Here is a 115355-nt window from a genome sequence, read left to right as displayed (position 1 = left end):
ACCACCTAGTTATCATTGTATCCGCTGACCGCCTTGGTCTCACTTATCAGCGCGTTGCTCATTAGCTTCTAAAGCATCTAAATGAGATTCCAAAGGGGTCTCCCCGGCCCAACATCATGCCAAAAAACATGACATATATACTCTTTAGTCTCAGACCTGTCCGATAGACGGGTAGTCTCAATATATATCAACAAAAATCAAAATGATAACATGTATTAGATTCAAATCTTCAACATGAACCAACGTGTTTTCTTTTCATCTAACAAAAAATAATGAAATATATGTCATATTCTAAACTTTTAAAAAAATGTAAATAGCGAGCAAAAAAAATTAATGAGCAAAAAAAATTTTAAAAAATAAAACCTTTTGTAAAAGAAGAAACCATGATCAACCTACAATTGACAACAAAATAAATTAAAAGAGTTAAAAAATAACAATAACATAACAATTTAGTATCAAATAATGAACAAAGATGAACAAAATGGCAAAAATTAAATTAAAGTGATATAAAAAACGTATATATATTTTGTAGAGAAGTTATGACTTATGACCATGATTTTTTAAAAGATAGAATGAAGAGGGGAATTATGAAAAATGATTAATAAAATACTATTTAGGCTGTATATATAATAACTTTTTGTGAGAGTTTAAAAGATAATATATATTTTGTAAATTTAAAAAATTTATTTTGATAGAAAAGATTTATGATAGATTTTAACTATACTATCTATCTATTTAATAAAAAAAAAAAAAAGGAAAAAAAAAACCTTGAAAAAAGGAGAGAGCTAGATTAATTAGGAGGAAGAATTAGACCTAAGAAGGGAGATTAGGAATACCAATATACCCTCAACTTTCTCTTTTAGTTTTAGACTTTAGTAGTATAGATAGATAGACACAGTCACCATTATGCAATCTCGACCCAACCCGAAACCCAACCCGAACCCAACCAAAAAAAGTCAGGTTAGGGTTGGGGATTTTCGACCACCACCTGCCAACCCACGAACCCGCCAACCTGAATTTTTTCAAGTTGAGTTCAAGTTGGGTTGTTGGGTGTCAGGTCGACCCGCCAACCAACATCTTAAAAATATTTGATTTGAACGATTTTGAATCAACAACCAGATAAACAATTAATTCACCAGAAATTATATGATGAGATTTATTATTATAGATGAGAAATAAGAATTAGTTTATTATTACAATTATCCAATCATATAGGTTATGATTAGATATTACATATATGAGAAAATAGATCAATGATATATATTGATCTATATATACAGAAGTATGAATATGGAAAAGAAAATATGAGCAGCAGAAAAAATTGATCGATCAATATGTGAAGTATCTCTATATGGAGTTATGGCTGATATATATTACCAACTTTCCAAATACACCTTCTTCTTCTAGACTTGAACACTAAACACATCTTCTTCCTTCTATTGTCCAGAATAGTCCCTCAACTTCTCTTGTACCTGCATAACTCAACCAACAAACATAAATAACTAAATAATAAACATGTTTAAATGATCTTGTATTATTTCAACAGATTTATATATAATATTTTATACTTACTATCTATTTATCCATACGCCATATTCCCATTTTGTATATATCTAATCTAAAGTAACTTCACATCTAAAATAAAAGAATGTCAAAATTTTGTGAGATGCTAACTCATGTTGGGTGAGATGGTAAGTTTATTAACTTTGTGCCAAGTTCTAACAATACCATCGTATTTCTTTCTTATTTTTGATACTTTTTGTTTCAACTTACGCATCAATGATAGAGCTTTATATGGTTGATTTATTCCGTTTTATATTTATATAATTTGCTTATCAGGTCATATGGGTTGGGTGATGGGTTGACAGGTTGTGAGTCAGGGTTGCAATTTCTGACCTGAAATTTTTAGTGGGTTGGGTTAGGGTCAGAGTTTTCCAACCCACAAACCCGCCAACCCGAACCTGCCAACCCGAACTCATTGACAGCCCTAGGTATATATGTATAATATTCTCCTCAGCCAACAAATTAACAGTCTTAGCAAGATCAGCGCAAATCCCAAATTAAATAACTAAATTTCAAATTCGAGCTATTAATTACAAACTTAAATTTGCAAAACCAAGCTCTATTGATTTGAAATTAATAACTGTCAGGTCTAAAGAGACTCAATACCTTAAGACCTAAGTCCTTAACCTTGTTTAAGTCATATAGATGTTATTAATTTGTTTGAATCAATATACCAGCTGCGCAAAAATAAGTTAGATGTTAGCTTGTATGGGGATTAAAAACAAAATTTTGAAAGAGAAGTTAAATGACTAGTAAAAGGTTTTATCTTTCGCTGTTAAAAAAAAAAAAAAAAAAGGTTTATCTTTCTATGTTAAATTAACCCCTATCTAAATTAGGAAGTTTGGGCAAACCAAAATCTGTCATAAAATTCAGATTACGAAAAACACAGATCAATAAATATGAAAATATAGAGAAAATATGATAAACTCATCATGATCCCACCAAATTTGATCCCAGTATTTCTAACTTTGAATATTTCTAGCTTGGCTGCCAACCAAAATTCGGTAGTTACTGTTAGCAAGTAGCTAGATTGTAGACTTATTATAGTCAACAGCTACAAATGGTAAAAGTACACAATATCAATGCGCCTATTAAACAAAAAAGAAAAAACATGTTAAAAAGTCGCCCAATATAATCAATCTATCCAATTGAAACTGGTTCATTAAAAAAAGATGGTCCTTGTTAAACATTTCATCTGTGATCTGATGGACCGATGGTGTTATCTTATGCTCACTGTTCTGTTTCTATTCGAATTATTACTATTAATATTCTTTTACAAATTTAGGAGAAGTTCCGCAGACGTAACGCGTTATTAAATACATTTGAGTTGTCGGTCATAAGTTGGGAGAGCAATTCATGTGGGCTGAAACGTAATTTGAAAATTACGGTGAAGAAAAACTCGTCAATAAAGTTAAGTGTCCACCTGGGTGAAAACCTTGGTATGTCAAGGATTTTGAAAACTTTGCTATTGGAAGTTCGTCCAAATAAAAATTGTGGTCAATGTATTATGCTTTTCATTTTAGGAAATATACTTTTATTTTTGTGTGTTTTATATAGATACTAGATGGATACCCGCACGATGTAGCGGCGGTATACTGCGGCGGTGGGCGGAAGTGACAGTGTTGATGGTAGTAATTTCCATATCAGCGTCAACAAAAATGCGGGTTACAAAAGAGGGACAGTAGCGTGACTGATTTTAGGGTGCAGAGAGTATTATGAGAATAAAAATATACAATAACAAATAAGGTATTTCAAAGACAGAAAATAATTAATAGGGGGATTTGTTTAATAAGGAGTATAGATATAGATTATATTATTACTCATATTACGTAATCAAAATGATCATGAAGACTAACTAAAAAGTAAAAAGTAAATTGTAAAACAATATTATATTCTAAATATTTTGTACGTAGGCGTAGGAATGAAGGAATGAATTAATGGCCAATTTGTTGTGGCATGTGAGGATGTTGACCATTAGTCACTGTTGTAAAACTCACCGAGTAGAGCCGAGTACTCTCCGAGTACTCGCTACAAAGTATGGTGTCAAGTCGACCCGAGTTGGCTGATTACTCCGAGTACTCCCCGATTTGGCCACTTTGAACCCCGAGTACTCACCGCATACACCCGAGTACTCCCAACTCGCTTGTCGACCGACCTGGGAACGATTAGCGACTTCCGCAACCTTGCATTAGTAATGTCTTCTCATAGATAGTGAAATATTTAAAAAAGGAAAAAAAAACCAAAAAAGATAAGTCCAAGGGTAAATAAGTAATTTTAAAGACAGAAAAAATTTATTAGGGGAGGGGGTGATTTCTTTTATTAGGTAGTAGAGATGTAATGTGTTTTTTAAGCAATGTATTGTTTTTTTTCTTAGTAAAAGGGTAGGATTTTTATTATTTTTGTGTATTTTATAAAAAAAAAAGGTAAATGTTTAAAATTTTAAAAGGTTTGAAAAAAGAAAAAAAAAACATTCCTAACGTTCACTAGCATTGGCTCCATGACCAATGTTGCTCGCTGATAGCCCTTCCCAATTTAAGACGATGAAGATGGTATAAGGAACCGATTAGCCGATGGAAAGTACCAATTTTTTTGTACCGATTGCACTTGTGCCCCTAAGTTTTTTATGGTCTGCCATGAGATTATTTTGCTAATGTAGTTAAACCCAAAAGTAGTTAAGTTCCCTCAATCCAAAATCATAACAATTAAAATATCCAATCCTTTTCCCTTGCTGCTCGATCATCCCATTCTCCAACATCCTTATTTTATAACAATTTTATATAGAGAAAATTCTCTCAAGTTATCCTAACATGATTACTTTGATTGAAAATCAAGGAACAAGATTCAATAATCATCTTTGATACTTGGTCATTGATTTTCATTCAAAAGTCATGATTTTCCTACTTGACTCAAAGTAGAGAAAATAACTTGAAGAAATCCCTTCCCTTCTATATAAGGTAATTCGATGACATAAACTTTCATGATTGCATGAATTCGAGTCAGTCATCCGATGATCCAAACGTATGTGTAAACTAATAAATAATAATCATTACTCATATTCATTGTTCTTGCATAAAATTAGATAGTAAGGCATGTCGTTATAAGACGTCTAGGCTACATCTGACGCCACCAAGATTTTGGATACTATTAGCACTAGTGCGTCCTATGTTGCGTCCTTTTCGTTTGTTTCATTTTTAGACACGCATTTTGTGAAGGAAAGTGGGGCCCGAAAAGATGATGTGAGGGGAAGAAGTGAGAGTTATAAGGAAGGGGTGTTCTTGATGCGTTTAGAAGAAAGAGAAACTGATAATAGTGAGTTAAAAATAGGTTCCTATAAGGAGACCTAATATGGGTGTGTTCCAAATGCTCCTAACTTGATAAATGTGACATTAAGTTTTATTGTTTGTTTAGCCGTTCATCCAAGGATCTAAACACATTTGTCTACCAATTATCATTAGTTCATTACCCATTTTACAAGTATATAAGTTAAAAGCTTGTTTTTACATAAACTTCAGTATTTGTTAGTATTTGTTTTCGATTGAACATTTATTGGTTTTGTTAGTGACAGCCTTTAGGATTATCAGTAAAAATTAATTGGGTGTAATAAAATTTGTATCTTGTTGTTAAAAAAATCGAAAGAATAATAAATTGTCAATGAATTTATCATTTTCCAACATTTATTATGTGTCAATGATAAGAACAAGTAGTCAAATACTGCACCTATAAAATTGCAAAATGAGAAAATATCTCACCCAACTCAACCCCATCACTACACACACTACTACTACATACTCCAATTCTCTCTCTCTCATTCCACACACTACCACACACACACACACTCATTTTTGATTTTTAACCCCTCCCCCACACACAAACACACACACACATTTTTGACAATCTTTCACACTCCACCTTTCCCAAAAATGGAAGAAACTACAATCTCTGTTCCATCTTCAATTTGGACTTCCCTCAATGGTTGGTTTACCTCAACTGTCTTCTTCATCCTCCTCAATGTCATGATAGCCACTATTGTTTTTACCTCAAATTTGCCCACAAACAACAATAACCAACAAGAAGAACAACAAGAAGAAGAACAACAACAAGAACAAAAGCAAAAACAAGATTCTAATAATAATAACAAAACACAAGTATCTAGATCTCCATCTATCATTAACCGTATCAAATCTTTCAACTTTTCACAAATATCCCCACCCGGATCCGACCCGGATATCCATTATCAAGAAAACCCATTAGAATAGCTGCTACACAGTTTGTCTTCAATCAACCACTTCAATATCAACATTTCGATTTCGATACGGTTGATCCGGGTGAAGAAATAGAAATGGATGGGACCCGTTTCGAATTTGACCCGACCCATCAAGAAACTGAAATGACCCGTTTTGATTATGATCTGTTAAATTCAGGCCAAGAAACGGAAAGGGGTTGACAAATTTCGATTTTGAGACGACCCATGAAGAAAGAGAGATGACCCATTTCGATTTTGACCCGACCCACGAAGTGAACCGTCAAGATTCGGATTTTGAAGAAGAAACCGATGAGTTCGAGAGTTTGGATGACGTCTATAGTAAATTAAAAAGCGGCGGGGGACACGTGGACAGATCAAAGTCCGATGGCGACTTTGCGGCGAAGGTTCCGGCAAAGCCAGCGGCGGCGAAGATGAGGAAATCGGCGAGTATGAAAGTTGGTTTTTCTAATACTGAAAGTGTAGAGAAGGTTGAGGCTCGCCGGCCGGCGACTTCAAGAAAGGCAGCGGCGGCGGCGATGGACGAGGAAGACGTACACGGGGATGACGTGGAGGTTGATGCAAAGGCTGATGATTTTATTAACAAGTTTAAGAATGATTTGAAATTGCAAAGGATTGAGTCCATAATGAAGAAGAATAGTGGGAAAAAGTAGAGGGACTGGAAGGTAAATATTGTATTTCGCTGGGTTGGTTTTGTATTGTGTTGGAGGTTAGTTTTGGAAAAAAGGAAGGTTTTTTAGGATATGTGCATAACTGCATATTGATGTATGAAGTAATGAAATGGAAGTCCTTTTTTTGTTCTAAGTTGTGGGGAATTGTTGGTAATTTGGTGGAAGTTGGTTACTCGTATTTAGTATTAAGAAATTTGGTGGTCGTAACTTTGCATTTATAGTTACTGGCCGGTTGGACATATGATGAGGGTCTGGAATTGCAGCCTTGCAGGTGGTCATATTGGGTTCTGATTACTCATTTTTGGCCACTAGCCCACTAGTACTTTTTTTTTTGTAATCTATGAGTAAAATAGTGGTACCATATGTTACATTTTGAATTTAAGCTAAATAGAAAAATGTAACGAACAGGTGTTGCATTTACTATCATTTCTTGTTCGAATCTTTGAATATGAATATACTCTCAAGCATGTCAATAGATTCAACTATATGATCTACTATATTAGTGTGTTATAAAAGTAAAGAAATAAACGGCCCATCCATATAGGACGGAGTCAGAAACTTTTTTATTATGGGGTAAATTTAAAAGTCGTTTTTCATATTTATAAGAGATATACGATAATATTAAAGGAATTGGGTCCTAGCTAGAGAATAGAAAATAAGCGCCTAAAATAAATGATGTTACTAGCTACTCTCATTAACATTAATTAAAAAAAAAAAACCCAAATATTTAAGTATGTATGAAACAATTATCTTTTTCTTACATGACTATTACGATTATTATTAGTAGTTGGTTGTAGTAAACATATATAATAATAATTTGAAAGAAAATAACTCTTTCACATACAGCTACATTATAAATGTATTACATATTTATATACTCAAATAAATAAATTTCTTTCTTCAGCCAATTTTTTTCTTCCTGTCAGAAAAAAAACTCAAGCTATACTATCTCAATAGAGAGATTTATCTCAAAACTAATGCTTCAAAGACCAATAACTTCCAAATAATAGACTTATGACAACGAATGTAACATTTGTATGTATTTCCCTTTTATTTTTTTATTTTTTTTGAAGACAAATTATAAATATACCATTTAAATTAAAAAAATTTACATTGTACCAGGACTGGAGTGGGGACAACTGCCCACACCTTAGCTCTGTCCATGCATCCATACTATATGGCTTTTGGACTCCAGTATCTCAATGGACTATTCGAGCACATTGCAGTGGTATTGGTTCCTATTTGAGAAGGTAGAATGTCTAGTCAAAGGTCTAATACCTCAACGGTTTAAGAGAAAGGTTAAGATGACCTTATTCTTATTTAGGTAAAGTTACTTTTAGTTATAAAAACCTAAATAGTAAAAATAAATAAATAAAAAAAACCCTAGGTTTCTAGATAATGCAATTTATTTAAAAACTAAAAAAATTGTTGAGCTCTAATCAAGTTTGGTGTATTGAGTTCGGGTTTGAACTCATTTATTAATCTAGCTTCCTGTTAAGATTGGAGTCACCCGAAGCTTATTTATGCTCGACTTGATTCGAAATTGCTTGTTAGGTTCAACTTGAGTCAGAGTTTTAGTGAGTCGAGCTCACAAGCAAATCAACTTATGAAAGATAGAAATGATTTTACGTTGATTGAAAAGTAAATCAAAGTAAGGCCCCATTTTTATTTATTTTTTTTGCATAATATATTTTATAATTAAGAACTTAATGTATTTAGTCAAATTTTGTGTTTTTTAATTAATATCAAAAAAAAATAACCGTCAATTATCTATTTACTTAATAAATATGAATATTATTTATACATTCAGTTACTTGATACATTTAACACAAATAACTAAAAAAAAAGGATCTTGAGATTGAAAATGGAAAATAAATCAAAGTAAGATTAAACATGAAAAGTAAATCAAAGTAGAAAAATTCAAATGGAAATATAGCTACTATATAAGATGATAGTAAGGGAAATATTAAAAGTTTAGCACTACTAAAGTTTTATTACTCTTGCCTTCCAGAAAGGAAAAATAAAAAAATCTTACAATTAGTTTTAATGAAATCTGTAGTTAAGTTACTTGTTTTTTACTCCATATATTTTGATAAATAATATTTGACTAACTTTATATAAGAAAAATATGTTATATTTGATTTGATGCAGAGATGGAGAAGGTGCCAAACATATTATGGTGATGGCCGGTGGTGGAAATAAAAATGGACAGCTAAGGAATCTTCGATTAATTTCTAGTGCATACGGCGGGAAAATGGACACTAATAAAAGCCTAATTTCAAGTCTCACTTTACTTACCATCGAAGACTTGAAAATCCAAAAAGAATATGCAAAAATTAATAGATTCCCTAACTATAAAGTTATTCCAATATAAACGTAATTTCTTTCCAGAAATTTAAGGTGGTATGTGAATGACTGATTGATAACATTATATATATTTTTTAACATTTTGATAACATTATATGGATATTGATAACATATATGGATATGGCATTTAAAAGAAAATAAATATAAAATTGGTCCCCGAAAATGTAGGTATTTCAACCTGATCATACTCTCTTACGTTTGGTCGTTTGGACCTTATATAAAGTCCGCAATGATTGCATCTTCTCAAGCATAAGCCCATCCATCCGTTTAGCAGCAAAAGAGCTCAAAGTCACTGAGTTTGCAAAATTAGTAGTTACACATACATTGTTGACCGAGTTTGCAAAAATACATTGCGAAGACTAAAACATTTGATATTAGAACGATAATGTATAGTTTGTGATGAGTAAAAATTATTTGATAAAACAAAATAAAAGACCAATTATAAAATGATTCACTCTTTTTTACAATCACAAATTGTTTAACTTGATATGTGAAGTTAAAAGTTAATTTTAGAGGTACAGTAGAACCTTTATAATTTAATACTCGATAAATTAATAACCTCGATATAACTAATAATTTGTCCGGTCCCAACTTGGGACCAGTATAAAATCGGACCCCAATCAATAAAATAATAAGATAATAACTTTTTTGAAACCCTAATGTAAATATATTAGTCCCAATAAAACTATAAATTAATAATTTTTTAAATATTTCAAAGTTTTAACATTGTCTAGTAAAATAATGAAGCTATAGTCACTAGTTGTTTTTGAAACTTGGAATCTAAATTGAGTTCATCTTTAAACTTTCTCATCGCATGTAAGAGTTGACGCATTATATCTCGTATTGTAACAAAAAGTTGCGAAGTGTTCAATGATCTTTTGAGAGTGTTTTATATTGTAGTTTGACTAACTTTCAGATCAAAAGTTTTGTCAACCCACTGCACCAAATTTTGTTTGGTACACCCTTGATAATCTATCTTATACTTGTATAACAATTTTTGTTGTTGATTCGTCATGGACTCATGGTTGTTTTTTTAACACCTTTTAGTTTAGAAGTCATAGTTGATGTGATTTTAAAACTTATCCTTGGGCATTTTATAGTGAGAAATCTAAAATCATGTATATTGAACAATCTTTAATTCAAAACAATGCACTTGACAAGTTTATTTAGTTTAATGTGTCAACATCAATTAAAAATGGATTTTAAAACGAAAATTTAGAAAGTAATATATGAATATCTTTAAATTAATAATTTATTAATTTATCAATATAATAATGCACTCTCTGAATGTTTCCACATACTTAAATTGTTGAACCCTTGCCAAGGAGAAATCAGAGCTTCTTAATGATTGTGTGTACGGCTGCATTTCCACAAAATTCTTGTCCTCAATCTTTGGTTTATCTTGGAATCCATGTTGTATTCAAATAATTGATCATTTACCCAAAAAGTTCCGGTCTACCAAGATAACCTTCATAAATTTACATTAAAGTGACATGATATGGACAAGCTTTTCAAACACCAAAAAACATTAAACAACATGTTAATTAACTGGGGTAGGTCTTTAGAGCAGGCCAAACTCAAGAGATTTAAGAGGAGAAGACCTGGGGTAATGTTTTGAATATCATTCAATGCAAATGACAAAGAAAATGAATATGCATAACAATGGAGAAAAACAAAAACATTATTATAAGAGATAATAACTAGAATACCTAAATTTTTATAGATGTATTGTTTTTAATTTAGTGTAATTGAGGGATATGTTATGAACTTGATAATGGGTTAGGAGGTACGAAGTGTACACCCATTAAGTAAATAACATCCCAGACCCAAAAGGGTTTTTCCTTGATCCATAGTTATTATAAATATTCTAAAGATTCTATAAATCTTAAATAGATTTTGTAAAAATATCAATCTTGAAAAGATTTTAAAAAGATTCTCTAAATCTTAAATAGATTTTATAAAGATTCTCTAAATCTTGATTAGATTTTATAAATATTCTCCAAATTTTGAAAAGATTCTATAAATCTTGAAAAAATTTTGTAAAGATTCTTAAAAGATTTAGTAAAAATATCGAATTAGAAAAAATTCTGTAAAGATACACTAAATCTTGAAAAGATTCTGTAAAGATTTTCTAAATCTTGAATCGTCTATATATAGTTGAGAATTCATTTACAGAATTGATTCACAGAAAAAAATCACACAAAAAGAAAACAAGTATCTAATTTTCTTTGTTTACATATTAGTATTCATAAAAGATCAAGGAAATAACCTTTTGAATTAATGCATTAATAAGATGCATTAATAGGGTGTCTCTATAAGAGAAAATTATACATAAGGAAACACACAAAACGCGAAATACTATATAGCGAACGGGTTCTTGATTTCTGCCAAAATCAAGAACATTGCTCTTTGTATTATCCCAAAACAAAATTCGTGTAACCCAGACATATAGGGTCGAATTGTTGTTTTTGGAAAGTGATATCACGATATAAAAAGATATCCGGTCATTGATTTCTTGTTATACGGATTCTCCTCTCCTCCTCCTCGCAACTATATATATTATCTCTAACAATAAAAAACAACAATTGGTGAAATCAATGGCGGCTACAATGAAGCATATGACAGCTAATTTCTCCAAACTTGATAAGTTTGAAGGAATGGATTTTCGGAGATGGCAAAAGATGATGCACTTCTTCCTCACCACCATGAACGTGGTTTATGCGTTGAGCACTCCTTGTCCTGAAGATACTGGTGATGATGTTACTATTGATGACATTCGAAAAAGGAGCAAATGGGATAATGATGACTACATAGCTCGAGGTTTAATCCTCAATTGTATGACTGATTCTCTCTTTGATATTTACGAAAACCATGCATTTGCTAAAGAACTATGGGACTCTTTAGAGACCAAGTATATGTCTGAGGATGCCTCTAGTAAAAGTTCCTAGCGAATAATTTTAATAATTACAAGATGGTCGATACTAGACCGGTCATGGAATAATACAATTAGCTCATTCGCATACTTGGTCAATTCACACAGTATAAAATGAACATGGACCAGACTATTCAAGTCTGTATTGTCATTGATAAACTCCTTCCCTTTTGGAAAGAATTTAAACATTCTTTGAAACACAAAAATGAGTTAACTCTTGTTGAGTTGGGCAGTCATTTGCGTAGTGAGAAATCCCTCAGAGCGCAAGATCAAGCCAAATAGCAACAATGTTGCTAGCAACAATGTTGCTGATACGTCTTCTATCAATAAGGTGGAACATGAAAGTCCATCGGATATTATGATAGAAAGTAAACATCAAGGAATTAACAAATATGATCCCATTAAATAAGACTAAATTGACTTGTTAGAAGTGTGGTAAAACTGGACACTTGAAACGGGAATTCAGAGTTAATATTGGTGATAAAAATACTAATGGATTTGGTACAAGTGGTTCAATAAATGGTTTTAATAACCAAGACTTGAAAAGTCAGTGTATATATAATGATTTGGTTTAGAATTATTATGTTTCGTAAATATATGAGGTTTATTTTGTGCTAGATGATGATGTTACGTGATGTGTGTAAGGATAGTGTTGGTTAAGGACTTACGAGTCGATGACTAATTGATCAGTTCTTCGCATGGGAAATGAGTCAACTATCATGTTCATAGACGTGGAAGTGTGGATTTGAATTTTAGTTCTGAAAAGTTGCTTATTTATTTGATGCTTTGAATGCACAACTAATTCGTGGAACTTGATTTCAATTAGTATTTTAAACAATAGTGGTTATAAACAAGTTATTGATTTTTGATAAGTTTGATTTTAGTCAAAATATGGCATGCTTGTTGGTTTTGGTTAACAGACTGTTTAGACTCAAAATTGTTCACATGAATGTTAACTTTGATTTTATGTCAACTTCTAGCATAAATGAATGTGCATATACATTTACTTTGTCAAGCATACTTCTTCACAACCCTTTTCAGGCACCTGTCGACAATTGGATCAACACTAAGCCGGGCGTATCATTAACAAGAATGAAATGAATGTATATGTGCAAATACATTTACTTTTTCAACTTACATATATACTCAACCGGCCGAAATTCAATTCCTTCAAGAACATAGTCAATGCTCGAGGAAGTGATCGTGAAGAGTGGCAAGAACTCAAACACAAAATCATATTCTCTTTTGCAGCTCGTAAATTGGCACAGTTCTATCATTTGCCATCCATCTTCTCTTGCAAGTGAAATACATAGATTTGAATAGTGACTCTCGGCACCCACTTTGAATTTAAAGGGTATATGCACCCCAGGATCCGCAACATTATGATTAAAGACAAGGTTTACAGCATATGTGACCTTTGGTGTCAAGAATCGAGTTCTTGCATTCACTTTGAAACCATTGTGCATTACTCCCTTCAAGACATGCATTCACTTTGAAACCATTGTGCATTACTCCCTTCAAGACATTTGTGAACCTACGTATATCACATTTCACTGATTTTTATTGAATTCGTAACTAAGAAGAAAATTTTGAAGATATTTATTGGGATATATATTAACTAATTAACCTTGAAATTTCTGTGTTGTCAGGTCTTAGTGAGTCTCCAGAGATGCATGATATTGCGGATATTACTTCACAGAGGAAGGGTTATTTGAGAACTCACAAATAAAAAAGAACGCGAGAACAATTATGGACCACTCATTTTCTTATATTTTCTCTCTCTTTCATTAAATAAGAAAATTCACCCAAATCATTTAAAATGTTCTATTTCACAAACCGTAAATCGTTAGACGAAACAAAAAGCATGGGTAGTCTTAAAATTTCGTCCTCTTTCATTAGAGATCCAATTCGATATAATTTTGACGACTTTTTAATTTTTGTTTTTTTTCCCCATCGCGTTCATCCTATACATGTGTAGGTTCATCCTACACATGTGTAAGATCATTGTTTCCACATGTAAATTAGTAAATGAACATATGTACACAACAATGAAGGTCAAGGGCGGAGCCCGTCAATCCATGGCAGAGCCATGGTAGCCAAGGACAGAGCCCGTCAGTCCATGGCGGAGGAATAGCGGCTAAGGGCGGAGCCCGTTAGGTAGATCACCCCTCACTGGTCACCCCCTATGACCTATCACCCTCTATGACCTATCACCCTATGACCTATCACCTTCTATGACCTATCCCCCCCCCCCCCCACTAGCTTTTGTTTATGAATATCCTTAAGGGCGAAACCCGTTCCGAATAATAATTTTTGTTCAACCTACACATGTGTAAGTTCAACCTACACATGTGTAATTTATGTGTAACTACCAAAAAGAAAATGAAAATTAAAAAGTTGTCAAAAGTATATCGAATTAGATCTCTAATGAAAGAGGACGAATTTTTAAGACTACCCATGCTTTTTGTTTTGTCTAACGATTTACGGTTTGTGAGTTAGAACATTTTGAATAATTCGGGTGAATTTTATTATTTAATTAAAGAGAGAAAAAAGAAAAAAATGTGTGGTCCAGAATGGTTCTTGAGTCCTTTTTTTTAAAAGTTCTCAAAATAACTCACCTCTTCCTTCACAAACTTTTCCATTCTTATGCTTCGAAAGCCACTGTCAAGTGAAATACAAAGTACTGTAATACCTACACCATGCACGGAAACATAGTTTATTAGTTAAACATCCATTAATCTTTTGTATTTTAATGGTTTTTAACTTTAATATCAGCTAAGAAATCAATCTTATCCCTTATATTAGCTACAGTGTTTACCGTATTGCCATCTCCAACAAGAGCTCCTTCAGGAAATTGCATGAGAGGTTGGTTATTGGATGTGCTTGATATTGGAGATTTAGATACCACAAGCTTCTCTATACTCATCATATCTTCAAAATGCTCCTGTAAAATTGTTGTGTCGACTCTTTCAGTTTGAAAAAATTACATCGACAACTGTAACATGAGATACTGTAAAAAGGCATATAGACAGAACCGGCCTAATAGCAGTCTAGGGGTAAGCAGCCAATTTGAACCCCACTTTTCTAGGGTCTCCATATCTTGTAGAGTGGACTTAGTATTATGGATATTTAGGCTAATACTATTATAAAAACAGAAAAAATTAAATGACAACTGCTAATAAAAAAATCAATAACCCTTTGCCTTCAAAAGAAAAGGGTGTGGGTGTGAATGGAGGGGGCACGACATACCACAAGGAAAGCCAGTTGTCTTTTTTTGGCTTCAGGTACCTTTTTTTGGCTTTCTTTGTTTTGTATGCTAATGAGCTAGGCCTTCAAAATAGATCTCATTTTTTAAGGCCCCCAAAAATCTTAAGCCGCCACTACATATAGAAATACTTACTTGTTGTTGAAGTGCTATCTCGAGTTCTTTCATGACCTTGGCTATGGTTGGTCGCGCTTGAGGATCTTTCCTCACGCATTGATAAGCAATGGATGAAAATGTATCCAAAGAACCCGAGTACATTTGTCCCTTTAGATCAGGAAATATAATATCATCAAATCTCTGCTCATCATAGCTTTTTCTCCATGTAGGCACTAAGATTTTCATTTGCCCATTAACATATTCCCAGCAACTTCTTCCACATAGCACTTCAAACAACACCACTCCAAGAGAGTACACATCAGACTCTTTTGATAGGATGCCGGTCTCAATATATGCAGGATCACGATACCCAGGAGTACCAACAATATCATCAGAGATGGGATGAACTTGTAGTTCGTTACCCGTGACAACTTTTGACATTCCAAAGCCAGAAAGTTTAACAATCCATTTATCATTCAAAAGTATACTTGAGCTTTTAATGTCTTGGTGTACAACTCCTACTTTTGTCTCTGAAGGACCATGAAGGTAGTCCACTGCACGAGCTACCCCAACACATAGCTTCATGCGTTGGATCCATGTGAGATCAGAGCTATCTAGATGGTAATCAAGGCTCCTAAGAGATGCATACTCAAATACTAAGATCGACTCACCATGTTCGTTGCAAACTTTTAGAAGAGAAATGAGATTTTCATGTTTGTATCTGGAAAGCATTATGACCTCTTTCCAAAACTCAGCTTCCCCTTGCCCATATCTAGGATCTAATCTCTTAATAGCGACTTCTCTGTTTCCCACTGCAGATAGATTGAGTCCTGTGTATACTTGTCCAAACCCACTAAACCCGATAGCAAACTCCTCAGAAAAGTTGTCGGCGGCACGCTTTACCTCTTCTAAAGGGATTGTGAGGTGATGAAACTCATCCATGAATTTGTAGGAAATCGGTGTCTTGGCTACAATGGCTTGATGTTGAGAAGTATCCTGCAAATATATATATTTCGGGTCAACTATCAAACACTCAACTTCTATTGTTAAGAAGTTAGATCTCTGACTCTGATATTGCTTGATATAATATAGAACTTACTTGTTGATGAAGTGCAGTCTCAAGTTCTTTCATGATCTCTACCATTTTTGGTCTCTTTTTGAGATCTCTATCTAAACATTGATATGCGATGGCTGAAAATGTCAACAAAGACTCCTGGCCAATTTGTTCCTTTAGATCAGGAAAAATAATATCGCCTAGTCTATTTTCAACGTAACATTTTCTCCACTGATACACCAAAACTTTGCGCTGATCATTCTTATCATATACACAGCATAATCTGCCACACAATACTTCGAACAACACCACTCCGAAAGAGTACACATCACACTTTTTTGGATAGGACTCCTGGTGTACCTACAGCATTAGACACAACATACGAATGTGGTTGGTTCTCGGAACCACTTTTTGATAGACCAAAATCAGAAACTATTGCGATCCAATTATCATCCAAAAGGATATTTGAGCTTTTGACATCTCGATGAAGAACCGTGTGTTGCATCTCCCTTGGATCATGAAGATAGGCAATTCCACTTGCAGCCCCAATACATATCTCGAGGCATTGGGTCCAAGTGAGCTTGGGGTCACCTAGATGGCGATCAAGACTCCCATGAGATGCATGCTTGTATGCAAGGATTCTCTCTTTATCTTCACTGCAAAAACGTAAGAGAGTGGCCAAATTTTTATGTTGTAACTCAGAAAGCATTGTGATTTCCTTCCAAAACTCTGCATCCCCGTGTCCATGTTTACGATCTAAGCGTTCAATGGCTACCATTGTTGGTCCCTCCTTGAGTAAGAGTTCACCTTTGTACAATGTACACCTCTCCAAACCCACCAGTTCCGATGGGCTTATTACGGAAATAGTTTGTGGCCTCCTGTATAACTTTTAGTTCAATTTTGAGGTGTTTATGATCATCCAGGTAAGAAGACATATAAATTTAATAACTTTTAGTTTATTAAATTTTTCAGTTTCTTTCTCATAATTCCTACTATAAATTGAGATATAAGTCTTATTATTCAAAAGTTTTGATCAATATATGAGTTTTGTTTTTCCTCCCTATACACAAGCGTGTGTGAAATTTCCTAATTTTCAGTATTCTCTTGTGAATCAACGAATTTTAGAAGAGTTGTTCCTGGCATTCCTTTGAATCAACAGGTTCGACAATCTATCCAAATAATTGTTTCTGGGTATACTTAGAATCAACAAGATCAATTAGTTTATCCTTTTTTCTCGCTGCATCAGTTGGTAACAGAGCCAAATATCCTGATCAAGATGTTTTCTAATGACGATATCATTTATGATCATCCACCCGTGTTTGATGAATACGATGATGATGACTGGTACTTTGTTTTTACCCGTGGTGATCCGACGTTATCAGGTGAAAAACTCGAAGGTGGTGGTGGAATGGATGGAGGCGATATAGTGATTTGTGGCCTTGAGGTGATTACGAGTGGTGATTTTCAGAATATGGAAGTATTCATATTTCAGCCGCTAATTATGGAAAATGTGAATGTTGAATTACACAAGTTTTTTGAAGTTGAAAGGGCTGAAGCAACTCAATTTGTGATATCTGCCTTTCAACGTTCAGAGAAGTTCGTATCCATGAGTTTCAAGAATAAGGTGATAAAAGGAGACAAGTCTACATTTATTACTATTGAGAAACATGACAGTAAACCAATTTCAAAAAAACGATCTGACATCCCATTCAACCCGGGTGGTTTGATCCGAAGGAAAACTCGAGGGCGAGTTTTTTTTTCAAGAAGGGGAGAATGTTGACGGTCAAGTTTAAGAATTATATGGGGTTTTGCTCATAAATATTTTTGGGTGTTTTGAATAATTAGTAGGTGAAGAGTTTATGATATTAATTACTTTTGCCTATATAATGGGATGTAAGTCTTCTTAGTAATCAGTTTTGATGATGATATGAAAATATAATTTTTATCTCTATTCACAAGTGTGTTTAGTGTGTGAAAACCCCTAATTTTCGGTATTCTCTTGAATCAATGAATTTTAGAAGAATTATTTCCGGGTATTTTTAGAATCATGATCAATTAGTTTATCCTTTTTTCTTGCTGCATCAGAATCCATGTTGAATTCGAATAATTTCGATCATTTACCCCAAAACGTTCCGGCCTACCAAATAACCACTAGAAGTTTACAACTTATAAATTTAAGTAATATGGACAAGTTTTTCATACACTAAAAAACATTATAGTAACATGTTGATTAACTGGTAGGCCTTTAGAGCAGGCCAAACTCAAGAGATTCAAGAGAGAAGACCTGGGGTAATTTTTTCTAATATCATTCAATGCAAATTACAAGAATATGAATATGCAAGCTAGCCTATAACAATGGAGAAAAACAAAAACATTATTATAATCCTTGATGCAGTATATTCGGACTACTATTCCTAAAATGAGTAGCCAAGCAGGCTTCTTCATAACCCTTTTCAAGCGCCTGTCAATTGGATCAACAAGATTGAAATGAATGTATATGTGCAAATACATTTATTTTATCAATTTACATACTCAACAGGCCGAAATTCAATTCCTTCAAGAACATACTCAATGTTTGAGGAAGTGATTTTGAAGAGTGGCAAGAACTCAAACCCAAAATCATTTTCTCTTTTGTAGCTTGTAAATTGGTACAGTTCTATCATTTGCCATCCATCTTTTCTTGCATGTGTAATACATGGATTTGAATAATGACTCTCTGTATCCATTCTAAATTTAAAGGGTATATGTGTCCCAGGATCTGCAGCATTATGATTAAAGACAAGGCTTACGGTGTATGTGACCTTTGGCGACAAGAATTGAGTTCTTGCCTTCACTTTAAAACCATTATTGTGCATACCTCCCCTCAAGACATTTGCAAACCTATATATATCATATCACATTTCATTGATTTATATAAAGTTTGTCATTAAGAAGCAATTTGTTAAGATATTTATTAAGAGTTATATTAACTAACCTTGAAATTTCCGTGCTGTCAGGTATAAGTGAGTCACCAGAGATGCATGATAATGCAGATAATGTTTCACTAACTTTTCCATTCTTATGCTTTGAAAGCCACTGTCAAGTGAGCATATTGATGATCAGTTCACTACGAAACAAGGGATACAAAGTAATACGCATGCCGTGCACGGAATAGCATCAGTTAATCTTTTGTATTTGAATGGTTCTTAACTTTTAAAAATTAGTTAAGAAATCAATCTTAGCCCTTAGATCACGGGGGGGAAAAATAAATAAAATAAAAAATAATAACCTTAGATTCAATAATCATATATATATGTCAAAATATGCATACTTTTGTGCTTGTTTGTATTACAAACCATTTTGAACATCCATCTTTTGATAAAATGTAAATTGGTTTCAAACAAATCCATCCGTATGGGCTATGGCAATAAATGAAATAAATGAATAAAGTAAACTACTATACAATGATCATACTATTAACAACAGTGTTTACCGTATTGCCATCTTTTACAAGAATTCCTTCAGGAAATTGCTTGAGAGGTATCCGCATAATTTCTTCAAAATGCTCCTGTAAAATTGTTGTGCAACTCTTTCAGTCTATTACTAATTGTTTAAGATGAGAGACTGTAATTCAACATATAGAAATGCTTACTTGTTGTTGAAGTGCTATCTCGAGTTCTTTCATGACCTCGGCCATGGTTGGTCGTTGTTGAGGATCTTTCCTCACGCATTGATAAGCAATGGATGAAAACCTATCTAAAGAACCTGAGTACATATGTCTCAGTAGAGCAGGAAATATAATATCTTCTAATCTTTGCTCTTCATAGCTTTTTCTCCATGTAGGCACTAAAATTTTCATTTGCCCATTAATATATTCGTAGCAAATTCTCCCACACATCACTTCAAACAACACCACGCCAAATGAGTACACATCAGACGCTTTTGATAGGATGCCTGTCTCAAAATATGCCGGATCACAATACCCAGGAGTACCAACAATATCATCAGAGTTGGGATGATTTTGTAGTTCTTTACCCGTGACAACTTTTGACATTTCAAAACCAGAAAGTTTAACATTCCATATATCTTTTAAAAGTATGTTTAAGCTATTAATATGTTGGTGTACAACTCCTGCTTGTGTCTCTGAAGGACCGTGAAGGTAGTTCAGCGCGCGAGCAACCCCGAGACATATCATCACTCTTTTGATCCATGTGAGGTGAGGGTTACCTAGATTGCGATCGAGGCTCCCAAGAGATGCAAACTCAAATACTATGATGAACTCACCATGTTCGTGGCAAACTTTTAAGAGAGAGACAATATTTTCATGTTTGTATCTGGAAAGCATTATGACCTCTTTCCAAAACTCAGCTTCCCCTTGCCCGAATTCACGATCAAATCTCTTAATGGTGACTTTTTCTTTTCCCACTGCTAGATTGAGTTTTCCTTTGTATACTTTTCCAAAACCACCACCCCAAATCATATGAAGTTTTGAAAAGTAGTCGGTGGCACTATTTAGCTCATTCAAACTGATTTTAAGGTAATTAAACTCTTCTATGAATTTGGAGGACATGGGTGTCTTGGCCACAATGGCTTGATGTTGAGAAGTATCCTACAAAATATATTTCGTGTCAATTGTACTACTCAACTTCTATTGTTTAGAAATTAGATCAGACTCTGTAATATTGATCGACATGATATAGAACTTACTTGGTGATGAAGTGCAATCACAAGTTTTTTCAGGATCTCTACCATATTTGGTCTCTTTTTGTGATCTCTATCTAAACATTGATATGCAATGGCTGAAATGTCAACAAAGATTCCTGACCGATTTGTTCCATCAGATCAGGAAAAATAATATCGCCTAGTCTATTTTCAATGTAACATTTTCTCCACCAATTCACCAAAATTCTTTTGAGCTGATTGTTATCATATACGCAGCATAATCTGCCGCACAATACTTCGAACAACACCACTCCAAAAGAGTACACATCACACTCTTTTGAAAGGATACCTGTCTCAAAATATTCTGGATCACAATATCCTGGTGTACCTACAACATTAGACACAAGATATGAACGTGGTTGGTTAGCGGGACCAACTTTTGATAGACCAAAATCAGAAACTATTGCGGCCCATTTATCATCCAGAAGGATATTTGAGCTTTTGATATCTCGATGAAGAATTCTGTGTTGCGTCTTCCTTGGATCATGAAGATAGGCAATTCCACTTGCAGCCTCAATACATATCTTGAGGCGTTGAGTCCAAGTGAGCTTAGGGTCACCTAGATGGTGATCAAGACTCCCATTTGATGCATACTTGTATACAAGGATTCTCTCTTTATCCTCACTGCAAAAATGTAAGAGAGTGGCCAAATTCTCATGTTGTAACTCAGAAAGCATAATGATTTCCTTCCAAAACTCCGCATCCCCCTGTCCGTGTTTACGATCTAAGCGTTTAATGGCATCCATTGTTGGTCCCTCCTTGAGTAAGAGTTCACCTTTGTACACATCCCCAAACCCACCAATTCCGATGGGCTTATCACGGAAATAGTCTGTGGCCTCCTGTATAACTTTTAGTTCAATTTTGAGGTGTTTATGATCATCCAGGTAAGAAGACATTGTTATATCTATAATAGAAATAAAACCACAAAATAAGAAATGAAAGCACTACAAGCAACTCAATAGACAGCCTGACCCCTAACTTTATATTTTTGTAATTTTGTATGAAAGTATTCAAGCCTTATTGCAACCCTAACAAAGAAAAATTTAATCTTTTTGGTCCAGGATAATACTAGATCTGGTTGTGAAAGGCGAACACCTTTTTGTCCTACACCCACAAACATTATTATTATTATCATATGTTAGTTCTGTACAATCATTTGAAGTAGTAACTATATATGGATAGAATTGTAGCAAGTATAATTGATGCACAACAACTTCAAACTACTATCTCCATCAAAATTTATTAACTGATGCACATTCGAATAGTTTGTGATTAATGCTTAATATTGTATCTAGTTATACCCTGAAATATGTCATATATACAGTGGCAGATTCAGGACACATATTGACCCATTGATGTAGGCTCAAGCCCAACTATTGAAAATCAGGCCTTTTTGTTTTTAGAAAATCAAGACAAAAGAGGCCTCCACAAAAATGGGCATAACTTTTGCTAGAGGGCTCCGTTTTGGGCGTATGACCAGTCAAAACGACCGCAGAAACGAGACGCATCAAGTTGCAAACCACCAGCGGTTTGGTTGACCTTCGAGCCCCAAAACGGCATTTTTCTATGAGTTTTGGACCATTTTATATGTTTTTTCGGGTTTTTAGATTTTCTTTTTGTTATAACTTTCGGCGCACTTATGTTTTGAGGCCCATTCGAAATTTGCAGCACTATTTATATGTATCAGAACATGGGAAAGTGATCAGTTTATGTTGAATCAAAAATTCATTTTTTTCCTCTTACACATGAGCGTGTTTGTGTGAAAAACCCTAAATTTCGGTATTCTTTTTAGAATCAACGAATTTTAGAAGAATTGTTTCTGGGTATTCGTAAAATCAACAGTTGCAATTGTTTATCTTTATTCCGTCTACGTCACCCATATTACATGTAGCCTAATTTGCTAAGACCCATAACACAATTTAGCAAAGAATTACACTCTTTTGGTATATAAATTACACTTAGTGAGCCGAGTGGATCCACAGCCCGGGCCAGGAAGATCTGCCATTGTATATGTACACACCTTTATATATTGCTATATCGTGTATACCCAACTTTCAGATATTGCTATTATACGCGGTTAAGTTCATATTTTTGTTGGATGTGACAACTTATACATGACAACTTATATGTGAATAAAACATGAGCAAAAAGTACCTGAAAATGCGCACTTATAATAACAAAGTTTAGATATACAGTAAAACCCTTTCACGTGTGCAAGTGCAACAACCAACAAGGAGATCGTGCAGCAGGCCAGAGATAATGGTTTTGTATTAGATTGATCACTAAATTCTGAAGAGATCTAACTGGAGAGCTTGAGTCAACGCGGGTAAGAAACATACAGAAAGTTATGTAATATAAATGAGGGTTATAATATTAGGACAATTGTGTCGAATAACTGCATGTTAGAACTGGTTTTTATACCGTAGTAAACTTGATGTGTTGGCTATTAAGTACATTATGTTAAGTCGCCTTTGTATTGTATTTTATATTGATTTTTGATGGTGGTAGGTGATCCACCATTTTTATATAACAATTTAATCCACCAAATAAAAATGTTGACTATTTTCTCCTTACTTAAGTCAACCTAACAACTTGGTATTAAGAAAAGTGAAATAAATGCATACAAGTAAATAGTATATATTTGGTCAATTTACATGTTTCTAAGAGATCGGTAGGACGCATAATTGATACTTGTTCGACCCGCATAGTAGCCGGACACAGCAGACAGGTATTTCTTCTTTTCAGATTCTCGGCAGACAGATATGATTTTCTAAACATTTCTCATTTTTCGTCTTGCAATCCTTTGTAGCCGGAGGTCCCTATGGAAGCAGTCTCTCTACCTTTGTGTAGAGGTAAGACTGTCTACAACTTACCTCCCTCATACCCCGCGTAGGGACTAGGTCCTGTTGTTGTTGTTGGTCAATTTACATACTCAACGGGTAGAAATTCAACCCTTCAAGAAAATACTCGACCCTTGAGGAAGTTTTGTTTAGGAACAGTGGTAAGAACTCAATTCCGAAATCATGTTCTTTTCTGCAACTTGTAAATTGACATAGTTCTATCATTAACCATCCATCTTCTCTCACGTATGCTCTGCCTGAATTGGAATAATGCGTCTCTACATCGAATTTAAATTTAAAGGGTAGATATACTGATCCATACTCAACCGGCCGAAATTCATTTATTTTGTCAACAAGACTGAAATGAATGTATATGTGCAAATACATCTATTTTGTCAACTTACATACTCAACGGGCCGAAATTCAATTCCTTCAACAACATACTCAATGCTTGAGGAAGTGATTGTGAAGAGTGGCAAGAACTCAAACCCAATATCATTTTCTCTTTTGTCGCTTGTAAATTGGCATAGTTCTATCATTTGCCATCCATCTTCTCTTGCATGTGTAATACATAGATTTGAATAATGACTCTCTGTATCCATTTTGAACTTAAAGGGTATATGTCGTGTCCCAAGATCCGCAGCATTATGATTAAAGACAAGACTTACGGCGTATGTGACCTTTGGCGACAAGAATTGAGTTCTTGCCTTCACTTTGAAACCATTTTGTATACCTCCCCTCAAGACATTTGCGAACCTACATATATCATAGTCACACAGATACATATAACATATCACATTTCATTGATTTATATAAAGTTTGTAATTAAGAAGCAATTTGTGAAGATATTTATTAAGAGTTATATTAACTAACCTTGAATTTTCGGTGCTATCAGGTATGAGTGAGTCCCCAGAGATGCATAATAATGCAGATATTATTTCACAAACTTTTCCATTCTTATGCTTTGAAAGCCACTGTCAAGTGAACATATTGATGACCAGTTAACTAAAAAACAGGGAATACAAAGTAATCCTTATGCCGTGCATAGAAACATAGTTTATCAGTTAAACATTAATTAATCTTTTGTATTTAAATGGTTCTTAACTTTAATATTAGCTAAGAAATCAATCTTAACTCTTGTATCAGAAAAATGAAAAATTAGTTCAAGAATTAAATGTCAAAACATTCAAGCTCTTGTGCTATTTTGTATTATAACATGTGATTACAAAACATTTGAACACCCATCTTTTAATCATTTGCAAATTGGTTTCAAATGAACATCCATGTGTGATATGTGATTTTTGATAATGTAATCCTTTAAATGAATGAACTCTGCATAGGTTCGCTTCTTCATAAAATTTAGATATAAATGTTACCTTTTAATGGAGTTTGCCCATAAAACTAAAAATAACTAAACTAAACTACAATTATTCTATTAACAACAGTGTACCGTATTGCCATCTCCAACAAGAACTCCTTCAGGAAACTGCATGAGAGGTTGGTTATTGGATGCGCTTGATATCAGAGATCTAGATACCACAAGATTTTCTATACTCATCATTTCTTCAAAATGCTCCTGTAAAATTGTTGTATCGACTCTTTCAGTCTATTACTAATTACTAATTGTTATGAAAACGACTTCTACACCTGTAACAAACAGCATATAGATATACTTGTTGTTGAAGTGCTACCTCGAGTTCTTTCATGACCTTGGCGATGGTTGGTCGTTCTTGTGGATCTTTCCTCACGCATTGATAAGCAATGGATGAAAACGTATCTAAAGAACCCGAGTACATTTGTCCCTTTAGATCAGAAAATATAATATCATCTAATCTCTGCTCTTCATAGCTTTTTCTCCATGTAGGAACTAAAATTTTCATTTGCCCATTAATATATTCGTAGCAAATTTTCCCACACAGCACTTCAAACAACACCACGCCAAATGAGTACACATCAGACGCTTTTGATAGGATGCCTGTCTCAAAATATGCCGGATCACAATACCCAGGAGTACCAACAATATCATCAGAGATGGGATGATTTTGTAGTTCGTTACCCGTGACAACTTTTGACATTCCAAAACCAGAAAGTTTAACATTCAATCTATCTATCAAAAGTATTTTTGAGCTTTTAATGTCTTGATGCACAACTCCTACTTGTTTCTCTGAAGGACCATGAAGATAGTTCAACGCACACGCAACCCCAAGACATAGCATCACGCGTTGGATCCATGTGAGATGAGTGCTGTTAAGATGGCAATCGAGGCTCATAAGAGATGCATACTCATATACTAAGATCGACTCTTCATGTTCGTTGCAAACTTTTATAAGAGAGAGAAGATTTTCATGTTTGTATCTGGAAAGCATCATGACGTCTTTCCAAAACTCAGCTTCCCCTTGCCCGTATCTACGATCTAATCTCTTAATAGCGACTATTCGGTTTCCAACTGCAGCTAGATTGAGTGCTCCTTTGTATACTTTCCCAAACCCACCAAAACCAATAACATTCTTGTCATTAAAGTTATTGGTGGCCCATTTTACCTCTTCCAAACAGATTTTGAGGTGCTGAAACTCTTCCATGAATCTGTAGGACATCGGTGTCTTGGCCACAATGGCTTGATGTTGAGAAGTATCCTGCAAAATATATTTCATGTTAATTGTCAACTAATCAACTCCGAAAAATTAGATCTCACTCTGTAATCTTGATTAATAATTATATATAACTTACTTGTTGAAGAAGTGCAATCCCAAGTTTATTCTGTATCTCTACCATATTTGGTCTTTTTGTGTGATCTCTATCTAAACATTGATATGCGATGGCTGAAAACGTCAACAAAGACTCCTGGCCAATTTGTTCCTTCAGATCAGGAAAGATAATGTCGCCCAATCTATTTTCAACATAACATTTTCTCCACTGCTGCACCAAAATGCTTTTGATCTGATTCTTATCATATACGCAGCATAATCTGCCACATAATACTTCAAACAACACCACCCCGAAAGAGTACACATCACACTCTTTTGATAGGATACCTGTCTCAAAATACACTGGATCACAATATCCCGGTGTACCTACAGCATTAGACACGACATATGAACGTGGTTGATTAGCGGGACCAATTTTTGATAGGCCAAAATCAGATACTATTGCAGTCCATTTATCATCCAAAAGGATATTTGAGCTTTTGATATCTCGATGAAGAACCCTGTGTTGCGTCTTCCTCGGATCATGAAGATAGGCAATTCCCTTTGCAGCCCCAATACATATCTTGAGACGTTGGGTCCAAGTGAGCCTAGTATCACTTAGATATTTATCAAGACTCCCAAGAGATGCATACTTGTATACAAGGATTCTCTCTTTATCCTCACTGCAAAACTGTAAGAGAGTGGCCAAATTTTCATGTTGCAACTCAGAAAGCATTGTGATTTCCTTCCAAAATTCCACATCTCCCTGTCCATTTTTACGATCTAAGCGTTTGATGGCAACCACTGTTGGTCCCTCCCGCAGAAAGAGTTCAGCTTTGTACACAACTCCAAACCCACCAATTCCGATTGGGCTATTACGGAAACAGTCTGTGGCCTCCTGTATAACTTTTAATTCAATTTTGAGGTGTTTATGATCATCCAAGTAAGACATTGTTAAACCTATAAAGGAAATGAAACCATAGAATAAGAAATGAAATCACTACAAGCAACTCGATACATGGCTTGAACCTAACTTTGTATGGAAGTTTTAGTTCTTTGGGACCAGGATAGAACTGGATCTGCAGCTTGTGCATGGCCAACACCTTTTGGTCCTACACTCACAAAGATTAGGAAATATTATCACATATATATGTTAGTTTTGTACAATCATACTAATCAGTAACTTATAAGCTACTATGAATAGAATATTAGCAAGTAATTGATGCTCAACTTTTTCAGCCAATCTCACTGGATACACATTAGATTAGTTTGTGAATGTTTATAAATGTATCTAATCGTAGCCTGAAATATGTCATATGTATTCACCTTTGTATCTAACTTCAAACATTGCTATTATATGTGTGTTCAGTTCGTATTCTTGTTAGATGTGGCAACTTATACATGACAACTTGTTGCATCTCAGTAAAACAAAAATGTACTGGAGGGCTGGTGGCCCGCCATGAAATCCCTCAATGGAGTAAGAGCAACCTAAAACGCCTCCAAATTAGTTCGATACAATTTGGGTGATTGTCGACGGATTGAGTAAAAGTGCCTTGTTTCGTCCAATTAGAGACATGAAGTTCCAATCTCAATCATTTTAAATAGAGGTGGGCACTAAACCAACCTTGAGCACTGCATACCATACCCAAAACGATGATTAGAGCGAGCGAACCATTAAAACTCTCAAAAATACTTCACGGTCTTCCATAATAGATTTTAGAGGTAGGTGTGATTTATATTTGCCATTGACAGAAGTCTCCTACAACAACAGCTATGGTCCTAGACTCCTAGTATTCAGATTTCGCTTTATGAAATGTTGTATGGAAGGAAATATCGAATATCTTTACTGGTGTAAAGTTGAACAACGAGAGCTAGGGGGCACGGAAGAAGATTGAGAAAATAAAATGGGATAGAGAACATCTCAAAACGCCTCAAGAAGACGAAGGCGAATGGAGTTTGATATTGGAGAGAAAGTCAGGCATCTTTGGAGGCGTTAAATAGGAGCAGCATAAAAGAGAAAAAGTATAATGGGGAGAGCGTGTTGTCTGTAAAGTGGGGAGACTATGTTAAAAAGGCGTCCAAAAAATTTTTTAATAAATAATGTCCTGAAGGCAGTGTAGAGCGTCCTTTTCTAAGGCATTCTTGGGGTGAGAAATGCCTCACTTGATATAAGTATTATTACATATTGTACAAGTATCAATTGCACAAATATGGTAAAATAATCAAAAAGACATGATACTAACATCAATTCCTCATAAATATATATGGCACGAAAATAAAATGACATAGAGAATGAATTTGATGACTAAATTTTACTTCCATTCTAAAAGATATTTTATGAAATAAGACCTATATGATCATATATTTGTTCATGGCTTAATAGTCTAGTGATATTTTGGTGGTGATATAAGGCCTAAAGACTATAAGGTTATGGGTTCCAATCTCACATGGGAGTTTTCTCATATTTAATGAGTCATGAATTGGTATATTGGCATTATTGCCTAGTGGGGATATGATCGGGTGGTACCTTGGTCGCACGATGATACTCCAATGGTCCGTCAGTGATCCAAATTTGTCGTTCAAAATATATATATATGTATGTACGTATGTATGTATATATATAGTGAAAAGTTATTTTGAGAACCTTTTATTTTGCGAGAACCTTTGAAAACTTTTCAAATCAAGCCCTACCGATGATTATTCTTTACATGAAAATTATTTTTTGATTGGTTTCTGAATAACTTATGTGTAATTTTGAAGTTTATAATTGTGTGGAGGCATGGATTATCATCCGTTATACAATTATGTGGAGATTTGGATTCTTGATCACATGTGCACGAATATTGCTATGATTACATGTGATCGACTTGCATACATAATATTGCTATGGATTATCATCCGTAATACAAGTATATTTGCTTCTTAAAAGCATGAAATCATGTTACATCATGCAAGGAAGCTTACCATTCATAACCTCTTATAATTTTGAGTTGTTCATGATGGTAATACATGATGGTGAAAAGATGTACACGCGTACAATAATATATAGGGTTATTTACTGAAATGGTACCCGGACTATTCATCATATTACTGATTTCATACCTATAACTTTAAAATTACTCTCATCATACCCCAACTTATCAATTTTCCACTCGGACGATACCTGACTTGACGGGTGTCTGTTTGGCCGTTAAATTGGGGTATGACTACCGTAAATTTTAAAGTTTTAGGTATGAAACCAGTAATATGGTGGATAGTCCAGATATCATTTATGTAATTAACCATTATTATTATTATTATTATTATTATTATTATTATTATTATTATTATTATTATTATTATTATTATTATGGTTGTTGTTGTTGTTTTTTTAATTACACAAAGTACATTGGTATATTTTTGTAAATATTTATATTTATTTTATAAAAAAAAACTTTATTTTTATAAAAAAAATTATTGTAAATATTTATTTATTTTTATTAAAAACTATTAATATATCAAATACTATTATTTATAAAAAAAATTTTAATAAAATAATATTTTATTTTATAAAGATCATTTTTAGTACAAAGTTTTTATTTTTATAAAAAAAAAATTTCAATTTTTTTTTAAAGGGGTAAACCGGAAAAAATATCATAATTTCTTGTATTGCATTAGTACTTGTACAACTACTATGTAAGGTTTGAATCAGCTCAAAACAGATTTAATCAACTCCATGTGATGGTATCTATTCAAGACTTAAAAGTACATTTATCAATGTTTTACATGAAATTAATGTACTGCTTCCAATTTACTTTTTTTTTATATATAAAAAATAAATAAATATGAAATAAATAAAATCATCATGGATCTATAATTTGATAGATTAATAGTTTTTAATAAAAAATAAATATTTACAATAGTTTTTTTTATAAAAATAAAGTATTCTTTTATAAGATAAAAGTAAATATTTACAAAAAAATATCAATGTACTTTTTAAAATTATTTATTTCTAAATAATACTTTGTGTAATTAAAAAAAAAAAACAACAACAACCATGATAATAGTAATAACAATAATAATAATAGTAATAATAATAATAATAATAGTAAAAACATCACTTCCATTAGAAATTAATAGGATTTACAAGAAATTGTGGTAATAATAATAATAATAATAATAACAACATAAATGACACATGGACTATCCACTATGTTACTGGTTTCATACCTAAAACTTTAAAATTTACGGTAGTCATACTCCAACTTAACGGTCAAACTGACGCCCGTCAGGTCAGGTATCGTCTGTGTGGAGAATTGATAAGTTGGGGTATGATGAGAGTAATTTTAAAGTTATAGGTATGAAATCAGTAATATGGTGGATAGTCCAGATACCATTTCAGTAAATAACCCAATATATATATATATGTATATGTATACTGTATAATAAATAGATAATAAATAGCTAAAGAGACAGAACAAAACTATTGTTAATATCATTTTAAAAAATTAACAAATAGATGTACAATTATATATGCTATATTGCTATTTAATTTGCTATTGATGGTCTTATTATATATAGTTTTAACTTTAATATATAGCTGGACAACTTTAACATATCAGCAAATGGTGTTTCGCTTTGACGTTAATCTATATTAGTAGTTATTAACAGTAGCAATAGTAGTATAGCATATGTAAAACCTAATGCGACCTACGATGTCTACTGGGTAGTATATGCATTAAAGAAATCGGTATTCATTTTCGGTTTTCCCGTACCGAACCGGTATCGAACCGAATAATACCGAAACCGAACACGTCCAAAACCAAGAACTCATACCGATACCGAATCCCTATCGGTACTGATTTTCGGTACCGGTTCGGTTTCGGTTTTTGGTTTTTTTTCTCATCCCTAATACATACTATTCACCTTGATAAATTTCTTAACCTACGAAAATGACAACGAAAACGGTACCCAATCCCGGCATAACCAGGGGTACGAGGGAGGTATGATGTAGACAGATCTTACCCCTGCATAAAGTAGAAAGGCTGCTTCTAGATCCACCGAAGTGGAAGGGACCTCTGGCCCAAAGAGAGTAAAATATTGGGTTAGATCCACCGGAGATGAGGCTTTAACTCTCAATCTTAAATACACGATCTAAATCTTGAAATCATAGGCACAATCTCCTATCCAAGATCCAGGAGAAAGAGCTGTTAGAAGTGAGAGAGCAGAGGGTGGAGAGAGAGAAACCGTTTTGCTCAATTTCTTAACCTCATCTTCTTAAATAAATCGTTTGCTCAATTAACTTTGTACGATACTCTAAATTACCTTTAAGGCCAAGGCGATTAAAATTTAGGTTTGTTTTTTTTTTATTATTAATTGACTGAATTGATAAAGTTATTGAATGGATAAATAATGTTTATATTGATTAACTCTAACGCATTTGTTTTTTTTGTTTATTAAGTAAAAAAAATAACTATTTTTTTAACTAAATCACGACTTTTTAATTAAAAAACTAAACAAACGCTACCTTATAGTATTTTATTTTTTTTAAAGGCAGTAACGGATAAATGACTAACACCCCCACGCGGATGCGCCAACGCCGATTCGACTCCTAGCAATGCCCTAAAGGGTTTGCTCCCCATGTGTTAGATTAGTATAGCATTGTTAAGGCTCCCTCACCACATTTGCATGTAGCAGGATTCGAACCTGAGACCCAAGAGGAAACCACTGGAAAACCCACTGACCATTGGACTAACACCCCAATGGCTATATTAGTATTTTATTATGCTTAATTTTTCTTGAGGCCCATCTCAGTAATTTACCAGTACCACTTACGGTTAGGGCCTTCAGCAGCCATCATTACGGCTTCTTAAAGCCCATCAAGTTAATAGTTACACCAATACTCCATCAATTATGGGCCCAGTTTTTTTAATCCAATTATGAGCCTATTTAATCCCATGGACTTGTTTTGTAATTCATTGTGAAGATTTGAAACTTTTTCTAACAAAACAAGTTTTTCCGACTGACTCTTTTAAATTTCATCAGTGATTTTTGAGTGAGCTTCTCTAAGATGATCACATAACTGAACAATCTTTGTTGGCACAAGATCATTTTCTTCTTGGGTGTTTTCAATGTTTTTTAAAATGAGATTATTTAGAGATTTGGGTTTTTTGTTTTCGAATTTAAGTTTGTGATTTTCAAGTTTAGTATTTTCATTTTCTTGTTGTAGCTTATACATTGGATTCATTTGAGGATTTGAACGCTGACTATCACGTATTCGGCGCAATGCTTTCAACAATTTCCTATCCCTTTCATCCATACCCAAATTATAATCAGAATTACTCGACATTTTAAGCGGTCCAAATTTTCCACACTTTGACCCCAACAACTTAAGAAGTCAAAATGCAGCGCAATAAAGCTCCAAATGAAATCTAAGACCAATATCTCTACAATTGTAAGCACTAGAGACCACATTAACTGGACAACTATACATGAATTATCATGACTTAAAAAAATGTAAAACAAACTAAAACAAAATTTCCTAGGTATTTGAAATAGTCACTTCTACTTCAAGAGAGCTTTCTAGTGTGGAACCAGTTAAGACAACGTATGCTAGACCTCTCATTGTCGAATCACGCCACGAAGTTTTAAGCAAAATTCATCTTTTAAAAACAAAAAATGTAAAACAAAGCCAGTAAATTCAAATTAAAATTCGAACACCACGTGACATTTTCTGCAAAAGAAAATATTTTACCCTTTTTACAGCACGAGCGACACTTTCACAAGGTTTTTTCAAATTTTGACAACTCACTTTGAATGAGAGGACAAAAGCAGCGGGATCGGTAGTAAATACTATGGCCTCTAAAGTCAGAAGTCATGGGTTTGATCTTTATTCCATGCAAATGTTGGAAAACTTTTTCTACTATTTAGGTAGAAACTGGAAGCCGTACATCTTAACTTCCTCATGTACCGTCGAGATGTTGAGGCTCAAAATCCGAAGAAGGGAGCATTTTCTTTACTTTGAATGAGAGGACAAGCTAGAAAACAACGCACTATTAGGAGTGGAGGCATTCCCATGCTTTTGAGAATGCCCTTCCACCACTCAGAGCATGACATGTGGCACTTTACAATGATTGGAGGCATTCATTTGCTTTTGGGACATTCCCTTGGAGTGGAGGCATTCCCTCCAAGGGCATTCCTTTTTTTTTAATTTTTTTTTTTTTTTGACTTTTTTGAAAAACTGAATTTAAATATAAAAATAAATACAGAATTTGAATATTAACGGATATATTAAACAGTAACGGCTACTTTTCAAATTCTTAATTTTCATCTATAAATACCCCATCATCCTCTCATTCTCAAAACACAACTAAAAATTTCAAAAAATTCAAAAACACACACAGAGGAGATGAACTTTGGGCGAAGAAGAGCACGAGCAGAAGCAACCCGTCCTATCGGACAACCGCAACCCACACGAGGCAGAGGACGAGGAGGAGCACGAGGCGGAGCAACTCGTTCCCTTGTTCAGTCACCCATTCCACCACCTGTTCAACGCCGAGGTGAACCTGAAGGACTGCATCCTCGTCGTCTGGAGTTCAGGATGACGGCGCAGTTTTCAACCCGCGTAAACCTGCAATCAACAGACGACTTCACTGATGAAGAATTGAACGCGGTATGGGATTCTACCATGGCTCAAATCGAAAGCGGACAACTTAGGCCATGCATTCCAGGGCAGAACCACATTCACAATGACGAAAGGCCCGAAGGATACGAGACTGATCCTGGTGAAGAGTACGTGAACGATTTCCAATCGGAAGAGGAATATCACTACGAGTACCAGCGCCGTAATGACGGTGACAGTGACATTTCCTCGACCGATTCCCTTTATGGCTGGCATTACCCGCTACTCTCTCCTGATGTTTAATTTTTATTTAATGTATTTGTGTTAAGTAATGTTTTAATTTCGTGTGTTGTGTTTTTAAAATAAATGTAATGTTTGGATTTTAAAATAAATGTAATGTTTTAATTTTTTTGGTGTTTAATTGGTGACATACTTAATCAAATAAAAACGAATAAACATAAAACATTAAACATACATTAAACACACATTTATTTTATTTTAAACATTAAACATACATTAAACACACATTTATTTTATTTTAAACATTAAACATAGATTAAACACACATAAAACATACATTTATTTTAAAGACACATAAAACGTAAAACCGAATAACATAGATAGATATGAAACTAAGACATATTCGATAAAATCACATCATAAATCTTGCACTAGCTCGTAGCAAGTGCCACTCCGGGAGGTAGAGAAAATCAGGATGCGTCATACGATACTCCTCTAAAGCAAGTTCGGCATGCCTCGGATTTTCTTCATTGTGCAAACGAGCATAGATGTGCTCAAACTTGTGAATAGAGTGGCGCATCTTTCGCCATTTTCCTTGCACACTCTCAAGGCTCCTTTGCTCGCCTTGATGATTTTGGAGATTAATAAATACCTCCCTTACACGGCTCCAAAAAGTTCTTTGTTGTTGGAAAGCCTCTACATTTGGATCTTCGGCTACGTCAAGCCAAGCTCTCGCTAAATTCATAGTCTCATCTGCTGTTCAAGGTCTAGCCATTTGTTGTATGAGTGTATAAATATTAGAAGAAGAATGAAAGAAATAAGAAGTTTTTGGAGATAAAATGAGAATTGGTTTGATAGTGGTATGTGTATGTATATATATTGTTTATATTAGAGTTTAAAAAAAAAAAAAAAACCTTAATGGTGGCATTGGGAAGGTGAAAAGGAGGAAAAAAACAAATAAAAGAGCTCGTTCAAAATCCGAAGGCTTCAATTTCTAACGTTTGGAACGCCTAGGGAACGCCCCCCCGGGACCGATGTCAGGCGTTCAGGGCGTTCCAGATGGTAATTTCGAAAAATAATGGGCTACTCCGGACGGTCTTACTGACACAGTTTCTCTCTCTTCACGTGATGCCTCCCTTTATTACTATACCATTTTACACACAATAGAAGACTAAACAAAAAAAAAATCACTTCTCCTTTACTTACTCTATCTATATATTTCTGCCTCTCACAAATACACAAAGCATTTGTTTTCCTTTTTCTAACGCTCATGAACAAACAGAAGAAGATACCCAAGATGGGTTCTTGAAGTATTGATGCAACGAAACTAGCCTGGTACAAAGAAGAAAGTGGCCGGTTGAAAGATTCGAGTGCAACAGGTAAGTTTTCCAAAATGAAGAAAATGAAAAAATTAAATGGAGTTTGGGTAAAATTATTTGTTTAATTTGTGTTTACAAGTCGGAATAAAATTGATTGGTATTTTGTTTGGTAAATGCGAAACTAAAAATATTTGGCTAAGTATGCTTTACCCGGTTGCTCACCGAGTTGCTTATACAAACTCGGTAAATGGGTAAACTGGTACGAACTTAACCTTTGGGCTTTGGCTAAGTATTGTCTACCGAGTTTCTTGTACCGAATTGCTCGTACAAGGGAAGTTAACGAGCTTGTAGTCTTACAAGTATATGTTTTAACTTGAAATTTGGCTAAAGAAATATACCGAGTACGTAACAAACTCCGTAAAAATACTTAGTAAGACTTTAAATCGGAGCTTGTGTCGGTAATCTGATACATAGCGAATTGTTTTCTTTTCCCCTTAGCGTTCGATGGATAATTTACAAGAAATGATGGAGCGCCTATGTGCATATTATGCTGCACATAACGTTCAAACTGTACCAGTGCATCCAGAAGCTCCTAAAGCTCCGATCGGACAGACCATAGCACCACCCCCTTTTCAGGATACTGATTTAGATGAAAAAATCAGAATGTACCATAGCGAGACTGTTAGCTTTACCATTGATCCAAAATTTGCTGATCTTCCTGACATCACAACAAATATGAAACCCGTATCTTACACCTTTGATGACAACAAGTACATTCATGAACCAACTATAGCAATGTTTCATTATGAGAAAATTGAAGATATTTGAAGGATAGGAAGAGTAGTTATTCCTATGATGGCATATGGATTCTCTCGGTACGGTGTAGGTGCAATACTCGTATTAGCTTATCATCTTCAAGACCCTTCACGTCCTAATCATTATCTGTTTCCTAAGGTTTATGCAAATGTTGATGACATAGTCCTTAGTGAACTAAGCAACTCTGTCACTCCAATATCCGCAATCGAAACTCTAATTGGGATAAATGACTTAGTATTAGAGGCTAAGGCATACTCATATTTAGCTGCATCAATGTTAAGGCTCTTTACCAAATCCGAAGAAAGTTATCTAAATGCATTCAATCACATTCTGAATGGTTTCAAGACTTTTTATGGGGTTCCTTTTCCGTTAACCATTACTCCTCCAAACGTGAGAGCTTTGAAGACGTTCACCCGTATGATCAATCATGGAAAAGTTTTTAAGATGTCACTTTACAAAATCTTGTATGCCGTAGGAGGAGCAAGCACAAATGGAGAAGGAATGAGGTGGTTTTTGTATGAGAATTATCTTGCTAACACCGGACTTCATATTGTTAGCATATTTGTGAGGCTTTGTAACACATTAGACTGCAAACCCGAAATCTTGATCTCTATCATCGATGCAAAGGAATATGAAAGACAGATAAATGCGTTAACGCACATGATAAAACTCATGACAGATCCATCAGAGAATACTCAAAGGAAAATGTGGAGGTTTGGAAGAATATTTGATGAATGTTTTATGGCACCATTACAAACCAAAAACACCCCGTTCTTGGTTTACGTGTTGGCTGCCGCACTGAAGCTAAAGGGAGCAAAATCTGATGAAGGATTCATGAACATCGTGCATTTTAATGAGATCAACCCAGAAAGGAAGAAGATAGGAGATGCCATTGCAAAGCTGTTGGTCGAACAGGTAGAGCAATCACAACCCAAGAAGTAATAAGTACTTGGTCGTAGACTTGGAAATTAACCCCGCTCTCATACCAATTGTAGTCAATTAATTTGAGCTTTCGTTGTGTTTTAATTGTGGATTAGGTTTAATATGTGTGTTTGTGTGTATGATGGAAGATGAGAGAAACAATGTGAATAAAACGATGTGTTTAAGAGTATTTATATATTAGCTAATACCTCTTCCATTATAATTAGAAAGTTACCATTCAACAACATAAATTATATTCCCAACATGTATGATTGTTAGATTACATTTTCTTTTCATTTTTAAACTATAAAAACTTTATTGTAAACAAGTAAAACAAATTAGGTGGATAAAATATTGACAATTGAATTATAAGAGCATCAGGTATGGTTCCAGGACGCAGAACCATCCAGAACGTCATCTCAGCACCACTTCAGTTTTTATCATTTCATTATTTTATTGTAGTTATGGATGCAAAACGACGCAGAATGCAAGACAAACAACTTTTTTTTTTTATATTTACTTTTATAAATTATATAAATTTAAACTTTTCTTTATTCAATAATAAAATAAAAACACATTGATTACTAATAATAGTAAAGTTAACTGTAAATTAATAACAAACTCTTAAAAAAGTATTCCATATTTATTTTTTATTAAAATATGAATTGTTAACTTATAAAAAATGAGCCATAAACTTCTTAATGCAAAAATAGAAGCTAAGATATAGTTTGTTTGACTTGTTTTAGGGAATTCTAGTAGTTTACAAATGAGATGAATCCTCTTACATATATAAAAGCAATCCAACGGCCTAAAACAAAAGCTTCAAGATTGAAATAAGGCCATACCTATGTAAATTCAATCCAACGGATTGAAGTTGGCGATACCTAACATGATAAAATCATACAAATTCAGAAGCAAAGCATGTATATCTCACTTGTTTCATTCACGGCGTCCACCTTGTTTTTTATCCCGACCATTATTTTGTTACCACCATATCCATTGCTTACAAGCTACTCAATTCCTAAACTCAACAAACAATTAAACAACGCCACTCTTCATATATGCATACGCTTGCATCTAACATCAAATCTCTAAAAGAAAAACAAAAAATCATGGGTTTCAACCAAAAACCCAAAGAGATTTTTGGGTTTTATCCAAACTTCCCATAAATATTGGCTATAAGATATTTGGCAAGTGGGTAAAGGCAAAAACCCAAAAAGAATAGTGTGTTTTTTGTTTGCAACGTTGAAATAGAAAAAATATATATTATATTATATATGTGTACGATGCCGAGCTCGGCATTCAATTGCCTCACGCCGAACGCAGAACCAATCAGACGGTATAGAGAAGGATTCAGCGCAGAATGTTCAGCTAGGATTCGGGGTCGGTATAAACCCCCCATACCCCATGCTCTAATAAAATTGATTCCCGATAACTTATAAAACAAAATATATACACATACACTGGGAATGATACAAAATGATTTTCAATTTTAAAAAATAAAAACTTTAATATTTATTTTATTTGAACAAAAATGATATATTATATATAAAATATAAAATGATACTTTACATTTGATTGTAATTTTTAGTTTTTTTTAGGTTCATGGTTTATTGGTTTTTGCGCATTTTCCTAAGATTTTTTTTAGCATATTTGAAAACGTTTATTATAAAAATCTTTCAAAAAATTATAGATGACTCCACTTGATAGCATCAACAACAAAAAGAAGACATCTACGAGTATTTATTTTACACTTAATAAACCAGCCTTACCTGTTTGTTTTTCAGCGAGTATCTCTGAATTTAAGCTAAAAATCATAATTTAAAACTGAGAGATAACATAATAAGCAAGCGCATATATATAATCTCAAGAACAATGAAAATCAAATACCACGTAGTTGTAGATAAATATAGATAGATACAATATTAGAGCAACCAATGCAACAGAGTCATGTAAAAATAAGTTACCTGCGAAACAATTAATGGTCAGCTAGCTGCAAAAGTGGGAGGTGATCAATAAAGAGTCGACGTACCACACACTACTCACAATTATTTCTTCGCATTTTTAAAAAATATGAGAAAAAAAATGTTAATTTGTTCACATTTAAAATTGTATAAAAAAAATTCACACTTAAAATTGTGAAAAAATTAATAAAGTCATACTTTTTTCACATGTATAAATGTATAAACAAAATGTTCACACTTAAAAATGTGAAAAAATGTCAAGCATTTTTACACTTAAAAGTGTGAGAGCTAATATGTCACACTAAAATTCCTCGCACTTCCTCTTGTGTGAGGAAATTTGGTGTCACAAATTACTTCCACACTTTGAAGTGTGAACAATTATATATTTTTACATACTTGAAAATGTGAACTTTTTGTTTCTTGTTTCTACATATATAATTGTGAGAATTTTTTGATCCTTTAACTTTATTCACACTTTTAAATGTGAGTTTTTTTTCACACATTTATAAGTGTGAACAAATTAACAACTTTTTTAATATTTTTAAAAAGTGCGAAGAAATGGGTGTTAAAAAATAACATATTTGTTGTAGTGACTCGGACAGGTCACGACTCACACGAAATTGTGAGCTTAAAATCACAAGAAGCTTAGCGGTGAATGTTTGAAAAATGGGTAGAACAAAGCAGTTGACTGCAAGTGATTATTATGGCAGATATAGTACTTGCAAAATTGCATAACTTCCGTCTTCCGGATGTTGAGAGTTTTTTTTCCTGAGCTTTACCTCAATCTTATACGCGTTTCTCAAACATCAATAAAACGTGTTGGCCCATTCTGGTTTTTTAATAAATTCTTTTACCCCTTCTTTTTTCCATTTTTTATTAAATACGAGTATACGGAGTATATGTTTTTATACATTTTCCAGTACTTTTTAATCAAACACAAAATCACACGTCGTACAAAACTGAAGAAACATTGAATTCATTAAGTGGACGTTATCTCTTAAACTACAAAGTTTCTACTCCTAAAAGATGCATGATTGTATTGGTCGTTCTTCCTTCTTAATTCAGTGTAACCACTAAACATTTTGAACATATTTCATTGTTTCTAACATATGCGAATTTGACGTGATGTTTTTTCCCCTCTTTGAACGGACAACGAACAATTTTATTTAGTTGCTACATTTAGACATGCCTCATTTAGCTTCCCAATACATTTTTAAGAATAATCTACTTAGGGCCTTCAGCAGCCATCAGCCCATCATTACGGCTTCTTAAAGCCCATCCAAACACACCAATTGTCTTCCCGCAATGCAAGTCCAATATTTGCTTGTTTGAAATAGGAAAAAATCACCCCTTATAGATTCAACCTTTTTATTTTTTTTACCACTTTAGTCACCCACCTTTTATTTTTGTTAGAATGAAATGCAACTTTTTACCTTTTTTCTACTTGTCACTCAACTTTTATTTTGTTAAAATGGGATGTAACCCATGGATAAGTTTTTACATTAATTACTCACATTGTAAAAATATGTTGAAAAATGGTATTAAAGTATAATTGAACACCAACATTTAATTAGGTAACCTATAAAGAGTTCATCTTAGCTTTCACGTAGCTTGTCATGTCACTTAAAACAATTATTTTTGTCATCAAAACTTAAGATGACACATCAAAACCTTATTAAATCCATTCATACCCATTTACCGTTTCTATTTTTAACCTAAAACTTCTTTGTAACTAAAGGAATCGAAAATCTTTTAAATATCTTTGTATATAAAATCATTGTTGTTGTTGTTTATATAATATTTTTTTTAACTTTAATTAATGAATAAATAATCTAAGATGAATATTACTTTGATATCATATATGTATCTTATGTTATGCATCATTATATTTTTATTATTATTTTTATGAATCTAATGGTTAAAGCTAAAATTAAAATAGGTATTGATTTTATGTCCGAGAGAATAGACAATGGGTAAATATTAATTATCATTTAAATAAAAATAAAATTTAGGTAACTAAAATGTTAAAAAGGTGAAAAGTTACACCTATTTTAACAAAAATAAAAAATGAGTTCTTATAGTGGTAAAAAAAAAAAAGTTTATATTCTATTTTAATAAAAATAAAAAATGAGTGACTAAACTGACAACAAGGTAAAAGGTGAGTGTATATGAGTTATTTTTCTCTTTGAAATAATATATATCCAAATTGATTCAAGTCATGACTCTCCTAAATCCTAATGAAATCAAGTACATCATTCTATAGTAACTTTTATTTAAGATATGATGACATTAAAAAGGCTATCACATAGTATGACAATTTTGATGTTGAGATTTTCTTCATCAATATATTACTCCGTATTTCTGTAGACCTTTTGTCTTCAAATGTTGTTTTTTCATTGAAAACGTACATAACCTATAATGTGTCTGAGAAAGATATCAAGTCGTTGGATGAAAGGAATGATTTGAAAAGAATAATAATAGAATCCATGAATCAGTTGTTATTTTGATGAAGACATAATCAAACTGATGTAATTGTCACATAAAATATAAGATTCCTATCTGCCAACTAAATTTACTTACAAATATAACTTTATATATCTTTGTGTTTATTTGTTATGAAACATGAAGTCCTAGAAAACCATAAGTAAAAGTGTTAATGCACTTATTGTACCCCATATTTTCTTCAAAGCTAAGATTAATAGAGACAAATCCATAGAAATCTTTACTTTACGTTAAGGTTGTCTTTCTTTTTGTCAACTACAAAAGACAATTGATCTTGCAAATTATTACATGAGAAAATTGTCATATTTGGTATTCTACTCTTCTTCAATTAATGCAAGAGGTTTAAGGAGCGGGGTTTAAAATTCTACTTCAAAATAAACCAAACTAGCAGTCATCCTTTATATGTATTTGAATTTTGAACAAATACTATACAAGGACTATATTCGGATTCTCAATTCTACAATTGTGTAAGGTTGAAACACAAAGTTACTAACTAGCTAAAAATCACAATAATTGTATCAAGTGTGGGTTAACCCAATCCAATTTGTTTTGCACTAATACTCGAAAAATTAATAATAAAAAAAAAACTTACATTAACACCGTGTTATTATCCAACTACCTTATACATCAATTTACCATTGATTTCCCCCAATCATGTGATCATTCATCATTCTTCATATCCAACCATTATCATACTCAATTGGATTGTAGCTAAACAAAAAGTTACTGTAATAGCTAAGATAATATAATTGGTAACATGTATGCTTGACCAAATGGTATATAATCAATAAAGAACCTGGTCTAGTGGTTCATTGGACCCGATTGAATCCTTTTCCAAGTATCTAACTCCAGAAAATGATTGTACCATCATGTAAAGTTAAAATAAAAAATAAAAACACAAGGCAAAAGAAATAAAAAGGAAAAAAGAAGAAAATATGTGAATGAAATTTGCCCTTGATTATTATTTTTTATAATTTTCATTTGATTATAACCTTATACTAGATTTTAGACATGTGTCCAACACTAGACACGAGACTTACGACATTATTAATATTAGATATTAATACATGTAACTCGTAAAAGTTTATAAGTTCAAAATTTACCAAGTGTTTAACTTAAATGTCAAGAATGTTAAGCTAATAGAAAGAAAAATTAATGTAATAAAAGAACATTCGAAGCATATACTCCCCTTCATCATTTGAAAGACTTCTTTATAAACAAAATTTGTTGTAGTGTTTTTTGTCTTCTCATCTTTGTCACATATAAACAACTTAAAGCCCCTTCTCGACTTAACTTGAGATCCTGCAATGTATAATTGTTCGTGTTTGAAAACCGGACTTTGTAGATAGAAACCATATTTAATAACATTGTAAAAATAGTTATCTTAGATATTTGTTTTTTATTTATATATATTTATGCAAGAAAGTAAATGATGACATCATCGAGAGTCAATTTGATGAAATCGGGCGATATGATTGGTTAATAAATCATTAGGTCAACTGTCTATTAGTATATGTTAAAATTAAAATAGTACAATTACTATTAAAATCTTAATATATTTACATTAAATTTTATTTATTTTTAATTAATTATATATATATATATAATAAAATTATTGGATATATATTAGTTATTATTTTATTAAATAAATATTAATTAGCTATTGTTTTATTAGATGTATATTAGCTATTATTATTTGTTTATTATATTACTGTAATATATTGGGTAAAAAATATAAATTTGTGATGGAAAACAAAAAAATATAAATTAAAATCAAAATTGAAAACAGAAGTCAACATTAAGAAATTGAGAATTATAATTGGTCGATAAGTTATTAGAGCAGCTATGTTTAAGTATAATAAAAAATATTAATTTCAATTTAGGTTGCAACTCTAGAGATCTAGTTAAAAATAATTGGACTTTAAATTAAATCAAGATGTGAATGATGAATTGATGATCCAAGAGATACTAGATAGTGGTTTGGTTCTATTTCAATGAAATCGACGCCACATATACACAACATGATATTTCTTTGGTCACATAATGATTTGCCACTTCAATATCATATTTTGTGTGTGGGTGTGTTTTTTTTAATTCGAAGAGATAGTGATTTGGTCCTTTATAAAGTTTTCTCTTCATTGGCACATTATAAATTGGTTAGTAAAATATACGATATACGTAACAATATGTTTATTTAAAATTACACATGAATTATTTCAATATGTATAATTATTTTATTGTTTTTATGCATATTTATTATTTATTATGAAAAAGTTTTATCACTCATACAACCACACGGATACTACTAGTAAGCCTAGTTTCAAATAATATATCAGCACATCTAAATGACTAAATATACAAGTCACATTTTATTAAACTAGAGTGGTGCCCGCGCGTTGTAGCGGCGACGGTTTATAACGCTTTAGACATTATAACAGTTTATATCGTTCAGTTTACTTTCATTAGATGCGTCAATGCAAGATCCAACCGTATAAATCATTCTAAAAATAAGTCGCGGATTAGGTTCCAAAAATAATGAAGTGCAAACACTAACCATGAAAAATAACCACTTACAATTGTAGGGGAGGAGACCAAGGCAAACTAAAAAAAAAAGCAAAGATTAAAATTTAATACGAATATACAAAGGACATAATTGGTTCGTAATTTTGTGAGTTATAAAGTTTTTCTTATCCGTAGCAATACCTTCAGCAATAATTTTAGAGTTAATGAGAATTTTATAACAATAGGGGTTTTAGATAATTGTAGAGTTTTTTTTATTAAAGGTAATCTCAAAATTTTAGAGATAAGGCGTGTGAAGGTAGTTTGTAGAGAGTATATTAAGTAATTTAAAGATAGAGAGTTGAATGGAAATGACGTAGTTTGTTTATATAAATAGTATAGATATAGATATAGATAGAAATAGAAATCACCACGACCATTAAATTTGAAAGAAAAAAAAAATATATTCACCCAACTTGAACTTTAGCAACTTTCATTAAACAAGTAACATCTGTCACCTTTAGATTTCCACTTTTTATAATAACCAATTATCACTTTTTTCAAAACATCGTCACTTGGAATCTTAAATACTACTTAATCCCACTCTCTTTCCCTTGATTTCACAACCCCCATTAAATTTCCAGTTACCCACTTCCATTTATCAAACTAGTCAACAATGGGAGACACAGCTTACCCTCAATCCAAACCACCATCTACCACCACTCCAACCACCATAAAACCACCACCACCACAACCACCACCACAAACCAAAAACCCGAACCTAAACCGACACCCATACCGTCCCAACCCAAACATTTACCACCGTAACCGTCGCAAAAGCTACTTTTGCTTAATCTGCTTCTGGTCAATTTTAATCTTAATCTTAATCTTATTACTCGCGACTATCGCGGGCTGCATTGTATACCTACTTTACCGCCCACACCGACCCACATTCGCAATAAGTTCACTTAAAATCTCACACTTTAATTTAACAAACAATGCAGATGACACGACTCATCTGACAACGAACATGAACATAACTTTGTCGACAAAAAACCCAAATAAAAAAGCCGTGTTTTATTATGATCCGTTTGCGATCACCTGTCTTACTAAAGACACACATATCGCAAACGGATCGTTTATTAATTCTTTTACAAGTGACCCGAATAATATTACTATAATTCGGGCCTCATTGTTTAGTACATCGTTACTACTAGAAACTAGTACTAGTAGACAAATCTCATCAGATCTTAAAAAGAAAAGTGGGTTGTCATTAAAAATAACACTTGACACGGAAGCTAGAGTTAAGATTGAATCCTTAAGAACCAAAAAAGTCGGGATTCGGATCGAATGTGATGGTATTCATAGCCAGATTCCGAAAGTTAGCGGTGGTGGCAACGGTGGTGGTAAGAATAAGACGGCATTGGTACCGCCGACCGCGGTGGCAGCTAATGTTGGTGAAGCTAAATGTGATGTTGAGCTAAGGATTAAGATCTGGAAATGGACTTTTTCGAGCTAGCTATATATTTACAAGGTTTGATTTGTTTTTTTTTTTTAAATATATATATATATATATTGTTTTATTGTCATATGAGTATTAATTTGATGAAAATTGATTTAGATGAGATGAAAAATATAGTAGAAGAAAATATAGGATTTTTTCTCTGATTTTTCATTGAAATTTGGTGATGATACTAAAATTATTGTAATTGTTTTGAGTATGTTTCTTTTTATCTTGATTTAAGTGTGTTTAATGACTTAAGAAATGTTAATTCATTGTAAATTGTCATTAACGTGTTTTTTTTTGCCTTTACTTGCCACTTGTGACAACTGAAAAGTGTCATTTCCTACTGTAGTAAGTTGTAGTTAACAAAATTTGCATCAAGTTAATTAATTATTGCCAACATTCGGATTTAGGTACACTAATTGTAAGATAGTGTTGGTGTTGATGTGACTATCTATACTTCTAAGGGGTGTTTGGTAGGGTGGAAATGGAATGAGAATCACTTCCCTTTTTGGTTACACAAGATAATGAAAATGAAGAGGTAGAAGGGGAATCATTTTCATTCTCATGATTCCTTCCAAAATGGTGAAGAATGGTGAGAATGAAATCAAATTACCTTTTTTTTTCTTTTTTTCTCATGTATTTAATTATTAATTTTAATTATTTATATTATGATATTATAATTAGTTTTTGTTAAAAAAAATTTCATATTAATTTGTTTATTTTTTATATTTCTCTTATTATGATTCTCTGTTGTTACTAAACAATGTAATTATTCTCTTTCCTACTATTTTCATTCTTTATTACATTTCCATTCTCAATGATTCCCTCCTACCAAACGCCCCCTATAGTCTGTACTAGAAAATGGGTGATCATGTTTACCAATGTCCCTTTCCCCAAATCAATTTGATTATGGGTGGGCTAATGATAAATCCGTTATAAAGGTGTTTTAGAAAAGATTTTGGTTTGAACCACCATATACATAGCTTGGAAATGCTCGGGGGAAAAAAAGAGAAATCTTGAAAACGGCCACATAAATACTAGATTACCAGCTAGTTCGTGTACTCATGTACATGTCAAAGTCAAATATTTGACTTTTTTTGGATCACCTATACATTGATCACTCTCCGTATATCATTTACCGTCTAGGCGTCTACCATTTACCGTTTACCCAAAGACTACTTAAATACTTTAAATTTGGTAAGTAGACTCTTTTAAATTGCGTCTCTCGTAATGGCATATCTTGCTTGTAAAAAATACTACTCCGTTCTGACTAAACAAAAACATTTAACTAATGATTAGGAGCTAAAGTATTACGGGGTACTTACTAAGATGAAAAGCCAAGTAAAAATGTAATTAACAAGTTTATTACATTTGTAAATGACTTTTTTTTTAACAAGAAAGAAGAAATGACAGTTTAGGATGTTAAATATCATAATCAAAACTAGCTAGTACTATCTACAGACTACAAAGTCAGTGTATGTGTAATTGTGTATGAGATATCTATTTATCAAGTTATAGTAGATAAACACTTATAGTCGACGTTCCCAATTATTCTCACTGAATCAAACACGCTTTTTCCATTAACAGTTTTTCAAGCAATAAAAGATATCCATAATGCAATTTTTTGTAACAGAATTTCTATATATAAAACAATAAATAGTGTACTTAGCTATTTAATGTAGCCACCAACTAGAGTATGGGAAAAGTTGCATTAATTTTAAACTAAAATAGTTACCATTTATAATTACTTTAAGCATTGGTCACTTATAATTAAAATACTTGTCGATTATTTATGATTAAAGTGGTGAGACACTTAGATTTTACCTACGGCTCATGGTAACAGGATTCAGTTTAGACAACATATTATCCACTGTCGAGTTAGGATCTCACCATTTAATGGTGAGAGAGTTTAATTTTATTCGAAAGCCACCTCTTTAAGAAGAAATCATTAAAATACTCACATAGGATTGCAAAATTGCAAAATTACTAGCCGTGTATATGGTTGACTTAAAAAATGTTTATACACCGGTTGTTACCGCCCATTATCACAAGATTACCAACTACTTACAAAATTTACAAATTGATTGGGCAAACAGATCAACAAAAATAGTTTTTTAAAGTTGTATATGAAAAAATAACTTCATCTTTGAAGAATTAACCCTTTCAAGGGACTATAGGTATTAAATTTCCACTTAATGATGGTTTTTAGTGTCAGCTTAACCTTTTTATGGTTCTAACTGAGGCTAATTTGAGGTCTTTGTCCTAATGACTTACAATCCTAATAAAAGAACATCAGTAGTAAAAGTTTGATCTTAACGATCCTATTTTATTATGTACTTTAATAAATGAATTGATCTTTAATAAATGAATTGAATGTGAACAGTAATATTTTTGTTCATGTATAAATAAAATAAGTACCATTTCTTAACATAAATATGGTTTAGAAGAAATGGCTTAGGCCTCTTAAAATTTAGTAGGAGATCTAGGTTCAAAATTAGGCTGTTTTTTTTTTCTTTCATTTTTAAAATTACATTTTGCCCCCTCCTATGTTTTTTTTGTTGTCTCTTACCCCTTTCTGTTCTATTATTTTACCTTTTTAGCCCCTGAAGTTATATATTTTACAAATACTTATAATATATATTTTTTTATTTTTTTAATAACTTTTGTTGTATTTTTTTTTGGTTTATTTTGTATTTTACCGTTTTTGAGATTTATACTTTGTAATATTTTATTTTATGTACATTTTAATTTTATTTTTTAACACAAGTTTTTTAATACTTTTTTTTTCTTTTTTGGTATTTTTTAAAACATTTCCTCTTTGTTATTTTTAAACATTAACCAGTGTTAGCTTATTTTTGGTCTTTTTGGAATATTTTGTTCATTTCTTTTAGTTTTCTATTTTTTTTATTTCAATAATAATTCTTTATAAGCTAAGAGCAAGTTTTAGACTATATTTAAATGTTCTTTCTTCTATATTTCTTTAGATTTCTAACGTTTTATTCTATATAATGCTTTTACGCTTTGATAATGTGTTTGGGGTCTTGCCCTTACATAAACGTTTTATTCTTAAACATTTTGTTTCACAGAATTGTTAATACAAGAATAAACACATTTACGTTGTCGTTATTGTGGTATTTTCTTAAAGAAAACGCAAATGCGATAATTGTATCCCCGCAGCTCGAGGATTCGAACTATCTAGTTAAAAATTGGTTAAAAATTAATATATTTTAGAGTGTTAGGTCTCTCCTCATACGAAAGTAAATCACACCTTAATGTATAAAGAAGAAAGGAAAACTACTTCAATTCATATACCCACTGGGCCTCATTCCGCCTCACAATTCCTCCAAAACAAGACGGCATTAGTTATTCTTCTTTTACATGAACTTCAAGCCAGGTTTATCTTTACTCATGCTTACTATCTCAAGTGTCGTTGTCAAAAGGATACTTAAAATATAGACAATGTAGGCCGAAGTTAATTACGTAAAAGGTAAGAGAACACAAAATGACAAAAACACAAAAAAGTTGTAACTGAAGAAGGATTCATGAGGAAAGTTGTTCTTGCAACTAGGAAGACGGGATCTGCCTTTCTACATTCCCCACATAATTACTTCATAGTTCACAAATGGTACAAACTAATTAAATGTAAAACATGTGAAGAAAAAACCAAACGTGATCTGCTTAATTAGTAGCGATTACTCATTATTCTTGAATGCAAAACATATTTTGACGATAATAAAATAATTAAAATGATGTGATACTTGATTGTATTTAACTTTAAAAGAAGTCGATTACTAAATATTCTGGTCCTGCAAATCAATAATTACATTAATTATTAAATAATTGTAAGTATGTGTTAATGATATATATGTATGTTGTAGCTTGCTTGCAGGATGTCTTGGCAAGTGTTCCTTAAGCATGATACAATTATATCATCCACATGTAAAAAAATTTATTTTATTGTATTCTGAGATCTAAGTTGAGTTTTATTCATTTCATATTCGCATTACACAGAACATATTGTCGGTGTATATGACTGACCGTATGCACATATATTCGCGTAGTTTACTCTTCCTTTTTTTTTTAACTTCATAAAATGAAAAGTGTTTTTTAACTAAACTTCAATCTTTTAAGGCTATCTTTAATGGGGTGCCTTTAGGTGCTTTTGGATATCTTTTGCCGTTAAAGTTTGTCCAAAACTAAGGATTTTTTGAAGGACTCCCTTACCTAAGGGCATGCCCTTACTTGTCCTTACCTAATATATTTTTGTTTTTAGTGTAAGTAAAATGATATGTAAGGATATGTAAAGATGTTTGTATGGTTGGAGATAAAATTATAAGATTTGAAGGATTTGTAAAGATGTATAAGAATTTGTAAGGATATGATGTGGCAGCTCAAGAACATCTAAGGACGTCCTTAATATTGGAGATAGCTTAACCAAAATTATGCTTGTATTGCATCGTCACACTCACAGCAATCATTGACTAACATTGTTTGACACTGATGAAATACTAGAAACTTGCCTAATATTGTTTGACACATAAACACCATATAAACAAAACATAAACAGATAACACTGATTTTAAACTGCCAACAAACATAAATGGATATCGTTGGATAAAAGAGTAATTAACTCAAATGTTTTCACTAAATAGTATCGCTTCTATCCAAGTTTCCATTAAAGGGCCGTTCAAATTGTCAAATCATTGAACCACAACCCATTGATTTTTGGGCTATTATTCCAAGATTCGATATCAACCCAATTACGTAGTTGGATGGTCCATGACGACATTCTGCACGTCCCATTTTTTTAACAGTATAATTGGGTTCAGCGACATGGCTCTTTATATACAGATATACCTAACTTTGATTATAGAAGAAACCGATGCTGAAAAAACCACTGTCTCTATTTCTGTGAGTAGTTTACTCACACTAAAATTTGAACTCAAGACCTATCGGTCTCAGTCTCTACCATATACCAATTCATCTATATGATTAGTTGTACGTTTAACGTTATGCCATGTTTAATCTTTGAATATCTCAATGAAAGCAAGGTTTTTTTTGTATATGGTGTGTATAATTATGAACTACATTTCCAGTGACAAGTTTATTAAGGTTGCCAACAAAATTTTTTGGAGCAAACTACACATGTGCTTAGGATAAATCTATAAGGTCGTAAAAGACAAAGAGAAGTGTATGAAACATAACGAGACAACCCACAATATCATTCACCAAATCACCGGTCACCATTACCTCCTATGTTTTTTTTTTTTTTTTTTAATCCAATCTCAATTTCATCCATTCAACTTCAACCCATTCTTGATTCAATGTCTTTCATATGTTTGACCATTTCACAGAGTCAACTTTAAGATAAACGAGTGATTTAATTCATTTTACATAATTATATTAACATACTTTAAGCTATTTCTTTTGATATATAAGAATACTAGGTCTTTTACCCGCACGATGTGCGGATTTTTTTTAAAGCAGTATAATAATAAACTATATTATGAAACATGAAAAATATGTGACCTCTAATCCTTGGATGATAAATTATGTAATGTGAACTCCATGCATAATGTTTTAACATACAAATAAACCTAAATTCAGGTTGAAATTTGGCATTGAGGACTTTGGCTATACTTTAAAGAATTGTTATAGTTGGTCGAATACCCGCAACATACAATTAGGTCAACAAAACAAAACAATGAAGTGTAGTGTAAACCTACATGTAAAGTTGAAACACGTGAATTCGATTTATTGGAGTGCCCAGAATATATGATCAAGAATTAGGTGAAGATGTCTGGACTCTGAACCAACCTATTTTGATACATCTATTATCGTCTATTAGTTCATATAGAGTATATTATTTCCACATCATGATGATTGAATCTTTTGACTACATAGAGCTTGATGAATGTTTAATTATTTGTTAAATAAAGCTTAAAAAAAAAACTATTCTAACAATTAGGTTATATTACATACACAAAATAAAGCTTAAAAAAACCATTTTTATAAAATTACTAATGTGATTAGATTATATTACCATTCATCCTAAATACATACAAATGGAATCAATAACAAATGAATTTGTAATCGTACATACAATTCTAACAAATATAAGGATTTAGTAATATAGAATTTGTAATCCTACGTACTAAGTGACGATTTTATTAAAAATAAAAATAAAAATAAATAATAACAACAACAACAACAACAACAACAAGGGTATGTAAGAATTTGTGGATTTGTAATATTCTTGTCAAATTAATATTGATCAATCCCATAAATATATTGTTTTTCATATACGATATATCCAATTTTATAGTTTTTATATTCTAATTTATACTATATTTTCTATAAAAAAGATTGATAATTTAAAAACAACATGGAGATGCCACATAGGATAAATCTTATGTGGCAACATTTAAGCATAACTTTGATTTAGAGAGGATGGCTTAAAAGACTAGGATTCCTACTGTTTTAATATTTATATAGATATGATACATGAAAGGATTTTCAGAACCAGTAAGACTGGAATCTGGATATAGTTGAAGTTTAGAAAGCATATATAGTTTAGAAAATGTTTAATATTTTCGATAAACATCAGGCATCACTACATATTTTTATCAAATTATCGTGCATTGTACAGGTGTAGAGTGTTTCAAAGGTGTAGAGTGTTTCAAAGTACTAATTTTCTATCGAGTAACCAAATATACGAGTATCTCTTAATTAACTAGACGAAAATAAAAACCCAAGAGAACAAATGAGAAACCCCTCACCTCACAAAATTCTATCAATACCGTTATATCTATTTATTGAAGTAATAAAAATCGTTTAATAACATAGTTAATTTATAAAGTAAATTACTCAGATGTTCGGTCCTTGTGGTCAAATACTATTTCATCGCATTGTTTATCAATCAGCTCCCTTTCAAGTGTTGGGTATTCAAGAGTGTCAGGCGTAAGCAGATCAATATTGTCAAAAATATATATTTTGCTCCTTTCAAAATAAGAGTTCATTTAATACAAGTTGCCTGTGTTCACATAGACTTTATAAATTAAAATACAAATAAATAAATAAAAGCATAGCTTTTACATATTATAAAAAGTAATTTGATATATAAGTTTCCTCGTTCATTACCTACTCTTGAAAAAGACCGACCCTCACCAAACATATAGATGTCGTATTAGAGTCACCACCGACAGATCAAAGCTTAGCCAAGGGAGACTAACTAATAATACAGTTTTCTTAAATTTTTTGTAAAACTTTTTTCTGTCTTTTAATAACTGTTATTAACATGGAAAAATTGCCTATTTTAGTCAAAGAGTCCTCTTCACATAACTTAAAATTTTTTTTTAAAAAGTTGAATTTCGCTTGAAACTTCGTGTCGCGATTCGACAGCGAGAGGTCTAACATACGTTGTCTTAACCGGGTCCGTGCTAGAGAGCTCTTTCGAAGTAGAAATGCATATTTCAAATACCCAATGGGGGAAAAACTCATACTAATCAGCCCAAAGGCACGATGATTAATAGGGGTAAACCCTGCCTTCTCAGACTTGAACTTGGGTATACCTAAGGCAAACCTTCATAGAAAGACTACCTATATCTCAAAGTTGATGGAATGGAGAATCAAACCTGAGACCTATAGGTCAGCAATAAAACTCCAAACTACTACATCAACTCATCATTGATACATAACTTAACATGAAACGACGAAGAGGCCAAAGGTTGCGCTTGCCACCATCTAAGGCCCTTTCCAACCCGAGATTTTCTCAAAGTTTATTCATATATTAATTTATGAGAGCACCATTAAAGTGTTTTCTCAAAGAAAATGTGTGATGTTTTCTGGTAAGAAAATGCAAAAAAGAGATAGGAAGGAATTGAGGTGGAGGCATCCATACTTTTGAAACCAATTAAATTTTTTTTTTGTTAATTTGTTTGTTTTTGTTTTATTTAATAATAAAAAAATTGAAGAAAGAGATAGAAAAATATATGATTAGTAGTGATATTTTCTAAAATATAAAATGAGAAACATATGATACGATGGACAGTGAAAAAAAATGAGACATGTAAAGCTATTTGTTACGAAATTCTTTTGTACAAATTTAAAAAAAGTAGATTTTAAATGGTTCGATTTTAGCCAACCCGAATTAGTTAAAAGGAATGTGACATGTAACTTGATCCTAATTGATTTTATCATTCAAAAATCATGAACGCTAAAGATAAACCCAATTGGAGTAGCAGCACTGCAGCAGCTATTGTTGTGGTTAATTTAAGTGTCAAAGTTATTTTAGATACGAGCAAAGTGATTGGCTTTGGCTAAACGTGAAACACCATATTCAAAAAACTGTATATAGACACTACACTACCACAGACAAAAAAATTCGTATCATTGCACGTCTCATAAACTATGCCATATTATTTTTATTATAAAAGTTGATGGTGCCCAATCTATATCATAAAATAATAAGCACTCACCAACCAACACCCCCATTGTTTTCACCAAATACTTGTACATCCATTGGTATATTCAGCATTTCAGCCCTTCAATCGTGGATTCTGTCAACATTAGTCCCACCAATCCTTTGGTCTTTGAGAAGTGATATTTGTTGACTTGTTGTACGTATCACTTACTTTTTTCTTTAGATCTTCGGTTACTAGTGTAAGAGAGGAGGGAGTGGAGTCGGGGAAGAGGTTTGCCGGTAGCGGCCCTGCGTGGGTACACCACTGCCGGCAGTTTGCCGAGGGAGAGAAGGAAAGAATCGGGGTGGTTTACTGTTATGGGGGAAAAGAAGAGATGAGAGAGTATGGTTTTGAATTTTGATCGTTCAAATGAAAAAAAAAAGAAAAATTATTTATGATTTTTTTACCTTTTATTTTGTAAAACCAACACCATTTTTAAACCACAAAACACAATTCTTCTCCATTTCTTCCCATCTTTCTTTCAAATTATATACCAAATATCTATTCATTTTATATAAAAAAACATGTCGCGGCTCAAGACGGCAACCTCAATGTAATTTTTTTTTCTAAGTATATATATCGTAATTTTTTTTTTATGTATGTCATAATTTTTTTTTAAGTATGTTTATTGCTTTTTTAATATTTTTAATAAAATGTCATGTTTTAATAAATTTAATGCTTTAGTCTATATAGTTTTTGAAATTATATAATATTAAAAACAAATGAAAAAGAAATAAATTTGGTATTGAAAATAAATAAAAGAAATAATGAGGTGGAGATTGGGGGAAGTAGAGGGAAAGTGACTCCAGTGAGTTGGGAAGATTGAGAAAAATTGAGGTAGAAGATTTTGATTGGCAGTAAAGTTTGAGGGAGGGAGCACTCCCTCCCATTAATAGAATAGATGAATAAAATAAATATTTTATGAATAAATATGTTAGTATCTGGCTGTCTTCGATAAGAAGAATAGAATAAATAAAATAAAAAATAAGAGTTTAAAATTATGAGTAGAAAACTGAAACAACTTTTTTAACAATTCTTTTATACAAATGAGCAATTCCATATTAAAGAGATACAAATCTTTGAATATTATCTTTAAAGATTTTAACTATTTTCTTTATTAAAAATCCATTTTTACATAAAAAAAAATGTGTGAACCAAAACAACATTCACTGAAATGAGTTACGTACCTCTTGATGAAAAGCATTTCAATATTGGTAAGGAAAGACTTACATTAGAAACATTTTGACTTATATGGAGTTGATTTTACAATATATTTAAGGCCTTAGTTTTTTGTTATGTTCAATAAACTAAAAACATATTTTAAAAATATATCAGATTACTCACTGAGTGTGAAAAATAATTTCAACATAATATTCAATAAACGTTCTCAAACTTTTGTTGATTTAAAGAATGTTTAAATTGATAGAAAAATCGTCCATGTTAATTTTCCTAACTTAGCTTTGCTTTAGTCCTATTTTTTTGCTTACACTAATGGTACACATATTTTAGGATGGAAGATTGTCTAAAATACCTTTAGTATTTAAATTATATTATTATTTCTTTATCTTTTAAAATATTTTCATTAATTTTTAACTTCAATTACTTTTATATCAGTTATATATCCTATTCGCCACCCCTTCCATCACCAACAGTCTCCCTCATCACCATACCGTCACAACCATCGTCGTATTGTGCAGATATTCTGCTAGTTTAAATTTAACTAATGCTAAATAAATAACAAGAACAGTATTTGTCAACATCTATATAGTTCAAGGACGAATAATACAACTTCCTTTACCTAGTCAGTAGTCACACATATAAATAAGTGATGTCATTCTACTACTCCAACAACCCCAATCACCAACCCACTAACCCCATATAAAAACACTAAAAAAACACATAAAAACAGAGCATCCAACCTTTTTCCGCTTTCTTTCACCCAACCCACTTTCATCAAAGTGGGCATACATACATACATACATACATTCTTTCAATCATTCATCATTTTTGAGCTTATTGATCCATTCAAGATCAACCCACAATGGACCGTGCAAGAAGATTAGCAAACAAAGCCATAATCAATCGTTTAATCTCACAAACCAAACACAACCCAAAATCCCCTGTTTTTGGTTCATCATTTTCAAGGTATATTTCTTCTTCATTACTTACCCCTTGTACAAAAAATGTTAAATCATATGAAAAAATTAATGGGTTTGTTTCAAAAACCCAAATTCGGTCGATTTCGATCGAATCTTTGAAGCCAAGTGACACATTCCCACGTAGACATAACTCTGCTTCCCCTGCAGAACAAACCAAAATGGCCCAACTTGTTGGTTTTTCAAATCTTGATGCTTTAATTGATGCAACTGTACCAAAATCGATACGTATAGATGCAATGAAGTTTGATAAGTTTGATAAAGGATTAAGTGAAAGTGAAATGATTAAACATATGCAAGATTTAGCTTCTAAAAACAGAGTATTTAAGTCTTTTATAGGAATGGGCTATTATAATACTCATGTCCCTAGTGTTATTTTGAGAAATATAATGGAAAACCCAGGTTGGTATACTCAGTATACTCCGTATCAGGCGGAAATTGCGCAAGGAAGGCTCGAGTCCTTGCTCAATTTTCAGACCATGATCACGGATCTTACTGGGTTGCCAATGTCGAATGCTTCGTTGTTAGATGAAGGGACTGCAGCTGCAGAAGCAATGGCTATGTGTAATAATATACAAAAGGGTAAAAAGAAGACTTTTTTGATTGCTAATAATTGTCATCCGCAAACTATTGATATTTGTAAGACTAGAGCAGATGGGTTTGATTTGAAAGTAGTGACGTCGGATTTGAAAGATTTTGATTACTCGTCGGGTGATGTCTGTGGGGTTTTGGTTCAGTATCCTGGTACAGAAGGAGAGGTATTGGATTATGGTGAGTTTGTTAAGAATGCACACGCGAATGGTGTGAAAGTTGTGATGGCTAGTGATTTGTTGGCTTTGACTATTTTGAAGCCTCCTGGTGAATTTGGAGTTGATATTGTGATTGGTTCGGCTCAAAGATTTGGTGTTCCAATGGGGTATGGTGGTCCTCATGCCGCGTTTCTTGCAACCTCTCAAGAGTATAAGAGGATGATGCCTGGAAGAATTATTGGTGTTAGTGTTGATTCTGCCGGTAAGCCTGCTTTACGTATGGCTATGCAGACGAGGGAGCAACATATTAGGAGGGATAAAGCTACTAGCAATATTTGCACAGCTCAGGTATCATTCTTCTTAATTTCGATTTATTTGGGCATTTATGACCTACTAGCAATGTTTTTACAGCTCAGGTATCATTTTTGTTGACTTTGATTATTATAAACATTTAAGAATATTTGTATAAGAAAGATATGTTATATTAGTAGAGTTTATCATGTCAACAAGCGGTTTTTATCCTGATGGTATGAATGGATCCCTATAATCCACAGGTATTGACAGTGAGTTACGGTATTTTAAAAATTCAGAAGCAGATAAGTTCATGTTATATAAGTTGTACTAAGAATATGTAATAAGCTGTTATATCATTGTTATGTTTGATAAATTCTACTTATTCAAGAAACCGAGACATAAAATGCCAAAAAGGACATTGCTGAATGCTGGTGCTTGTATTGAACTGATTATGAAGCCCTTATATATTGATACTATGTTTTATTCCTGGATCTATTAGAAGCACTTAATAACCTACAAATGTTGTTTACCTATTTGTAGTCAACTATTTTGTTACTATGTAGGCATTGCTTGCAAACATGGCTGCTATGTTTGGTGTTTACCATGGACCTGAAGGCCTAAAGACCATTGCTCAACGAACACATGGACTTGCTGCAACTTTTTCTGCTGGACTGAAAAAACTTGGAACAGTAGACGTCCAGGGTCTACCCTTCTTTGACACTGTAAAGATAAATTGTATCGATTCAAGTGTGATAGCTGAAGAAGCTTACAAGAACAAGATTAACCTTCGTATTGTCGACAAAAACACTGTATGTTCAACTGGGTATGGATAAATGGGCGGGTGGCAGGTTGGATAAGGGGTCAAAACAAGTAACTTCAGTACAGTCAAAATGCAAATATTCCCTTTTATCTATAACTTATTTACGAACCAATGTTTTAAATACCTTCACCAAACTTATCATCACAATAATAAACTGATATTATTGTAATATAGTAAATCATGATTTTTTAAAAATGGGAAGGCTAACTTCTTTGACCTGCTTGAACCGTTTGACCCTTCTCCTATTAAGTTAGATCTTTTAGCTTAACCTATCTGTCCCCTTAGCTGTTGGTGAAATCTTCTCACCTGTATGCTAATGGGTTGAAGTTGCCATTTCCAGTGTTTATTATCTTTAAAAATCGTCAGTTGATCAATGAAGGTAATTGAATTTTATTCTCTCAGATCACAGTCTCATTTGACGAGACAACCACCATTGAGGATGTTGATACATTGTTCAAAGTTTTCTCCTTGGGGAGCCCGGTGAGTATTATGCTCCTTTGGATACTATGATTGTTTGCAAACATATCTAGAGGAAAGCATCTTAAAGTTTCTTTTCTATTGTAGGTGACATTTACTACAGCATCTCTTGCACCGGAGGTTCAGGATGTTATCCCTTCAGGGCTTATAAGGGAGACTCCATACATGACACACCCAATATTTAACTCGTACGTTTCTTTCTCACTTATATCGTAAGCATCTATTTAGCTTAACTACTCTACAAGTTCAAGCTAAGTTTCCCCTCCATATGTTCCGATCAAATTTCAAGCCTCTCAAGATATGTTATTTTAGGCATAGAGGCAAAACAGATCACAGAGGGTAGTTTTCGTTTTGCTACATGACAGAAAATGCTTGATTGACCCCAAATACTTCCCCTCATAAGTTCATATACACTGAATGGATTGAGGGTGATCTTTGGTCAGCTTTCCTGATTCTCTTTTGTTTTCGTTAGTTTCCATACAGAGCATGAGCTACTAAGATATATCAGCAAGTTGCAGTCAAAGGATCTCTCATTGTGCCACAGTATGATTCCTCTGGGGTCATGTACAATGAAGCTTAACGCAACTACAGAGATGATGCCTGTGACATGGCCAGCATTCGCAGATATGCATCCATTTGCACCTACTGAACAGGCAGAAGGATATCAAGTAATCATAATACTTCTTCCATTTTGACATTGATGTTAGATTATGCTCTAATCAAGGATCAAACACATTACAATTGCATGTGGCATTAATTTTCAGGAAATGTTCAATAATTTGGGTGATATGTTGTGTACCGTTACTGGATTTGATTCGTTCTCTTTGCAACCAAATGCTGGTGCTGCTGGAGAGTATGCTGGATTGATGGTTATCCGAGCATATCATATGGTATTTTGCATAAAATTTTTGCACATTAGTTTATACATTTATAGCGTTCTAGTCCAATTTAGAAATTATCAAATGGGGCATTTTTTGCTCAAATGGACAAAATTGTCAGTTTGGGCTATTGTTCCTAATGAACTAAAACTATGAAACGAGTTAACTGCTCAAAACACATCAGATCGGGTTGGCTTGACCCACTAACTCCTTTTTGTCATTTTTCTTTGAATTATATGTCTGAAAGTATTTAGCCTGATTGCAAAAGCTACTATCATAATGATAATTGATTTTTTCAGAAAGAGACTGTTTGGTACTCCATAATTAGTTTAATACTTTGATACAACCTCTATGTTTTACCTTCTAGTCCAACAGATTAACAGTAAATAATAAAGTTAAAAATTTGCGTTTAATGTCATCTTATAATGAGATTAACAAGAAAATGAAAGATTATTGGGTCAACCCAGCCTGAGCCAACTACTTTGATTTGTTCAAAATTGGCCTTTTTTTTTGTCCCAAACCTGCTTTTACCAAATATCCACCCACCCAAGCATTTTTCCACTTTGAGTTAGTTACGGAAATATTTCTTTGATTAACTATAGGCAAGAGGAGACCATCATAGAAATGTATGCATCATTCCGGTCTCAGCTCATGGAACAAACCCTGCTAGTGCTGCTATGTGTGGAATGAAAATCATAACTGTTGGAACCGATGCTAAAGGTAACATTAATATTGAAGAGGTACGCAAGGCTGCAGAGGCGAACAAGGACAACCTATCGGCTTTAATGGTACACAGATTTTCATCAAAGTAACACTTGTTTTAATTCTATCAAATGTATCAATGCATAAATTTTAGCATCTATAATTTCTCCAAATTTCAGGTTACGTATCCTTCAACTCATGGAGTATATGAAGAGGGTATCGATGAGATCTGCAAAATTATTCATGACAATGGAGGGCAGGTTTACATGGATGGAGCCAATATGAATGCACAGGTATATATAATTTGTTTTAACATTGTATTCGGAGGTGAAAATTGTAAATTTATGATTTCATAATGTAGTTTTTCAATTACTCTATTAAATCGCTTTTCCTTTTGTATAATAACCTTTGATATAAATGATTTTGATTCTTGCATTGGACGTGAATTACTTGTATGCTTACAGGTTGGTCTGACGAGTCCTGGCTGGATTGGTGCCGACGTTTGTCATCTGAACCTTCACAAGACATTTTGCATTCCTCATGGTGGAGGTGGTCCTGGAATGGGTCCGATTGGTGTGAAGAAACACTTAGCACCCTACTTGCCTTCTCACCCTGTGGTAAGCATCAAAGTTTAGATGTGATTCACAGAAATCAGATGAAAGTTTCTTTTTTTGGTCATTTAAAGTAGTTAATAGTCAGTTTTTGTATATTACATCAAATCTTTCTTAGATCTAACTTGATTTATATAAATGATTTAAAGGTGGCAACAGGAGGCTTACCTGCCCCTGAAAATGCTCAGCCACTTGGTACCATTTCTGCAGCACCTTGGGGTTCTGCACTAATATTGCCCATATCATATACATACATTGCCATGATGGGATCTCGGGGACTTACAGATGCATCAAAGATAGCCATCTTGAATGCAAACTATATGGCAAAACGTCTTGAGGTCTGTTTTCTCAGATAACTTGCTTTATGTTCCACTACTTGTAAAAACGGAAATTCAGCATAGGTTAGAACGGGAAACTTTTCGTACGGGTCAGTTTGGTAGACCAGAAAAAACTTTTGTGCAATCTTTTTGGCAATAGTTAGTATGCCCAATCATCATTACAAGAATTCAATAATTATGTACTTTATGAACAAATGAAGTAGGAGGTTGTATGCATATAACAAGTAATGATATATCCTCCTAATTCATCATCCTAAAAGACATATAGAAAAATCAAGAAATATAATTAAGAGTTAGAATTAGTGAAATCCATATGTCATGATCAGATGGTTTTCAGGAGGATATGTTAGGAAGATTAATCATTTTATGATTTACCTCCCATTTGACCCAGTTTCTTTTTGTAATATATTTGAGTAAATTGTTTGACCATTTAAGATAAAACTTAACCTAAATTGGCCCATTCATGTACAAGGGAGTATAATTCGTTACCCCTATACCCAAAACTAATGGTTTTCTTTCGGATTCGTTGCAGAGTCACTGCCCTATTCTTTTCCGTGGGGTCAATGGAACTGTTGCCCATGAATTTATTGTTGATTTGAGACACTTAAAGGTAAGTTCCACTCACCACTGTCATATGTTACACGAGACCTCAAATCCTAACTTTTCTATATTCTTCAATATGTAGACTACAGCTGGAATTGAGCCAGAAGACGTTGCTAAACGTTTGATTGATTACGGGTTTCATGGCCCAACAATGTCATGGCCAGTTCCTGGGACACTAATGATTGAACCTACTGAAAGTGAAAGCAAGGTATTCCCGAAAATGAAGTTTCACCAAACATTGAGATAATCTTTATTTTCTTTTTTTGTCTAATTCAGTGAGCATTTTCGTGTTGCAGGCAGAGTTAGACAGGTTTTGTGACGCACTAATCTCCATTAGAGAAGAAATAGCAGAGATAGAGAAAGGAAAAGCTGATATCAAGAACAATGTTATCAAGGTATTTTTTCAGTACAATATGAGCAAGTCTGGTTGAAAAAGGTCATTTTTTTAGTATGCATCGAAATGGGTCAGGGACAGTTGCACCATACATGCTTCTGTCTACATTTTATTTTTAGTCTTTAAGGCGTTTTTTATATGCTCCCAAGAGAATATTATGTCAATAATAATTTTAACTTTATGATTTCATAATTGTATTCAGAGGTGAAAATTGTAAATTTTAACTTTCAATCAATGCAACCTTTTTGACCCGTTGTAGATAAAAGTCAATCTAGATGCACAACTTAATGGGTCAAAATGTTCACATGTAGGTTTAAGTAGATTTCTCATAATATTCATTTGTGATTCGACAGCAATCAATTAATATCTGAATTTGCATTCACAGGGAGCCCCTCATCCTCTTCAAGTGCTCATGGCTGAAAAGTGGACAAAACCATACTCTCGGGAATATGCAGCCTTCCCTGCTTCATGGCTTCGTTCTGCTAAGTTCTGGCCAACTACAGGTCGGTTTCTCACTCTATTTTCCAAAAATTGTTTTGTTTAATGTATCAGTGTTATTTACAAATGCATTTTGTTGAATTTTGTGACAGGCCGTGTAGATAACGTGTATGGTGATCGCAACCTCATCTGCACCCTTCAGTCACCACACGAAGAAGAAGAAAAGGCTGCAGCAACTGCTTAGGCTAAATTTCTAGGTTCTTTCTACAGAACAAATCAACTTTGTATTCTTACTTCCTTTTTTTTTATCATGCTCCTTCTACAGGAGGTTGTTGTATATACAAATTCCATATTTATTGATAATCAACCGCAAATAACGGTTTCTTATAAAATTATAGTTTTCACTTGTTATATTTCTCACTTTTCTATGATATTTGTGTATAACGTTTTAAGTTAGGTAATTCTTTAAGTTGCAAGAAGATGAAAAGGAATGGGATTTGAAAACATAATAAAAACACACTATATATATATAGTTATGTTCAATCAAAGGTTCGATACAACTTACTGGAAACTTGGAAAAGACAAGCAGTTTGCAACCTTCTATCGATGCTCTGTTACATTTGTATCAGAATCACTTAAACTTTTCAATCTTCTCTTAATGCTTGTTACCCATGTTGACCCACTCAATTTGCCATATTAGCAGAAACGTACCTACATTGTTATCGTCAATCCATCTTGTTTCAGCTTCTTTAGCAATCTCATACAACTCGTTTTATTATCTGCTTCTGATATATTGTTTGATGTACATGGAGGAAAGGCTACATGAAACATATCCAATTTAGTACTAGTTTGTAACCACAATCATAATCAACAAGTAATACTAATCACACCATTAATAAAAGCAAGGTGTTGCTTGGTGAAACTGAACTAAATTGAAGTAAATGATCAGTTGAATGACTATAAAAACTGCTCTTTGATTACGATTCTTTAAAACAAAGCTTGATCACAAAATTGAACACATGGAGAGAGCACATATAGCCAGCCAAAGTATTACTGTAAAAGAACTTATTCCATATGTTTTAAACAGCTACAGCCTAGAATCGTCCCTCCCTACTCCCTAGTCCTTGAAGCACCCGATCTGTTGGATCCTCTGCCAAAATCTCTTCGAGCACCTGGAGCCTCTGTTCTTAAACCTCTTGGACCATTTGTTTCCCGTCTCTCTTTTCTATCAGACATCTGATTGGTTCTTCTATCAGACATCTGATTGGATCTTCTATCAGACATCTGATTTGTTCTACTATCCGACATCTCATTTGTTCTACTATCAGACATCTGATTTGTTCTCCTATCGGACCTTTGATAGGTTCTTGAATCAGACGTCCGAGTGGTTCTTGAATCAGACGTCCGATTACTTCTTGAATCCGTCTTTTCATTAACCACATTCTTCCTAGTTCTTTCCCTGCCTCTGCCTCCGCCTCTCCTCCTACCATCATTCTCACTACTCCTTGCATTTGGAGTGTTTCTTCTAGGCGAATCAGTAAACTTCATTTCCCTACTTGGTTTCCCTCTAATCCGTGTATTCCCATTTTCACCATCTTGCCTCCTGCCTCTCTTTACAGAATCATCATTTTTCCCCTCACGATCCATTTTCGCTCTTCCATCAGCAACGTCATTCTCCTTTTCACCATCAGTAACATCGTCACGTCCAGAATCATCATAATCTTGTTCATTTTCGCTCTCATTTTCACTCCATTCATCTTCATCCTCTTCTTCCCCTTCATTAGAATCTTTCGTATCGTCCACCTCCTCAGACTTATTTTTCTCCTCCCTCTTAACCATATTCATCAAATGAATATACGCAGACCTCAAAGACATCAACGGATGAACCGGCTTTCCAACCAACAAATCTCTCTTATACCCTTCTCTCAAAACCACCGTATGCGTATGCAACTTACTTGAAACATAAAAAATCCCAGGATGTTCTAACAATGCCCTCTTAAACCTCGACCGAACACCCAAACATTCTCCAAGAATCAACAAATTATCCTTTTCCGTCTTCATAGGTACCATTATATTCAAAATCTCATGTAATAACCCGACTATCCATTTATCCGACTCATTTTCATCACAACTCTTCGCATTTTCATACGGTGAAACGTAAGGTAGTTTCTGCCAATCATCAACCCATTTCTTAAACTTATTATCCATCTCAAAACCACGCGAATACTGCAACGAAAACGAACTCAATTTCTTCTCATCCATAACCGAAACCGCCAATTCGTTATTCCAGCAAACTAATTCTAGCTCATTTCCTCTACTACTAACTTGAAAATAATCCGGAAAACACGGAACAATAGTATTTATATAATCATTAGGCAACCCTAAATCCCATTTTAATCTATCAATAACATCAAGTGGCAATTTATTAACTCTACCCAACATTAAAAGCTTTAAAAGTCGATTCGAAACGTCGATTTTTTGTTCATTCGTATCGAGAAAATGGTCTTCTTCGGAATGTATGTCAAGTGTTTCTTGCGTTAATTTGACATGTGGGTGTACACCAATTCCACCTGGCAGATATTCTTGAAAAACAGAAGGGTATTTTCGAATGAATTCGATAGGTCGAATGATGTTTGATAAACCTAAGGATGTTTTCTTGTCGGAAATGATTGAAATTGGGAGAGATTTTGATGGTTCTGAGATTAAGAGGTTTTTGATGTTGATCATGGGTTTTAGATCTCTTTCTTTTTCCACGGCGTGGTCAAGTGCTCTGTCACGGACCCAGTTGATTGATGAGACGATTGAGCTTGTGTGGTAACGGTGGTGGTCATGGCGGCTAGGTCGCCGTGGTCGGAGGAGGTACCCACTGAGTATTAAACGTTGGTGATTCATAATTTGTAGGGTTTTGAGAGAAATGAATTAGGGTTTAACATCTTTTATTAATCCAAGTATAGCAATTGTTGTATAGAAATTGTATTTTTATTTTCGATTTTCAATTAAAAAGTGTATATATATGCTATTTTGAATTATTAAGAACTCTTGTCTTACATACAAAAAAAGTTTAATTTAAACTCATGTTAAATGTATGAAAAGTTTATAGGATATAATAAAACTAGTCTTGTACCCGCGCGATGTGGCAGTGCATAAGAATAAAACACTGGTTAAGTGGCGGTACCGTGTGATTACATGAATGTATGATTCAACTCAAGTGTTTCTTAGTCCGGTAGAAAGTACAAACCGTCGTTGTTGTTTTAGAGTGAGCGTAATTATGTTGATCGATTATTAAATTCAGTAACGCATGTGTGTTTTTTTGATATACTATGTGAGCAACTTCAGATAAGGGAAGGGACACGCGTAAGGTTTTTTTTTAAGGGTATTTTTAGAATTTCAGGGATAAAATTTTAATGGTAGTATAGATTAAAAGGGTAAATTAGATATTTTAACGGTAGAGTGTTAACTTTTAGGGGTAGTTTGTTTATATAGATAGTATAGATACTAAACAAGATCTCACGTAATACAAGACGGTGATGGTTATGGTGGCGGTTGGTAGCGATCGAGGTGACGGGCGACGACGTCGACAATGGTGGCGGTGATGGTGTGGTTATTAACTTATTAATGTAAAAGTTATTGAGATAAACTAAGGGAGTGTAGTTATTTTAAGAGTTAATAAATAATTTTAAGAGTGTAGTTATAAAAATATCTTTTGAAAACATTTAACTTGTGAATAAAGCAGAAAAATGGTTTAGATATTTAAAAAGTTGAAAGTTTAAAATTTTAATACTAAGACTAAAGATTTGGGAAAAAGAAAAAAAAAATTCATCCGTGATCTACATGACTACCTTACCTCTTATTTTTAATTCAAAACAAATTATCGATTTAGTTGAGAAGAGAATATGGAATTTCAAACTTAAAATTTGAAACTGATTTGACAAATAAAACTTGAGATATTTATCGTATAAAAAAATATTTTAATTTAAAAAAAAAACAAAGAATATGTATATGCTTATAAATACTAAACGGGTACTCACGCAACACAACGATGGTGATGGTTGTGGTGGCAGTTGGCAGCGATCGAGGTGATGGGGACGGCGTGATGATAATCACGATGTGGTTATTAATGTAAAAGTAGTGATGTAAAAGGGGTAATGTAGGTTATTTTAAAGCGTAGGAGATATATATGTTGTAAATATTTTTATTAAGAGTATTATAGATATATTATGTGAAAATATCTAAACTAGTGAATAAAAGAGAGATGTAATTTGGATAGATAGGATTGGAAAATATATAAGGGATATTTTGGGTAGATGTAATGTGTGAGTTAAGAATGTGTTAAAAGTTAAGGGTAAGACGAGAGGGGGTACCCGCACAAAGCGGCGGCATGGCAATTAATGTAAAGGTAGTTGATGTAAGAAAATAGTATAGTTAATGAAAAGGGGCATTTGTGAAATATGAGATATATGTGAAGATGTTTGGTTTTATGTAAGGGTGTTTTAGTCATATCAAAGGGTTAAAGTTTAATAAGAAAAAAGTGAGGGTTTGCTTTGTTAGGTATTATATATATATATTTATATATATATGGGTTGAGTATTGTAAAATAAATAAGACAAGATCTTGACCCTTAAATCATGGTTAAATTGATGCACAAAAATTCATGAAGCAATTGATGCACAAAGATTCACGAAGCAATTTATGCACGATAATATTCATGATGCACGATAATCGTTAGTGAAGAAAAACCTATTGTTTTATTTGTTTTAATTTAATACTTGTTTTATTTTACCTAAAACATATATATATATATATAACATATATATATTATATATATAACATATATATATATATAGGGTAGAGATCCAGAGAGAAGGTTCTTAAGGAGAGAAGGGAGAGAAGGTTCGTTTTTTATTTTTTTTTAGCTTGTTTTTTTGACTTTTATTCTTTTTTTCACTTTTCTTATTCTTTTTTAATTAATTCAATCCATAAAAAAATTTTAAAAAATAAAAAATTTCTAACCCGAGTTAGTGAGTTATACATGTAAGGGTACGGTACGGGCTTCGCCCTTAAGGATATTAATAAGGGGTAGCTGGTAGGAGTGATAGGTCATAGAGGGTGATAGGTCATAAGGGGTGATCGGTGATGGGGTGATCTACCTAACGGGCTTCGCCCTTAGCTATTATGGCTCCGCCATAAGCCGAAAGGCTTCGCCTATAGCTTACGTGCTATGCCCTTTGAAAAAAAAATAACTTTTAAAACTATTTTAAAATTTTTATATGGAATATGTTAATTAAAGAGAGAATGGAAAATGTGAAAAAAAGAATAAAAGTCAATAAAACAAGTTAAAAAAAATAAAAAAACGAACCTTCTCTCTCTTCTCTCCTTAAGGTACCTTCTCATTTGATCTCTATCATATATATATATATATAGAGGGTAAAGTTATTTTGAAAACCTCTTTTTTTTGCGAGAATCTTTGAAAACTTTTTAAATCAAGTCTAATTGATGATTGTTCTTTACATGAAAATTGTTTTTTTGATTGTTTTCTGAATAACTTATATGTAATTTTAAAGTTTATAATTGTGTGGAGCATGAATTATTATTCATTATATAATTATGTGGAGATTTGGATTCTTGATCACATGTGCACGAATATTGCTATGATTATATGTGATCAACTTGCATACATGTGATCATAGCAATATTCGTGCACATGTAATCAAGAATCCAAATCTCTATATAATTGTATAACGGATGATAATCCATGCCTCCACACAATTATAAACTTCAAAATTACACATAAAGTATTCATAAAACAATTAAAAAACAATTTTCATATAAAGAATAACCATCGGTTGGGCTTGATTTGAAAAGTTCTTAAAGGTTATCGCAAAAAAAAGTTCTCAAAATAACTTTTCACTATATATATATATATATGGGGGATGAGAATATAAAGTTGTCAGGTATCTAAGCTTAGATGTGGAACACTCACATATTATTTTTTTTTAATCCATAAAAATCACGAGGCTCGTGCATTTATTCATTAAACAAGAAATAATAAAATATTATTATGTGATGGATTCCACACCTAAGCTTAAGTGCCGGACAACCTTGTATTCTCTTTATATATATATATATATAGAAAGTTGTTAAGAGGGGTGAGCTAATTTGTTTTACAAAAGAGTAATAATTGACAAAATAATAATAATAATAATAATAATAGTAATAATAATAATAATAATAATAATAATAATAATAATATTTTAACATATGTTGAAGGATGGTTCAGACTTCGGTAGTTGAAATGGAAAAAAACGTCGTGTCCATACTTTTTCCGAGAGGTTGTTGGTTCAAAGCTTAATTGTCTTTTTTTTTCTCATTTTTTATTTCAACATTTATTTTTTGCATATTTTTATAATTATATTTTGAATTTTATGTTGCTTCTCATGGTTATTATCATTTGTGTAGATTTTTTTAATTGTCAGTCGGTAGGGACGCCTCATCATACAATAGTAAAGCTTTATACGCACTTTAGATTACAAGATGTAGACCATTAACCGTTACAAATAATTTACTAATCGATCACTCAAAAAAATCGAACCTAAAACTTGTAAGAAAAATCAGAAATACATGTACCAATTTTGTGCTAGTTTATTTCATTTGCCATTTATGTTCTATATGTTTGTATTTGTTTTTTTTTTAAATTTTATTTTTTTTGGATTTTTTGGCTTGTGTTTTACTTTTTGCTTTTGTTACCTTTTTTTTTGGATTTCTATATTTAGTTTCTGTCCCTTTCATATTTACTTTTTATATTTATGTTTTTTGTTATTTGTGTTCTACTTGTTTTCTTTGCCACGTATCATTTACTTGGTTTATATTGTTATAATAACTTCTTTTTGGCTTTTTATTATTGTTTGGTGTATGTGTTTTACTTTCAAATTTCTAGGAAGTTTCTTCTGTTTTTGATTGTTCTTTCCATTTTGTCCTAAATTTTCTTTTTAACTTCTTTTATGTATTTTGACTTAATTTTTTTTTTTTTTCACTTCCATTTGGTTTTTGATTTTTACTTATCTTTTGCACATATGGTTTTTTTTGTCATTTAGCTTTCCTCAAAATTTTCTTTTTAGGTTTGTTTATTTTTATTTCTTTTTTTTTGTAAAATAAATATATATATATATATTTGATATAGTAACTTTATTTACAATGAATTGACTATAATATTGCTTTAGAAAAAAATTCCCTTTCTCTTTTTCAATTAAACTTTTTTTTTACCGTAATAAAAGGGTGCAAGTTTGAATCACCACCTCTTGGGTAAACATAACTACAATAATATGGTAGTGATCGATGTTGTGTTTAACAAAAAAAAATAGTAACTGCGGCGGATGAACCTCCTTAGTTCACATTATTATTAGTATACTGTCTATTGTTGCCTTCTATTTTATAATAATGATAATGAAATCTTAAATATAAGGGGGAGAGGAGTGGTAGCGGCATGGCCGCTGGGTTGACCAGTCCGCTTAAGGAACACCGCAACCATGACCACGGGTTGGGAGCGGGTTGAACTTCGGAGGGTTAGGAGCCAGCTGCGGCTTGGAGACTTGGGGAAGGGATGTGATCGTTAGGAGCGTGTGGGAGCGAGGTGGGTTGCGAAAAAAGTGACAGTTGGCACAATTATTTAGACCAAACCAAAACTTTAAAAAAAAAAAAAAAGTTAGAAACCTGTTGGAGAAAACGAAGCAAGAAGAAGATTGTAAGAAGCTATACCACAAATTCTATTTTTTTTTAATCTATGTTGTTTACACTTTCCAAATTAAACCCTACATTTTCAAGTTTATACAAAAGGTACCTTCATATAATATATTTTGATATTATTATCATCTTTAGTTAAATTATATATATTTATACTCCTATATAAAGATTATCACCCCTTCCATTTTTAGAAATAGTTACTCAAATGTCACAGCGGAATTTATCAAATTGCCTCTTAATAAAAACCCACTATGGAAATTGTTTTATAAATTACCAACTTTGCTCTTAATTAGTTAATTTACACCATAAACCCTTATTTTAATACTTAACACTTTAAACCCTTATCTTCTAAAACTTTTCACTATCACAATTACATCAACTTACGCCACTTGACACCGCCACCACTACCAACAATACCATCACCGCCACCACTAGACCATCTTCTACACCACCGCCGCCGCATTGCGCGGGTACCATGCTCGTTATTTAATTATATTATGATTATCTTATAAAATTATTATTAAATGAAAATAATATTTAATTTAATTATGAAAAAATAAATTTGGGATGGTTGAAAAAGTAATGAATGTCATGAAAAATGGTTAGGAAGGTTGGTTGAGAGGGTTGAAAAGAAAAAACGAGTTGAAGAGATGTAATTGGTGGGATTTGGGATGATGGATTTTGAGCCACATGACTCCCTTCCCTTTAAGGATGGATACATAACCAATAAATATGTAAACAAGTTCATAAACGAGTTCAATCAAAGTGATTGAGAGTTAGATATGGAAAAAGACGTGGAAGATGGGACGCCAAGCATGCACCATGAAGACTAACTTGTTTTAATTATTGATTTTGCATTAAATATGTGAGTATTAAATAGACAACTATGCTTATTGTATATATATACGTTTCAATCATGGTGATAATGAAGCTACCCATTTCGACAAATATCCTAACTATCTTCAGTTTACCCCTTTGAATTAAGTAAAGGAAAAACACAATTTGTAATCTACCTGCTATTGCCTACAACATTGTGTCTTTCACTCAGATGTGCGTCTCTAACCCGGGTATGCCTTTTTGAACCATTTTCTTGGTTGCCCTCAGTATGATTACCAATCAAGGTTCAAACCCGAAACCTTTTGTGAGGACATCAAAACACATGATCTCTAGCTAGCCCACCTTAATTAGTGATGGCTATCACTTACCCTTTTTAGACTTGTGTTTTTTCCAGAGATCATGGCTGGGGAATGGGTGTCAAGAGAAGTTGCTAATGTGAAACAAGGAACTATACAAATCATTGTCCAAAGTCTTGTTGACCGTGTCAAAAAGCCAAGAGATAGCGATACAATTTCATCAATTTATATAGCTCCTAGTCGGATTAGAGATCTCAATCATAGGTTGTTCACTCCTAGGGTGGTCTCTATTGGACCTTTGCACAAAGAAAAAATGAATTTGAGATCAATGGAAGCACGAAAAGCGGCTTATTTAAGTGATCTATTGTCTGAGGTAGGCTCCATAGAGGAAACATTGAACAAATGTGTGCAAAAGGTGCACGATAAAATAGAAAGAATCAAAGCATGTTATGATGGAATGAAGACGGCATATAATGATGTTGAATTAGTTCAAATGATGGTCATGGATGCTTGTTTCATACTTCAGTTCATTTCTAAGCTCTCTGGATCTGGTAACATACTTTCAGATAACCGTTTGCGCAGCAGGTCCATTGCGTTGGACTTGGTGTTGCTAGAAAACCAGATCCCCTTTTTTGTTCTCAAGGACATCTATGAGATCATTACTGTCAAGAAAGTACAATCAAGAACCCCTCTAATTACCATGCTTTGTAATTTACTAGCACATATCAACCCCTTTAAAGAGTGCATAAAAATGGACAATCTTGGCCTCGAAACAACTCATGATCACATTCTTGGCCTTTTGCACAAAGTTTACCTACCCCAAAATCCCAACGTACCAAAAATATCAGTACTTCCAACAGCCCACTCAGCCGTAGAATTGGACAAAATTGGGGTGAAGTTTAGACCTAAAGATGAAAAGATTTGGGCATTGGCTATGGAGTTTCAAGCGTCTTCACATAAGCCTACACTTAGAATGCCTGTTGTGGTTATTGACAATTTCTTTGAAGTAGTTGTGAAGAACCTCATTGTATATGAGCAATACGGTCCAGTTCACAATTATGTAACATCGTATGCCATGGCACTTGATATGCTAGTTGCTAGCCCGGCAGACATAGCCAAGTTGGGAGAATCAGATGTCCTTGTCAACCACTTAGGTTCAAATGAAAAGGCTTCAGATACGATAAAAAACATATGCAAAGATGTTACCTTTCTCGATTTCTATTACATTGATTCGTGGAAAAAGATGGATATCTACTACAAAAGTTATTGGTCCAAATGTATCGGGGTGTTGAAGCAAAGATACTTCAGTAGTCCATTGAAAGCAGTTGGCCTACTTGCTGGGATAATAATATTTATCGTTACGGTTGCTCAGTTCCCTTTCCAAATTAAGCAAAGCTAATCGTTTTTCTTAACTGGATACTACCGCTCAAGTTTGTATAGTTTGTTTTTCGCAATCACATCATTTTCGCCCTCAATTAGTGTTTGAGGTGGGTTTTGGTGCTCAAGTGTTCTCTTTAAGCAGTCTCTGTATATTCTACATATGGTTTTCCTCTATGTGGTTATGTACATGTTTAATGGGTTTAATAACCGGTTATGTTTCGGAATTTTAACTTTTCATGATTTACATAGGTTTTTAAGTTCTAGTTAAATGTTTCAGTGGTTCGTGGGGCACGGCCGCACGGTACATGATTATCAGCCCGTGGACGTGGTTCATGGGTCCTGGTTTATAGTTGCGTGAAGTGTGAAATGGTGAAAGTAAATATGTCATTGAGATGATATTGTTGCAACATATAGGTTTAGGTTCTGAGTCCCATACTTGATGATCTTAATTAGCCATAAAAAAAAAAAAAACAGAGCCATTTTTATTAGTATTATTATTTTTTTGAAAAGTTATTAGTGTTTTTCTACTGATACACGTTGCGATTGTGCCTCCTAAATTTCATTAGTATGTGGCTAAACTAGATATATGCTCCTTTACACGTTGCGATTGTGCCTCCTAAATTTCATTAGTAGTGTTTTTCTACTGATACACGTTGCGATTGTGCCTCCTAAATTTAAATAGTCTATACTCTATACCTTATTAATTTTAACTTTTTTATGTATATAGAATGATGATTGTTTAGAAATTTCATTAGTAAGTACCTAAACAATACTAAATGTTCCACTTGATTGTTGTAATGAAGTCACCAAGTAAAATACCCAATAAATTACTAAAAGCTAAACTAATTTTGAAATTTAAGACCAAAATGGCAAACAAATTCTAGCAACTTCTATGTAATTACATCACTTATGCCACTGATGTTAATATATATGAAGTTTCATGTCAATTACGAGTAAAATACAAGGTCATGGGTTTTCAAAGTCTGTGTATACACGTTACAACTAATTTTAATTTCGATGTTAGTTGTATATCGCATATCAAAAGTTTTCATTTGAAGCAGAGTAGTTTGATGATCTAATAAATAAAAGCTAGTACGTCATTCTGCATAACGTTTAATTTTCAAATCTTAAAAAATCTCTACAGATTATTAAATTTAATACTAGTAAAATATGCCCCGTCGAAAGGCTTTTTCGCCAAATGCTGAAGTTTGTTAATAATATTAAAATCAAGGTCTCCGCCTCTTAGAACTTTATAAGATTTGATCAATACGCCAAGCCTATCACCTTACCTTGGTTTTTTATGTCAATATATATATATATATGCATCTCTATGTACCCTTAATCTATATCTATATGTATATACCTATACCTATATATATATATATATATCTTGATCCACGAACTAACAATAACTCAAAGTCTCAAAGAACCGAAGAGACAATGACCAAGGAAGAAGGAAGTCCAAGTAATGTAAGTAACAACGAAGAAGGTAATTAGTCACCTATTTAATTAGTTTATTTTTTTGTAACGCACATGCACTACTATTTTTTTTTTTCAATAAAACTAGTAAACGATGAAGTTTTTCCAGTTTAAGCTATCAGAAACTGGCTGGCTACTTTTCTGTTAAAAAAATAAAAGATCAAGTTAACCAAGGTAAAACCATAATAAATAAAAATATTAACCTATGAATTGAAGATTCGAACCTGAAACTTTTTGTGAAGATATCAAAACACCCTATCTATCTCTAGGCCACTTTGGTATCGCTTACCCTTTTAGACTCGTGTTTTTTCAGAGATTGTGGCTAAGGAAAGGGTGTCCAATGTGCCAAGAGAGGTTGCTGATGCAAAACAAAAAACTATACAAAACACTGTCCAAAGTCTTGTTGACCGTGTCAAAAAAGCAAGAAATAGCAATAGATTTTCATCCATTTACACAGCTCCTAGTAGACTTAGAGATCTCAATCCTAGTTTGTTCATCCCCAGGGTGGTCTCTATTGGACCTTTACACAAAGAAAAATTGAATTTGAAATCAACAGAAGCACGAAAGGCGGCTTTTGTAAACGAACTATTGTCTGAAATAGGTTTCATAGACGAAACATTACACAATTGTGTGCAAAAGGTGTATGATAAAATAGAAAGAATCAGAGGATGTTATGATGGTATGAAGAAGACAGCATATAACGATGATGAATTCACTCAAATGATGGTCATGGATGCTTGTTTCATACTTCAGTTCATTTCTAAACTGTCTGGATCTGGTAACTTACTTTCAGATAACCGTTTGCGCAGCAGGTCTATCGCTCTGGACCTGGTGTTGCTAGAAAACCAAATTCCTTTTTTTGTTCTCGAGGACATCTATGAGAGCACTATCAACAAACTACAATCAAGACCCTCTCTGATTACCATGCTTAGTAATCTACTAGGATATATCAATCCCTTTACAGATTGCATAAAAATGGACAATATTGGCACAGAAACGACTCATGATCACATTCTTGGCCTTCTGCACAAAGTTTACCTGCCCAAACTTCCCAACTCATCAACAATATCGGTGCTTCCAACAGCCCACTCAGCTGTAGAATTGGACAAAATTGGGGTGAAGTTTAGACCTAAAGATGAAAAGATTTGGCCATTGTCAATAGATTTTCAATCGTCTTCACATAAGCCTACTCTTAGAATGCCTGTTGTGGTTATTGACAATTTCTTTGAAGTAGTTGTGAAGAACCTCATCGTATATGAGCAGTACTCTCCGGTTTACAATTATGTTACATCATATGCCATGGCACTGGATATGTTAGTTGATAGTCCGGCAGACATTGCCAAGTTGGGAGAATCAGACGTCCTTGTCAACCACCTAGGCTCAAACGAAAAGGCTTCAGATATGATAAAGAACATATGCAAAGATGTTACCTTCTTAGATTTCTATTACATTGATTCTTGGAAAAGGATGGATACCTACTACGACAGTTATTGGTCCAAATGTATCGGGGTGTTGAAGCAAAAATATTTCAGTAGTCCATTGACTGCCGTTGGTCTACTTGCTGGAATCATAATATTTATTGTTACGGTTGTTCAGCTCCCTTTCCAAATCAAGCAAAGCTAATCACATCGATTTAATTTGTTTTTCATTGGGATACATCACTTTCAGCCTCACTTACATAGATGTTTTAGGTGGATTCTCGTGCGCGAGTGTTCTCTTCAAGCAGTTCTTGTACATATTATGATCATTTTTCCTTTATGTGGTTATGTACATATTTAATGGGTGTAATAATCGGTTGTCTCTTGGATTTTTAAAACCAACTGTGTTGCATCAGTGGTTGGAGCTCATGCCTCTAAAAACAGAGGTCATGGGTTCGATCCTCATGCTTAGCAAGGCTGGAGGTCCTTTTCTACCTATGGTAGAACCTGGAAGCAGCCTCTCTACCTTTGGTAGGGGTAAGGCTGTCTACATATCAACCTCCCCCATACACCGTCGAAAACGGTATTGGGACCCAAAACCCGTGGAAGACGGCATTGGGAGTTACTTTACTTTTTTTACTTTTTGTCTCTTGGATTTTTAACTTTGATGCGAAATCTAGTTTTAAAATTTATAAACAAGAAATACCGATTAATTGATTACTACACACTTTCGAGCAGTGTACCCGTTCGTTTGCAGTATAGTTTAATGGTAAGTCCAGATCGAATCCACATGAAACATATAAGAAATAAGTGAGTTTTAATAATTAGTTCAAAATGCTTTTAGGTTTTATGACCCTCGATAATTGATTTTAAAATTAAATTGAAACTAAAACAAAAACTAAACAAACTTGAAAAGATTTATCGGAAACAATAATATTAAAAGGTCATCTACTTTGACTTCATGATATATCAAATTCAGGTTGCACTTTAAATCTTTAATTGAAAGACCAATTCAAATATGACGACTTATAATCGAGAATCAAACGAAGACTCACTCCGTACCCGTCAAGTTCGTTACTTTATTTTAATCCCGTTAATTAACTAGATCGATTAATGCGTTGAACTTATAAACGCCTAATTAAATCTCTTATATATGATAGGTTCGTTCAAACATTTATCATATCAAATATGTATTCCCTTAAGGTCAAACATTCCTTGTGTTATGCATTTAAGCTTGTACTTTACTATTTATATTTAAAAAATTTAATTGGTTGTACATTTTACTTTTAATTTAAATTTTTATAAAAATGTCATGATTGTATTTTAAGCTTTTAAGCTTGTAGTTTACTATTTACAGGCATTTTCTTTTTTAAAGTACTATTTACAAGCATTTCTGTTAATAAAATATATAATAGTTTTTATAGATATAAACCATTATATAAAAGAAAATAATATAAAACATATACCCAACGAAAATTTTTATACTTTAAGTTACTAAAAAAAACTATTTTCTTCTCGAATATACGATCTAACAGAGAATTTGTGTAACCATTTCCGAATTTTATCTAGCAAGATTCAAAATTACCATTTATACTCTATCATCATGTTAAAAATGGAAATAAAACAAAACGAGTGAGAAAATAGAAATGAAGCGGTTAATTTAATTCCGCTTCGCACAAAAAAAAAAAAATTAAAAAAAAATACTAGCTTGTTGAACAAGTGTAACTCCAGTTTCACAAATCCCCTTTTCCGTACATCATCATCATCTTCCCCAATTTCATCTCTCACACACAAAAATATCTATATCTATAATCTATATCTATATATTTCCATGTAACAATTCAATTTAACAACATGTCAAAAATGAAACACCTACTCCGGAAACTTCACATCGGCGGTAGCGGTGGTTTCAACGACCGATTAACCACCACCTCCACCGACACCTCACCGTCGCAACCTCAGCCAACCACCGTTGATTTACTACAAACTCCTGTGATCAATACTAATAATAATAACAATAATTTAAATACAAATTCAAATCCAGATGATGTTGATTTCAATTTCTTCGAAGAGGAATTCCAGATGCAACTTGCGCTTGCGATTAGCGTTTCGTCTTCTGGATCCGGTGAACCGCGTGAGCCTGACGCTGAAACTGCTCAGATTAAAGCTGCTAAGCAACGTAGCTTAGGTTGTGCGCCTTCCGAATCGCTTGTCGAATTCCTTTCGCTTCGATATTGGGTGAGGTTTTTGACTTTTTGTTTTCTTTTTTAGGTTTGACAGCACTATTACATTTTAATTGTAACATTTTGATAGAATTACTGATTTAGTTGTGTAGTTTATTTATGTATTTTGACTGAAATACTTAGTTTCGTATAGTTTTTTAAGGCTAAACGAACGGTAGAGTCTCCGACTTATCGCGTATTGTTATTCTACGTAGCGTACATCCGAACCGATTTATGTGTGTAACAAAACTCTCAATTTTTGTTGTATGTATCTCGAGACCTCTTTTATCAAGTAATATGTAAATTTTCATATTTTGTAAGAATTTTTGAATACGTAATCGCTTTACAGGTTATAAGAGGTCATAGGATACATACAATAAGACTGTTTGGAAAGATGCTATATACGATAACCGTAGATGCTAAGCTGGATACATTTATGTGATCAGCATTAGTAAGATCTATGTGTTGAATAGTTATTGAACATATCTTAATGCTACAATTGGAGCTGAAATTATAATGTGTACTAAGTTGGACTTTTAAGTATTTTTATTCCTTTTGTGGCAATGTCTTGTTATAGTAAGAATGTTGGACATAAATATTTTTGATAAATTTGGCTTCAAGCCATTTTGAAGTAATTTTAACATAAATTGAAACAAGTTAGCATGGAATATGGGAATTGTAGCACAACTAGATTTGGCTTATATTTAATTGAATGCTGGACACGACTAATTTCAATAGTTTATGTATTAAGAATATTGGATATGGATTGTGATGAGAAAGCAATGAGCCGTTTACGGTGTATTTGGTATGTGCAGAGTAAGAAAGCTTTGAACTCTGATGCTGTTATTAATTAATAATAGTATCTGGTTTGTGCAGAGTAACAATGTGGTGAATTATGATGAGAAAGTGATGGATGGGTTTTATGATGTGTATGGGATAACTTCAAGTTTAGTGACACAAGGGAAACTGCCCTCATTAGTGGATCTTCAAGCTAAAACAGTTTATGATGATGTTGATTATGAAGTAATTTTGGTCAATAGAACAATAGATAAAGAACTACAACATCTTGAGGAAAGAGTTTCAAATATATCACTGGAATTCCAGGCTATGGGAACGAGTCAGATTATGAGTAGGCTGATCCAGAGAATTGCTAATATTGTTGTAGGTCAAATGGGTGGTCCTGTTAGTGATGCCGATGAAATGTGCAGAAGGTGGACTACTAGAAGTTATGAACTACGGAACACTTTGAAAACTATCATACTTCCCCTTGGTTGTATTGATTGTGGACTTTCACGTCATAGGGCCTTGCTCTTTAAGGTATTATCAGTCTTCGCTTTCTTTCAACTTTGTATAAGTGGGTTACAGTACATGTGCGTGATTATTTACTTATCAACAAATAGGCTTATAAGGTGTTTAGCTCTTTAATGTAACTTAGATATTTTTCTTCCTTTTTTTCCCAACTTCACTATTGAAGTATCTGCTTATGTTGCAAAGAGGAATAAGCTCACTTTACTGGTGCAATTTATATCCTGGTTCCTTTACCTTTTATCATTAGAATCCAGAGCCATGCTGCTTATACTTACTTTGATAGTATAAAACCCTATTTATTTAGTTCGTTGATTAGCATATGATTGTAGCAGCAAGTTAAGAGTTCTCATTTGTATTCTAAGGGAAAAAGGTCTTTCTTTTTTCTATTATACATGTTTGTTCATGGTGCCTCATATCTATGTCATGGTGCCTCTAATCTAAGGTGCCTGATAATTGTTAAGTGTAGCTCTGGTGTCACCTGGAATCTTGCCAGTGAGCTTCAGACTCGAAGTTAGGTAATTGATTTTAGAACACCCATTGTCAGTTTTAAGTGATATCTATTCATTATGTATCAATCTCTTTATTTTATTTTTTCTGTAAGTCAGTTATTTAAAATCATCTGTAAAGTGAAGGCCATAAATTTGATTTCTTTTACTCTCCACATACTTCGGTTGTAGTGTTTGACTCTTAGTTGAACGTGTGAATTATCTATGATTGATGTAACATTCTGGGAAATCTCTTGGAACAAAATTAACTGTCAATCTTTTGTAACAATTGCAATGGACAAAAGGTAATATTAGCATGAAGATTTTCTTAAGAAGAATTGTTGAATCAGTTAGGGGGGACACCCCAAAGGTAGGTTAGTGAAGTTTTGGACAAGAGAGTACTTTCTGCGTGCATGATGAGATATAATTTATAGAATAAAACTGTACCCTTCGATTTGCTTTAAAAAACTAAATGTTTGATGATAGGTACTTGCTGATAAGATCAATCTTGCATGTAGTCTGGTCAAAGGGAGCTACTATACTGGAACTGATGACGGAGCTGTGAACTTGATTAAAATTGATAATGGGAGGTATGGGTTTTCATGTTTTTATCTCGAATCATTTACATATGCGTTATCAAATAACATAGAAATAGAAAGTGTGTATTATATGGGTTTGTGTGCACTTGTATCATGTCTTTTAAATGTTCATGTGAATTTGTTTATGTATCTGCATGCACCTTTTCTAGTATAATCTGCACGTGTATATGTCTTCCGGAGGTGTATGTGTACATTCCCCGTTTGTTCATGTATGTGTTCATATATACATGTGTGTAGTCTATGGGAACTTCATGATGTACTTGTATGCTTTTGTTTTCTGTATCACTCCATTGGGAACTGGCTTCTAGTATAGTAGCATAACAATTGTGCGGCTGTGTGACTTGGCGTCCCTGTATGTGTGTCATGTTGTTATCATATATATACATATGTACGTGATATATGAGATATATCATAAATGTATGTTCGCACATTTTGTATGCTCTCTCTCTGATTTTTATGCAGTTTCATATGAGTTTGCTGCATGTTGTTCGGTACTAGGAACAAGTTTTATTCATTTGAGTTACAATATATGTATCAACCAATGGTGAAGATCTTTGATGGTTTGTTAGTGGCTCTTTTAATATTGGTTATCGACATAGCTGTAGGCTCATTTGTGGAGACTGTATGTGGGGCTGGAACAAGTTATCTGAAAATAGTTTGCAATCCACTTTAATGATGACAGTTGGTTGATTTGAATAAAATGGGTGAGGTGATGAAATAATTTGTACTTGCTCGATTGCTCTTTACTGCCACTTTTTCTTTGCAGCTAAGAAACTACATCTCCAGTGGTGTTTGATTTCTTTCTAATGTGTCTTTTAAGCATCAGAGCTTTAGATACTTTCGAACCTGACAGACTTAATTGCGATCCCAACTCTTTGTTTATCTACTTCCAACTGTTCTTGTTATAAAATTCTCCAACTAAGACACCAAATTTTGTGCAACACTATTCATCTTTCCAAATTGCACCAAATTATGTGCAACACTATTAGTTTTTGATGCCACATTATTCATCACACTAAATCTTTGTATACTTTATTTTCTAGCCTTTGCATATATTAGTTATATCACATTAACATAGAAGGGAAAAGTAACTAAGTGTTATAAATAATTTTATAAATCTAATTTACTTTTCATATTGACATTCAATAATTAATTGAAACAAATCCCTCTGTAAATATAGATCAAGTAGTATAGAGTTTTTAGTGCATAGGTATTCTTTGAATATGCTATTTTTTACACTGAATTTAGTGTAAAATATGGTCTTAAAATTGAATTGCTCTTACAGACTGAAATACCTGGACTATACCCTGGGAAAAAGGCAATACTAATGATGCGTCTCTTTGTTTGATTTATGCAGTGAATACATTATTGATCTGATGGGTGCTCCAGGCACCCTAATCCCCGTGGAGGTGCCATGTAGTAATCTCCAGGGTATTGAACTCGATATCAGGAGCGGTGCAGGAGGTACTGATAGTTTTGGGTATACATTGCCACTGCTTGATATAACCACCGATTCCCTGCTAGTTACGCCTGAAGTTGATGGTTTTGCCAAAGTTGGCCCTTCAGATGTGGCAGTAGCTTCTATCATCGGCTCACAGTTGGACACCAGGGGTGGAAAGGATGTGGAAAGAAATCAAACCGAGAGGTTTGAGAATGATTTTGGCAGATTGCTTCCAGCTCTTGGGAGGTCACAGGAAGGCCTGTTAGGTGGCGGTGGTGGTGTTGGTGGAAGAACGTCACCTGCACAGAAATCACAACTTAATGATGTATCCAACTGTGTCATTACTGCTGCAAAAAATCCAGAATTTGCTCAAAAGCTCCATGCAGTGCTTCTAAAGAGTAGTGGAAATTCTTCTGATTCACTTTTAACTGTAAATAACAAGGAAGTGGGAGAAAAAGAAGCGTGCGAGACTGTTCATTTGTTAGATGCCGACATGTGGAATCATGAGGCTCATCATGGACCAACGTTAGGCATGTCTAACGGCGAGCCGAATCTCATATCTTTCACTACAGGTGAGGTTGGCAATGTTAATGCCAACATTCAACATGTAGTTAATAGGGCACCAGCAAAGCAGCAACAACTAATATCCAGTAAGAGCAATCCAGGATACACTTTACCTTCTCAATCTACTAGTGAAGATGTGGTGAACAATTATGCAGCTGGTAAGAGATTTACTGTTTTTTATATGATAGTATTGGAATTGTTAGATGTGGAGCAAGTTCATGTATCTGCTGTGTCATCTGCAGTAAAACCTGTGCAGACACAATATGGTGATGTTGCTGATGGTGGACCGTACTTACTAAATGAGGGAAGAGTGGATAATACTAGTAAATGTAAAAAGGCAGATAATACAACCAGCATTGGCCATCACCCTTCTTGCAGCAATAATAGGGAAGGTATTAGCCTGGAAGAGGTTGAGTGGGAAATCCCATGGGAGGGTCTTCAGATTGGAGGACGCATTGGTATTGGTAAGAATACAGTTTTATCCATTTTCCACTGAACGTATTGTTAGCATGGGCTATGATTGGTGATCAGCTAGTATGTTTATTTTGGGCAAGTCCAGAAACCGAAGCCTGATAGACCCGCAGGTTTTGAAACTTATCAGTCCTCTAGAAGTGTGCCTAAATGCCTAATAGAGTTCATCTCAGTTTCCATCATTTTCTTCATGTTTGTTTCTGTATCTATACTATATTATAAAGCAGATCTCCCCTGTTTACATTTTAAGTTTCAACATTTACTTTCCTAAAATGCCCATATATCAATTCTATATTTACCTAACATCCTTTCTCTCTCCTCAAATCTCAACCAATCATTTTTTTTCTCTCTCTTCCATAAATCATTTCCTCCTCCAATTCGTTCAAAATCTTTTATCTCAAAAACCGTGCATCGATAAATTATAAAAATTATATGGGTGTTCTTAAAATTTAATGCTCTTTCATTAGAGATGTCATTCGATATACTTTTGACGAATTTTTAAATCTGGGGGCGGAGCCCGTACGGTTAAGGCATTTGGCTATCACACTCTATGACCTATCACCCCCACCATCTCACCGCCGCAACGCGCGGGTACTTGCTCTCATTTTGTTTAATGTTCCATAAGCTGACAGCCTGTAGCTTACATCAGACCAGTCAAAACCTTTGCTCAAGCTTTCCGTAATCCTTGTATCTAGAAGTAATCCTTGGACACATACACTAATGCCACAGATCAAGCCTCTCCAATTTATGTCTTTAAGCTTTGTAGGGGGTAGGAACCATTTTCTATGACAATGTTGAAGCTGACCTCATCACAAGTTTGGTAGAATGAAAGCAAAATGATACAACCTGTATGGCACCTTAAGCTTTATCCTTTGTTATCATATATGATTTTATGTGGGTGAATGCTCCTCAAATTATGCTGCATGCTTGTTGAGTGCTTAGTAAGATTTAGCTTATCTGTACTAATATTTTAAACCGAACAATGGCATGTTTAACTATCCCGTAATAGTTGATGCACTTGAGAAAAAGTACCAGAAGTAATCGACTGATTATCAGAAAATATTGCTATGGCCTATGATGTAAAAGTAATGAAAGCCTTAGCTTCATCAATATAGAAAACTAGCTCTGTACTGCCCGAGATAAGTTAAACATGAATTCAAAAAGTCACTCAATTTCATTCTATAGTTTCTTTATATAATAGCTAATTAAGTGGGTATAAGGGTTTCTTAATGTTTCATCACATGATAATCTTTTGCTATTCCCTTTCTTCCAGGTTCTTATGGCGAGGTTTATCGTTCAGAATGGAATGGAACTGTAAGATGCATCCATATCTTTATAATCTATTTGTACACAATAGTAATGTGGTTTTTCGTTGCAATGCTATTATTATATCAGAACAAGCTACCGAGAGATGTTAGTTTAGTTGATTGAATAGATCACTGTGTTCTATTATCCACTCTTGAGTCCCAAGACAATAAGAAATAGCTTATGGTTGGAAGGGACTGGATCATTGTTTTTTACACTAACCTACTTTCTTTTCTACTTGAGGTAAAAGTTGACTATAAAATGGGATGAATGACCCTCAGTCCATGTGGTTGAGGTGAGCTGCCCAATGACTTTAATAATGGGGAGGTCTTGGGTTCAGCTTCCACATGTGACAGAAAATTGGGGTTTCATGTTATTTAAAATGAAATCATTATGGAGAAAAAGTCTCAGATTCATGTCGAACCTGATCTTACATGAACAAAATAAGCCATTACATGACACCCATTTGGCCATTATTACTCTCCACTTGTATAACATGAGCTTTTTAATTTACAAAAGTTCAATTGCTATGGTGGTAGTCTTATTAATTTATATATATGTTCATAGGAGGTTGCTGTGAAGAAGTTCATGAACCAAGATATCTCAGGGGATGCACTGACTCAATTTAAAAGCGAAGTAAGGCTTAGAATCTTTTTCTTTTGTCTCTTTTGATTATCTCTTTCTGGTTTTCTTCTATACAAGGATTTGATTTAGTGCATGGCTCTTTGTTTTGTAGGTCGAGATCATGCTCAGGTTGAGACATCCTAATGTTGTTTTATTCATGGGAGCAGTTACTCGTCCTCCTAACCTTTCAATATTGACAGAATTTCTACCAAGGTCGAGTTTTGGTTCCATTTAATCATTTGTGAGATATTGAAAATTCCTGGCTCTGGCCTATAAACTCGATTCCTGAATTTTTTTTTTTATCATGATCAGGATGGGTTTTTAGTTGTTGTGACTTTCTTCGTTTCACTTAGAACTAGAGGTTGCAATTTCAACTTATTCGACCCATTTACATATGAATGGGTGGAGTGGCTCATGAATCATCTTATACGCACCAAATGGGTAAAATTCAAAAAATTAGCTTAAAGAATGTGTTGGAGGACACCCAAAGCGTATTTGTAATGCTGAAAGCTCTTAAATCATTTTATTCTTAAAAAAATTAGAATCAACTTGACTAGACCCATACAAAGACTACTCAGTTCAACCTATGTACTCAAACCTACCCACATTATCTTCCTTGCTCTGCTTATAACATGTCATTGGTTTAAATTGTCGAATTGTGTTTCTTCTCTCAAGTTTGGGAAACTCGTGACTCGGACTTGACTTGGCCAAAACCCGGATTGTTATATTATGTAGAAAAATTATAAGTTTTGAAATTATTTGTATTAGAAAATCATAAATAGGCTAAAAACTTCTAAATGTTTTATAACATTTAACAGAGTTTTGATTTCATTAAGTTTTGGCCGAGTTTGACCTATGTTGACCCGTGTCTGATCTCTTGACCGAGTTTTAGGGTCAAGTAGGCCGATTCGGCTGACTTGACCCGTTTACCCACCGAGTCCTAGTACTCGGTCGAGTCGGCTGAGTCTTACAACACTGCTTTTTCTTGGTTGACAGTAAGTAGATGTCTTGTAACCGTCTCGAAGGCGGTGTAGTGGTCAGGTATCTTGATTCCCTCTCAAAAGACTGTCTCGTGTTCAAACCTCGCTACGTAATCATTTTAGGGGTGGCCAAGGAAAGGGACAGGAACGGTCAGCGGGATACCTAAGTTAGACCTATCTGGGTCTGCCTTTCCTGGGTTACCTAAACAGGGAAAACCTTATTTGTTTACCTGTATATTACCGCTTATATGCATATAGGCTTTATACCAGCAAGTGGCAACTTTTTGATTCATTCTTGTCGGTATCAGTGCTTTATATTGCATATTTAGCTTATTTCTCATGTTGTCTGGTCTATCTATATGTTTTTATGCAGGGGTAGTCTATTCAAGTTGCTGCATCGATCTAATGTCCAACTTGACGAAAGGAGGCGAATGCGCATGGCTCTTGATGTGGTAGGGTTTTGATTTCCGCATTGAGTTTTAAATTCTATTGCTGTTTTTTTCATAATTTTGTATTTGAGAGGATTTTTTTGGCGTAATTATAACAAATGCTTGTAGGCCAAGGGAATGAACTATTTGCATACTAGCAATCCAATTATCGTTCACCGGGATTTGAAGACACCGAATCTTCTTGTTGATAAAAATTGGGTTGTTAAGGTTAGTGTTTTTTCTCTCATATGATTAAACTGGTTTTGTTTAGGTTATAATTTATGTGTTGCATATAACTTGGTGCTACACTAAATTAGAATTCAATTTCATATTGTTGTCCATTCATGTAGATGAGCCATATACTGGGACTTGTAACATTCAGATAGAAAAATAACATTCAGTTGTGCTGTTTATTTAATTCTTGCAGGTATGTGATTTTGGGATGTCACGCATGAAACACAATACCTTTTTGTCTTCAAAATCTACTGCTGGAACTGTAAGCTCTTTTTCATTTAATTAGCAAGCATGAACCAACACTATTGTGGGAAGGGGTTTAAGTATATCATCGTAGGAAATTACTGCACCATTATACTTACGACCTGCCATTGTATTGCAGCCTGAGTGGATGGCCCCAGAAGTTTTGAGGAATGAACCGTCCAATGAGAAGTAAGAGACATCTTTCGTAAATGCAACCCTTTTAAGTTGAAGTGGCAATTGAGGTTTTGAACCATTTACTCGTGAATGTGTCGTTTCAAAAAGATTAAAAATTTTTGCCACTTCTATTTTGTATTCATAAGTTTGTGTTACTTTGAATGCACCAGCCAATATCTTACTTAAAACTTTTGGGTGGTTTTGCAGGTGTGATGTATATAGTTTTGGTGTAATTTTATGGGAGTTGGCAACTTTGCGCATACCTTGGACGGAGATGAACTCGATGCAGGTTGTTGGTGCTGTTGGTTTTCAGTTCAGACACCTTGATATTCCTGAACATATAGATCCTTTGGTTGCAGGGATAATAAGTGATTGCTGGCAACTGTAAGTCAACTTCCTTGCAGTCAAATCTTTAACAATAAAATCACAAAACTAGTTAGAAAGCATGTAACAAGATTATATGATTTCATACTATAATACGTCTCAAGTGAAATTCGCTAAATACTTTCATATGTCACTAGAAACCAACTATACACATAAGGCCAAGTCTCGTCTATGGTTTAAGTCTAGGTATCCTTGTAATCATAAAATACCTAAATCCCTTAAACCACGGCTCTGATACCACTTGAAACGACTCGACCCAAAATAGGAGTTAAGTTTTTTTTTTTTTTAATTTTTAAATTGGGACTTGACCAAAACATTTTGAACCAAGTTTTGGATAACCAAGTTTTGTTTCAACTTTAAAAGACCTTACCATTAGAAAGTAGACTTTAACACGTTTTTGTGGATAGCTTGAATGTCAAAAACGGAGATACGGTTTAAAAGTTATGTTCGTATGAAAATCCGATTTTCTGCTGAACTATATGATCGTGAACCTTGAAATAAATTGATACTGGCAAGAAAAGCAGGTGTGTAATTTTATAATTAAAGTAGCAGTATTAAGTATATTACGTTACCATATGGAGTTTCATCTGTCTAGATAGCAAATGATAACAGTTTTGAGGGTACTATGAACCATAACCAAGTTGGAACGGCCGACATACGATTTTTGTCTGAAAAAGGTAAAAAGCGTATGGTATAAAATAGTAGCCTTTTTGTATGTTATCAATATATGTACAAGATAAGGGAACATAGATTTCGTTATATTAAGAATATAGATAATAAGGGAATATACCTGTCTATTACTAGATTACCATGTAGGGTTTTTATTTTTAATCTTTCTGCTATCCCCTTGTAAACTGAAGATAAACCATTTGTTGATCGTTTCAATGTAATGATACTAATTCTAAATTGTTTGTGTAGGGAGCCACAATCCCGGCCATCATTCAAAGAGATCATTGCCCGTCTAAGAAGCCTGAGGCATCTATCAACGGACAGAACAAAAAACCGAACAAGTCAATAACACATTCTTGTATGTATCTATTATACCTTGAGAGTTGAACATGAGAAATTGTTGTAGATTGAAAGGAAAAAAAAGCAAGCAAAAGAAGGTGCGGTTTGGGAAGTGTAGGTTAGGTTCAGTCGAAACAAAGGATACAACCAAACACAGCCAAACCACAACCTTGTGCATTTTGTTCTTCTGACTTCATTGCTGTGCCAAGTGCAGCTACAACGGGGTCGTCATTTCCACAAGCAAGGAAACCAAAGTGTCATGAGAAGAAAATAAACGTTTGAAAGTGTTTAAAACTTGTATCATTGTAGACAGGAAAAACACGATGCGCCTCTAATTGAAGCACTTCCCAAGTTGTTTTTTCTTGTGAAGTACAAAAGTTAACTTTATTTATTCGTGATTGAAATTTTCCATGCATAACTAAGGAAATACATATAGAATTCTCCCTATTGTTCATGCTCGGGATGTATAGCAATGATCGATTAAACATGATACTCACCATTGATCATAGTATTTCTCTACAAAGCAAAAACAACTAGCGACATATACAAAATCTTTGAGAAGGAAGATTAAAATGAGATGCTAATAACAAGACATCATAGAATATCTTGAGAGTACATACCCGAATTAAACTTGTACATGACTAAATACCTAAAGAGTCTTGAAAGCCTTAGCCTCCATGTGATTCTTAAACCCTTTCCTTGCTAAAAGGAAATAATAGATGCATCTGTGGCCGGTAATTTCATTTGTATCGGATAACTATTATCTCGTCTGTTCTAGTTTAGTTTGATCATAGTGCATTGCTTCACTCACTAGACCTTAGGTTCACTTTTTTTTTTTTTTTTTTTTTCGAACGGCGGAAACCATAGGTTCACTTGTTACATGTTCATCTGACAATATCATTGATAGATCTTGTTATAACCATATCTACTTATCTGACATCTTATTTACTCAACTACATGAACTTAATCAATGTGAAGCTAGAGCTTGTAAAGTTTTTTGAACATTTTTCCTCTGAAGGCACAACCTTGCAGCCGATTTAGCTTACCTTACCTTCTTTAACCATTTCTTAGATTAAGGATTTATGCAAAATTGGAAAAATTTACATGACATGTCTTAACATTTTATTTTATGATAGTATGTACGAAATGACATGTCGTAAATCACTCTATAGTCTATACCCACTTTGTCGTATATTATATTTGATCATTGATAATGACATATTCAACATCGATTTTATCTTATTTATCCGTTAAGTAAGATCGGCTGCCCATTAGTCGTTTATGTGTCACAACCCACTTATGACGGAAACATGAGATGCACTTAAAGTACATTATAAATCATTTGTTCTCTTCATTTCTTTTAACAATTTTCAATTAAGTTTATGAAAACCCCAAAATACCCTTTCCTTTTATTCACTATTTTAAACAACTCTATTTGAATACATATAACTAGATTAATACCCGGTCGGTGACCGGGTTACCAAATAACTTTATAGTTTTTTACTCAAAACTAAAGTTAATTATAAAATCGAGCATATAATATTAAAATAAAGTCTTAAATCTTGTACGCTTTTCGATATAATATACATATAAAGTCGGTTTGATATATATTAAGATTGTCAATGTTCGACCTTATCCGCAATTCAATTTGAAACCGACCTAGAAAACTGGGTTAAGGTTGTGAAATTTTTTTGGGCTTTGAATTGAAAACCGTCAAACAAAAACAAAACAAAAAGTCACAAACTTTCAACAAAAATACGGTTTAGCACGGAATATATTTTGTATTCAATAAAGACACAACAACAAATATATGTTAATGGTTTGTGTTGTTTTTTTGCATTTTCCGATTTTCGTATCTTATGTTTTTTAGGAGGGGTTTATGTTCTTTTAAAAGGTGTTTATAGGTTATATTTTAAAAACGATTTTGTTTGTATGTAGGAAAGACACACGAAAACTTGCAGAAGATCAAAAGAATTTAGTGCAACAACAATCACAAGCTTGAACATGATTTGGTAATACAGATTCTCCTTATCGATCTTCTTAAATAGAGATTTTTACTTTTCTCCTATTTTTTTGATTATATTGTGGAAACCCGCATCAAATCCTAATGGGTTCTTGGTTTTATTATTCGGGTACGTGTTTGTTTAGCATTTTGTTTTGATTTTTGATAAATCTTGATTTCATAAAAATGCGCTTGTGATTGATAATTTGATATATACATTTATAATATGAATAAGAAACATAAGGTTAAAATTCGGCTATGTGTATATCAATAATAACGTATGCACAAATCCATTAATAATTTGGTCTTGTTATGTTTTTGTATGTAGAGATTCATATGTTCCATTTAATTTAATTTGACATAGTAGGTGTGTTGACAGATGTACACAAATTAAATGTAAATTTTATTACCGTAAATTAGATAGGAGTTTTGTAAATAACTACCATGCATTTAAATAGTTACCATGTTTAAAAAAATGTATATTAAACAACTTTAAAAAGTTGCCATATATAAAATAGGTAAAGTTTGACTTTTAATTTCAATGGTTGAGATTTGTTTGTTTATCAATTTCAATGGCTAAGATCAAAAGAGAATTTTTATTTTTTTCTCTCTGCTCTGGGAGCCATAAATATATATAATACCTACTTAAAATACATATAATGCCCTAATGAGATTAATTAACATCTACCTTAACTTCTAAAACAAACACACTAATCTTTTTACATCAATAACCTACTGTCACCAACACCACCACATCTTGCATCCCACCACCACCCGTTGCCGCCGTTATTACCACCGAATGCCCGAATCGCGTGGGTCATTTCTTAGTATATACTACAAGACAACTAATATAATAGCTTATTAACTAATCACAACTCTCTATTCTATCAAATTGATTTTTAATGATGTCATCATTTAATTTTATCATAATTTTATATTTAATTAACATGAAATAGATTATTTATTAAAAAGAAAGCCGACTAAATATATGGATAAGCAACAAACTTAACTTAAATACAAAATACACATTATATATATGATGAATACATGAGACAATAAAAATGCAAAAATCTAAAATAGTTAGGATTTACGTTGAAGTCAAAACAATTTGAATATGGAAGTGATCCCTACACAACTTATTTTTGCTATACACAATAAATATATGCATTATATGGTTGTACTGTACAACTGTATAATGCACACAGTGTTGTATATATCTAAAAATTGTTGTGTAAGGATCATTTCACATCTGAATAGGTTTACAAATTACACGAGCTATCAATATATAGATAATTTAAATAATAAAATATAAATATCAATAGAGTGTAAAATGAATTTATGGCTTTTTGGTTTTTAAATGGTTATCACTAGTCTAGTAGTCTATGTGGGATATGCTTTTATGTCTTTACCACAAGTCCCATTTGGACCGGCCGATCATATTCAATCTAACGGCCAACATGACAATTCGTGACACAAAAGTCGTCCCTATAAGGTCATTAAATGACAAAAAATTCAACGCTTTGACTCGAAAGGTAAAAAAAACATTAAAATCGACCAAAAATAATTTTGCAATTTTTTTTTGATTTATTTTTTTTTGGCAAAAACCGGAAAATATTTTGCGACGCCAAAGTGGTCACAAATGTCGTCGCCAAAATTTATTTCTTTTTTTTTTAATTTTTTTGTTTTCCCACCTAAATAAATAACCTATTTTTATTTATTTTTTAATTTTTCATTTTCCATTCTAAGCAAAAGTTCCCGCCATAGTTTTGAGGACAAAATTAGGGACGCAAACAAAAACATTTTCCAAAAGAAAATCTTTTTTCTTTTTAAACTTTTTCCTTTTCCTTCATAATTAAAAACTTCTCGTCATAGTTTTGGGGACGACCTCTGGAAAACATTTTCCTAAAAAAAACAAAAAAAATTGAGTTCCCTTCATAACGAAAAGTTTCCATCCAATGCTTAGGGACGAATTGTGGAACGACAATATAAAGAAATATTGTGAAATAAAATTTAATTAAATTTATCATAATATTTTTTAGTGTTTTTATTGTTTGTTAATATATTAAATTAATCTTTAATTTGTTTATTATTAAAGTATAAATTTGTTTAATAATTACTAACTTTAGAAAAATATATAATACATAGTAAGCTATTAGATTTTAGACCCGTGTCTAACACAGGACACAGGATTTACAATGTTATCGATATTAGATCTTTATACATTTAAGTCATAAAAGCTTATAAATTCAAAGATATACGGTTATAAATGTTATACTTTGCAAGTTGTAATACAATAACCACGGGTTTGTCACTGTCATTATTAACTAAGACATATTGATGGAATTGTTGTCGTAGTCATTCTACAAGGCACATGCTATAAGAATTTCTCTAAAACATAATTTTTTAGAACCAGTTGTACTTATAATGTGATATTATTATGAAAGATAATTAAGAATTAAAATATAAACATACTTGTGATCTTGTAATTGACATTCAAGTACGTATGTATCTGATCATGATGCGGGCCCATAACACAAATAGGTTTACTTTTCATCACCTGTCTTGTGATAATTTGGATAACAATTAAGATTGCTTTCATAAGTTTTTCATCATAATTAAGACTCTAAATTTGAGTGACAATATAAGAATATTTGAGAAAATCGAGAGATATGATTACGCAGATTGTTTATAACATTTTAAATATAAGATAAATTATATATCAAATATATAAATGTAAATGTAGGTAAAAATAAATTGAAAGGAATATACTTCTAGAACATTGAACACATTTATTGTATTTTATCTTTTGAGTAATTTTTTGTAGACAATATTTTATATGCTTAAACTTTTTTAATTAATTAAATGATTAAAAGTTTTAAGAAAATCCTTTTAAGTTGATGGCTATAAATAAGTATAAAGTAAGTATTCAAGGTTAAAAAGTGTAAATTATTAATGGAAAGCACAAAAGTGTAAATTAATGAGACTTTTTCTACAAATTAATATAAATACTAATATAATAATATATTTGGATAATGACTAATAGGATTTTTAAATTATAGTTTATCTAAATGATGACATAATCGAGATTCAATCTGATGAAATTGAACGGTTGGATTGATTAATAAGCCATTAGTTCAACTGTCTTGTAGTATATATTAAGATTCGGTAGGCTCATTAGACTCACATAGAGATAACCAAAATGAGGTTTATGGCCCAATAAGCTCATTCAAACGAATAACGAACACCCACTGTCCAATATAGGCCCACGTGGGATAGGCCTAACAAAATAAACAAACACAATACGAGTGAAAAACAGAAATCCATATATACATTCATACGTTCATTTGCCCATACATTATCGATTAATCATATTGGGCCCATTACATTCGAGATAAAATTGAACACACACGACCCATTTTCCCAATTTAGACATGTGGTGAACATATTAGGCTAATAGGCCCAATGATTAAACGACAATTATAAATTAAACTTTTGAATTATATATGACAAAGAAACATCCATATATACATCATACTTACTGGTGAATCATATTCGGCCTATTAGCCCCACACAAGATAAGAAACAAGGTTTAAGGCCCATTAGAGTGAACAACGAACACACACGACACATATGAGCCCATATGGAATAACAAACGAGTTTAAAGGTCCAATAAGCCTACATCAAATAACAAACAAGTTTAAAGGCCCAACAAGCCCATTTTAGAGAATGACGAACACATATGGCCTGGCCCAATATGGGCCCATATGGGATAAAAATGAGTTTAATGGCCCAATAAGCCCATTCAAGCGAATGACGAACATACATGGCCCAATATGGGCCCATATGAAATAACAAAAAAGTGTAAGGGCCCAATCGCACCACATGGGATAACAAACGAGTTTAAAGGCCCAATAAGCTTATTCAAGCGAATGACGAACACACGTTTCCCAATATGGGATAACAAACGAGTGTAAAGGCCCAATAAGCTCACATCTAATAAAAAACCAATTTAAAGTCCCGATAAACCCATTCAAGCGAATGACAAACACACATGACCCACTATAGACCCATAAGGGATAACAAAGTTAAAGGCCCAATCACACTACATGGGATACCAAACGAGTTTAAAAAAATAATATATTTATAACACCTCTTCAATTGAATAATCACACCTCTAAAATTCTTTAGATTAATTAAATAAGCACATGCCATAAATATATTTATATATTTTTGTTTTTTTGGCACTAATTTATACTTTTTAACATTTCTTAAAATATTTACATAAAAAAAACCAACTAGATCTAATCTACACAATAATTAATATCCACGTCATAAAAAAATATCAGCTTGTTGTTGCAGAATTACATTATTTTATTTTGACTTATTTATATTTTGTACATTTAAAAGATCAGTTTATATTTTCTTATATTTTTACATTTGAATTTTTATAATTTTATTTATTTTCAATTATTTCTAAAAATGTTGTGAACCTTTTTTATATTATATAAACTATTACTATATGTATTACTTCATTCTTAAAATAAACAATGATATGCTAAACTAATGAACCAACTCTATTTAGATGGGTTGGTCAGAGGTATCTTCTAAATTAACTATTTGTGTCTCGGATGTGAGTTTTCCTCAAGGTCTCGGGTTCGAGTCTTGGGTTTCTCATCTCAATGTATTTTCCATGAGAAGGGAGTTAGAGGTCCAACAAATCGCTGGTTAAAATTGTCTCAAGCACGTCTAAATATACACTAATTTTACAAAAATATATATATATATATGATAAACTAACGAATATAAATTTGTTATATATAAAATGCTTTCTAATATATTAGTTGATTTAACAAATATAATTCAATAATAATACTTACTAATCTAATAAGAATCGCAATATGTAACAAATATTTGATGTACCATAATCATGCATTAATGTACTAAATGTATGTATGTATATCTCTATGACTATATTAATATATTAATAATAAACTTATAATAATAATAATAATAATAAATATTAGTGTTATTAATAAATATTAATAATAATTAAACTCATAATAATAACACTAGTTAAATAAACATAAAAATATATATTATACATAATAATAAAACTAGAAGTACGGGAGTACGTGCATAATATTTTATTCGTAGTTAAAACCATACAGCAAATAAATTAACATATGTTACGTTGGTTAAGATGGTAAGAGGCGCTGCCTATTACACGTTTTATCCGGGTTCGATTCGCTGCCCCCTTTTTATTTTGAAACATCTTTTTCATTTTTCCCTTCTGACTATTATAACCGTAAACACAACTTATATATATAAACTTACAAAAAATAAATAACAAATATTTTTCAAATTAGTCATCGACACCAAAATTTAGTTTCTCATTAATATCTTTTAATATATAATAATTTGATAAATTTTAAATTTATCATTGTATTTGGTTAGTTTTTTATACGTTTTTCATACCTTTTATTAATGAATCAATGCTTTTAAATGATAAGAGATCCATTTATGCGTAGATAAATGTTTTTTTTTCAAGTTAATTTTGAATACTACATTTATTTTGTTTTTAGTAGTGTTTAAATATAATAATTTGTAAACTTTCCAATATATTATAGTTATGTGCTTACTTTTATTTATGTCTTAATATAAATTTCATTTAAATAACGAATAATAATTATTTGTTATTGACTTTGTCAATTATAGCATTGTTTACGTGTGTTTTTTTATTAAAAGGTTCGATCAACCTCATAATTACAACTATAATCACGAAAATCTTAAACATAAAATGTGCATACCATAAACATAATGTCTCTTAGAGCAATGCCCGGATATATATCTCGTTAGGATAATGATAATTGAACCTAATTTGCATGCCTAATAATCAACCTAATTATAGGAGGATAACATGTGGAAAAATCAGGGGGCAATATTAGAAAACATAATTAATAAAATGCACATATCAAATTCATAAGATTTTAGATTGATTTTTCGGCATATGAGGTAGTTTTATTAATTATTTTCCATTTCCATAATAATAAAATAAAATCTTTACACTTCCCTCCATTATGTCCCAAAATTTTTAAAAATCCCACCATTTTATCCCCAAAAGTTTTGAACATCCATATATACATTATCCTTCTCTTGTAAATTCACCACACATTCCTAACAAAAATCTCTCTCTCTCTCTCTCTCTTATCCTCTCCTTTCTCTAAACCCCAACCCACCGGAAAAATTTAAACCCGTCGCCCGATAAACTTCATCTGCCACCGAAAAACACCCCCACAGCCGGAAAACCCTTCCACCCCTTCTATTTTCTTCTTTCCCTCTTTTCTGGGCTGCTTGAAAAATCCCCAACACCAACCCTTTTGCTTCCGCTGTCGCCGTCGGCCATCTCCGACGACAACCTCTCACCGCATCTTCCGTCGTCCTCCGCCTTGCCGTCCTTTTCATCCGTTGTTACTTTTTATTTCTTGTAAGAGCTTATTATACAGTGATATAAAATATATATATATATATATATATGTAATTTAAGTTACTTTTGTTATCTTTCTTATTTTTGTTGTGACAACCAACCACCACTGTCAGCGTTTTTTACCCCCAGTCGTCATCTTCAGCATGAGAAACCGTACTCATAAATTCGTTGGCGCTGTAAAAGGGTATATGTAACTTTTATCGTTAAGTTAAAATTATCTATACAGTTTGCTTATTAAATTCAGGCCAACAACAAGAAGAAAGACACATGAGTTTTTCATGTTTCCCACATCAATATTAAGTGAAACCTTTAATAAGATTGAAGGGCTATAAATAGTTTTATACTTTTATTCTCCTTTGCTTGTTCTTTTTTCTCAAAGCTTTAAGGGCATTCACAATATGGGTTGGGGGCACAATTCAATTTTGGGTCAAGGATTAGCTTCAAACAAATACAATCTCACACAATTCGTATTGGTTTATCTGGAGAAGTACCCCCCCCCCCCCCAGACCTTGTATACTGCATCCGCCCCTGACATTCTAATAAGTTATGCTTTTTTTCCAATTATGACTCTCAATTGGCCGCTCGAAAAGAGAAAAATAAATACCTTGTATTCTTTATTGTTTATTATCCCCCCCTATATGGTTTTAGCTCCTGAAATGTCACTTACGAATTGGAGAAAGTGGAAGGCTGACATAAAGCTACCAGAGGAGAAAGGGAGATTAAACGGAAAGTTAAGAGGATCCTAGTTTACTGAGATCCAAGTTGTATTCATGGACTTTCCTTCCAAATCTGTTACAGAGAGGAAAAAGGTTTTAAATGACATTACTTTGGAGACCGAGATGATTTTACTCATTCTAGTGATGTAAGTATTATATATGTATTCTATCATGATGTTTATGTTTATTTATTTGTTCAAAATACAACATCAAGCCACATCCGTAGCCTAGTCAACAAAAGAAGTAAAAATTGTTATCATTATTTTGCTTTGAAACAGTGTGGTTGGTTTTAATTTAACAATATTATGTTAAATTTAAAAATGCAGGTCAAAATCATGGAAGGAACACACATATCAAGGCTAAAAGGCGCAACGAGTGTATATGGATTGTGTGGGCTCAAATTCTACATTGGTGCCTTAGTTCCGAGAGTAGGAGAAGCACCAACCGTGTGTGGACCATATGGACCAACAATCCTTGTTGACAAGTCGGTGTCAATGCTAGAGCCGGTGCAATTGGTGTCATTTTCACATGACTTCTAGGCTCACAGTCTTGTTGGTTTCTTTGGAGCTTTTTATGATGGTAGGCTGACACGTATGGGGGCTTTGAGTATTAAAACTTAGTTTATTGATTAATTGGAATTAGGTGGCTTGAGTGTATTGTTCTATTTTACCTTTAGTAACTAAAGGTAAAATAAAACAATACTAAAGGTAAAATAGAACAATACACTCAAGCCACCTATTTCTAATTAATCAATAAACTAAATTTTAATACTCAAAGCCCCCATACGTAGCACACTATGATCATAAAAAGCTCAAAAGAAACCAACAAGACTATGAGCCTAGAAGTCATGTGAAAATGACACCAATTGCACCGGCTCTAGCATTGACACCGACTTGTCGACAAGGATTGTTGGTCCATATGGTCCACGCACGGTTGGTGCTTCTCCTACTCTCGGAACTAAGGCACCAATGTGGAATTTGAGCCCACACAATCCATATACACTCGTTGTGCCTTCTAGCCTTGATATGTGTGTTCCTTCCATGATTTTGACCTGCATTTTTAAATTTAACATAATATTGTTAAATTAAAACCAACCACACTGTTTCAAAGCAAAATAATGGTAACAATTTTTTCTTTTTTTGTTGACTAGGCTACGGATGTGGCTTAATGTTGTATTTTGAACAAATAAATAAACATAAACATCATGATAGAATACATATATAATACTTACATCACCAGAATGAGTAAAATCATCTCGGTCTCCAAAGTAATGTCATTTAAAACCTTTTTCCTCTCTGTAACAGTTTTGGAAGGAAAGTCCATGAATACAACTTGGATCTCAGTAAACTAGGATCCTCTTAACTTTCCGTTTAATCTCCCTTTCTCCTCTGGTAGCTTTATGTCAGCCTTCCACTTTCGCCAATTCGTAAGTGACATTTCAGGAGCTAAAACCATATAAGGGGGGGGGGATAATAAACAATAAAGAATACAAGGTATTTATTTTTCTCTTTTCGAGCGGCCGAATGAGAGTCTTAATTGGAAAAAAAGCATAACTTATTAGAATGTCAGGGGCGGATGCAGTATACAAGGTCTGGGGGTACTGCCCCAGATAAACCAATATGAATTGTGTGAGATTGTATTTGTTTGAAGCTAATCCTTGACCCAAAATTGAATTGTGCCCCCAACCCATATTGTGAATGCCCTTAAAGCTTTGAGAAAAAAAAACTAGCAAAGGAGAATAAAAGTATAAAACTATTTATAGCTCTTCAATCTTATTAAAGGTTTCACTTAATATTGATGTGGGACACATGAAAAACTCATGTGTCTTTCTTCTTGTTGTTGACCTGAATTTAATAAGCAAACTATATAGATAATTTTAACTTAACGATAAAGATTACATATACCCTTTTACAGCGCCAACGGATTTCTGATTGCGGTTTGTCATGGTGAAGAAGATGAGTGGGGGTAAAAAACGCCGACAGTGGTGGCTGGTAGTGGTTGGTTGTGGTCACAACAAAAATAAAAAAGATAACAAATTTAGTAACAAAACTAACTTAAATTATATATTTATTAAAATAATTTCTAAGCTATTTAGTTAGAATTGCATCTCCCTTTAGAAGTCTAGAACACCATCTAGGAGTATTAATTAATTAATTTTGAACAACATTTACACATCACCAAAATCTATAACTAAAAAGAGGCCCATCGACCTTTTTGGTTCAATGAACCTTCCCAGTCTCAATCCAATATTATGAGTTAATTAATTATTCCCTCCGTCCCAATTTAAATGTCACGTTGATTAACTTTGACCGTAAATAACTTTGTTTGTGTCATGTAACACTTGATATAAAATATATGAATGAATTGAGTTTTTAATGTACTTTTCGTTCATATAAGTTTCATCAACTACTATATAGTACAAACAAAGTTATTTACGGTCAAAGTTAGTCAACGTGACATTTAAATTGAGACGGAGGGAGTAAAAATTAAAGAAACCTCACAAATAATTCAATTAATATATTATTTCACCTTAAATTCACATGTTTCTTGTTACTTCCTCTTTCCATGTTTCCATGACCCTCATGTTTCAATCCATTTCTTTAACTTCTTGTTCATCACTAATTCCATTCAATATCCACAGGTATGTTTTTTCTTAAAGTTCTTTACTTTTAGCATAGATCTTACTTTTTATTATCTTTTGCTTTCGGGGTTTTTGTTATTAAGCTGTAAAGATCATTACTTTGATGAGGAAAAATAGTTCTTTATTTTTGTTTTGGCTTATTGAATAAAGAAGATATTAAATATTAAAAAGGCTGCAACTTGGTTGATTTTTAAGTAAAGTTCAGTAATTTTTAGATGCAATATTGGTTTTTCTGTTTTTTGTTGTTGTAAGTTTTACAATAATATAGTTTGTAGTGCTTCAATGTGATCAGCAGTAAAATTAAGCTATAGTGAACAATGCATGAGTTGTAATAGTGGAAAAAAAAAAGTTTGATGGATGATAGTAGTTATATAGTTTGACACATTTAGGAACTGAATATATAATAAATGGATCAGTGGATGAAGTTTTCTTATTCAAGTTGCTCAGGGAGGACGAGTCTTTTGACGCAGATATATGTGACCTAATCGGAGTATCCTGGATGTTTAGAAACCGAATGCATAATGCTCTGTTTTAATGTGCAATGCATTATGGTTGGATGCATGAACTAAGTTTATTTAAAGATGCTATTAGGATGTTTGTTTAATGCGTTGTAATCTTTAAGCCAATAAAGTTAAACACTTAAAATCTTTAGATTAACTATCTCCATGATGGCCTAGTGGTAAGGTATCCTGAATATCTCAGAAGAGATTCAGGTTCAAATTTCACTGAGTAAATATCTTGGGATGGTCTGGGAAAAAGTCTAGGAAATGGCAATGGGGAATACCGGTTTGGCCACTTACGTCACAGGCAAGGCTTGACTTTCCATGGGTAACCTGAACAGGGGTCCCTCTCGGTTTACTTGAAATTTTTAGACTTGAAGGCATAGTTCTTTAGAACTACTTTTTTAATGCACCTATTGCGTACCAATCTTTAATGTTAGCATATTTGATGAGATATTTTTTGTGTAGGTATCTGCATACTTGCTTTATGTATGTAATTGTCTCTTGTTACTTAAAACCTATGGATTTTTATTTTTTTTTGTACCAAGTTTGCTATACTTTTTCTTTTTTTTTTTGTTGAACTATGTTGTTTTGTTACAGGTCCATCTATCATAAGGAAGGTTATATCTTGAATGGAGGTAAAAGCTACTCCTGATGTTGAAGATATCGAGTTCTTTGTGAAGGAACCCTGCAACCCTTTTTGAGGTTATGAGAAGATTCCAAATTGTATGATTGATTTTTATCAACAAAATCATCATTTGTAGTTTTGATATATGCAAGAATGATGAAAATGTATTAGATAATTTCTCTAACACTATCGGAGGCCGATTTTCAATTGGAACCGTGGCCAGCTGTCTTGATATTGACAAGTAGAAGGTGAAACGTGTGGTTGCTCGTAAGGTATTCTCACTTTTGTTCGGTCTTATGTATGGACATGTTTGGATGTTTGTTTGGAAAGTAGTCGTTTGATTTTGAACAATTAGAATCATATAATCATCTATGAGTATGACTCAAAAAATTTGAGTTATATTATGGGGTTTGTATGTTCTTTTGTCATCTGAGGCTACAATGATTAGAAATTCTGTTATTGTGTTTGATGATATCAAATTTTATAAGATAAAAATGCATAAAAATGATCAAAAGGACATCAATACACTATGAAATGGGAGCAAGCGTGTACCAATTTAGGTTAGCAGAAACGCTATTTAGGTATTTTGTTTTACCCTTAATAATAATGTTTGTTGCTCATATGAACTAGATTATTCAACACTTGTTATATGATACCTGAATAATAAGATATATAAACACAAACCCAAACACCGATCAATTTTTTATAACTTCTTTTTTGAAAGTCAAATTCACATCCCCTGCAGCAAATTCAAGCATTTGTCCTCGATAGGAATAGAATTTACAGCCTCATAGTTGTTAGTCACCTTGATACTGTTAGGCCAAACCCCCTTAGGTATCTATAGTCATCGTGAGTTTATCTAGTTTATGACACACAAGAGTGATCTGTGTATGTTTTATTACTTCTGATTTGACTAAGAAAACACAAGGAAATTAATGACCAACATAACTAATGGACCGAGTTTTGCAGATAATTTTACCATGAGAGCAATACCACTAGAAACATCACATGACACTGAAGATCCAATTTTTACAAATGATGAAATGCATGATTTGTGGCCTCTTGATGAAATAAACCCAACAAAATCGAGATTCCCTTGTTGTGTAGTATGGACTCCTCTTCCGGTGGTCTCATGGTTGGCACCTTTTATTGGTCATGTTGGTTTATGCATGGAGGATGGAGCTGTAGTAGATTTCTCTGGTTCCAATTTAGTGAATGTTGATAATTTTGCTTATGGTGCAGTTGCCAGATACATTCAACTTGACCGGGAGCAGGTACCAGCTCTTAATTCTCTTATTATACTCTCAATTTTTGTATTACTATTTTGTTAATTGTGAAAGTATATATGGTAAAATAGGCTTGGTGGGTTGTAGAACAGGTCAAACTAGGTTTTAGCTATCCCTTTCAAAAAGTGAGTTGTGTATGGGTCAGGTTGGTTTGACTAGTGCTTTTGTTCTTATAAATTTATTTTTTAATAGGCAGTTCGTATGTTAAATAAGATCATAAAAAAGATAGTATGAGAACAAGAGTATGAGGCGTTGAATAAAACAATTTAGAAGGTTGTATCAAACTTACACTTTGGGCAACTTTTAATCTGTAAGACATGTTTCTAAGTTTTATTTTTCTTCGTCTTACCTTTTGACCCGTTAGAGATAAAATATAAGCCAGCTTGAATCAATTATTGGTAAATGCCACCTCTAACTAGTTACATGTTGAAAACAGGACCGGTGTAGTGCTTCTATTCTCATTGTAAGAAAAATGTGACCTCAACTTTTGACGTTACAATGGCCAATGTTCTAATATTTAGTTGATTTGTAACTCTAATAACACAGCTAAGTAGTTAATTACTAAAATAGCGGTGTAGCGGTCAAGGTCCGCTATATGCTATATTGGTTATAGCGGTGGTATAGCGGTAATGAAAATATTATGCAATATCTATATATATAATACTTAATACTTAGTATTTAATAAAAATATCAATTAATACTTTATACTTAATAGAAATAGCAAAAGTCAAGCTTAAAAGTGTCAATATTTGAAACATTAGTGTTACTACTTGCAAAAATTAGTGCTTCTTTCAAGTTTTGGCCCAAAAAAAAAAAACGCTATAGCACCGCTATTTTACCACTCTTTGGACCGCTATAGCACCGATATGGGTAAAATAGCGCCGCTAATAGCGGGACCGCTATTTTACCTCAGGTCCGCTATCCGCTATAGCGCCGCTATTAACTACACAGTAACACTGTGACAACAACAATTTTCCTATTTCTAGTATCGGATACAAGTTTTTCAGCTGAAGTTATTTTGTTTTTGAATCTTCACATAAATTATGGTTTACTAGAGTAGGTAAGTCGTTATAAGTAATTATTTAGGTATCCTTTGTTTCATGTTATATCAATCAAGTGGCACCAGAATTTTTTTCAGGAAATGGGAATCCCTAAGTGGTTATGTATATGAAAATAAACTATAAGAAGAAAAATATCTAGGTATGGAAAATTCTTGAGTTACCAATTAAGTCACAAAGAAAACTTCTTTAAAAAGGGTTGATTAATTTCAGTCAATCTGGTGCACATATGTTCATATCTGTTGAAGGACCGTACTATCAATCAACTGTAGGATAACCGAACTTGATTCTTAAATAGAATTAGAATTCAACTAGTCTCTTCTATTAAAAGAATGAGAGATGTTTTGATAATTGAGGTATACATCTCTTAAAAATTAGTTATAAGAATGGATAAATAGGTATTTTTTTTTATGATAATGAGTTATTGCTTTACACCTGAATTGTTTAATGATTCTAAGCAGAATCTGTTTACGCAGACTACAATGCTATTTTATCACACTTTGAAATCACTTTACGCAATTTCAAAACAAAATTAGTAATATCCCCTAAGAGGAAGTTTGTATCTAAACCAGTTTTTGTCATTGTAGTTTAGCTTAACTATACATACTGTATTTGATGGACAGTGTTGCTTCCCATCTAACCTCGCCAGTCACACGTGTAAGCTACGCTACAAGCATGCAGAAAGGGGCACTGCTATCAGCTGGGACGATGCAGTCCAGTCAAGTAGACGTCACTTTGAGCACAAATCCTACAACCTATTCACATGTAACTGTCACTCCTTTGTTGCTGATTTTATGAATCGTGTCTGCTATGGTGGGTCAATGAATTGGAATATGATGAACGTCGCAGCTCTAGTACTCCATAAGGGGCGGTGGGTTGATGCCATATCGGTACTTAGATCATTTCTGCCATTCATTGTGATGGTTTGTTTTGGTATCAGCATTGTTGGGTGGCCTTTCATGATTGGTCTTTTTTCGTTTTGTTTCCTTCTCATTGCTTGGTTTACGATAGGTACCTACTTTTTGAAAAATCTGTTGGAATGCTAAAGGGTGTTTATTTTGTATGAAGGTTGAAATCTGAAATCTAGTTTTGAATGTTAAGAGGGAACATATAAACACTGTTTGTTCCTATATTATGCTGAGTGGTTTATAATGAGCTATGTTCCTATTTGTTACATCATTGGTTTTAGCATAATGAATCGATGGGACACTGGGACAGTGCCAACTGCGATTCGCGTCAGATTTAGAGTTAAGAGTATGTATGTGCGTATGTGAGATTATTTTTATTATGATTTATGAAACTAATGAACATTTGTCATTGTAATACATATCTTTGATGACATGGCTCAGCCCCAACATGATGAATGATAATATTGATTCTGGAATGGTGCATTCGTCGATTTGGTTTATAACTCGCTTGATAAGACATATACTATGCGATATGCATACTTACCATCAACGGATGTCCAATCGTTATACATATGTGCACAAGGTTTGGTAAATGTTTTATGTAGTTGGTGACTGTCGAATCATCATCAACATGATGTGAAACAATAAGCATTTGAAAGGGTGGGAAGTCTAAAGATATACCAGAACATGATCAGACATTATAAAAACACAATGCTTAGGTACTTTTTGTTTTGGCACATTTTAGCCTATTAGGTAGCATTTATATACTCTTTAAGTCATACCTATAGCCTTTCAACAATAAAATAGTAGGTAGCTATGTAGTATAATTTTGATATATCTAAACATATATCTACGGGGGTCATTCATACGATTTTCTATATAGTCAAGTTTGTCGCTAGCTTATCATTTCACTCTTTCCCATGAGGTTCAAAAGATGACACATTTAGAGTAGTTTTGTTTGGTGGTTTTTTATTTATTTATTTTTTTTTTGTTTTGTTTCTTATGGAATGTATATAGACATTGCAGCATTTTACTCAATCTGGATTCACTTTTTTAATTTTTGTTTCTTTGGTACATTTAGGAATATTGATTTCTTTTACATGGACAATATTCCATTAAACTGACACACTTTATACAAAATTTTTTGCTTTTCATTAAAAGTTGCAACATTCATTAAATCGCCTTGTTTTGCTTAGTTCTTGGAAGTCCATGAGGAGAAGTTCATCCCCATGAATCAAAATCCTTTCTAATAATTGTTCAATTATTTAGTGATTAAAAAGTATAGTGGGGTTAGTTTATACAATTGGAAAGTTTATAAACGTGGAAATTTAAGTTCATACAAAGCGGAGATTTTATTATAAACAAATAAAATAATGAGATGACATGACACAAAAGTATTATAAATCGAAAAAGGTCACGATACTGGAAATCTTTACACCATGTAAACATCTCTAAATTCCCTACCATAAAGGGATTTGCTAACTAGTGCCCCTAGTGTATTAGTTAAGAAGCATTTAATGAACCCGTTATTTCCTTAATATTCAAAAAAATATATTTAATGTGTATTAATTCAACCTAACAGTTTCTATTTTTAAATGAATAATTAATACATATTTTCATATGTTAAGAAATTTCGACTTCAATATATGATTCATTAAATGCTTCTTAACTAATGCACTAAAGGCACTAGTTAGCAATTCCCTATTATAAATTTCCTCTTGTGCATTTTCTTTCATTTATATAAACTTGTTATGAACTTTCTACTCCAGTATCTACATATCATCATATGCATGCCACGTTATATACATATATGACATATCATTATACGTATCATGGGGTTGTATGAGTATTGTAAAACAAGTATTAAAGTAAACTAAATAGGACAAGATCTTGACCTTTAGATCATGGTTAAATTGATGCACAAAGATTCACGAAGCAATTGATGCACGATGATTTTCATGATGCATGATATTTTCAGTGAAGAGAAACTTATTGTTTTATTTGTTTTACTTTAATACTTGTTTTATTTTATCTAAAACCTACCTATCATTATGACCTAGCTATAAATCTATCTTCATCGGAGTATATTTTTCAAAACATTTGTAGATTATTGATTCATATATGCACAAATACTACGGAGTAAAATGAAAACTATGAAAGTCAAATCATCATCTACTTTTTCCATTTTTGGTAAACAATAATTCATATTCTTTTTCGTTCGAGTTTCTTTTTGCGATTTCATTCAGTTTTTAAAATTGATGCATTACAAAATAGATGATACTACGTACGGTTAAGCATTTTGGATTTTTTCTTTTTCCTGATATGTCTTAATATTACTAACATTTTGAAATGTACGTACAAAATAGACCTCTTACATATACATTATCTGTCATTCTATCCTTCATTTCTTAAATAAAAAACCTATACTACCATTCTTTTTGGAATATGACGAAAAATACCTACAATATCATATTTTTTTTTTATAGAATACCTATATATCGTACCCTCATCTCGTTGCTACGTACCATCACCACCACTACCAATTGTCACTCATCTCCCACATCTCACTACCTTCACCATTACCTAGTTGTATTACGCGAATGACCTGCTAGTTTATGTTACATGTGCGTACAATATAACATTTTCTCCTCTATATATCATCATTTCTATAACTTCGTTACAATCACATAACAGATGGTACCATTATAAGACATGCTAATCGACTCGCCTACTATAAGGTCTAAACATAAATAGTCAAGTAAATATGTGAATAGATAAGTAAATTCCCGATGCTATCATTAAAAAAAGGAAAAACTTCATGTGGCTTTGCATTATGTTATCCCATTTTCTTTTTATATGATATGTGCATGTGGCCAACTATTAGCACAATTGTGAAGAAAAAATTAACAAAGTTAGGTATATCTTCATCTCAATTTTATAATGTTACACCTTTTTTTAATGAATAAAAATAACATGGACATGGCCTTATAGGGGTTGGGGTTAATTATATCTAGTTGCATATCTAATTATATATGTGTATATATACATTATAATGAATGTGTTTGTTTAATCTAAAGATTAAATTAATCGTCATAATGTATTTTTCTATTTCTAGTTAAGATCGCCTAAAAAGTGTTTATTTCTTTTTATGATAATTAACATGTGATAGAATCATAGAACAGTAATTTACACGTGTTTATATTAAAGTTGATGTTGTTAACGTGTAATAGAGTAGTTAAGATTAACTCGTGCTTATTTGTTAGATAAAAAGGCCCAAATACGCTTTCTATATCGTTGAATTTACGGATGATTTGTTTCTCATACTTTAATTATATATAAATATAAAGTTTGTCCCTGTCTATGCTAAGATTTTTATTAAATAGTAGGATTTTTATTTTTATTTTTGTCATGTTTGGAAAAATATTTAATTTTGTTACTAAAGCCTTTATCGCTAATCGTAAATTACTTAACCATTTTCATCGAAATTAATTGTGTATTAAGTATGAAAACAAAATTAACATTTTACTATCTAAATGCTTCACTTAAGAGTGCTAGGAGTCGAGTGCGGGTATGTGAGGCTTACTTGCGGGTATGCAATAACACCAACGCTGTCGTGTGAGAGGTTTGATCAAATTAGAGCTGACACCTGTGACTTCGCCGCTCTCGAACCCCCACTTTCTCTGTCACACTTCACTCTCTCCCACATATGGGCGGTGTTTGTTCTGGTAGTCACCCACTCCCATGTACACTTCTTCCTGCCTAAATTGACGGATCTTATTAAGGACCTGAGGGGACCAAGACCATTCTGTTTTTCGCTACGTAGTGTTATTATATTTGTATTTCTTTTGAAAAATATTTTTCTAGTATTATTTTTGTTCCCGTGACTTACGGCCTCCTTCGTAACTTCCCTCAAAATCCGTCACTACCTGCCTAAGACTTTATCATCAAGTCACCACGCTTGTGGTTTATGTGCAGGCAAGTTGCCATAACCCAACTCTATATTTACTCCTCCTTCATCTATGTTTTAATGTTGTGTCATAGTCAAGTTAAGTTTCACACACATCAATTAGGTCTACCCATCCAAGAGCAGTGTCATTTTACTACTCATACTGTCTCATTTTAAGTGTTTTAGTTTAGCTTTTTAAAGGTTTTTTTAAACTTTTGACTGTAAATATATTTAGTTGTGGTAGATAGTACTTGATATAAAATATATCAATGAAATAAGTTTTTAATGTATTTTTCATTGTTATAAATTCCATCAACTATTATATAACATTATATAAAAACATTAACGGTTAATGTTAATAAACAAAGACTTTAAAAGTTAAACTAAAACCACTTAATGAGATGAAATAAGCATTTAAAGGACTGAGATCCTCAAGTTGATTCCTATCCCTTACATTAAAAAGAAGAGTCAAGATTCAAAATGATTTCAATCCAAATGTTAAGATAGTTTCAACTTTACTGGTAAAGTTAAAAGCACTAATAAAATTAGTACTGTCATTAGCCCCGTAATGAAAGAGAAACAAGTGCATTCATCAAGTCATAAGTTCCATTTCTTTCAAGATACTATATACAAGAAAAGAAAAAAATAAAATAAAAAATATGTGATTAGAAATGAAAAAATTTCACTTCTTTTCTTCTAAATTATCTCAAAAGTAGATGATTGATTTTAAACTAAATTTATTAAAATTCTCTATCCATTTCAGTTCATTTAACTATACTTCCTTCTTTTAAAAATAAACTAAAAAACTTATAATTAATATCTTTTTTTAAAAAAAACTTCCTTCTAAAAAGAGTCAAATATATAGTATAAAGAAATCAATCTTGACATCCATGATTGATTTGCCCACTTCAAAATTATCCGTAAATCGGGTAAAGAGTCATATGGTATTCAATTACTGATCACGATGGTGATAGACGTGTCTAACTATTGACATTTTAATTTGAAAGGAAAAGTGGTTATTTATTAGAAAGAGTAAACATTTTAAGAAGGAAAAATGTTTACGGCTTTCATACTTACAAATAAATTTTATGATCCAAGTTAATCCGAACCAACCATTTAAGTCCAAATCGGAGGTTATTAACCACGTACCAATTCAAACTGTGTATGATTGATGATCAAGATTAATGATAATGGGTGTGATCACTATGTGAACTAGACATTTCATTTAGAATAATATGGAAATTTTTTTTTTTTTTAAAGTTAGTTTCGATTCAGACGTGCTGGAGGCAATTTTAATCAACAAATCGTTGGACCTCCAACCCCTTCCTCATGGAAAATACCTTGAGATGAGAAACCCGAGACCTTGAAAAAAAACTCACCTCCGGGGCCCACATAGTGGATTTAAAAGATACTCATGACCAATCTAGATGTGCTTTATTACTTTATTTATTTATAACTATAATTTTTTTTAATAATGAACGGAACCTTTTCAATTAGGAAGTAAAATACTTAATTTTACTTAAAAGAGAGAATTTTTGATATCTAGATGTCCTGTTCTTCGTTTGCTTCCGCGAGTTTTAAGCCAAGGTCGAAAGAATTGGGAGCGTGCAAGTCAAGCTTATTGAAACAGAGAAGGCTGCTCAAGAAAAATATGCGAACAAGAAGAAAAAAAAACGATGTTCGCGACATTTCAATTTTCGGAATCCCTCCGACTTAACGTGAACGAAGTTTTCTTGAAAAAGCTCGAGCGTAAGTGCTGTCAAAATGACATTCTATGGTCGATAATTGTTACTCATTGTTTGCTTGTCATTGCTTAGCCCATTTTACATCCTGTAAATGGATTATTGTTGTAATATATGTCTCTTTTTCCAAAAACGATGAAGACGCCGATGATTGCCGATGATTAGTATTATTAGTCGGTGTAAGTATCTTTTAATATTAACTAGATATTGTACTCGCGCGTTGCAACTTTTTACACGACAAATTTTTGCACCTAAAGTTTTGTTAAATGTTTGAACCCAAACTTTTTAAAAAAGACAACTAAATATGTAGCAATGTAAATAAAAAAAAAATACAAAAGAAAATCCAAATGTTTAAAAGTAAAACCATAAATGTATAAAAGTTGTTTGATGAAAACATGAGAACCCAAAAGTTGAGTGTCATGAAAATGAAAACGAAAAATTATGTGGGGTAAAAGTTAAAAGATAGAAATCTTATGGGGTTAAAATGAAATTTGATAAAATTATTATATTCCATAAGAACTTGTACATTTCATGCATAAAGAACTAATAAATTTGTATAGGTTTTTACTATATGCGTTGAGTGTTACATAAACATAAGACGTAACGATGATGAAAGTTGTTATATATAAAAACGTTATATACAAAAAGACAGATGAAAATAATCGAAATTAAATGGTTAAAAGTAAACTGTAACTGTGTAAAAATTGTTTGATGAAAAACATAAGACCCCGAAACTTTAGAATCAAAAAAATGAAACTAAAACTTTGATACGGAGCAAAAGTTAAAAAATAAAAACTTTAGGGGTTAAAATAAATATTTGTAGAAATTATTATGTACTATGAGAGCTTTTATGTTTCATGTATAAATACCTTGTACATTTACATAATTGTTTGATGAAAAACATGAAAATCCGAAACTTTAGAGTCAAAAAAAAATGAAAACTAAAACTTTAATACGGGGCAAATGTTAAAAAATAAACTTTAAACGATTAAAATGGAAACTGGTAAAAATTATTATGTGCTATAAGAACTTGTGCATTTCATGCATAAAAAACATGTACATTTATATAAAGTTTTTAGTATATTCTAGCTATTAAAAGAGGAAAAATCATCAATATCAAATGCTTAAAGATAAAATTATACATATGTGAAAGTTATCTGATAAAAACATAAGAACTGAAAAGTGTGGTGTCAAATATTTGAAAATGAAAACTTTATGGGGCAAAAGTTAAAAACAAAAACTTTAAGGGCCAAAAATAAAAAAAATGGTAAAAATTATGTTAAAGGCTTAAAGGTAAAAATGTTAAAAATGTATAGTTTAAAATGAAAACACCATTATCAAGGTTTGAACCTTTGCTTTTTTCTCCAAGAGGGCAAAGCCTCTACCACCCCCTCAAAGTGGTGACGACTATTTTCTTTTTCTGTTACTTTGTGGAGTTGGTGTCCATTTTATTTTATTTATTTATTATTATTTATATTGGTTTTACCAGACATGTAACAACTAAGGGGGAGGTAGTGGTCACCTCTCCCTCAAACTTTATCACTAATAAAAACCTTTCACCTTAATTTTTCTTAATCTTTTCCCATTTATCTCAAATCAATGGCGCCATTTTTCCTCTACTTTCCTCAATCTCAACCTCATTTTTTTAAAACTATTTTTAATACTATATCATTTCAAAAACTATATAAACATAACATTTCATAATAAACAAAAAAAAAACTATATTATATATTTATGGGAGTAGAGTCCGATATGTAATTAAAAATAGTTTACACGTACTGAAATGCTATTAATATAAATAACTAAAATAGTTTACAAGGATTAACAATAAGAATAATAAATAAATAAAAGAGATCTGGGTAACAGTTTGTTTTCTTCTTCATTCGGATATATATATATATATATATATGTATAGGACCCTTATTTTGAGAACTTGTTAAATTATATATTGAATCACATGTTTTTTTTTATTCACATATGAAACGTTATAAAAATATATGTTGCAGAACAAAGTTTTTTTCAAAACCTTATGTACCCATTTGTTAACATTTGAACGAAAACGTAAACATATTCATTCACAAGTTCACAAAAGACTATTTTGAAGGTTTTATAAAAAAGTTTTATTCTACAACGTACTTTTTTGTATAATTTCACATGTGAATGAACAAAAAAAACATGTGATCCAATACATCATTTGAGAATTCTCATAGTTTTTTAAAAAAAAATGGTTCTCAAAAAAAGAAAAGTATATATACGGAAAGTTATTTTAAGAACCTTTAAAAAAGCAAGAATCTTTTTGAATTTTTTTCCATCAATAATTACAAGGATAAAATTGTATTTCTAATATCATCATTAATTAAATAAATAGAAAATAAAAGAAAATATGAAATGTCCATGCACAGGTGATCACCACACTGTTGGTGCATATGTAATCACCAACTAATTTATTTTTATTCATATATGGACACACATGTGTATATGTAAACAAACACAAATAGTTAATTCACGTTCATTATAATTGCACAAGTGGACAAACACAATATCTTAAAAAATAAGTCGAATTCCGAATTCCCTTGGATTCATGTATGCACATATCATCGGCTTTTCTTTCAACCATATTTTCCTTCTTAGATGTTGAATCACCATGAACAAACCAAAAAATAAAACATATCACTTAATTTAATAATTATGAGAAAAAAGAAAAGAAAAAAAAGGTGGGGTAGAACCAAGACAAAATGGATGAAGAAAATGATACTCATATATATAATCGTAAACAAATAAATCAAAAATTGAAATACAAGAGTTCATGAATAAAAATAATTGATTTAACTGAAAGCAACCGTATATTGATTTGAAAAAATGATTCTTAAAACTCTTAAAATAATGGTTACATAATAGTCTTTGAAATATAATAATAGAACAAAGAAAAATCTTAAAGAAAATAACCAACAGAAAGTAATTGATGAAATCTTGATTGAAATAAAATTAAAACCCAAAAGGTTTTTTCTCTTTCCTTCGTTGTGCCATAACCTAATGTAAAGGTTTTCGCTTCCCTTTTCTTATTTTTGTTTTGGTGATCCTGGGCTCCATTATTATCATTGTAGGTTAGTGAAAATTTTTATATAATAGTTTGGATGATGATGATCAAGGAGAGTGGTAAAAGCAGAAGAGAGTTATCTTTTAATCAAATTTTCAAGAGAAAGTTGTTGGAGGAAAAAGAGAATATAATGGACGGACGGTTTTTTTTTTTTTTTTTTTAATGTAATTTCCCATAATAGCCTTTTCTTTTTTATTTTATATTAATTGTCTCCTGATTATTTACAATAATGCCATATCCATTTAAGACTATTGATCAAATAATTTAATGGTTAATATTGTTTTTAAAAAGTTTTGAAAGGTTCTTGTTTTTTTTAAGAATTCTCAAAATAACTTTTCTATATATATATATATATATATGGGGATGAGAATATAAGGCTGTCGGGTATCTAAGCTTAGGTGTGGAACACTCACATATTGTTTTTTTAATCCATAAAAATCATGGGGGCCCATGCATTTATTCATTAAAGAAGAAATAATAAAATATTAGTATATGAGGGTAACCCACCTAAGCTTAGGTGTCGTACAGCCTTATATTCCCTTTTCCCTATATATATATATATATAAAACACTGTTCAATTTAAAAAAAAAATTTAACTGTTGGTGGGTCCTCCACTAACATCACAACCAATCAAAAGACTCATCTATCCTCCCTCTCTCCCCTCTCTTCTTTCCCCCACGCGGTGACCAACCCCGTTTCTCTTCTTCTCTCTCCATCGGGGTACTGCTGATGGCGGTGTGCCCACACGGGTCCGGTAGCGGCAAACCATTTCATTGATCTACTTTAGCCCATCAATAATCAATGACCTTTATGTGTGATCAACTTTTAACATGATGTTAGAAAAAAAGAAAAATACTAGTATAATTTAAACGATAGACTCATAACTACTCTAATTTATAAAAACAATAGCAAGAGATTCAATGGTATTATTAACTAGTATGTTTTATGACCCGGCCCGACTATTGTAGCACTATTTTTTATCTGCCTAAACAAAATAAGGACCTACGTACCTAGCGTGCGATTCTGGATTCGCCACTGCGTCCATCACCCATACTAGTTGCTATCTATATACTACTAGTCCTAACTCTTAATACCCGTACGATGTACAGTAGCAATATACATTGTATCATAAAGAAATCCGAATATGCCTTTATACATGATTCGTGAGTATGAAATAAATTGTGGTTAAATAAACCGATGATCGAAGCCAATTATAATAAACAGTAATTATAAATATAATATATGTTTGCTTAAAATTTTGGATTTACCTTAAATTGTTGCAATCGAACTTGTAAGCATAGTGGATGACGGCTAATAGCCTTGTGATTCCGGATCGTAAACTTAAATTTTTTTTTAAGTCTTCATTTTAATAACTTATTATTTATAGTTAATATAAGTAATAGGAGTTGAAGAATTGAGAAGATAAAAATAAATTTTTATTAATGAGAAAATGATTAATCAAATAAGGTTATAATGTGTTTGTATATATAAGCCTAGAGTTAAAGTTTAATTATAAGTCTAATAAGAAAATTGAAACTATATACAATGAAGAAAACTAATTAATTAAAACAATTAATTAAAAGGAAACGTGTCGATCAAGGATTACGCCACGTGCAATTTCAAGAACATCTCAATCTTGTTTTAGTGTATTGGTAGATAGCATGGTTCTCGCACAAACACGACGGTGGTAGTTGCGACGACGGACTGGTGATGTTGGCGACAGGTGGTGATGGCGGTGAGCGGTGATAGTGTCGGCGACGAATGATGGTAGTAATTGATGTAAAGATAATTATTTTAAAGTGGTGGTGGATATATATATATATATATATATATATATATATTAGAAGCTAAGGGATTAATTGTGTAAATTAACTCAAATTGTTATTTCGCATATAGTAGTATAAAAACACAAATGTAGATATATAAACTATTTTTACATTTTTATTGAAAAGTTATACAAATAAAAAATGCGAAATGATCCTCCTAACTCATAATGAATTAATAAA

General features: G+C 32.7%; 9 protein-coding genes across 9 annotated transcripts; 6 read left to right on the top strand and 3 right to left on the bottom strand.

The window, feature by feature from the left end:
• Positions 1-14438: 14438 nt before the first annotated feature.
• Positions 14439-16987, bottom strand: LOC122601655 (probable receptor-like protein kinase At2g39360). Its single transcript, XM_043774397.1, has 5 exons — positions 16593-16987; positions 16255-16492; positions 15195-16151; positions 14613-14738; positions 14439-14486 (listed from the first exon to the last, which is right to left on the bottom strand). Exons 1-5 carry the CDS (start codon positions 16985-16987, stop codon positions 14439-14441), a joined length of 1764 nt encoding a protein of 587 aa, XP_043630332.1.
• A 6493-nt stretch (positions 16988-23480) lies between these two features.
• LOC122600966 (dual specificity protein kinase zak2-like) lies at positions 23481-27489 on the bottom strand. Its single transcript, XM_043773744.1, has 5 exons — positions 26478-27489; positions 25424-26383; positions 25201-25326; positions 24624-24724; positions 23481-24506 (listed from the first exon to the last, which is right to left on the bottom strand). Exons 1-5 carry the CDS (start codon positions 27384-27386, stop codon positions 24146-24148), a joined length of 2457 nt encoding a protein of 818 aa, XP_043629679.1. The 5' UTR covers positions 27387-27489; the 3' UTR covers positions 23481-24145.
• A 17404-nt stretch (positions 27490-44893) lies between these two features.
• On the top strand, positions 44894-46384 carry LOC122602154 (NDR1/HIN1-like protein 1). The gene is made up of 2 exons (XM_043774878.1): positions 44894-45829; positions 46213-46384. The coding sequence occupies exon 1, from the start codon at positions 44972-44974 to the stop codon at positions 45812-45814; it is 843 nt and encodes a 280-aa protein (XP_043630813.1). The 5' UTR covers positions 44894-44971; the 3' UTR covers positions 45815-45829; positions 46213-46384.
• A 9767-nt stretch (positions 46385-56151) lies between these two features.
• LOC122599260 (glycine dehydrogenase (decarboxylating) A, mitochondrial-like) lies at positions 56152-63137 on the top strand. The gene is made up of 15 exons (XM_043771741.1): positions 56152-57517; positions 58027-58272; positions 58686-58763; positions 58848-58948; positions 59233-59428; positions 59525-59650; positions 60241-60426; positions 60520-60633; positions 60805-60957; positions 61101-61289; positions 61822-61899; positions 61975-62100; positions 62189-62287; positions 62672-62789; positions 62877-63137. Exons 1-15 carry the CDS (start codon positions 56306-56308, stop codon positions 62966-62968), a joined length of 3114 nt encoding a protein of 1037 aa, XP_043627676.1. The 5' UTR covers positions 56152-56305; the 3' UTR covers positions 62969-63137.
• Positions 63138-63230: 93 nt separating this feature from the next.
• On the bottom strand, positions 63231-65677 carry LOC122599261 (protein WHAT'S THIS FACTOR 9, mitochondrial-like). Its single transcript, XM_043771742.1, has one exon. The coding sequence runs from the start codon at positions 65614-65616 to the stop codon at positions 63835-63837; it is 1782 nt and encodes a 593-aa protein (XP_043627677.1). The 5' UTR covers positions 65617-65677; the 3' UTR covers positions 63231-63834.
• A 5735-nt stretch (positions 65678-71412) lies between these two features.
• LOC122598941 (UPF0481 protein At3g47200-like) lies at positions 71413-73168 on the top strand. The gene has a single exon (XM_043771408.1). It carries the CDS (start codon positions 71698-71700, stop codon positions 72991-72993), a length of 1296 nt encoding a protein of 431 aa, XP_043627343.1. The 5' UTR covers positions 71413-71697; the 3' UTR covers positions 72994-73168.
• Positions 73169-74410: 1242 nt separating this feature from the next.
• On the top strand, positions 74411-76115 carry LOC122598940 (UPF0481 protein At3g47200-like). The gene is made up of 2 exons (XM_043771407.1): positions 74411-74463; positions 74767-76115. The coding sequence occupies exons 1-2, from the start codon at positions 74415-74417 to the stop codon at positions 76074-76076; spliced, it is 1359 nt and encodes a 452-aa protein (XP_043627342.1). The 5' UTR covers positions 74411-74414; the 3' UTR covers positions 76077-76115.
• Positions 76116-77594: 1479 nt separating this feature from the next.
• LOC122598939 (probable serine/threonine-protein kinase SIS8) lies at positions 77595-88795 on the top strand. Its single transcript, XM_043771406.1, has 14 exons — positions 77595-78109; positions 78970-79410; positions 80373-80476; positions 81843-82648; positions 82733-82954; positions 84235-84275; positions 84834-84902; positions 85003-85103; positions 86244-86322; positions 86428-86526; positions 86726-86794; positions 86915-86964; positions 87157-87333; positions 88252-88795. The coding sequence occupies exons 1-14, from the start codon at positions 77726-77728 to the stop codon at positions 88349-88351; spliced, it is 2742 nt and encodes a 913-aa protein (XP_043627341.1). The 5' UTR covers positions 77595-77725; the 3' UTR covers positions 88352-88795.
• Positions 88796-100090: 11295 nt separating this feature from the next.
• On the top strand, positions 100091-104830 carry LOC122598823 (protein REVERSION-TO-ETHYLENE SENSITIVITY1). Its single transcript, XM_043771310.1, has 4 exons — positions 100091-100184; positions 101285-101584; positions 102282-102586; positions 104280-104830. Exons 3-4 carry the CDS (start codon positions 102293-102295, stop codon positions 104700-104702), a joined length of 717 nt encoding a protein of 238 aa, XP_043627245.1. The 5' UTR covers positions 100091-100184; positions 101285-101584; positions 102282-102292; the 3' UTR covers positions 104703-104830.
• The last annotated feature ends 10525 nt before the right edge of the window (positions 104831-115355 follow it).

This window comes from Erigeron canadensis, chromosome 5 (assembly GCF_010389155.1).
Source record: "Erigeron canadensis isolate Cc75 chromosome 5, C_canadensis_v1, whole genome shotgun sequence".
NCBI lineage: Eukaryota > Viridiplantae > Streptophyta > Magnoliopsida > Asterales > Asteraceae > Erigeron > Erigeron canadensis.
The sequence above is the reverse complement of the archived record's forward strand: the minus strand, read 5'-3'. Positions and strand labels throughout refer to the sequence as shown.

What these genes read in the sequence shown, in the direction of transcription:
- LOC122599261 (XM_043771742.1), bottom strand. Translation starts at nt 65,616, where the DNA reads ATGAATCACCAACGTTTAATACTCAGTGGGTACCTCCTCCGACCACGG.
- LOC122602154 (XM_043774878.1), top strand. Translation starts at nt 44,972, where the DNA reads ATGGGAGACACAGCTTACCCTCAATCCAAACCACCATCTACCACCACT.
- LOC122598941 (XM_043771408.1), top strand. Translation starts at nt 71,698, where the DNA reads ATGGCTGGGGAATGGGTGTCAAGAGAAGTTGCTAATGTGAAACAAGGA.
- LOC122599260 (XM_043771741.1), top strand. Translation starts at nt 56,306, where the DNA reads ATGGACCGTGCAAGAAGATTAGCAAACAAAGCCATAATCAATCGTTTA. An exon ending in GTATTGTCGACAAAAACACT is followed by an intron (nt 58,273 to 58,685) that starts GTATGTTCAACT and finishes TTATTCTCTCAG; the next exon opens with ATCACAGTCTCATTTGACGA. An exon ending in TTGATTTGAGACACTTAAAG is followed by an intron (nt 61,900 to 61,974) that starts GTAAGTTCCACT and finishes TTCAATATGTAG; the next exon opens with ACTACAGCTGGAATTGAGCC.
- LOC122598940 (XM_043771407.1), top strand. Translation starts at nt 74,415, where the DNA reads ATGACCAAGGAAGAAGGAAGTCCAAGTAATGTAAGTAACAACGAAGAA. An exon ending in TGTAAGTAACAACGAAGAAG is followed by an intron (nt 74,464 to 74,766) that starts GTAATTAGTCAC and finishes GTGTTTTTTCAG; the next exon opens with AGATTGTGGCTAAGGAAAGG.
- LOC122598939 (XM_043771406.1), top strand. Translation starts at nt 77,726, where the DNA reads ATGTCAAAAATGAAACACCTACTCCGGAAACTTCACATCGGCGGTAGC. An exon ending in TGCGCATGGCTCTTGATGTG is followed by an intron (nt 86,323 to 86,427) that starts GTAGGGTTTTGA and finishes AAATGCTTGTAG; the next exon opens with GCCAAGGGAATGAACTATTT. An exon ending in ATAAGTGATTGCTGGCAACT is followed by an intron (nt 87,334 to 88,251) that starts GTAAGTCAACTT and finishes TTGTTTGTGTAG; the next exon opens with GGAGCCACAATCCCGGCCAT.
- LOC122598823 (XM_043771310.1), top strand. Translation starts at nt 102,293, where the DNA reads ATGAGAGCAATACCACTAGAAACATCACATGACACTGAAGATCCAATT. An exon ending in TTCAACTTGACCGGGAGCAG is followed by an intron (nt 102,587 to 104,279) that starts GTACCAGCTCTT and finishes TTTGATGGACAG; the next exon opens with TGTTGCTTCCCATCTAACCT.
- LOC122601655 (XM_043774397.1), bottom strand. Translation starts at nt 16,987, where the DNA reads ATGGTAGCCATTGAACGCTTAGATCGTAAACATGGACACGGGGATGCA. An exon ending in AGACTGCACTTCATCAACAA is followed by an intron (nt 16,152 to 16,254) that starts GTAAGTTCTATA and finishes ATATATTTGCAG; the next exon opens with GATACTTCTCAACATCAAGC. An exon ending in TTGTTGGAGATGGCAATACG is followed by an intron (nt 14,487 to 14,612) that starts GTAAACACTGTA and finishes TGCATGGTGTAG; the next exon opens with GTATTACAGTACTTTGTATT.
- LOC122600966 (XM_043773744.1), bottom strand. Translation starts at nt 27,386, where the DNA reads ATGTCTTACTTGGATGATCATAAACACCTCAAAATTGAATTAAAAGTT. An exon ending in GGATTGCACTTCTTCAACAA is followed by an intron (nt 26,384 to 26,477) that starts GTAAGTTATATA and finishes TATATTTTGCAG; the next exon opens with GATACTTCTCAACATCAAGC. An exon ending in TTGTTGGAGATGGCAATACG is followed by an intron (nt 24,725 to 25,200) that starts GTACACTGTTGT and finishes TTCACTTGACAG; the next exon opens with TGGCTTTCAAAGCATAAGAA.